Source organism: Astatotilapia calliptera, chromosome 6 (assembly GCF_964374335.1).
Source record: "Astatotilapia calliptera chromosome 6, fAstCal68.1, whole genome shotgun sequence".
Taxonomy (NCBI): Eukaryota; Metazoa; Chordata; class Actinopteri; order Cichliformes; family Cichlidae; genus Astatotilapia; species Astatotilapia calliptera.
The window spans coordinates 5,435,893-5,580,071 of NC_137427.1; the positions used below are offsets into that span (position 1 = coordinate 5,435,893).

At 40.1% G+C, this 144,179-nt stretch overlaps 3 protein-coding genes across 6 annotated transcripts; all 3 read right to left on the reverse strand.

The window, feature by feature from the left end:
- Positions 1-11,707: 11,707 nt before the first annotated feature.
- Positions 11,708-21,479, reverse strand: LOC113023644 (multidrug and toxin extrusion protein 1-like). 2 transcript variants are annotated; one of them, XM_026169858.2, is made up of 16 exons: positions 20,729-21,475; positions 18,740-18,841; positions 18,582-18,650; positions 18,211-18,359; positions 17,131-17,173; positions 16,194-16,238; positions 15,996-16,093; positions 15,627-15,724; positions 15,167-15,348; positions 14,984-15,092; positions 14,379-14,454; positions 13,920-13,989; positions 13,694-13,826; positions 13,118-13,212; positions 12,977-13,040; positions 11,708-12,904 (listed from the first exon to the last, which is right to left on the reverse strand). In XM_026169858.2, the coding sequence occupies exons 1-16, from the start codon at positions 20,900-20,902 to the stop codon at positions 12,660-12,662; spliced, it is 1,752 nt and encodes a 583-aa protein (XP_026025643.2). In that variant the 5' UTR covers positions 20,903-21,475; the 3' UTR covers positions 11,708-12,659. The 2 variants fall into 2 exon arrangements, with proteins under 2 accessions (XP_026025643.2, XP_026025642.2); XM_026169857.2 differs by having other exon boundaries at positions 11,708-13,040; positions 20,729-21,479.
- A 1,924-nt stretch (positions 21,480-23,403) lies between these two features.
- On the reverse strand, positions 23,404-33,403 carry LOC113023645 (multidrug and toxin extrusion protein 1-like). Of its 3 annotated transcripts, none has more exons than XM_026169859.2 (16): positions 32,511-33,400; positions 30,897-30,998; positions 30,713-30,781; positions 30,448-30,596; positions 30,068-30,110; positions 29,486-29,530; positions 29,299-29,396; positions 28,657-28,754; positions 28,372-28,553; positions 27,449-27,557; positions 27,192-27,267; positions 25,427-25,496; positions 25,221-25,353; positions 25,010-25,104; positions 24,858-24,921; positions 23,404-24,757 (listed from the first exon to the last, which is right to left on the reverse strand). In XM_026169859.2, the coding sequence occupies exons 1-16, from the start codon at positions 32,679-32,681 to the stop codon at positions 24,516-24,518; spliced, it is 1,746 nt and encodes a 581-aa protein (XP_026025644.1). In that variant the 5' UTR covers positions 32,682-33,400; the 3' UTR covers positions 23,404-24,515. The 3 variants fall into 3 exon arrangements, 2 of the variants coding, with proteins under 2 accessions (XP_026025644.1, XP_080158803.1); XR_003272599.2 differs by having other exon boundaries at positions 24,681-24,757; positions 25,225-25,353; positions 32,511-33,402; XM_080302677.1 differs by lacking the exons at positions 23,404-24,757; positions 24,858-24,921 and having other exon boundaries at positions 24,928-25,104; positions 25,225-25,353; positions 32,511-33,403.
- A 3,492-nt stretch (positions 33,404-36,895) lies between these two features.
- Positions 36,896-91,256, reverse strand: frmpd1a (FERM and PDZ domain containing 1a). The gene is made up of 16 exons (XM_026169863.2): positions 90,993-91,256; positions 78,813-78,926; positions 63,536-63,658; positions 63,068-63,231; positions 57,882-57,984; positions 57,697-57,742; positions 54,425-54,529; positions 49,775-49,870; positions 49,203-49,328; positions 48,996-49,115; positions 48,350-48,486; positions 45,882-46,101; positions 45,595-45,777; positions 44,686-44,830; positions 43,333-44,604; positions 36,896-42,108 (listed from the first exon to the last, which is right to left on the reverse strand). The coding sequence occupies exons 3-16, from the start codon at positions 63,652-63,654 to the stop codon at positions 38,699-38,701; spliced, it is 6,246 nt and encodes a 2,081-aa protein (XP_026025648.2). The 5' UTR covers positions 63,655-63,658; positions 78,813-78,926; positions 90,993-91,256; the 3' UTR covers positions 36,896-38,698.
- Positions 91,257-144,179: the final 52,923 nt, after the last annotated feature.

The following is a 144,179-nucleotide window of genomic DNA, read 5'->3' on the forward strand; positions in this document are numbered from 1 at the left end:
CAGAAGCGAGGCTGCCATATTGCGCCATCGGCCCTTCTGGCCAACACCAGTAGGCAGTAGGTGAAGCGTCTTGCCCAAGGACACAACGACCGAGACTGTCTGAGCCGGGGCTCGAACCGGCAACCTTCCGATTACAAGGCGAACTCCCAACTCTTGAGGCACGATTGTCCCCTAATCCAATTGAGGAAAGGCTCTAATCCTTCTGGAAAGTAGCACTTTCCAGAAGGATTAGAGCCTTTCCTCGATTGCACTGGGTCCTTCCACCTGCAAATAAAACAGGGTCCAATGAAACAGAGTGAGACTGGATGAGGTTGTAACTAAAGTAACTAAAGGTAGCAAAGGATGATTTATTTACAGAACATAATTAAGGTGAATGTGTATGTCAGCAAGTCAGTAGTGTAAAACGTGCATGAGCATGTGACAAGGTCAGTAAGAATCAAAAACACATGTTGTAGCTGAGCCAGTGTAGTCTAGGAAGCTGGTGTCCAAACCAAACAATAGCAGTGAGGAAAGGATAACCAGAGAGCAAGGGAAGGATCTGCTGCAGGAAAGAGGGAGCTTTTATAGTTAAACTCACTGGGCTTAGCTGTACCTCAAGCAGCAAGCTTCTTTAATCAGCTCCTGCAGAACGAAGCACAGCACAAAAAACAAAACAAAGACACCCATCACCTGGGGTCATCAAAATATGCAGCGCTCAGATACCAGAATACATCTTTATTAAGTTTCACTGTGAAAAAATGACTCAAAATTTCATAAAAAAAGTCTGTTCCACTTGACAGAGTATTGCAGATATTCAAATATGATGCAGTGAAATGAAAACAAAGCTGAAAAATGGCTCTTCTTTTAAATGTCATGTAAATAAAAGCGCTGGATACTGACAACAATATAAATCTCTAAACAATATTTCCCACAAATATTTGAAGACTTTTATGCAACAGACCTCAAATGGCTTGAAAATGCAAATGATTAGAGGTAATTTGTCTGGCCCTGAATACGTAACAGTCTGCTCGCTGCATCACAAAACAGTTACTTTTTAACAGAGAAAAGAAACACTGTCATCCCAGACTTGAACTGAAGATGAGAAATAAATGAACAGCTGAAAACGACTGAACCAAGATGGGGCTGAGTGGGACAGAAGTCATTACCACAGGTAGCTCAGTGATGAGCTCTGTGCTTGTCTCTGAGATGAGACTGATGACTTACAGTGAGCTCTGAGTGACTTCAAAGAGACGACTTTTTGACGTTTGCTTCAATAAGATTCTTATTTATGTATTTATTTTACAGTGGAGCTGTTTAATCATACATAAATACACACATTCACACTTAAAGCTGCCCAGTATGACCAGAAGACAGTGATTCATAAATTATCAAGTGACTGCTTCAATGCTTTGCAGACTCTTTATTGTTACATTATTATGAATCAGGACAATACTTTTACACAGCAACTTCCTCAGAGGGTTTCAGTTACCTGGACATTTAAATTCAGTAGAATCACCAGCATAAAAATATAAAACCAAAATTTTTACATTTGATTCTGGAGAAGTGGAGACGAACAGGTGAGCATCAGGGAGCAGGGTCAGGTCATTGATGGGAAACTGAGTCAGTCTGAGGGTAAGTGTTACCATGGTAACAACCCCTTGTTGTGAGAATGTCACACACTAGAGGAGCAGTTTATTAGGAACACCTGTACACCCGTTTGATTGTGATTGTACAAAGACATGCAGATATGGTCTTATTTACCATAAATGATTGTCAAACGTAATTAGACAGACAGGGCAAAATTTAATTAAATCCTTAATCTTCTTTGGTACTTCTGATTTAGCTTTTAGGCAGACAAATCAGTTTCTATGCTTAATGCTACAACAAAAATACCCCACAGTTCACAAAAAAATCCTACTAGAGACATGATTTTATCAATTTCAGAATCCTCCCATATGGAACAGATATATATAAAGCTTATAAAGTTTGTATCTGTCTTGTGTGAAACTTGTATGAAAAGCATATAAGAGTGAAAACAGATATAAGATCCCTTGAAAAATTATATAATGAAACTTGTATGTTTTGGATACTTCCTAAAACAATGTATGAAAGTAATGAGAAAGTGGCCACTTTCATGAGTAATCACATATAAGTTTCTTGTTCTTGAGTCACAGCATTCATGACATTTTCAGAAAATGTTACCTCTGACCTTGAGATCAAAGTCACTGAAATTCAAACTCATCCAAGAATTTTAGTAGCTGCACCGAAGCTATCAATTTGAAAAACTTTAAACCAACCTGAGCCGCTGAGTTGTGGCATCATGTGACATCACAGTCATATTTTTATTCTGAAAATACAGACTGTAAAGAATGTTACCTTTGCATCAACAAATCTGTAAAGTCTTCAGTAACCCAACCTGAGCTGCTGAAATATGGCATCTTAAATATCACATTCCTTCCACCAAAACAGACCAAGTGCCCAATCTGGAACCAGTTGCACCTTACAATAACCACCAATGAGTCACAAATGTAGCCTGGGATTCTGTCCTTGATTTCTTTGCATTTTACCATAATTTTTTTTACTGTTATAGTCTGTTCTCAAACTGAAATGTGACCTGGATCTCATCAGACACCATGGTCCTGCACCAACACTGGAAAAAGCTCAAGAGAAAAAAGTTTTATAATGTATAAAGATGCACAGCGCCTTCTTTTTGCTTCAAGAGCAGGTCTAGTCCCAGTGAACAGAGTGTGCCTGAAGACATCTGCTTTCTCATACTTCTGTTTTGTATCTCCTTGTTTTCACTGTCTTTATACAGGATTGTTGATAAAATGTACATTAAGTTCTATGAGTCACAAAGATCAACTGTCATCAAACTGATTATCATTATCAAACAGTGGCCTCATTTTACACACATTTTCATTAAAGGCCTTAATAAAGCTGTCCTTTGTTTACTACATATTCCGCCTTTTTCATCTTATTGAATTCATCTCTGTGGCCGGACACTGTAAGACGGGGCACAGACTGCACACAGCTGTTCCTCTGTTGAATCAACAGTGTAAGTAACCCTCCCACAAAAGAAGGTGCATTTTTATTACTTAGATAAACTTTGTGCTCCAACTCATGACTCTATTTAAGGGTGATTTTTGCTGTGAGGATTATTCATGTTAATTTAAAAAAAAAAATCATTATTACAAGTAGCTGATGAGCCACAGCTTCCTTGGGGATTTTACAAATCAATGGCCTGTAATTCTTTAACACAGTGAAATTTAGGGAGTTTTTTTTAACAGGCTGTATTTAATTGATCTGGTATGCAACCTGATGAAAGTCATTGATTGATAGCAGAAGTTAGGTGAAGATGGAAGACTCACAATGAGAAATTTGGGAGTAATACTGGCCTTAAGGCAGGAAGTAGTATAGGAGATATGTAATGGAAAACTCGATAAAGCTCAGATACCAGATTAGCTGAGAATCTTGGACCGGTTGTCAGGATCCAGGTTTGCTGTGTGACCTAATAAAAGTGATCTTAACAGCAAAAAACCCCAAATTATGTATATATATAATTTTTTTTCAATCAGCAGAAGACACAGTAAGAAACCCAGACTAGATTAAGGTTAATTAAGATTAAGGTTAATTATTGAAGGTGTTAACAGGAAGCTTGGACTGTGCATATTATTGATAATCGAGTCAGAGAAGATGAATGTTCTGAGTTGCTTGAATGTATTGCCGCTTCATGTGAACCTAGTTCAGCATTTTATCATTTTTATTCATAATTGTTGATTTAATTGGAGGGATTGAAACTGGAACAAATCTGGATTTTAAAGCTATGTTTTCTGAGAGCTAATATACTCAGCTCACAAGAAAAGTATTTATACTCTAAATTTACACATTTTTCTTTTAAAATCAGATTTGACTTTTGCACATGAAATTTTTTTTAGTTTTTGTTTTTTTGCCCAGTTGACCGTTAAAATGAAAGTTAAAAACTGATGCCTCAGTGCTAGAGTGGTTCATGTGCTTTTTTTTTTGGTTTTTTTTTAGTACACAGAGCTTAGATATTAAAATGTATCTGTATTAAGTTACATTGTGACAGCATGACTCCAAGCACCATATTGTCTACATGACAAAGTATTACAAATATATAGTGCATCCATCGATCCTTCCTCTTCTGTTTATCCTTATCAGGGTTCCTGCTGGGAGGGCTGGATCCTAGCTCAGCTACCATATGGCGAGAGGCAGGGTTCACCCTGGACAGGTTGCCAATCTGATGTAGGGCTAACACACCGACAGGAAACCATTCACTGCTTAATCATCAATTGACCTAACCCCACTAACAGCATGTCTTTAGACTGTGGGAGGAAACTGGGCAGAACCTGCACCAACATGGGGAGAACATGTGAACTCCACACAGAAAACCTGTGGCCAGAGGGTGGAGCCAAACTCAGGACCTTCTTGTGAGGCAACAGTGCTAACCACCATTCCACCATGTGGCCCAAAAGATGACAACAGAGAATAAAAACTATTTGTACTGAAAGTGCTGAATACTGACAAAAAAATGTGCAGGTTTAAACAATATTTCCAATAAACGTTATGTTATGTTATGTAACAGGTGTCAAATGACTCAAAAAAGGAAATCTGGCCCTGAACACAGTCTGCTGGCGGTATCACAAAGAAGTTACTTTTTAACTGTGATCATGCAGAGAAAAGAAACAATGTCATCCTGGACTTGAACTGACACTCATAAATCACTAAACAGCTGAAAACATCTGAACCACGAGAGGGCTGAGTGGGACATCAGTCATTTCTACAAAATTCTCCCTGTTTGCAGAGGAGCTGTTTCATTACATATAAATACACACAGTCACACTTAACAGCTGCTGAGAATAAGCAGAAGTTTGTGATTGTTGGATCATCAAGGGAAAGAGGACCCACTTTCCACTGGGGACAAAGAGGGAACCTCGGTCCACTCCTGACCATGATGGAGTATTCTTCATCTCTGTTACTTCACCACTAGTTTTCTTTTTTTTTTTTTTTTTTGCCTGTCCCATTTGGTTCTTTAGCCGTCAGAATTGTTGTCTGAAGACCAACAAGGATACCCAATGGATTTATTTTGCCAAATGGATCAACGTGGCATTGCCGTATTGGTCCATTTGATCGACCTTTGTTTTTATTATTTAAACTTTATTATTTAAGCGCGCTTGTATTCAAATGGTTTCCACATGTAATGGTCTGCAAGAGGATGTAGAGAGCCATAGCCCCGTCCCCCAGGGCATGAAGGAGGCATGGAGGAGATCCAGGCCCCAGACATCCAGAGGCCCCAGAGTGCGAGAGCCCAAGGAGGACCACCGGAGGGGCATCCGTGCCACCTTCATGGGAAGGGCTGAGGATCCCCAGACAAGGCGTCACCCAGTAGCCACCGAGCAGAAGCTAGAGGGGGCTGCACCGGCGTGCCCGCCGGCTCTGCCGGCAGCCAGCTGTGCCAGAGTGAACCAAGCCGCAGGCCCAGAGGCCAGAGGCCTGAGGGCCCCCCGCACCACTAGTTTTCTTGATCATGTCTATGGTCCAGCTTCATCAGATGCAGCGTGATACAGAGTATAAATCACACTATTCACGGATTTTGCTCCCAGTTCTTTCTCCTAGATTTCTCCCCTTTTGTGAATGAAAATAAAAAACACTTACAGTAAAAACTGCATTGTGCATTCAAACTCTGTCTCTTCTTCCGGACGGATGTGACCATGTTATCTTCTAATACAGTGGCTTGCAAAAGTATTCGCCCCCCTTGAACTTTCCCACATTTTGTCACATTACAGCCACAAACATGAATCAATTTTATTGGAATTCCACGTGAAAGACCAACACAAAGTGGTGTACACGTGAGAAGTGGAACGAAAATCATACATGATTCCAAACATTTTTTACAAATAAATAACTGAAAAGCGGGGTGTGCGTAATTATTTGCCCTAAAGGACTATTTAGCACCTCCTGGATGTCAGCTCACGAGGTTTGTGTGTTTTATTTTCTGTAATCAAGGATTTTTGATTGATTAACACTACTTACAAGAGCGCATTTTGATGTGTTTTGTTTTATTGTTTTGTCGGTGAGCAGTTCTCACGGGTTGCCAAGACCAGAATAAACCCTGTTCTATAACTACATCGTGCGTACGTCAATCCTTGAGGGTGCTACACTGTCCATAGGACAACTATTAGTCGTGCACTGCACAAAGTTGGCCTTTATGGAAGAGTGGCAAGAAGAAAGCCATTGGTAACAGAAAACCATAAGAAGTCCCGTTTGCAGTTTGCCACAAGCCAGGTGGGGGACACAGCAAACATGTGGAAGAAGGTGCTCTGGTCAGATGAGACCAAAATGGAACTTTTTGGCCAAAATGCAAAACGCCATGTGTGGCGGAAAACTAACACTGCACATCACTCTGAACACACCATCCCCACTGTCAAATATGGTGGTGGCAGCATCATGCTCTGGGGCTGCTTCTCTTCAGCAGGGACAGGAAGCTGGTCAGAGTTGATGGGAAGATGGATGGAGCCAAATACAGGGCAATCTTGGAAGAAAACCTCTTGGAGTCTGCAAAAGACTTGAGACTGGGGCGGGGTTCACCTTCCAGCAGGACAACGACCCTAAACATAAAGCCAGGGCAACAATGGAATGGTTTAAAACAAAACATATCCATGTGTTAGAATGGCCCAGTCAAAGTCCAGATCTAAATCCAATCCAGAATCTGTGGCAAGATCTGAAAACTGCTGTTCACAAACACTGCCCATCTAATCTGACTGAGCTGGAGCTGTTTTGCAAAGAAGAATGGGAAAAGATTTCAGTCTGTAGATGTGCAAAGCTGGTAGAGAGATACCCTAAAACAGCGGTCCCCAACCCCCGGGCCTCAGACCGGTACCGGTCCGTGAGTCGTTTGGTACCGGGCCGCGAGAGTTGAGGCTCAGGTGTGAAATGTATAGTTTTCAGGGTTTTTATCAGTTTTCAGCGTTATTTTGTTATCGTTTTTATCGTTTACTCGGTTTTCCTGGGTCTTTTCACGTGTGTTATGAATAAATTTTCTTTTTTTCGGTACCGGTACTAGTTTTATTTTGTTGTATTTGTTGTACACCTTAAAGGCCGGTCCATGAAAATATTGTCGGGCATAAACCGGTCCGTGACGCAAAAAAGGTTGGAGACCGCTGCCCTAAAAGACTGGCAGCTGTAATTGCAGCAAAAGGTGGTTCTACAAAGTATTGACTCAGGGGGCTGAATAATTACGCAACTTCACGGTTTGTTGAAGACTGGCCAGTCAGTTGGCTTATCTGAACAGTCACCAGGAGGAACAATGCCACCATTTCTGTGATCTAACATCAAAGAGACCTGCTTTGGTGATAATTTATTTGAATTTCAGGAGTGAAACCACACCTCGATACACACCCTTCCAGCTCTATATATTCTCCCCCACTTCATTCACATCTTATTAGCAAATGGAGATCTACCCTTTTGCCCTTTGATTCCTTCCTCAAACCGCAACCGGCATTTCACAAAATTCAAAGTGTTTTTCAAGTGATGTCAACTCATTATAATGTTTGACAAAAATGCATAATTTTTTTCTTAAGTCAGGAATGCAGTTCCTCTTGGTGCCACTTGAGGCTGGCTGTGTCAGTCCTCAGAGAGACCCATGAACAGCTTAAGGCACTAAAAAGCATTTTCACAGCTTCTGGCATCACTGGATAGTTTCCACTCTGATAACAACTGCATGAACTTTTGAAACCCCATTCTCAGGGATACTCAAGTTAGAGGTATGGCTGCTTTGATTTGTCTGGACGCAGGTAGTTTGATCCGATTGATAACTACAAGGCCTAAAGTCCACTATTTTGAGTCAGTCAGACTTCTATTGTTGTGTCACTAGAATTATGGCTTTGAGCATTTTTAATGGACAGTCTGTCTAGAATTGTCGCTCTAAATAGTCAATATCTGTACTCGTGTTTTGTACCCACACAGCTCACTAACAAACGTTAGCTGGTATTTCAGCACGCTATCCTTTCATGTAAATGTGTTCACCGCTGGCTAAAAACAACAAAAGGTCGACTAACATTACTATATCTGTGAGTCCCACTGTGGGGCGGCTCCAAGTGGGCCATAAAAGTACTGCAGTAATGAGAGAAATTCCTTTTTAAGTTACTCCCAAATATCTTAAGTTACATATTTATATACATTATGTCCAAATTTGTATACATTTTATTTATATAAAATGTATATAATTGAATTTAAACTGGTAACAGGAGGTGGTTAGTTAGTTACTATTACTCATTACTCTGACCTAAATTTACTGAAGCTTGAGCACAGTCAGGTCACTGATGGAATCGAAAGCTCCAGAGGGGAAATCACGCCAGTCTAAAGGTAGGTGTTACCATGGCAATAACGTCTTGTTGTGAAGATGAAAGAGTCATGCAGTAGAGGAGCGGTTTATTGGCAACACCTGTTAACTGTGATTGTATCCAGTGTGCTGCAGCCATGATACCAAACAGATATAGTTCTTCAGTTAAGCTTCACAATTCATTCCTCTTGGGGGAAAAAGGAAACATAATTAGACAGACACTGCAAAATTAAAACAATTCTTTAATTACGTGACTATAACAAGTAATTAAAGAATTACGTATCCACTTAACACACGCATCCACTTAACACACTGTTTACGGCAACAGCTACACCCTTTTTGCGCATGTTCTTCCTTTTTCAGCTATTTATTAATAAGTGACCTTTATGTATATATATGCCTGTATATATTGTGCTATTCTTAGTTAGCGTATTGTCTGTCTTTGTTAATGGTTGTTTATAATGGAGCACTGTAACGAAAAAGAATTTCCCCTAGGGATCACTAAAGTATTCTGATAAATCTTCTTTGGTATTTGTATCCTTTTACACAGAGAAATCAGTTATTCAATGTGTTTTGGGGACATGCTGGCAAAGGCATTGAAATGTATTTTGTGTGCATACAAAACACTACATATATACACAGTGTTTGGGAGTAACGGAATACATGTACCGCCGTTACGTATTTAAAATACAAAATATGAGTAACTGTATTCCGTTACAGTTACCGTTTAAAAAGGTGGTATTTAGAATACAGTTACTTTGTTGAAATAAATGGATTACACTGCGGTACTTTCCTGTTTCATTTTGTCGCGGGTCAGGACTGTTTGGGTTTTGTTTGACAGCTACGTTCTGTTGTTCCAGGCGGCAGCGTTACGGTTGCCATGGTTACAGGGCGACGCTCTCTCTCTCTGCGACTGTGTGTTTCCTGGGTGAGAGAGAGCGCCTTTTCGTTGTTGTTGTTGTTGTGCTAAGCTAACAAGCAGAATGCTACAAGCATAGCTCTAAAGAATGTAGCATCATGGGCATTGTAGTCCGTGCTGCAGGGAGAATGGACTGCCATACACGTTATGTGTCTGTGAGTGCGAGGAGGGAGAAAAAGGGGAGTGGAAAAGTACGAGGTGTCATCGAGCAATAACGGGAGCTGGAAGCAGAGGTGTGGACTCGAGTCACATGACTTGGACTCGAGTCAGACTCGAGTCATTAATTTTACGACTTTAGACTTGACTTGAAAAAATGTTCTAAGACTTGTGACTTGACTTGGACTTTTACACCAATGACTTGGGACTTGAATTGGACTTGAACCTGTTTACTTGAAAAGACTTGATATTTTACCCCAAATATAAAATTTAACATGCATATTATATAGAGATTGAAAATGTGACGTCATTCACGGGTAGAACTGCAAAGGATTCTGGGAACTCGTGGCAAGAGGTACTAGCGCACACAGACTTTCAATTGAAATCAGTTATACAGCGATAAAAAGAAACACAAAAATGTCAAGAAGCTGTTGTATTATTAACTGCAATAGCCGGTCGCATGACAGCCACGGGAAGCCGACGGGTAAAGAGATCGGTTGTTATCGGATTACGTCGTTGAAGAGAAATTGTTCGAGCCATGTTTCCGAAGTAACAAAGACGCGACGGATGGCCTGGATTGCAGCCATTCAAAGACCAAATATAACGTCCCAGAACACTCCAGCTCACAGGTTAGTCTGCTCCAAGCATTTACACGAAGGTCAGTGTTTTTTAGTAGTTAATACGTCATTTTCATAACATAATTGGTGATATAGGTTACAAGCAAGTCTGGCACTGAACAGAAATTGTCGCGCTATGCTCCTTTATTTATTGTGCATAAATAGTGAATTGTCCTGACACAATATTGCGTTTCGCTTCTGTTATTATGGTACATTGACAAAAACATACTTTTATTCACAGGATAAAACAGGTTTTTTGTATCACTAATTGCCCAGTATGATTACAGCATACAATATTATTGTCACTGCTACATTTCTGTGATGCTACCAGAAATTATTTCCACTACTAATTAATTATCGTTGAGCTCAAAGGTCCTATTAATAAACGGTTAAGGAATGTGTATTTATGACGACAGTTTGTGAGACTGGTAAACTTATGATACGTACGATGGTCTTTCGTTCTACACGGTGCGTTTCTTGGTCCTGCACCCATCCGTCGGTAAACTGTACCTGGGCTTGTTGCAGTGACCTGAAGTTACTAAACTTCATGAGTGTATGCACTCACTCCAAGAACCGTATGATTATAAATATGCATATAAATATGCTACGATGAGATAGCTGACTTCATCTAACTAGCAAATGTTGTCCAGGCTACGTTGGTGATGCAGTTTTTTTTAATATGTATGATATTTTTGTCATGCGATTTTAAAGCCGGTCCTACAACCGCATCCAAGAATAACATGCAGCTTATCTCAGAACTGTCCGTGAAAATTATTCTTGGAGCTAGGTTTAATTGAGCTGCATTTTAAAGAGGTGCAATTTCACAATTTGTGTATATTTTCTAAGTTCACTATTTTGTCATGTGTTGAGAAAAACACAGATTTAAAAATTACATGGTCTAATATTTACATTTAGCATATAACTGCAACATGCTTTTTTTCGTTTTTTTGAATGACTCGAAAGGACTTGAAATTCAAAGTTTCAGACTTGTGACTTGACTCGGACTTTTACACCAGTGACTTGAGACTCGACTCTGACTTGCCTGACATTACTTGAGACTTGACTTGAGACTTGAGGATAAAGACTTGAGACTTACTTGAGACTTGCAAAACAATGACTTGGTCCCACCTCTGGCTGGAAGCATGTAAATATAATAATAACGACTTCAGCCAAGAAGAGTGCCTGACGAGCCCAGTTGTAAGTAAGCTATTAAGACTCGACTGTACACTGTGTTCGTGTTTTCCTCCGAAAACAATAAGTTCCGTTGAAGCAGCCTTTCAACGCCTCTCTCTGTTTCTCGCAAGAAAAGTTGACCCACACAACAAAGTAAAGCTATTTTTCAGCTACGAGCCGACAGGGACCCCGCCGTAGTAGTCAGAGCTCCCTTTACTACAGTTCGGAGCCGTGGACCTTCAGTAATAGTAATAAATCACACAGCAATAGTACATTCATGTAGTTGTAAAAAGCATGATAATATATTAAGTAATCCAAAGTATTCAGAATACGTTACTGCCATTGAGTAACGTAACGGAATACGTTACAGAATACATTTTGGGGCATGCATTCTGTAATGGAATACATTTTAAAAGTAACCTTCCCAACACTGTATATACAACAATAACCCCAAGGTTCATGCACGAACCCTCAACTAAAAAACAAACAAAACTGTCACTGGAGTTCTGTTTTGGTCAAGTAACTTCGACCTTTTATTGACAAAACGAGTACAGTTAAACAATATTTCTATAAATCATTACTGGAAGACGTCCCACTTTTCATACCACAGTCATAGTTTTATTCTGAAAATACAGACTGTAAAGAATGTTACTTTAGTATTAAAACATCAGTATCTTCCTTCCACCAAAACAGACCAAGTGCCCAATCTGGAACCAGTTCCACCCTACAATAAAAGTTTTTTGTTCTGTTATATTCTGTTCTCAAACTGAAATGTGGCCTGGATCTCACTGTCCTGCACCAACACTGGACAAAGGTCAGCAGAAAAAAGTTATATAGTGTGTAAAGATGCACAGTGCTTTCTTTTTGCCTACAAGAGCAGGCCTAGTCCCAGTGAAGAGAGCGTGCTTTTGTGTTTCCTTGTCTTAACCCTGCCTAAGATGTACATGAAGGAAAGAGGTGGACTGCTCCAACAGTTGCAAGCAAGGATACACAGGTTTATCAGTGATGTTTAAAAGGAGTGTGACTAACTGTATGCAAACAATATCTTTAAAGTTGCTACATACTGCTACAGTGTGAATGGTATTACAGCAAAATATAAAATGAAATGAGAGGACTGGACGCTTCATAAAATGTGCATTAAATTATTTGCAGGTTCTGTATGTTACAAATTGACTGTAAAAATATCATCAAACTGATTATCATTATCAAACAGTGGCCTCATTTTACACACATTTTCATTAAAGGCCTTAATAAAGCTGTCCTTTGTTTACTACATATTCCGCCCTTTTCATCTTATTGAATTCATCTCTGTGGCCGGACACTGTAAGACGGGGCACAGACTGCACACAGCTGTTCCTCTGTTGAATCAACAGTGTAAGTAACCCTCCCACAAAAGAAGGTGCATTTGTATTACTTAGATAAACTTTGTGCTTTTTGTCCAACTGTCAACTTTGCATCATTTCAGCAGTGGAGTGAGGACGGTGTTGGTAATGACTCCAGCAGCGAGGATGAGGATCATGATGAGTATCGCCAGGCCGCGCCGTAACACCAGCTGTGACACTGACAGAACATCTCCCACTGTAGTGGTGTTGGTGGTTTGACTCTCTTCTGGTATTTGCATCTCCATCAATACGTGGTCCACCTCGGCGCTCTCACCACTGGATGCAATAGTACTGATTGGGGTCTGGATGAGATTAGAGTCTAGGGTTTGGAAAGAGAAGTATGAATAAGACACTGTAATAATGGGATGTTTCAGCCAGTTTGCCCACTCACCTCTATTTTCCATCTTGATCGTGTCTTTTTCTTCTTTGACGCGGACTCCCGCTCGCACTTCAGCCTGATCAGACACAACAGTCAATGACATGCTTTGATGAGTGAAAGTGTGATAAACTGTCAATAGATGCAGGTGTGCACCTCTTCAGCAGCCTTCTTCCAATTGAGTTTGCACAAAAATGTGATGAAAAAGATCGACTGCACGAACACGCAAACCGTAAGGCCTGCCCAAAATCCTACAGCAGAAAAAACAGAAGAAGAAGAGTTTTAATGGGTTGCCTGCTTGTCAGGCCGGAGGTACATTTAATTTCTGACTGCTGCACACATTTGTTCCCAATACAGCATAACCTGAAAGACTTAACATGCGGTGATTGTCGCTTTCGCATAGCGTCAGCAGTATATGCATCATTTTAATGAAAGACAATTTAAGGTAAGATTAGATAAAGAATACTGTCTAAAATGTTTCATTTAAAAGGTTAAAGATTAAATTTTTCCTATTAGTACTTTTTTTTCTTTACATCGAATGTATTTATTTTTCTATGTAATTGTAATTCTGAGCATTTTGTATTTCATGATTTTGTGTAAAACTGTAAATAATCACCGAAAGATGACAACAACAGCAAATAATATTTTCTCTTATCTTGAATATGTCACATTAATTTACTGTGAAGGAAAATAAAAGAACTTGGAATGACTTCACTGCTCTGCCACCCTCACCTACAACTCCCATTTCGGCTGCAAACATCAGGGACACGCCAGTGGGTAAGCCAATAAAGTAGTACCCGATCAGGTTACACAGAGCACCAACCGACTGCTTTCCTACACCTCTGACAACTCCTCCAGTCACGCCCTGTAAACACAAACACAGATTTCTCTGAATCACATTTTATATTTTTCAGTATTAGCCTAAAATGTTGATCACTGCTGTAAAATCATTTCTTACCGCAATTGCATCACCAAGATGCAAGAAACCAAACACCAACATGATGTCAGAAACCCTCTGCAAAATATCACTAAAAAAATATGTGCAGTTAAAATACAGTCAAACACCATGAAGCATACACAAACTTGAAAAACGACCTTCAATGCAATGAGCTCCATGTAACATGAAATTATTTGATTATTGTGTTCGTTTTTATCTAATCAACAATGTAAACCAGTCTTGTTTCAGTTAATGAAATGGACACTGGGACAAAGGGATGAATAACAAGCGTAACTGTTTTTTTTTAATTTGGCACCCGTATGTGTCTGTGAGTCAGCATGAAAGTTAAAGCCTTACTTAACATTCAACAGTTCAAGCAGCCACATAAAACAACCTGATGTGACCTATACAAGAATACCAAAATAAGTAACGGAGAAACTCGTTCTAGAGTAGAGGTTAAAGGTCAGAAATTATACTTACAGCTCTGAAGTAAAAATGTATCCAATTACATTTTTACAGGCACAGAAAATAGCGCTGACAAAGCACGCTATTATGACTGCAACGAGAAAAAGAAACCAGAATAAAATGCATTACACTCTTTTAAAATCATTCAATTTTAATATTGAAGGAAAAAGCGATGACAAGAACACAGAAAGCACTTTAAATACAGCAGCCAGGTTTATTAGATTACATTTTTATTGATTTACTCTGATGGGTCAAGAGGACACAGGCAGCCAGTGGATTTAAACCCATGACCGTTTTGCTGTGAAGTACCTTCCTGCATGGTTTATAGCTCGGTACAGCTTCCTTCCACAGTCCAAAGACATCCATGCTAGGTTAGCTAATGATGGGATAAGCTCCCATCAACAATATGGTATTGGATAAGCTGTTAAGGAGGTGGCAGGACGGATGGATTTATATTTTATTACATTTATGCTTCATATGCTTATTTAACAATATTTTATTCAAAATTTTCTATTCATGAGGCTCAATATGAAATGAAACTAGAGCTGCTACTGCTCAGTTATCAGTATTTTTAGTGCTTTCCATTTATGTAACACAGACAATAATACGTCGGTTCTTACATGCACAGATGATGGGGACTTTGCTTGACAGCTTGGCCTGCTCGATGTTTCCTGCACCAAGTGCATTCCCAACCCGTACGCTGGCAGCACTAGCAAACCCTAGTGGAATCTATGGAAAAAGTCCATGTGTAATTCCAAAATGTAACGCCAAGTCAACATGCAAGCAAAACTGAGTGGAGTTACCATGTATGCTAGAATGGACAGCTCGTAGGTTATTGACTGAGCTCCCAACTCGGCCTCACTGATCACACCGGCCAGGAATCCTCCCACTTCAAACATCCACCACTCCAGACAGAGCATGAGCATGCTGGGGACAGCCAGCTGGACAAAGGGTCCCCACTCCTGGAGACAGTCAAGGGACCAACCTGTGGGTCAGAGTGACTCTATATGTCATCTTTCAAACTATTGGTTTAAATTATAATTTTATGATAGGCCTAGGATCAACAATTACCAATGAAGGATTTACATATATTTGACCTTACCATGAAATGTTATTTAAATCCCACACGTTTTAACTATTACAGAGATGTCTTAAAGTTTATTGAAACCCTCCTGTTAAAGAATAGTAACTGTCACGAATGACACAGCAAAATAAAAACATTTCAGCAAGTTCAAGATTCCCTGTAGAAGTAAAATGACTGACCTGCCCATGTAGCCTTATGCAGACCTCTCAAGTACATGTAAATGAATAAGACTGCTGCCAGCAAATACTGGGAGATGGCATTGGCTGCTGCTGATCCACTTAAAGACAAAAACACCATAAAAAATAAACATTTAATGCCACATATTTAAAGTGACAATCAAATGAAACGCTATCAACAGAGCTACCCAAACTAAAATTAGAAGGTAATGTAAGTTTTATTTGACTTTTTAGTCATTTAATCTATCGTGCAATCTGTGTTAAATTCACTGAATCATTAAATAAAGAATTTAAAACACATTAGTTTTCTTTGACTGAATTTAGAGTTACATTCAACCAATGATGTCACAGGAATGATGGAGGAAAACTTACGCAACACCCAAATCCAGCTGATGGATGAGGACGTAGTTGAATATTGCGTTAAAGACATTTCCAATTGCTCCAGTTATAACTTGAGGACATATAATTCCCTGTACACCAAAGCACAAAATACACATAACATTCATGTTAATGTTTTAAATGCACAGCCAACTATTAAGGTAATGTTGGGCCATATGCACGTTCAAGCACCTGATTTTGAAGATACCTCCCCTGCAGCTGGTACATGAAAGCAGCCTGAAGAAAGCAAACATTAAATGATAAGAGACTCATTGACAGAAGTGAAGAACAAATTTGAGCACATGATCAGATCTTAGGTTAATCAGCACGCTAACACTTTTTACTGAAGATAATAAACAGCCAAAGCTGAGAAACATGTCAAATGACAATAAGTTACAGTTACTACAGATTCATTGCATTTATATGCCTCCACTGAATGTCATTAACCCTTGTCTACTCTGTCCCAGAGTTTGTGGGATTGCTTTCTGATTTTCTGCTATATAAGTGCCTTAATGTGACTGTTGTGAATTGGAGCTGCTAAAAAAATGAACTGAGCTAAGAATTTGGACAGTTAGCTAAGGTCCTTTGAATCTAGGCAAGGCTTGTATGTTGTCCCTGTGCCTGTGGGTCCTCTTTGGGAATTCCAGCTTCCTCCCACAGTCCAGAGACATGCATATTAGGTTAACTGGTGATTTTTAAATTGGCTGGAGATATAAATGTGTTCGTGAATGGTTCGTGTCTCTTCATTAGCCCTGCTATACACTGTGCAGGTTGTACCCTGCCTCTAGACCTGTGACAGCTGGGATAGGTTCCAGTGCCCCTGCAACCCTGATTTGAACAAGTGGAAGAAAATTTACGGATGGCTTGAACTGAATCCTCTGGGAATAATGAGTGTTTGATGTTAATACCTTGTAATAACAACCTAAAACGTTAAGCTGCTTCTGGAGAAAAAGTCGTCATCAACCAAGATCAGCAGGCGTCAAACATGAAAGACCGCACAAACCTAACCATGTGTAAATCTATTAAACTGTTAAGAACTTTGCATCTGGAACAGAGATCTAACAGATCTTTTAGCTGTGCTGAAATTGGTTATTTAACACCTTTCAAAACTCTGTCAAATCAAACTCACCGGCAGAGCAGGCATGAAGATCTTCACATAGAGCTGGGAAAGGCTTCATGTGGAAATGAAAAGACAAAGTAAGCCTGCAACACTGTTGATGGTGACTGCACATAAATTATGGGCACATTGTATTTTTCTTGTTCTTTTACTTCATTCTGCACATTACTGTTTCCTACTTTGGTAAACAACAGTGACTTCATTGTGTTATGCTGTAAAATAAACCCTGTGTGACCAATGATGATGCTTCATTTTTGAACTTATCAGATCCAACTAATCCCAAATAGTTTAGACAAACTGAAAATGCATCTCAGGTCTCGTGATGTCAATTACGTATTTTGCAACTTTACCCAAAAGTCGAGACATGTCACTGGCATGTTAACATAGCATGTAGTCTGAGACGCTGCTGGGCTGTAAACCAGTACACAAATCTAACCAGTTATTCCTCACAGGTTAGTAATGATGAACCCTAAACTCACTTGCATAGAAAGCTAAGTGACTTTAACAGCTGACATGCAAATTGCTGTTTTCCTGAGTTTAATTTTAAAGCCCTGCAAGTACAAAGTTAAATATTTCCATAATCTGTGTGAAGAGGTCATAATTTGTTCTCCTGAATGAAAAATTCATGCCTTTGCATTACTGAATTCACATATTTGTGTTATGTTTAGAAAAAAGTCAGTGAACAGTAAACAGTAAGAACCAGCACACTGACAGTTCAGATTAAAAACTGAACAACGGTGGTGAAGAAAGTGGAGGATTTAGCAGTTAAACAGACATTTCTAGTCTATGATACTTCAACAAATGAACAAAACTGGTTTAAAAATATTTTTACACAGCTGGTACCACAGTTCTTTTTCTTTTTGGCTTTAGCTAAAATCTTTGTTCAGGAAAACGTCTGAATTTTCCAGTGCTCAGTTAACTGTTCACTGCCACTGCAGGTATAATGTGCTTTTAGATTACTGCATTGTTTTGCACAAACTAACAGTGCTTGGCATTTTGCATAATTTGTGTTTCTTTAAGAGTGAGACAGACACATGCTCAGCAGTGTCACAACATCCACGCGTCTGTTATTGCTGGTTAATAACAGCTCACCTGGCGACCTCTGGACTCTGTTTGACAGCAAGTAGGAGAGGCTCAGTGTTGATGAGGATGGCCCAACAAGGGAAACAGGCCAGCAGCAGAATCAGAACTCCCCTCTGGAGAATCACACCCACACGCTTCAAGTTACCGCTCCCATACGTCTGCGTGAAACAGGTAGACAGACGCTCGGGTGAGAAAAGTTGGAAAACACAGAATCCCACCAAAGAACAAGGGTATGACTGATCATAGAAAAATAACTCCACACAAAAGCTCAGTGTTGAGATGTTTAAAAGGGCATTCCAGGAGAACCTGGGAACCCAGCTGTGCTGCTTGTGTTTGTCTTGGTTACACAAATAAAGTGAAAGCTCTGGTGAGGACCCTACCTGAGATATGAGGGTATCACAAGTTAATGACAAACCGGTGCCAATGGAAATACCAGTGACGTTAACTACCTGCAAACGAAACACAACATGCATAAAGTGGGGTAAAAAATGATGCATATTTACAGTTCAACAACAAAGGCACTGAAATGTCTGCTCACCGCAATTGATAATGCTACAGCTGCAAGTTCAGTTTTCCCCAGGTGACCACAGAACACCGTGCTGACAAAACCGATCATGAAAATCATGAACTGGGAAATGACCTGAAGTACAGAAGAGGAGATCCTGACTCTGTGTTGTATTTAGAAATACATTTAAAGGAAAAATAAATAAGTAATGAATATGGTTAAAACATTTAGTAACTTAAGGATGTTAAACATTTAAGAAATATTGAAGCAAATGTATGTTGTTGAGCTTTAAGCAAAATCTGGACTAATTTGACATATAATCCAAATAAGCCATAAAAACACAATTAATGCATCTAAAATTAAATAAACATGATGCCAAACTGATAGGTTTGTAGCTTGAACCTATTCGCTGGAACGTTGAAGACAATATAATTACACAGCAAAGCAAGACACAAGGCACCAAAGTTCTCTGGTTTACTCATGCATGAGGGAGACCTGCCTAGAGCCAAGTGTCGTCCCACCACTTGACCTCCATTAGACTCTCAGCCAGGCTCCCCATAGCACTCCTTTTATTGTGGTTACATGAATATGCATAGGGTCATTAACATATAGCATCTTACATAGGTATACATGTGAACAAAGAATACTGTGTGTGTGTGTGTGTGTGTGGTACTGCTGATCAAAGGGTCATATACATGAAAGCACAAAGGCAAACATCCTTGACACGGGAAGAGGGTAGCCCCCCCCCCCCCTCACCCTAGATGGTTCACCCTAGATAACACGGTGAGGAACTCCTGCAGCTCATCTAAACAAAAAGCACTTAGACTAGAACAGACGTAGCTACGTTAATCCTACCATAAAACAATAAGAGAAGGTACGACCTCTCTCGTGCTCCCAGGATGTGGGTGTGCATTCTAGTGTGGAATACACACCAAGCCTCTGCAGCCTGTTAAAGATCACACAACCTATCACTACACAATTAATTATACACCTCTAAGCATACATGGTTAAATATTTCTAAGCATAAATGCTCCCTGACCTGCACTCAATCTACAGCAGGCGGTGCTGGACCAAGGCCAGGAAGATCGTGAAGGACCTCAGCCATCCCAACAACAGACTGTTCTCTCTGTTGAGGTCAGGAAAGCGATTCCGCTCCCTGAAGACCAACACAGAGAGACTGAGGAGGAGCTTCTTCCCGCAGGCGATACGGTCTCTCAATCACACCACCACACAGTACTGACCCACACATACAGTTCTTACACACACACTGGACTTTGGTTTTGCACAACACTGGTCACTATATTCTTCATTTCCGGTTAATACTTGTACAGCTGCTGTTATTGTGTATATATTTATTTATATTTAGATTTCTTCATACATTCTTATATAGTTCTATATTGTGTATTGTGTATTTTGTTGTACAGTTATTTTATTTTCAACTTTAATTTATATATTTATCTTTATCTTATTCTTCCCAGTTAAATTTACCCTTCATTCTAATTTGTGTTGTACAGTTATTTCATTTTTAACCTTAATTTATATTCTATTCCTTCCTAGTTAAATTTACCCTTTTTAATTTTTCATATTTATTTCCTATCTTATTCATAGCCTTTTCCTTTTTTGTTTTCTTTAGGTCACGAGCAGTTGTCCAAGCATTTCACTACATATCGTACTGTGTATGACTGTGTACGTGACAAATAAAATTTGAATTTGAATTTGAATTTGAAATGACAACCAACAATACAAAACCTAACACAAACCTGTCTAAGCAACTAAACAGATATAAACAGCTCGGTCCTACAGTCCCGGGTTTGTTTAGTTTAAACAAACGGGACGAGATATAACACAGTCTTAATAACGAGTCCCAAGTTTACTGACACATGGCACAACGTCTGTAGTAAATCAGCTCTTCCTGTCAGTAACATCACACAGAGAGCGACAAACAGGGATGCCAAATAATGTCCGAATAAAAACACCACTACAGTTAAATATAGCTATTCAGTTGTGTCCACACAGTCTTACCACTGGTCCCGCTAGTTTGAAAAGTTGCACAAGCTCATTGCGGTAAACTGTCGGAATGAATCCAGGGACACATTTCTGGCAACAGCCGCGGGAGCTCTGTGCCACTTCACCTTCCTTTAAATCCCCCCTCGCTGCCTCTGTGCATTTTCCTGCTGTTTTTACCGAAGCGTCCATAATTGAACAGATCCAGGTGTTCTCTGCAAACAGCCGGACTGCTTTCTGTCACTGCTTCGCTCTCAGCAGCTACTGTATCTAGTAGAGGCTGATGTTTTGATAACGGGATCACGATGAGGAGGGGCCAGACACGCGCTGTAAGTTGAGGAGTGTCCTCGTGCATGTGTATACTGCTGCTGGGAAGTTTGGGAGTGTTTACACTTGTAAATAGCGCGTGCCACAGCACGGCGACAGACCCGCTAAGTGTGTGTTTAAAACACTCTGTCTAATCTATGGGGAAGGAAGAGAAACCAAACAAACAATTTTTATTTTAGTTCAGTAATTGGAAAAAAGATAAAAAATCTAGGTGGACAATAATTTCATAACAGTAGAAATATGGGTGCAAAAAAACAGAACAGTCTTCCTCACACTGACTTGCATAAAGTTCGGTCCTCAAACTAATATACATTAACATACTTTCATCAGAAAAAATGTTGAAAATTAATAGTTTTTGCAGGTCAGACTGTCTGCAGTCTGTTTGCGATGCTGGATTGTTTTGCATCTGGGCAACTTTGGTTCAGGTGGTTGAGCAGGTTGTCTTGCAGGATCCTTAGGTACTGACCCCCGAGTTTGTGTGTGTGTGTGTGTGTGTGTGTGTGTGTGTGAAATTGTAAGAAAGTCCTTAGGTATAGATAAAAGCAATATATGAACGTGTGTGTTTGGGTCAGCTGAGTAGGAAGGTGCTACACATAGCAGCATGGCTGCTTTGTTTGACAGGCGCACAGACACAGATAGCTGTAGGTGGCCTGGTTTCTCCCTCTGACCTATCCTCACTCCTGTGTTTGTGTTGGTGGTGCCTTTTAAACAATTTTATCAGAATGGCGTGATAAATAATAATAATACAGTGTGTTGTTCGCCTGCCCAAGAGGCTGTGCATTATTTGTATATTACTTAGCACTTAGGAGGTATCTGTGGCTATAAGATGGTAATATCACAACATTCCTCTTTTATATACAATCTATGTTTTTAACTCTTGAAAATGACTCTGAACAAGGTTATGCAAGTGGTGCAGGACTTCCATAAATATTAACATAGAGAGAAAAGACTGGAAATATTGATAAATGATAACTAAATAATGGGTAAATAAACAAAAAAACTAACAGTATACTATATGTAGATTAATTGTAAAATATTGGTCAAATTAAAGGTTTTTTTTTAAATTTATGTACAGATTTTTAATGTATTTATTTCGGCGTGAGTCATTTCGATCTTCTACGTCTCATGTTCACTACACCTGAATACGTCTTAGTCTAGGAATACAATTACAGGGTGTTTTATAATGTTGATAAAGATTATCTACCAGTAAGAGGTTTAGTTTAAGAAATTAATCTGGTTTAACTAGACTTATCATGGGAAAGTCACCTAAATTAGAGTGGCCCGCAGTAAGAGCTTTCCTTCATGATTAAAAAAGTACCTGCTGGACTGACACAGCATTTCCACAAGGATAGTCTTTACAGCTGGTGGTTAAAGTGAGCACCTTCAGTTAATGGAGCCGTTTCATCATGTAGCTGGTGCTACAGAAGTACAAAGTAAGCAAGGGGCAGCTAACTTCAAATGTAGTGTCTGAAACTGCTCAGCAAATTTCACCAAACACAAACTGTTACACATAAACCGCAGTTTGGCACACACTGTGTCTGCGAGCCACAGCTGTTCCAGCGGTCTACAGTCGCCGTAGTAAAGAACTGGCAATGAGTTATTCACGTCACTGTGGAGGAATTAAAATCAGCTTGCAAAAAAAAAAAAATGCAGTTAGTCACACTTAATTCATGATTTAGCAAAGGGGGAAAGTCGCTTTTTGACATAGGACCATGTATATTTGGAAAGTTGTTTTTCACCTTAATAAATAAGATCTTCTAAAAACTGTAGTTTGTACTTACTTGGATGAGCTTTGTCAATATTAAAATTTGTTTGATAATCCTAAACCTTTTACATATGCAAAAATTAAAAGAAAAAGATCTCAGGAAGGGGGAAATTTTTCACTGCATGGTATATGTTTAAATGACATTTCCAACAAATGGTCATAGTTATGAAACAGAGCTCAAAATGCAAATCATACATAATGTGTCTGGGCCTGACTACGTGACAGTCTGTGCAACAAGTTACTTTTTAACAGTGATTATGCAGAAAGGGAACATGGTCATTCATGACAGATGATCTGGAAACTGGCGAAAATGACTGAACCAAGAGGGGGGTTGAGTGGGACAGAAGTCATTTCCACGGGTGGCTGAGCTCATTGCTACTGATCAACAGGATCAGGTTTCTTTATTGTGAATTGATGAGACCTCTGTTTGTCCCAGAGATGAGACTGATGACCTACAGTCATTTCTAAATGGGTTTTATGGAGCTGCTGTTAATGTGGAATTTCCCTACATAAGCCAACTTTTTGAAGCTTGCTTCATGAAAAGCCTCTTTTTGTTCAGGAGTTATTTATTCATACACGCTCACACTTAAAAGCCACCCAGTATGGCTACAAGTTTGTGATTGTTTAATGCTTCACTATTAAACAGTAAACTCTTTATTTTCAGATTTCCAACAGAAGGAACTCAAAAACATCAAAACAACAGAGGAAATAGAAAAGAATGGCAGATGACTCAAAAATGTATTTGTTCAGCAAAGTCTCAACACTGACTAAACAGACCTTCATCTATTCGTTTAAAGCCTAAACCGATCATGAAAATAAAGATCTCTCTGATACATCTATTTAAAAAAAAAAAAAGTCCATAGTATGGTCTTTTGAAGCAAAAGGAAGATATAAGAAGACATTGTGCAGTGAAATGTTTGTTCTCGTGAAAAATGCTGGCATAAAATGTTACTGGTGGACGTTTAAGTTCCTTGTTTCCACCCAGAAAATACACATTTTCCATTTGCTTACAATTAATAGCTAGCTAGTGAGTGAGCTAGCTAGCTAGCTAGCTCACTCACTCACGAAGCAGATTTCCTCATAGACTGCATACTAAAATTGGATGCTGGATGCCCCTTGTTGGATAGTAAACAAGTTACTCAGAGCTTCACATTTTAGCCTTTGCAATCTTCGTGTTTTGAAAACTGACAGAAGGACTGAGTGGTGACTCACTAAGAAACCAAGTGAGACTGTATACTCATACAGTGAAGTGCATAACTGCCTTTTTCCTTTGCGATGCTAATGGGACCATAATTTCCTAAGTGAACATGATGTTGTATTTAATAAGATGTAACACCTGTGACAGAGCCACAGGTGAGAAAATGTTTACTGGGGCAAGCAGAACAAGCAGAAGAATTGCTTGCTGCTGTCTGTTATAGAGAATGCACATGTAAGACACTTTAGGTATCACACTTTAGGTATCACATTTCAGACCTGAAAGCATCATCCATCTTTTGTATACAGTCTTTGGGTTTTGATACCTGATACAAGAAATTCTAAATGTGAATTTGGCCTGACGTTAGCATCCGCTCTTTTGGTGTGCAGTAAAGAAAATATGAGAGGGCTGCAGACCAGGAAATCAAAGAGTTTCTGGAAGCTGCACAGAGCTGAAGACTGGAGTAGATTCTCAGTATGGTCAAGCTGATGAGCAGCCCTATGACACTCAAAAATCCATCATTTTAACAGCTTCATTAGAAAGTGACTGATGATTATTCCAGCAAGAAGGATGATGATCATGATTATTAATGCCAAACCACGCCATACAGCCAACTGTGGTACAGACAGAACATCTCCCACTGTGGTGGTGGTGAAGGCTCTACTGCCTGAACTGGCTACAGTTGGGTCTGTGTTTCCTCCCTCAGCACTCAAACACGCAGACTCAGCTCCACTGACCTGGGCCTGACTCTGATGTGAATCTAGAGGTTTGGGGCAGTTAGAGAGAGAGAGTATTTGAGATTAACCCAAAACGTTCATGCGAGCCTGAAAGCAAGACTGTTTCTTATTACTAGTTCTTACCTGAGTGTTCCAGCTCAGCTGTTGCATTTTCCTTTGTGATGTGAACCCCTGCTCTCACAAGAGCCTGATCACAGACATCAAAGACACTGATTGTACATTTTAGCTTCAAATAAGAAAGCTTTAAACTTAAAGCAACTGATGTAGCTACTCACATCTTCTGAAGCCTTTTTCCAATCAAGTTTGCACAAAAAAGTGACGTAAAATATCATCTGAAGTAAGAGGCAAATGACAAGTCCTGTCCAAAGTCCTGTCACCGATCAAAAAAAAAAAAAAAAAGTTCCTGAAAGCTGCTAAACAAATCCTCTGAGACAGAGTAACACACACACACACACACACACACACACACACACAGTTTGGTTTTACCTACAATCCCCATGTTTGCTGCGAACATCAGGGACACACCAATGGGGAAGCCAATGAAGTAGAATGCAACAAAATTACACAAAGCACCAATCAGCTGTTTCCCCACACCTCTAAGAACACCTGCAGCCACGCCCTGCAAGTATCAAACACTGGTCATGCGGATGTCTCACGTGCTTTGTGAATGGTTATTCTGCATGATTTCTCACCGCAATGGCATCACAGATGTGCATGAATCCAAATATAAGCATGACATCAGCAACCCTCTGAATGATGTCTCTATAAAGATATAGAAATAAGACCTTTAAAAGGGTTTTTAGAAACATACTTTAAATTGATATTCATGCTTTCAATGTAACATCTATCTCTAGTCAGCAAACCAATAAAAGGAACAAGTTCAACTGCAGCAGTCAAACTGCATTTGAACCTGACATTGTTATTCCTCACTGCGGAGTTTATTGAGCGTGCTTCAGCTGCTTGACTTAATTATTTAGTAAGACCATAACATTAAACATAATAAAAAAAGTGGCAATATAGTTTATTATTAAGTGTTAGTTTTCCTTCCTTGATTCCTTGAAATTGTCCAATCTTCGTCTAAGGTCCAGTTATTCATGGTTGAGCCCAGGTACTTAATGATAAAGGCAATTTGAAAAAACCAAAAATAGACAGTCTCGAGTGTTTATTGAATATACCGAGTAACCACTCACACTGCTCATAAAAGCAACTGATCTCTTTCATTTAGTAAATTGTTGAATCTCCCTTTGGAGCAAGAATCTCAAAACTAGTTACAGACATTTACTTGAACCACTTGTAGGATTTCCACAATTGCAAGGATGGCTACTGTGTCAAGTCTCCCAGTTTATAAATAATTGTTATAATTAAACAGTCATTTTCGGGGAATGCCACAGGATTGGCTTCAGTTGGGTTAAAATCAGCACTCTGACTTGGATTTTCAAAAACCCCTATATGCTTTCAGTCATCATCTTGCCATCATCTTTACAATATTCAGCTCATGCTTCACCCCTGTCACATTCTCCTATAAATCTGCTTTTAATTAAGTTGGAATTGTTTAAAAGGTCTCTGGCCCCCGAGAGAACAAGCCTCGAAGCATAATAGCACCTCCACCGTGCTTCACACATTAGGAAGATTTAGTGTTTTGTGCCACCACACTTTTTGCTGGGCTCTTGGGATAATTTTGGTTGGCCGGCCACTCCTGGAAAGGTTCACCAATGTGCCATGTTTTTGCCATTTATGTATAAGGGCTCTCACTGTGGTTCTCTGGAGTCCCACAGCTTCAGAAATGGCTTCATAGCCTATTTCAGACAGAGATCTCAGTTGCTTTGTTTCTCATTTGTTCCTGAATTTCCTTAGATCGCGGCATGATATCTGCCACTTTGTCAGGCAGGTCGTATTTAAGTGATCTCTTGATTGAGAGTAGGTGTGAGAGTAATCAGGCCTGGGTGTTGCTAGAGGAATTAAACCAAAGATGTGATACACCACAGTTAATTTATGCTATAACAGGAGAGGGCAATTAATTTTTCCACTTAGTACCATGTAGGTTTGGATTTTTCCCCCTTAATAAACACCATCATTTAGAAACTGCATTTTGTGTTTGTGTTATCTTTGTCTACCACTTAAATTTGTTTGATGAGCTGAGATATTTAAGTGTGACAAATATACAAAAAGAATAGGAAATGAGGAAGGAGGCAAAAACGTTTTCACATCACTGTATTTGAAGTCTGGGTCTGGGTGCCTCACAGGATGAACACTAACTATAAACTGAAGGATTTGTTAAAGGGACCTACCTGCTAAACATTAAACAGTCACAGATCACCGTTGTGCATCAACATGAAGACGATGACCACAGATAATGTATAATAGTCTGAATGGACTTGTGTAACATCACAGACTCAGCTAGACATCCACGTGTCTGCAACAAAGTAAAACTGAGTGTGTGTCTGTGAGTGCACTCACTGCTCGGAGGTGAAAATGTAGCCAATGACGTTCTTGGTAGAGATGATGAAAGCCCCAACCAAACAGGCAACTGCCACTGTGGTGCACAAACAAAGTAAAATGCACAGCGTGAGAGAACAGCTCACATGTAGAAATTTCAAAGAGAGAAGGTGAAGACACGACCTGTGTTTTCAGGGACTGTTTGCATACGTGTTGATAACACATGTAACCAGCCGTTTGCTTTCAATTATTTCTTTTTAAGATTACTCGTTTCTTACATGCACAGATGATAGAGACTTTGCACGATAGCACGGCCTGCTTTGGATTTCCTGCACCAAGAGCATTTCCAACTCTCACACTGGCAGCAACAGAGAATCCCAGTGGGCTCTGTGAAAAGATATGTATTTACACAGTGATAATGTGAAGTATTGAATTTCATGAAAATAAATGATCTCATTAAAGTTAGTTTAAAGGGACATGGCACCACTACCACATTGGTATGATAAGTTCAAAAGTAGAGCTAGAAGCTCGTTATCTTAGCACAAAGATTAGAAACAGACGAAAACAACAAGAGATGCTAGAGCCAGTCTGATTTGTTGTAGTGTAAACTTGCACAAGCTCAAATAAAACTGCCATTAGGATGAAGACAACACAAACACACACACACATGAAGAAACACACAAAGAAACCAAAGCAACTACTGCCAACTTCATTAGAAGAACAGAAGGAAACTGCCAATAAGGCTGGTAGTTTTCCTGGGCTGCAGCGCTGCATTGCATATAATCCAACAATGTTCCCTTGGAGTGGTGAGCATTGATGAGCATGTGCAGTGTGCTGCACAAACTGGAAGTAAACCATGCAGCAGGTGAACAGTCACTGATTTTACAATCCCACATTCATTGTCCTTTATTCATCAGGAATACAGAGTTGTATGGTGGTCATGCTTAAAGGGATCAAAGTCCTTCTTCTCAAGTATAGATTATACAAAGATTTTTTTGTTATAATCTTTTTATAAAATATGTTCTTATGAAGGATTATTAAGATATTTTAAAGCATTTTTATAGCTAAGATTAATTTAAAAGGTTATTAATGGGGTTATTAAGGTTATTAATTTCACTGTTTCATGAAAACAATAGAAAATAAATGGATGGATGAAATAGTCTCTCCAAAAACAGGAAAGGTAAAAATGAAAAAAAGTTACCATATACGCTACAATGCAGAGTTGGTATGCTATGGACTGAGCTCCCAGCTCAACCTCACTTATCACACCAGCCAGGAATCCTCCGATTTCAAATATCCACCAGGACAAGCAAATCATGAGCATACTGGGAATAGCCAGCTTGATGAAGAGACCCCACTCTTGCAGACAGTCAAGCGTCCAACCTGCAGCAGAAGTTTGAAGAAAAAAACAAAACAAACACCATTAAAAGACGGCCAGCTTTTTAAACATTCACTCGAAGATCACGCTGTGGTCAAGAAAACTGACCTCCCCATGTGGCTTTGTGTAGACCCTTCCAGCAGATGTAAGCACATAGGAACAAAGCCAGCAAATACTGTGACATGGCATTGGCTGCTGCAGATCCACTTCAGTAGTACCATGAGCAGAAGAAGTGACCAAAAATAGAAGTAGGCACTTATTAAGAAATATAACGACACAGTATGAATGGAAAATATCAAGATTAAAACATGTACAAAGCGTCCACAAAAGCAGTTAAATTAGACAGTCTTAAAATAACATTTCATAATTGCTTTGAGTTTTTTCTTCTCCTGCACATTTTTTTTTTTATGATTTTATGGTTTTGCCAGATTAGATCAACTGGAAGGATTCTATACTGTAAGTATACCTGAGTAAAAGTCAGGGATCTATCAGAATCAATAGGTTTACAGTTTTGAGCACAGTTATACTTCACTGTCTTTGCTAATCTAAGAAATGTCCAGATGTGCCACTGGAACTATGTGATGGACTCTCAGGTTCAAAATCTAAATCACTAAATAATTGTTTTTTTGTTTTTGTTTTAAAGTTTTAACACACCATTCCCGTGAAACACTTAAAGACACATATCTGCACCTTTCTAACCACTTATCATTCAAAAGTGATTAAAACAAAAAACAAACAAAAAAAACTCACGCAACACCCAGCTCCAGGGGATAGAGGAAGACGTAGTTGATGACAACATTGAAGACATTTCCAATTGCTCCAGTTATAACCTGAGGCCACATAATTCCCTGTAACGAAGAGCAAAACGTTTTCCATTTAAACTTAACTTTGTTACATGTCATGAATGTCATACATGTCTTATGTTAGGATACTGGACCTGATTTTGTAGATACTTCCCAAGCAGTTGGTACATAAAAGCAGCCTGGAGATAGAAAACAGACAAAAAGTTTGAACATTTTTTTGTCTTTGAACACATCTGTTGATTCTTGTATGATTGCCGATTGTAACTATTGTTTCTAAGAACTTTGTATATTGTTACTTTGTAATGTGTTTAAAAACTTTAATTGGATAGCTATTAAAATTTTAAAACTGATACATACAATCAAGGAGGTGATATAAGATCAGTAAACTGCAACTTATGTTCTGTTTGACTAATATTGTTGACATATTTTATTTTACGTTTGTTTCATGTATGTCATGGGTTCAACAGTAAGGCAAATCTTGTGTGGATCGTTGAGACAGCTCATTTAAAAAAAAAATAGAGTTCCATTTTTGTGGTTCACCTCCCTAAGGCCCGGTTCATTTTGGATGATTTCGCAAGTGTCCCTTACGAAACAGGAAGTGCTCAGAGTGGGTGTTCTCCCTTTTAGACATTCTCTGATTTTACTGATAGCTTCCACCATTAGCTTGTGCGTTCACACACAGGATCATGAGGGAAAACTGAATGCATCAAACTCACCGGGAGAGCAGGCATGAAGATTTTCACATACATCTGGGCGAGACTTCAGGCCAGAGAGACAAACACAATGTGTGAAAAAAACTACATATCTACAATGCAGGTGTGATTACAAGTGCTCTTTGCCTACAAAACTGATTTGATTCTTTATGGCCTAAATTCAAAAAGGTGCTTGAAACATTTCTCAGACATTTTGACATGCAAGACCTGCAGAGTTGCTGCAGATTTGTCAGCTGCACATTAATGTCGCAAATCTTTTGATCTACCACATCTGCTTTACTTCTACTGTAGTGCAGATTTTGACTTAAAGTATATATTGTGCATTTACAGATGATAATTATGAATTTGTCTAATTCTGCTCTAGCTGTTCCTGTTGAACTTACCTGGCGACCTCCGGACTCTGTTCCACTGCGAGTAAGAGGGGCTCAGTGTTGATGAGGACGGCCCAGCAGGGGAAACAGGCCAGCAGCAGAATCAGAACTCCCCTCTGGAGAATCACACCGACTCGCTTCAAGTTACCGCTCCCATACGTCTGCATGAAACATTCAGACAAAGACTTACTGATCACATGACAAAGTAACAGTTCAGGAAAACAAACTTGATACCACAATCTCCTTGTTAAGTTGTTTAAAAAACATAGGCCCCAACCTGAGATATCAGGGTATCACAAGTTGCTGATAAACCAGTGCCAACAGAAATACCACTGACGTTAACCACCTGCAAATAAATAGATACATTCATTTAAAAAAGCATGTGTTCAGAATCCAAATGAAGACTTACAGAAGGCAGCGACAGAAAAGAGCTGATGTACGCCTCACGTGCGTCTCCTTACCGCAGCTGCTAGTGACACTCCTGCAAGCTCAGTTCTCCCCATGTGACCACAGAACACCATACTGACTGTACTGATCATGTAGACCATCAGCTGAGAAATGAGCTGGGAAAACAAAATCAAACGCATCATTATTATCCAGCAGATCATAAATAAATAAATAAGGAAGAACTGTTTCATTAGAATTTTCATTAGTCAGAAATAGCTCATGATATACTCGCTTCTAAACTTCTTGCAGTCTTTTTTAACATCATATATTTTTAAACGCACAGATCAGGCTTCTAGGAAGGCACCAGAAGTCAAATTCATCATTTAATACCGACGTAAGGACAAACCAAGATTATTTGAGCCAAGAATTTAATTTAGAACTGTTAAAATGTTGTGACATGAAATTTTCTTTCTGTGCTTCAATAAAGTACGCAAGTATGACTGTACAAGTGTGTTTGTTTATGGTTAGTGTTTAAATGACCAAGTGTGTGTTTTAAAACAGTGTTATACATTTTTACATATGAAAAATAACATGCTGATGCTGCTGGCCTGAAACTTGAAAAACTATCAATTTTCAGACTGATGTTTAATTTTTTTTTTTTTTTTTTTAACTTTCCTAACTTGTTCACAACAGGTCACCAAAGAGGGCAGATTTGTGTCTCTTTAGCCTGTTAGGCTTTTAGCCTGTAATGTGTAAACCACTACAATAAATAAACTGCATAAAAAGCAAAGAAATGTGTTCAGTGGATCTTTTCTTTATTGTCGCAATGCTTCGCTATGACCGTTCTTATACCATTCCCCGTTATATTGGAGATGGTACTAGGGCTCACTCTAAATAATTCTGCAACCTGATTCTGCAGACCACCAGCTTGAATTTGCCCTTCAAGGCACAGGTCCTATCCAGATCAGTCAAACATGGCCGGCTTGGAGCAGACACCAACTGTCCCCTCACAGCTGCTGCCAATCAGGCTTCAATCAGGCTTCAATCAGGCACCCGATTGTCAGCATCTAGAGTACCAGAAACTCAAAACACGAGTCAATAGCAGAATAAGCTGTTAAGTTTTTGATGGGCACCACCCAGAAATGTGGCATCATTTAAGGGGAAATAAGCAGGCATGTGTATTTTTTTTTTTTATATACCTTTTTGAATTTTATAATTTTCATCACTTTGTCTCTTATTGAGATATTTAACTTAATTTAAATTATTTTGTTAAAGTTTCTATTTTTAGTGTTTTATCTTCTGTCGTGCAGGATCCTGCCACTTTCTGATAAACAGATTTAACACATTCAATTAGTAAAACGTGCAACAGTCTAGTTATAATGCTGATTTTTAATACAGCTATGTGGAATCAAAGCATTAAACAGTATGCAGCATGTTGTAACTCAGGCCTGAATGTCAGAAGGCTATAAAAGATTTAACATTCAGTAAGCAAAAAAAAATAAAAAATAAGACTTTATGTCCGAGTGTTGACTTTTCATTTCATAACCAGATTGGAAAGGTCTTATTTGCGAGACTGTTACAGGAGTTGCACTCAGGTCAGAACTAGCTTAAACTGAAGCAGGTTTTTAAAATTTCATCTTTACTGTTGGGAATAAATAATTTTTCAGTGCCTCAATAATGCGTCTTACCACCGGTCCTGCCAGTTTAACAAGCTGTAGCAGCTCATTCCAGTACACCGGCGGGATCAAACAACGGGTGCTCTTACGGCAAGGAGAGCATCCTTCACCGGAGCTCTGAAGTTCATTCAAGTGTCCGTTCACTTCCCTTAAATAATCGGTAACCGGTTCTAGACCTTCCATGACCAGGAAACGAAACGCTCTAAACCGACTTGGATCCCAGACACCATTTACGGCCTCGTCCCCTGCAGTCACGGACACATGTCAGGCACAGCAGATATCCCACAGCTTGATCCACGCGGAGAAATCCACTGAAATCCCCTCGTGCTTCCACTGAAACGTGACGCGATATGTGACGTAAATGTCTAGGAAACGCTGTTGACGATAAACATGAGTGTGTTTTATTACAAAAACAAACAAACAAAGCTAAAACAAAAACGTCTTCAAAACAACAGTGTGTGATTTATGTTTTGGAGTTTATTTTAAAAAAATACGGGCAGGCTTTTTGTGAGATTATTCCACATCGTCTTCCTCTGCTTTCATTGCAGCCACGTCACGCTCACGAGCAGAATCACGAGACCAATGCCGAATATGGTCCTGAAGAATGTAAAAAAAAAAAAAGGCTTGTCATACTGTAAAGACAGCTGTTCCATTTTCATGGAGATATCTGCAGACATGTATGGAGACAAAAAACAAACAAACAACAACAACAAACAAACTGGGAAACTGCTGATTGACGTATGAAGGATTTTAATCGGAATACTATGAAAACAATTGTATCAAAGCTGATGGAAAAAGTGTGTGAATGTCATTTTAACAGCCTGCTGACTAAAGATCTCAGCTCTCTCTCTCTCTCTCTCTCTCTCACACACACACACACACACACACACACACACACACACACACACACACACACACACACACACACACACACACACCCATCAATGTCCTCTTGGCTTCCTTTTGATGTAATGCAGAAAGAACCCTGTATGTGTGTTGCACCCTGCACGTTTACTTCTCTATGCTGTGCCACAGCAAAGATTCAAATGAGATAATTTTGTTTAAAATACTTAAAGAAATACATAATCACGTTTTCATTGTTGCTTATATAGCACAGAATTTTAAGTGTCAAACATATCACTATAAACATCAGCAGAGATCCAAACACTTCAATTGGGCTATTATTGGATTTCACATCAGAGGCTATGCATTAGCAGACAGTAATCGCTTTGGGGTCCTTAGATACTAAGTAAAGCGCTATACAAACACAGGCCATTTACCATTTAGCAAATGATTTCAAAAGACACTGCTCTTGCAGCTGGTACATAAAGGTAGTCTGCACAGAAGTAAGACAGATATAAGTTGAATGGTACAGGATGAGCTACATACATTATTTGTTCTTCATGGTAGGAGCAACCAAACATCATCCAAAACTCTGTTCGAAGTTAAGTTTCCTCTGTATTAAGGATCCAGACCAAAGCCCAGTTCCAAAGACGCTGGAACTCTGTGTAAAATATAAACAATATTTCACTTTATTCATATTTTATTTACAGAAAACTGTTTGAAAATTGTTTAAACTGAGATGTTTTACCATTTCATGATATATATTGGCTCATTTTGGAATTGACAACATGTTTGAGACAAGAATAAGTCCCCCCGAAAAGTTGGGATGGCACGCAAAACGCTGGAAAAGTAAGTGATACTAAACAAGTTAACTGGCAACATGACTGAGTGCACAAAAAGCAGCTTAGCTTGCCGAAAATCAAATCAATAAATTAAGTAGTGTTTGGTTATTTTTTTGTCATTGTGATAAATAGGGTTAAGACCAGGGGCGATTCTAGGATCAGAGACTTGGGGGTGCTGAGCACCCAGAGAGCTGCCCGTCCAGGCAAGGTAAACTTTACTCGTCACGATGAGACTTCTTCCCTGTCTCTGTCAGTCCCTGCATCCTTAAATGTCTCCAGTTGTCCCGAGTTCCCTCTGACTGTCTCCTTGGTGCATTTAAACCCCTGTTCCTCCCTGTCATCATCTGTTGTCTTCATCTCCATTATCAGTCATCATAATTTTACCCTCTCTGTGCAAGTCTGCGAATTTCTTTATTAAATCATAAGATTCTTAAATTCATCAAGTCTCTCTGTGCCTGGGTCCTCGTCACAAAACATGACATCACTGTTTTGTACACTTTAACACAATTTAATCCCCACATTTGTGAAAGAAAAGCAAAACACTTTTTTGAAAAGTCTGTAACAAAACCATCAAATCTGATAAAGGTTATTTAAATGCTGCTAAAGACTACTACAGCAAAAGAAAAATGTATTGGAATTTAAAAAAAAAAATACATATCCTAACGTTAATTACTGCGGGAGAATAATGAATGATGCTCATAGTGAGTAAAAAGTAAACTGAGTGCATTTTTTGGACAGAGATGCACTTTTAAAGTGTATGTATAACATAATACAGATACATAAAAATACACTCCAAAAATAGAAGAGTCCTTGAAATGTACAAAATATTATTAAAATATTAGAAAAATGGAGACACCGTGTCACCTTGAGGTTGGCAAATCTGTCTAACTGAAGGTTAAATGCAGTTAATATGTCCTGTTTTAAGCCAGGCACTTCCACCTCCGCTCAGCCACCATCGCTCTGGCAGCAAGGGCGCTGCTGAAGCACCCCCAAAAATAGGCTAAAATCGCCCCTGGTTAAGACAACATATGATTTGATGACTAAGGTGACTACAGCAGTAGATGTGGTCTTTTCAATCATGTCACATGATCTCTATCAGCAGGTTTGTAGAATTGTTAAACTTCTGTTTATTTGGGTTTAAAAAATCTCAGGGAAGTCTCAAGAAACGCAGCAGCTTGTTTAGTTTCTGCTCATGCCTTCGTGCCTGAGGCGCTGACACAGTATCAGGTGGCACTGCCGCCCTCTAGTGCTAAAACTATTTAATGCCACCAGCTGTGTCGCTGCTGACCGCAAAGCCTGAAAAATGTGATGTGACAGAGAAAACCGAAATGACAGAATTAAGCGTCTGCAGGGTGAAATCTCTCAGTACTTCCTTTTGGAAAACCTTTAGATTTTTAGTCACATGATTTTATTGTCTTTTGCCTTTCAAATATATTGTACACCTGTTTAAAAAAAGAGGTTAGGACAACATGTAATCATCACAGTATCCTATAACACAAAGTCAGTTAAACTTCAGTGATGTCAGTCAGACCACTGTGGATCCATTTTTACCTGCTGTGGTGAAAATTAAAGTCTTTTTTTCAGATTTGCTTTTTTTTAAAGTGTCTTTGTAGCTTGAGATGGTGTATTCAGCTAGCCCAGCACCCAGCACAGCGTCAGAGATAAGCCATCACATGTGTGTAGAGGGCATCAGTCCAGCAGCAGGCCCAGTATTTACTCCTCTGTTCAAGAAGGAAGAGGAAGATGATTACGAGGGTCCCACAGAATGACCTCCAGTGAGAACCCATGTGCATGTATTTGGTGGAAATGTTAGAAACAGAATCTGTGAGCATGGAATCAGAGCATGGGCGGGGAATTAATTTCCCCAAGAGGCTGTATGAGAAATCAGGACTCAACATGGGGCCCTCCACAACAATCCCAGTTTCTCATGTGGACTCTTGGGAAATATAATTGCCATCCCTGCTTCAGAGGGACGTGCTCACAGCCCAGCACGGTACAGATCAACTGACATTCGCCAGAGAACATCAGAACTGGCAGGACTGCCACTGGCGCCTTGTTGTCGTCACAGATGAGAGCAGGTTCACTCTGAGCACATGTGACAGATGCCACAGCATCTCCAGTCTCTTTCATATGTGCACACTGAACTATGACGATTGATTTTTCCCTAATTTTATTATTTTCCCAGTTTAGTTCAACTTTCTGTTTTTCCCTCTTCTTTATTATCTTTGTTTGTGTTGATTATGTTCAGCTGTTCCTCTTTCCTGATATAGAAACATGAATTAAGCAGCTGCATCTTAACAATATGGTCACACTATAATATACAAGATTCAACTTTGAAGTAATGCAGCCAAGAAAAAAAAATGCAGAATAGTTATAACCGTTTTAATCTGTTGAGTGGTGAATGTAAATACTGTCCCTTGTTCTAACGTCACCTTTTTGATTAAGGATATAGAGTGGACCAAACCACTGTGACCCACAGGAGGGGGGAGTCCACTTTTTTCATCTTCAAAAGTTGGTTTTCTTACCACAAGAGCTGCCAGTGCTTATTACTAATATTTAGTATCATAAATGTATCCTTCTAATATTGCATTGAGGAGGACGAGAGAGAAAGCTGATCTGGACACCCTCGCCTTCTCAGAGTTTGCACCCCTGTTGCATTGTCTGTCTGACTCAGCAAAGATGATATTGGATGAACAATAAAAGGAATCATGAAAAGATCATAACATAGTTTTTAATGGTGGGAATTGAGCATTACAAAGCAAGCACAGACTTCATCTATCCGTCATTCACAGATAAAATCCCTGAAGAGATAACAATGCATTTTATGGATTATAACAGCATGCTTCGTGAGCACAGAGGACTTAAAAAAAAAAAGGTTTTCCATCATTACTTTTAGGGAAACGTCCACACGGAGATAATGGTAAAACTAAACCCATTCTTCTCTGCAAACTGGAAAAAATAATACAGGAAAATATCTTATTGGAACCTAATGAAACAAAACAGTAATGTGAATAAAAGCGTTTTGGCTGCTATCATAAAAAGAAACACCGTTTGCAGTTTACTGTATCCCCTGAACTGAAGTGGTGAAACGAGTTTTGATGGTTATTTCTGCAGTGAACATGCAGGTCTTGTGTGTCGAGCCTTTTAACTGTTAAACATTCCCAGTGAAAATGCTGCCATACAGCAGCTTATCCACAAATCAGCGTTTTACATAATTTTCGTGTCAAATTTTAAAGAAAACTAAGAAGAGGCTGTGAACCAATCACTGGGTCTGACCGGCCTACATAATGTGTCAAAGGCTGAAAAAGCTAACAATACTGCATTCTGTGGCCAAGTTATGTCACTGGTCAAGTAGTACTTGTAGTCATACTGGGAAATTCATAATAATGCACTTAGTATAAGGGACAGTCGTTTTTCTTCATCCTCAGAACTCAAGCAGAGGTGTGATGGTTTTTATAATCTTGAAAGCAATCAGAAACTCAAGAACTGTCACACACCATAAATACCTATTGATAAGTATCTTCTGTAGCCTGCGGACTGTTGTGGAATATACAAAAATAAATTAATATATGGAAATAAATGCAAGGAGCTGTAATGGTAACGTCACCATGCACTGGAAGGTTTCAGTCAAAGAGAAAATAAATGAAAGAAAATGTTGAGAATCTTTGACGTTTCCACAGATCCTATCAAATGTTGGTGTAAAAGGACAAAAAACTCAATGTGCCGTTTCATAAAATCCTGCAACGCGCATACATGAGCATTCCACTACTAGGTTTATAAAACAGCAAATGGCTTCAGGCTTGAAATCATCAAATCATGTCCCACACTAGTTTTTGGTTTTGTAAACATTAACATTCAGAAAAAGTCTTCACTGACGTCCTATTAAGATACAGTATATAAGAATCCGTAAACTGCAGTCAGATGATCAGAAGAGTTAAAATGGTCAGTCTGTTGAATAAAAGGCCAGTGTATGAATGGATGAGTCAGAGTTACTCTGAATCGATTACATGTGTGCTTGTGCATGTGTGAAAAAGGCCCACTACTTTGACACACCACTGCTCCTCTGTCTATGACTGTAAACATTTCCATATTTATTCCTTGACATTCCTTTCTTCCAAACTGCAGTATCTCATTAAATAAACCAATCAATAAATAAACAAACAGATAATAACATAGAATACATTCAAGTACATCAGCTTTGATATTGGAATGCAAGCTTGCAGCACTCTACAGTCTGGCTCTTGGCTATCCATCTGGTTTGTTTGGTACAGTACGTGCACAGCTAGTCAGTCACCACATGCGCCTCGGCAATCTCTGCCTTGATAACCAGAAAAAAAACTGTTAACCGGCCCCAGTTTTTTGAGCTTCCTAGGAACAGCACCGCAAGCCAAGAGTCCCAGGTCACACTTATCCACACCTACAGCAGCTGTGAGCTCACTGGTGACCTCACGGATGTGGAGTTGAACGCCACAGGTCGCAAGGCTGAAGGTAATTTCTCGAAGGGCTGTGGTCGCCTCAGAGTGCAGTTAGGGTGCGGAACAGCTGAGTGAGGCAGAAGACTGAGGCGGTGAGTGCTGTGCACTGTTTGGCTAGCAGCTTGGTGCTCAGGTCCTGGCAGCTGCGTTTGCTGCTGGCACGCTCCGCTGCCAGGCAGAAGTCCCTGAATGAGCGGGCCACATCTGCCAGACCTGCGACGGCCTCTGCGTTCCTCCGGTCGCACCTGTCGCACCCAGAAAACCAGAGGCACACGCCTGCCAGCTCCACCAGGGTCCGGAAACTGTTGGCCAGAGAGTGAAGCATCTCCTCTGGGCTCTGTCCGATCCCCACCACCTTTTGGCAGCCTGACATCAGCCGCCGTGCTTCCATCTGGAGCACCCTTTTGTTCTCTGTAAAGTGAGCAGGGCACGTTTCTCTTGGGTGACGAGCTCTGTGTCCTCCTACAGATCGGTCAGCATTGCTACTTTCTAGAATGGAAAGAAGCTGGTCTACATCTAAGCGGAGTACTTGGAAACCCGTGGGAGGTTCTGGGTAGCGCTGCTGACCCAGCCGACTCATGGTGTCCTTGTGCGTTTGAGAAGTGAAAGGGTCAGAGGTGTCGGAGAGAGGCGAGAGGAGAGGGCTGAGCTCAGAGGTAGAAGAGGAGAAAAGAATGGAACGAGGAAAAGAGGGGGAATGGGAGGACGTAGGGGAAAGAAAGGAGGGAACAGGGGAAGAGCTCATTAGAGGAAGACCTGCCCCAGAAGTCTGCGTTACTCCGCTGCTCTGTGTGCGGCAGGAGAACTCGTAGACCGTCAGCTCATCATCGAAGCTGTCCTCGCTGCCGAAGCAGTTTGTGTAAACAGCTGGGCAACCACAAGCATCCAGTGGCACCTGCACCCCCTCTACGATCGACTCGCATCCAGAAGATAGCACAGAACCACATCCAAACTCTGACTTCAGAGGTGGAGCAGACACCACCTCGGCCTGGGCCTTTGTCTCTGTTGGATCCTCACAGATAGTGAATACTCTGCAGCCTGAAGGAGGTGTTTTTGGTGAGCCTGAAACTTTCTCTGAAGGTCTACAAAGATCCATTAAAGGCCTGTCGCTACTTGTCCTTCTTATTTTCTGTGGCTGAAAAGGAAGCCTGGGCCCATTTAGATTCTCTGTGGTCACCACGATTGCAGGAGGGATGGAAGGTGATCGATTGGTTATTTTATAACCTGGTACGTCTGCATCTGGACTTGTGACTTTGGAGTTTGGTTCTGGAGAGTCTTTTATGGGACCAGGAGTGTCCATCTTTAAACCTGCGGCATCTCTTTGGAGTTGGCTCACTATGGAGGCTGGGGGCTCTGTTATTGGTCCTGGTGTGTCCTTATCAGATCCAGAGTACAACAAATTTCGATGTTGGGGCTTAGGCTCAGTCTGAACAGGCAGGTCAGAGCTGACCTCCTCCTTCACCTCTGTCCCTGAATTAAAACTCTTTGCTGATGTTAGCTCTACAAAAAACTCCCCGTCCACCTCTGATCCTGTGACCGTTGTATCCGAATCATCTGACTCTACAGACTCCGCAGTGTTGCCATTTTGTTTGACATCATTAACGTCTGTTACTTTAATGGTGACCTCTGCTTCTTCCTTGGTGTTGTCCTCAGCAGGACTCTGGGCCACGTTCCCAATCCCGGGTTGACTGAGAGACTCTTGAGATCGTGATAAATAAAGAGGCAGCTGTTGAATCTTCCCCCTAAGCGTTGATGCAGATAATCGGCCCATGATGGCAGGGGAACAGGTTTGGAAGAGGAAATGAGTCGGAGAAGTAGGTTGTTTAGCGAGATCGGTGATTGTAGCCATGCTAGTTTTTTCTAACTTAGAACTAACTAAACTTTCTTTATCTTCAGCACTTTGGGTTTCACTTCTGGGTTTATCCACAGTTTGATTTAAAGCACTGAGAAATGTGATCTCGCTTTTCAATCCAACACCTGAATTAAAAGTAGGAGACGTGGCGCTTGTTGCAGCTCCGAGCTTTGCTGTAATTGAGTTTATAGCACGAGTATAATCAGAATGAATTCTTGTGCGAGACTTGATTTGTGACTCGCTTTGACCTGCTGATTTAGCTCTACACTTTGTAGCTTTAGTCCTGTCATCTCTCCTGTCACTCAGTGAATTACTCACTTCATCATCATCATCATCATCAAAAACATTGTCAGAAGTGGTGCTGTCTGTAACTTCATCGCTTATGGTCAGAGCCCCGATGGCATCATCGTCGTTAACGCTTGTGACTTTTACGTGTGCCTGTTCTTTGTCATTGCTTGTCTTGGGATTGTGTTCCATATAATCTGAAGCTGTAATTTTGTTTTGGATTTCCATGTACTCGCTGCCCTCTTCCTCCTTCACTAGACAGCCACTCTGGGATTTGTGAAGGACTGGTACTGAGGGTAGAGGGGATGAAGGTGGGGGTGGTGGTGGTGAATATGAGGGGCCTTTAAGCATGTATTCCTCTGCATCTCTCATCTCTGGTTCAATCAAACTGGACACCAAAAGGCCGTTACTGCCCTTTTTATTCCCGTCTGGTAAACATGTAGACAGTATGTGGATTTCTGGTGGCGCCTGCACACCCACAAGTGGTCTCTTTAAGCTAGACGAGTATGCTCCCACTCCCTCTTTCTTCTCTTCCTCCTCTTTAATCTTCTGTTTAGTGATTTCTTGCAAAAACATATGACTAGTGAACGGTCCATTCCCTGTCAAAGCTGCTGACTCCGGCTTCCCTTCCTCTTTCCCTTCCCTATCCTGCTCCTGTCCCTCCCCTTCCTCCTTTCCGTCACCCCTCCGATCGGCACTCTCCTTTCCGTCTGGATCCACACGGCAGCGGACAACAGTGATGGTTGGAGACACTGATTTCACCAGATCGGTGACCGATTTGGACTCCATTGCGTCAGGTTCCATCTCCATTTCCTGTTTCCTGGTTTTGGGAGCAGGCTTTGGGTCTCTAGGCTGATCAAGAGAACCAAAACCTGGTGCACGCGAGCAGAGTGTTAACAGAATGGGCTTTGACTCAAGCTGAGCAGGTTCCCCTTCAGAGTGAGTAAGTGAGGAGACAGTGGGGCTAGGATTCTTGGTTTGCTCTGAAGGTTCAGGATCTGAACTGAGGATCTGGGCATCGCTGACTTCTCCCAAATGTTTTTTATGACATCGCTTGGAAGCCAGGGCCTGCTTTGACTCTGGATCTGGCTCTGGATACGACACCCTGGACGTGTAATCGGTTTCCATGAAGGAACGCCGCTTCTTCGATCTTTTCCTGAGCTGGAACAAAGTTTCTCTGCCTCCTCCTTCTTCCTCTCTCCATTTTCTATCATCTTCTGCTTCTCTAACTTTGTCTGTGTCCGGCACAGAGACTCTGATATCACTGAGGCTCAGTGTGCTGAGGAAGTCCAGCTTCATCTCTGTGCAAATGTCTGCAAGATAGCACAAAAATTTCAGCTTTTGTGTTTAAAGCAGAACAAATATCACAACAAAATTTATATTCTTCTGTGTGCAGTGCACAGACACACAAAATAGGCCATAAATGTACATTCAATGAAAATTACAGGTTTTGCATCACTTTTTCCTTTAAGGTTAGTTTTTCGTTTTGCACAGCAGTTGCCATTAAACTATTTGTCTGCAATTTTTTGTATTAGTTTTGCTCCAATGTTTGCTGTTAGTAGCTAATGTGGTGGTAGATGGACACTCTACTTAAAGGGGATATATTCAGCTCATTTCCAGTGTCATATTTTTATTGTACTCTACTAGAGTAGAGGGGGCCTTGAGTAGCCCATCAGCTCATCCTCTCTGAAATAAGCTTGCTTTTTATATCAAATCAAATTAAAACAAAAAATCCCGTAAATTGGAGCAGTTTAAGCTTTTTCCTTCATGGGAGTAGAGGTAAAACATAACATTACATGTCAAATGTAGAACAAAAACATTAAACAATGTAAAGGAAAAGTACATAAGCATTATTCATGAATTATATTTAAAATAGTTCTTCCATTGACATGTTTATATAGGTCCAAATTATGTATTAGATTAATAGATGAGTCAATAGAGTGAAATCTAACTTTTATAGCTAGTCAAAGCTGGATCATCCACCAAAAGATTATAAGATAAATAAGATGGTGTCTTCCGAATATTAATGGGGTGTGGAGAAAACATGCAGTTATAGAAGATTATATTCACTTTGGTACTTTTTTTCCAATAATAATCCCCTGTAATTCTTTGCCTTTGGAAAGTAATCGGTAAGAACATAACCCCTTAAATGTAGTAGAATGACGGTATGAAGTACTGTAGTGGACTTTGGAAATATTTATTTGAGGCATATCATAAAAGCCCTCAGATGCAGTTAGACTATACTTCTATCCCACCTGGACTGATGCAGTAAAGGAAATGGCAGTTTTTTTCTTGCATAAGAGTGTCATCAGGATCAGTAGACCACATCTACCATTATTGTTAGGTGTGGCAATTATGTAACATGTTCTGGCAATTATGTAACATTTTCAGTAATCCAGTAAATATTCTAACTCTTTTAGGGAGTAACCACTTCAGCCACTAGATGGCAACAAAGCAGAATTTACAACCTTTATTGCTGATCAGTATACAAGACTTGAAAATTCTTGAGATCAGCCTCACAGTGAAAAGTAAATCACCTCTTGGCACAGCCCCTGATGTCGGGTCTTCAGGTGAGGTGAAACGATCCCTGGCGTCAAAGAACTCCTCATCAGAGCTGCTGTCTCCAAAGCCAGGGGGCGGGTGCAGGATGGGTATTGGCTCCAGGTCTTCATCTTGAGTCTCCTCTCCCTCCTCCCTCTCTTCTCTCTGTTTATGAGAAAGGCTGCGTGCACTGTCGGGGGTGATGTTGGAGCAGATGTTGTAGTAGCAGCGTGCGTCGCTCTGGTCAAAGTTAAACACAAAGTCTGTGTTTGAAGACGGGGAAGGCGATGACGAATATTCTTTAAAACCACCTTCCTTGCTTACACTTCCTCCCTCTCTTCCCCCATCTGTTTCTTTTAACGCATTCCTCCTCCTCCTCAACTCTTCTTCGTCGTCGTCTTCCTCGCTGGCCTCTGGAGGGCTCGGCAGGAAGTCCACGAGGCGGGAGAGCTCCGCGAAACACAGGGAGCTGTCATCAGTGCAGAGGTTACCTGAAGATCTTTGGGCATCAGCAAGGCTCTGAGAAGAAGTGGAGACGGGTGAGGTGAGCTGGGGATCGGCTCCATCGCCTGATCTCCTGCAGGCCCCTCCTCCTCCTCTGTCAGGAGTTGTGAGGTGAATCAGGGGATGGGAGTGCGCAGGTGGTGGGGCAAGCAGGTGAGGCTGTACATGCCCATGAGAATAAGGGTGAAGGTGAAACGAAGAGTGGACACTGGTGTGACTTTGTGAAGCAGCACTGGGGTGGATAGAGGAAGAGGAGCATGACATCAAGTCATCTTCCTCCAGGCCATCGAGAGTGTCACTGGAGGCGCTGGTGAGGACATGAGAGTCCGTATGACATGAATCTGATACAGACGGTTCCTCCTCTGCTGCTCGCACATCCTCGTCACATCCCATCTCCCCTTCCTGTCTAGCGTGTCTCCCCGAATCATTGTCCGTTACGTGGATCTCTATTTGTCCACAATCCTGCACTCTCTTCACCTCCTTCCTGTGCTCTGAGCTTTCATTCTCGTCATTCTTATCGAGCTGAAACTTTTCTCTTTTAGTGTCAGAACCCTTTTCATCTTTTAGCCTTTTATCCTCGCCAGGTTTCTCTCCCTTTTCACTCTCATCTTTGTTTCTCCGACTGTCTTTTCTGTTCCGTCCATCTGGATCTGATGAAGATCTGATTCGAAGGCGGGGCTTCTTGTCAGACACCAGGTTGACCAGCGGTTCCATGTCTAAGTCTGAGGATTCATCGGAGTCACTGCCACACCGTGAAACATAACCTGTGAACATGAATCCAAATTAAAACGAGATAACATTTATTGATTGTTACAGGTGTGATGAACGCATTGTTGTCTTTGTACCTTCCTCAGCAGAGATTCTGTGCTTCTTGGAGTCATCTATCCAGGGAAAGACGTTGAGGTCAGGGTCAACAAACACTCGGCAGTACCCTGCTATTAAGCAGGACATATCCTTAGCCGCAGCTGACTCCAGTAGTAAAGTAATGGGCTTTATGAAAGAGAATGGAAAAAGAGAGGTTGTGGAGAAAGACAATTCAGCAGTGTAAAGGCACTTAGCATAAAGTTCAACCACTGTTTCTGCTGAGGTTTGTATATTGTATGCAAGGGGGTGCAGAGAATAATATAAAGAGGTTATGAAAAACAGAAATTGTTCATCTTAATTCATTAAAACACTGCAGTAAAGGTGGGTCGTGTTAAGATGAATGCTAATTAATATTGTGCTTAAGCAGTTAAGGAGGTCTGGAAGTCAGCAGCTTATTAAGAGAGCTTTTAAAGCTGATTAACAATCATCCAAACAGAACAAAACTCTGTTTCCAAACTGCAAAACTGATAAGGATCTGCACAATTACTCGTGTTCACCTAATGAAAAGGGGAAACATGCAGATCAAAACAACATGTGCTAAATACAAAATGCACCAATAAAGAGATGAAAAATAATACTAATTAGTTTCCAGCTTAAGCAGAAACCTCCAGAGCTGACAAAAATGGATAGACTGTGGATAGACATTGATATAAAATATCTAGCTAATGTGAGAAAGACATTATTTAATGAAGGGCTATCCTAAACGTCAAGCTGGGTGAGTGACAAACTGTGGGAGGTGGCTTCCTCATCCGGTGACATTTTGACTAACATTGATCATAGCTCACAAAACTAACAGGAAATGTCATCAGGAAAGTGTTTACAGTGTTGCAGATGAGGTATTCTGTTCCTCTTGCATATTAGGTTTGGGTGTGTATCCTTTTAGGTCTCACCTTGATGTCCTGCAGGTATATTTTGACCAGGCTGACCTTTTCCGATTCAGGCAGCAGCTCGATGCGTGTTATGCTGGTGAATTCTGTGAGTGTGGACAGGATGCTCAGCTTGTGGTTGACGATCTGACTCACCCCGTGCCGTGCTCCCACTAATAGGGTCACCATCGACTCCCTGTCCTGGAGCTGAACAACACAGAGGAGGTGGAGAAAGTGCAGAGAAAGAAGATGATTCAAATTATAATATACAACCAAATCTCAAGAACAAAAGTATACAGATCAAATCCTACCATCATGGTGGCACCAAAAGATTTCCCTCCAAATGATTTGAGTTCACTCAGCTCCTCCAGATAGTTGATCCGTGTCTGATCGACTGACAGGCCCTTTTGCTTGGGATCGTACAGGGATTGGCTCTTCTTTATGTGGTAGCCGATGGCCTTTCTCAGATCCTTTTCTCGCATGTTCCTCAGCAAGGTGGATGACACAAAGTTCTCTATGCCCCAAGTCTTTCTGAGGGAAACACACAAATGCAGATTGAAAGGGTTTGTTTTTGTTTAAAAGGATATTAAAACTTTTTCACACACAAAGCAACTAGCCTGTTAAACCTGCATGTTAAACAGGGAAAGGCACTCATTTAAGCAAAAAGAGATTTGTGGTCGTCTTCATTTTTGGACCGCTCGCTTTATGAGTCGCCACAGCAGATGATCTGCCTCCATCTCGATTGCATCTTCTTCCCTCACACCAACCGTCTACATGTTCTCCTTCACTACATCTTCTTTCTCTTCAACATATACTGTATATCCCACTATCTCTCCTCTGCACATGTCCAAATCATCTCAGCCTTGCATCTATGTGTCTCCCGATCGCTCAACATGAGCTGTCCCTCTGATGTACTTATTTCTAATACTCTCCCTTATGAACAAACCCAATGAAACCCTTAACACCTTAAAATCATAAATCATGACAGGTGTCACTACCATCCTGTAAACTTCACCTTTCACTATTGCTGCTATCTGAGACACTCGTCTCCACCCACTCCAACCTGCCTGCACTTTCCTCTTCAACTCTCTTGTGCACTGTCTTCTGCTTTAAATGGTAGTGGCCAGCTGTTTAAACTAATCTCACCACAGATCACAATGTTGTCTGCAAACATCACAGTCCAAAGACACTCCTGCCTGTCAAACTATTCATCACCATTGCAAACAAAAAGAGGCTCAGAGGCTCCACAAGGTCCCAAACTAAGAGATGATTTTAGCTGCAGGCGATGCACTAATAGGGCTGGCTCAGGTTGTTAATTGTGATTTGTTTAGAAAAAAGAAGGTTTTTTAAGTCTTGTGTGTATCTGTGATCTACATCTCACGTACTGTCAACGTGCACGCAGCTGAATTTGTGTAGGCTTGAAATAAAAAACGTGTTAGAGCACAGCTCATGAGAAAGCTGTGTGCCCTGTCCATGGTCCTGAAATTAGAACAGTTAAATTTGAGCGCAATAAAACTTTATTAAGGAAAACGTATTTTAAAGCATATTAATGTAAATGTGCTGGTCAGAACAAACAAATTCCAAACATCAAATTGAAAAATGGGCTATTAAGACTTCCTGTGCCTGATGTCCATGCCATATTTTTTGCATTTGATATTAGTGGTGCAACGGATCAAAAATCTCACGGTTCGGATCGGATCAGGGTTTTAAGTCACGGATCGGATCAATTTTCGGATCAGCAAAAAAAGAAAAAAGACAAAAATTTAACATTTACTTATTGAAGTATTTTTTGCCTGTTAAAAACATTCAACTGAAGACTCATTCCACGCAATTATTAAAAAAATAATAATTATGGTACAATATAGGGCAGTATAGGTCTTTGTATCTACCACTCAATTCAATTCAATTTTATTTATAAAGCGCCAAATCACAAAAACAGTCGGCTCTTTATATTGTAAGGTAGACTCTACAATAATACATACCGCTCATTATATCGCAATCCGCTGTGATATAATGAGCTGTCACGGTCATGTAGCTTTGAAAGTAGCTTGTCCTGGAGGTCCCTATGGGCTCAAATTGCGGTCATAAATATTTTGTACTTGTAAATCAGTTTTGCACTTGTAAATCAGGAGTTGTATGTGTAAAAAGAATTTGTTTGTGCATAAAAAAGATTTGTGTGTGCCAAAAAATACGTGTGAAACTGCACTCAAGTTTCAAGTTACAAGTACAAATTTTGACCCTATTTTTCTTCCTTTCATCTGATTGGTCAATGTCATGTCAATCACAAATTTAACAATCCAATCAGAGAACAGATGGGTTTGGCTATTGAAAGGGTGCTTTTTTGAACTGCAGGTCCTTGAAGGGTAGTTACCAAGCTTTCTTCGTTATGAATTAGCGATTCATGTTTTTATTGAACATTTGAAGATAAAAAAACAAATTTTTTGTTAATAAAGTTTTATTACACTCAAACTAAACTTATAACTTATAACTTCAGCACCATAGACAGCACACAACATTTCTCATGAGCTGTAGTGTAACATGTAACTATTAGTGGTGGACCTTCACAAATTCAGCTTCATGCCCTCTGACAATACATTAGTATGTTACTACAGTCGCAGACACAGGCAGCTGAGGGTTTTAACACAGACAACTGCATGTCTTCTTGCGACTACTGTCGGCCATTGCTGACCAAACAAAGAAAGCAGGTTTACAGCACTTCCACATTAGCTACGCCATCTTTTCTGTACAGTCCACATATAAAGGTGTGTCTATATCTCACGTGATCATCTTCAGGTTGGTTTTGGGTGACTGTCCACAGCTCGCTAGCCTCTCCATAATGTGTAGTGCAGCAAGTCGCAAGGCGGTGTTACACCTCATCTCTACTGCAAAACGCTCCTGCAGTACATCGTTCACCCCCTAGCACAAACAGACAACATACATCAGAATTAATCATTGTGTAGCAACTGATTTGTCTTGTTTGCAGCAGTTTGTAGCTAATTGGAGAAAAACGTCCAAAATAGCAGGGTCAGCTTTGGTATTAAAACAAACACAAACTTCCTTCTTTTAAGAGAATCACGGTGCAGGTGGGATTTAATGAAAAACTGCACACTTACAAACAAGCTGACCTTTCAGTCTGATGATTTGCATCACGGTGAAATGAGCCAACTGCAGCAATAAGTGTACTTTTGGAAGTGTTACAACACTTTGCCTATTGATTTGATTCAGAGTTGAGAATCCTGTTTTTCTATTGATGCTTTAGGTCAGTTTGCAGTGACTCAATTAATCAGAATTGATATTAATAGCAGCCATTTCATATAAATAAAGTAACTATTAATATCCTTAAATAGAAAAACAATAATTATAACAGATAATAAAAGAGAGTAGTGATCTGACAAGCCCAGCAGTGTGCACATTCATCAGTCTACCTGCAGGTAGAGGTACTCAAAGGCAGCGGGATCCTGCTGCAGCAGCATCTGAAGGTTTTTGGGCATGAAACAAACACGAAATAAACACCTGTAGTCATGGGCCTCTTTCTTCTGGACCACCTGCAGAAACACGGATGCTTATATTATTTGGAATGCATTTTATACTTTTTTTTTGTTTAAATGTAATTTGTGTGTGTGTGTGCATACCTGCTGTATCCTCTCCTCATCATGTAGCAACAGCAATTTGCTGATGCTGTGCTGCTGCTCCAGCACTAGCGAGAAATGCTCAATGCGGCTCAGAGAAAGCTTTTCCTTCAGTGTCATCACAATGTCCTGATGTGCAAAGAAAATTACACCTTCAGAGATAATATTTTATAACATCAGGGAACACATTTGCTGAGGTGAGCTGAGTTAAGGTGTTAAGGTGTCAGAGTGGTAACAGAAAGTTTCAGAGTAGCTGTCAAATCCAGGAAACAAATGCATGCCTAATACTAATAACTGCTGAGGAAGTGAGTAAATCACTCAGCTGTATCTGGTAAATTCAATTCAACGTTATATGGTTACAGTTTAATGTGGAGCTTGCTGTCAGACTGATTGACATTCAGGAAGAAACGCACTCCTACAGGGTCTAGTTTAAAACTTTGATTTAGTTTTTGTCTCAGGAGGAAATCTGAGATTTTTTTCCTGCTTCACGAGCCTCAGCTTCAACTCTGAAACTCTGCTAGAGCTGCTAGGTGTGTGTCATTATAATGCCACACTCCAGTATCGCTACAGAGTACCTTGACTGTGGTACTGGGCTCAAATTTGAAGGCCTTGGTCTGCCCGTTCTCGAGGTACACCTTCAGTACATTGGGCAGGAAGAGCAGGGAGTTCCCCTGTGAAGAAAATAAAAACAGTCTGAATTTAGTTGGTTTCAGGAGTAAAAGTCTGACAGGGAGCAGGGTGGCTCTTTCTGTGTGCAATAATGTGGGAAATCTTAAAGGTGTGTTGCAGTTTCTGGGTCTATGAGTCTGTTAGGGTCCACTTGGGAGCGAATGTCCGTGTGCCTGTTAATTTTTTATGACGGTACAGGGTTGTCCGCAGAGAGACTGTACTACAATGTACCAACGAGGCATGCTTCCTGCAGGCAGACTTCAGAGTATAACAGGATTGACTGCTGATCTGTGGCGCCTACAGCTGTTCATGTCTGAATCTGTAATTCCTGTCTTGCCATCATTGAGCTGTAGTCTGGAAGTTTCTTCTCCATAAAAAAAAAAAAACCTTCTTACACTTATGTGTTTAATTTTATGTTGCATTACTTTTGACTTTAGCTGCTGATCTGTCTGATAATCATCTTTGGGTTTCAGTAGGTATATATTCATGGTGGGAAAGTTACATTAGTGGTACAGCACTATCACAGTCTATCACCAAAATAGTGTACCCTCAGAGACCCATCTTGAACCCCACCAAAAATGCACCACTCAATGCTGTTTCAATAGCATCTAACCCTAACCCTTTTCATCTAACATGCTTGTCTTTTAGGAAGAAACTCTTCAGAAAGTTTTAATTCCAGAACTTTCTTGCTGTGAGACGACTGCACTGTTCTCTGTACCGCCACATCGCTGGCATCCAAAACAGAATGAAACCTCCAACAATGTTTTATGAGTAAAATATATCAATTTTACAAAAATAAAAGCAAAAAACTCAAGGAACTGCCTTCCGCCAGCTTCACCCGGTCACCCTGGTTTCTTCACAGCCTTTGAATTAAGCTCGTCTTGTCTGTCATCCAGTGGGGAAAGTGGGAAAAACGGAGCCTTTTAAAATGTGGGACACATCAAGTGGGAGTCCTGGTCATGAGACAGATTTGCTGAATTTTCCTGACGTATGTTTGTCGCTTGAACACAACCACTGTTATTTTTAAATGCTGGCAATCCAGACTGAGAATACTGAATATGTTTAGCACATTATAACAGACCATAAAGTGAGAGAGCAGTGTTATTTCATCTTCAGCTCTTCTCACAGAGCATTTTTCTTCGCATCATATCCTCTGGCCTGTTTCTGTCTACCCGGCTCGTTCTCCGCGGTGACTCATCTTTCCCGCTACATCCCTCTTCTTTTATGATTTAAGAAAGTGTTTTTCTGTATTGACACTGTGATACAATGCAACATTGATGTCTACATGTTTTGAAGTTGAAACAGAGGGCGTTCAAATTTTAGACAACCCCTCCCTTGCTAGCTTCCTATCCCCCGTTACATATTTTGTCTTCCTTTTAACGATGATAAAAACATCCCGCCCCCTCCCCTCCACCTCTCTTGGTCTCTTTACCATCTCCTTCTACCCTTTTTTTTCTCCTTAATCTGATATTTATTGTCCTGTAATCACAGACATTAGGACCGGAGAATGGGGAGGATATTGATCTGTGTTTTCTCTGTGTTTAGTAATGGGCTCTCCGGCCTCAGTGGTTTTCCTCGTTCTGCTAATTTCACATCCGCTTGCAGGGTAGGAACCCTGAACAACCACAGGCAGATTTATAAAGGAACAAAGTGCATCGAGTTTGCAGTAAAGCTGAATCTAATGTTGGTTTTACTGACAAGCACTCATCGTCATAGTGCAAAGGAACATCTAGAAACCATAAATCACGTTTTAAAGCTTGTCTGCGGTTTCCACTATTTTCTTGTTCAGGACAATAAAATTCAAAATGAAAAATTTCTTTGGGTCTTCACAAATATGACACACCACTTCAAGTGGTGCTGTTAGCATTGTATGTTGTGTCGAAAATGTGTTCCTATAGCACAGAATACATGTTTATGATACTTAAGGCATTCTGTAAGTAAAAGAATCTGAGGAAAGATCCTGCTTACAGCCGATTTTAAAGAAAAAAATCTGAACTCTAACAGAGTTATGTGTTCATCATTAGTTACCATGGTGATCGAGCTAAATAAAAAAGAGAGAGCCACCTTTGGGTGACTGAAAACTCATCACAGAGGCCACTAACCATTAATATCCCTTTCTTCTATAGAACTCCGGTCTCTTTGCATAATTTTACTACCTGCCTTTATTAGTTCTTATCTGTGTTTGATTTGCTACAACTGTTCCCAATTAGCCAGTCAGACTTCCTTTTATACCCCTGGTTCAATACTTCCTGTTGCAAGCGTGCCATATTCACACCAGTCGAGCTTTTCCAACTACTGCCTACAGTTTCTTATTGTCCCTGTACTATTCTTTGTTTTCACAGTGAATGACACCTAGGACTGTTTCTGGATTTTGCCTGCCGCTCACTTTAATTGTCTGCTTCGCTGTCTGATCTACTGTTAATGACCCACAGCTGGCTGGATTAAAGCTTTTGATTTTGAACTGTGATACATGGCATCAACTAAACTTCGGTTCTGCAAACTAGTGCAAAAAATCTGAGAAAGTTTCAAAAAATCCTAAAAACCAACATTATGTCTTAAATGTAAGCAGTCAGAAATTTTCATGGTTCAAGCACTTAAAATCTCTTAAAGTACTTTTCTTCTAAATAAATGAGCTTTACATTCAGTCTTATTGAGAGAACGACACAGTGTGTATGACTGAGATCTAAGTACAGCTTTGAATGCCTTTTTTAAAAACACACATTATGATATATTTTTTTAAATGCAGCATTGATGAGAGCCATGTTTACTTGCTGTGTATTAAATCAACCTCCTACATGCCTGCATGTGCACACCACAGACTCTGAACCTGCTCACTAAATGGCATCTCTGTTGTACTACCCCACATCAAATCAGGAAACCTGTCAGAATAAATTATCCATGAAGTGTCTCAGAACTGAAAAAATAGACTTTGTCTCAAAAGCTTTGAAAAATATATCAGAATACTATGAGCTTTTAGTTCCATTAATCTGGTATTTTAATGTAAATTCTGGTCATGTGTATATCTCGTTATTGACAGTGGAAGGCTGAGTGAAGATTATAAAGATACAATTATTTTCTATTTTTGGACAATGAATTTGTTCAGAGATGCTTATGCAGCACTCTGGTACTGCCTTATATGGATTTATTTTGTGTTGTGCCCGTGGCCTAAGCCCACTTGTATATGCAGTATATTCCAAATGTACATCAGGTTACAGCGAAAATATAAGAAGCACTCTTGAGACTGCAAACCTCCGCCAAGGCCCCTCACTCTCTGGGCAGTATTTACTTTTTAGGGAATAGCATTGTATTTTGTATACAAACATTATTTTGGAGTAGATAATGGATAATAGGTATTCATTTGTAGATAGCTGGACATGAATAACTTGAGGTTATTATGTATTATTGTACTACAACACTCTGGGCAGCTCATTCTCTTTGTGATGACAATACTTTATTTCTACAAATTTTGAGGCCAACCTGAAAAAAGGGCAGATGTGAAATGTAAAAGTGATATCACAGATAAAAACTGTGGTGTGACATTCAGATGCAGATTATAATGTGATATTTAAAATCCCCATATGTGAGCATGAATACCTAAATGATGCCAATGCAAACAAGTGCAGTAGAATTTTAAGTTTTAAAGACAAAAGACATGAAAGTTTGACCTTATGTGACTTCGAAGGTGAGGCCAAAGGTCAAATGTTACAGTGTTTTTTTAAATGTTGACAATACACATCGCATTTGTAAGAAATCTAGTTTCTAAGTTATAAGGCTTTTTGTCAATATTCACCCAATAAATCATGATGCTGACCTTGAAGACCTTGGTAGATGTAGATCAAATTTTAATGAGTTGTTAACATGACCCCGCTCTACAGCCAAATGAAGTTTTATCAGAATTAACAGTCAACATTTTGACCTCTCTTGTTTACAGACAGATGCTATGAAAACCATAATCTCCTTGATGGAGATAATGAATTAAATACTGAAAGTGTCAACCTGGCCATAAGCAAGACAAACATGTAACGATATATCCTTTGGTTAAAACAGTCAGACCCTCATGTATATAGAGTCATGTTTAAATATTATCTGTGCAGTTTGACTCCATTCAGGAAAATAGGTGACTGAATACAATCAGTGAACTGAGTCGTGTAAAATGTGCTTCAGCAAGTCATAATCAAGACTGTAGTACACTGATGCTTCTCTATATTAAATCAGTCTATAATATTTGCATCCTGAACACAATGCAGAAAGAAATAACACGAAGAATTATTTATAACAGACGTAAATGCAAATAGCTGTCATCAGATTTGATCACCCAGACCGTGTAGAGCTGGTTTAGATGGGGTGTTAATGACTCCTGTGCACTGATGTAAATGTGGAGAGCTGAGCATGATCTATTACCATCACATGACATTTCTATAAAACTTCAAATGTGACATCATCTATCCACAATCACATAAGCTGTCTCAGAGACACAATGATACACTACAGAGGCAGCCAGAGGATTTAAAGTTGGCAGTGCTACGAATAGCTGCATAGTATATTTTCAAACTCACCTGTGTGTGTCCGTTAACTTCCACCTCCTCAGCAAAGTGGACTTTCACAGGGTTGGACCTGAGCTTGGCCCTCTTCTCCGGTGTGATAAATGATGACTTTGGGCCCTGTGAGAAATACGAGTCAATAAGCTGTGAAGCAGTTTCTCACAGGATACGTATGTTCTCTTTCTTTCTTACAATCTAATCAGGGCTGAATTTGGTGCAGTGCAGAGATGTATAAATACATGTAAGGACATTATAAGACACTCTCTGGCTTTTGTTTTTCCAAGCTGCAGTTTAAACAAGCACTTATAACATGGAGTTGAGTTTCATATATAAGACACACACACACACATTATATATATATATATATATATATATATATATATATATATATAATGGATACTGTATGAATCATGTGTTGTCTGAAACATCAGTTCTGCCTTCTGGGGTACCTCAAGGATCTGTTTTAGGTCCTATTCTCTTTTTGCTGTATATACTCCCTTAAAGCCAAATTATCAGACGTTACAATAATAATAATAATAATAATGGATACTTTATTGATCCCCATGGGGAAATTACTTGTTTTTCTCTGCATTTGACCCATTCACTCTGTGAAGCAGTGGGCAGCCCACTAAGCAGGCGCCCGGGGAGCAGTGTGTAGGGACGGTACCTTGCTCAGGGGTACCTCAGGGTAGCCGTTAAGTGGATTCGAACCGCCGACCTTCCGATCATGGGGCGACCACTTTACCTACTGAGCTATCCCTGCCCCTTATCTTATCATCTCTATGCTGATGACTTTCAGTTGTAGTGTTCTTTCAAAGCTTCTGAGTTTTATAAATTGTCTTGCTTAAATAATTGTCTGTCAGAAATCAAACAATGGTTAATGACAACTTCCTTCAGTTAAATGCAGATAAAACAGAAACTTTGATTATTGCACCTGATCACACGCTCTCAGAAATTAAGCAGAATATCAGTTCTTTAGACCCTTCATTTCAGTCGAGTCTCAGAAACTTGGGTGTTATATTTGACAGTTCAATGTCTCTTGAGAAACACTCTAAACAACTTGTCCTGAACTTTTTTATCATTTAAGAAACGTTTCTAAACTCAGACTACTGGTGTCAAAGGCAGAACTTGAGATGATTATTCATGCTTTTATCTCTTCTCGTTTGGATTATTGTAACGGTCTTTTTACTTGTCTCAACAAATCAGCTCTGGATCGCCTTCAGTCTGTACAGAATGCAGCGGCAAGACTTTTAACTGGTACAAACAAAAGGTCACACATTACTCCAGTTCTGGCTTCTCTTCATTGGTTGCCAGTAAATTTTAGGGATCATTTTAAAATTTTAGTTGTAACTTTTAGAGCTCTGCACGGTGAAGCTTCCCAGTATATCTCTGACCTGTTGAAACCTCATGCTTCATCCCGAGCACTTAGGTGTTCAGGTCAGAGGCTACTGGTGGTCCCACGTACTAGGTTTAAAACACGTGGGGATCTACTGACTCCTTTAAAAAGCAGCTGAAGACATTTTTATACAAACAGGCTTTTAATTAATTTTAACTTGTATGTCTGATCTTATTGTGAAGCACTTTGTAATTTTTATCTGTGAAATGTGCTATATAAATAAATTTTACTTACTTACTTACACATAAGTTATCATATGCCTCCTATAAAAACTGCATGGAAGATGTTTGCTAATTTAGCTTTCACCACAGTTTATAAACCAGTATGGCTCTGGTGTCTTTATTTACAGTGGTGCAGAATCAAACAAATATCTGCATATGAATAAGCAAACTTTGCATGTACAGGAAATTTAGTATCTTTTTAGTATCAGAAGCTGGTTTTCATTTGAAGTCTTGCATTCTAAGTTATCTTGACCAGTAATGTTTGAGGAAGCTTTATGCATGGATTTAAAAAGCTAATGTGCAGAGGGGAGAATAAATTTTCCAAAATTAACCATCAACTTACATCTGGCAAGGATTTCTTGTTTGTTTGTTTTTTTGTTGGACCTTTTTTTTAAAAAAGAAAAATGCATTCATAAACAGTGAACGATGCATGGGTCATGGCTCTTGAAACAGATAATCATATCGCAGCGATAATGAAAAATCTGTTTCAAATCAGCAAGCTAGTAAACAGATTCCCCACAATGAGTGATGTCTTCATCCTAAACTGCTACGACTTAACTACGAGTGATGGTCTTTAACTACAAATCTAAACAAACTAATGCATGACTCCAAAGAATGTGGACTCAAGTAAGAATATTGGTTTTGGCAATGACCTCCAAAATGCAGGGTTGTCCATTACAAATACATGGTGCTAATGCAATATATTATGGATTTGTGTTTAACATTTAAAAATGCTGCTTGTAAAAAATTCTCAAGCTCTTTGAGTGAATCTTGTGCTCATCGAATCATATACTGTATACAGTAGATGTTAAAACTGGAATATCCATACAAGTGGAAACCTTTATATACAATTATTTTATCATAAATTTATACTGCAATATGAATCATGCTGTGTGGTAACAAAGATAAACACATTGTTGCCTTCATTGCTGCACAACAAGTGACAGTTGGCAGATTAAAGCTCTTAAAGAAACTGCCAAGCAATTCTCTTATCTCACTGTCTAATTATAACAGAAAAGTCTCTTTTTATCGTGGTTCAAACTCTTGATTTGACAGAGACGAATATTTTCTAAGAAATGCTGCTAATTCCTTAGAGTTCAGTAATTATTTCTTGGGGGAGCTGTGAGCTATGAAACACACAGTAGAGGCGCTTCCATCACCAAAGTGCTGATGCAGCCATTTATTTACTGATCTATTTCACCTCAGTGCAAACACATACGTCAACTTCACCAATACAGGCTGAGGTCCACAACGTGTGCCCGCGCACACGCACAGTTTGACTGATGAAAGATGTGTGTGCAGAAGAAGAGCTGCCAGTTTGAATGTGTGTACTATGGTGTCACAGTTAATGGGGATATAGCGGTGAGACCCTGAGGACAGGACTGTTGTAAGCAAGGATGCCTGATCCCGAGGTATCTGAATAAGTTTGCTGACAGGCTTCCATACATAAAAACACTGTATATGGACAGTATGTATTCACGTGTGCACACAGTAGACACATTGTGCGAGTGCGCTTTTACTACCTAATGAAAACAGGAAACAAGAAATACATTAAGTTCATCTAAAGTGCTGCTGGAAGAGGACCAGCCATTATCCACTTAACTGTAAGTCTGTTTGTGCTGTGTATGTCTTTGAAGTGTGTTTCTCTTTGATAGATAGGGCAGACTCACCAGCATTGTTCTGAGTACCGTCATAGTCAACGTATCTGGGCACTCCCTGAAAAAAAAAAAGTACAGAAAGGGAGGGTGTTAAGATGACACATGGTATGCATTGCTTAATTTTAAATAACTGCAGAGTATGTACCAATCATCAGGCATATGCATGTGTGTTTGTGAATGCAGCTGTCTGTGCAGACCTGATTATCTCAGTAGCTTGCTCTGGGGTCAGGTCATCGACAGAGACGTTATTGATCTTCACAAGCTGGTCGCCAGGGACGAGCCGACCATCTGCAGGCCCACCTGCACACACAAAATGTCCTTGTGTTGTCGTGCCCGAGGGTGTTCAATCAGCCTGCGCTCATACTGCAACTGGCGCTGCTGACAGGCTGTAGCTTGTATTCTAGTGATTTCCTTTCATCTCACTCAGTGCATAATTTTTCATACAGCTCTCCAAATCTAACTGTGGGACGACCAATCATTGTGCTTCCAATTTTGGGCACATATAACAACTGTGCTATCTCCACCTCATTTACTGTACTTCTCAGTACCGACATAATATTTTATTTATCATCTCTATAATCCAAAAACGATTGGCTGCTGTCGGCGCTACTGACGACATCTGTTATCTTTGTCCTTTCGGTGAATGAACATGTAAATGTGTTTCAGTGGCGATCAAAAGCTATAATTAGAAGCACAGATTATATTCAACTACTACACATTATTGCTGCTGCTGTGCCTTTGAACTCTGCATGTTAAACTATGCTCTGGTTGAACTGGTACAAGATGTGAAAGAAACTGTATTTTTGTGTTGCATACAGTTAGCTGATAAATTACTACATTTTACAACATCACACTTTTCACCATAGACTGCATATAATAGCTACTTCAGTTAGAGCTGTGCTACTTTAAGCTCAGTGTTTTCCCCACGGCAGATTTGGTGTTTTAAAGTCAGGCGTGACAAGCAAAGGGTGGATGTGAATGAGAAACCAAAAGATGCTGCACTCTCATAGGGTAGTGACTTGTCAATCACATCCCACAGCATGTCTTGCTTTATCATCGCTTTTAACTCTAACGGGAACAGCACGCACATTACATCATATTCCATAAAACTAGACACTAGCAAACAAGATTAAAAAAATCATTTGAAATTTGTTTACTGTGTTTACAAATTATGGGAGTCAAGCCGTTTTCAGAAGCTCCGTCTGTGATTTCGGCTAAAAAATAAAACTGCAATCGATCTGACTTGCTAACAGGAAAGCAAAAGAACTGAGCCTCAGATCACAAATAGCATACGTGAATCTATTCTGAGGGACATCCATCATCTCTGTTACTTATTAATAAACCATATCATCCACCAACATGTGTTTATTCTGTACATCAGGTAACCATATAATTCAGAGAAAGCATTGAATACTAGTATGTTATCACAATTAAATAACTAAAATAAACATAGACAGATGTTGGGCGATATTGATGGGCCTGAAAAAGCCTATCGAATAATGGATTCATATTTCACAGTCAAGATGCTGCAACACGTGCTGCAGACAGACGGACAGGGAGAACGAATTGAGCCAAGACTCGGTGGGGCCACTGGAGACATGAGCAACAGCATCTTTATGCGTGTGTGTGTGTGTGTGTGTGTGTGTGTGTGTGTGTCTGACAGGCAGAAACAGATGGTGACCAAGAGGACAAGAGAAAGAAGGTAATCTGACCCTGGACCTCAGGGGGATTCAGACCCATGCGCTTTTCTAGGAGAAATAAATGTAGGATATAATACAGATATGCTTTTAATAGCAATAACTGTTGTTTAGTTACATTTCAGTGATTCTTTTCAGAGTCTGTATGTTACAGTATTTGATATCCCATCTTTGTACTTTAGGATGCATAAAGAAACCATATAGTTTTATTTCTTGAAATTTTGAAGTCATCAGGCTGCTGACCACATGATGATAACTTTTCTACCATTTCAGATCTGTGACAATGTTGGGTCACAGAATAACACTTCAGACACACAAGCCTGGAGAAACTACTAAAAACCTCTGTGTAATGGTTTTTGTTGCCATTCACAGAGCATCTGTGAATATTTCACCATTTCTTCTGTAGGTGCAGGATGGTGCCATTATCTGTCCAACGCTATCAAAAATGGTATATCCAGTATTTTCCTGGGTATCAGTATTGAGTATGAAACTCTATAGCTGTGTCCCAAAACATGGGCTGCATTCTTCGGAGGCCGCATTTGAAGGCCGATTACGTCACAGCCAGCCGACGAAGGCTGTCCCAATTCGTCGAGTCCTTCAAAAGCGGCCGACAAATGTGTCGTTCATTTCCCCGATTTTGAAGGATGGGTCGGGTGTATCCTTCGTGGCCCACCATATCCCAGAAACTTTTAACATATTTTCAGGCGAGAAAGTAGCTGTGTAAACTTCAAATATCTGCTTGGTTTATCAAGACATTGCATATATGCAAAAGTGTGTTTTTGGAGACGTCTGTTACCCACCCGCTCAACAGCTAGCCGGGGGGTTCAATGGTCACTTGAGCCGGTGAGAGCTGCGGACTCATTGTTTCATCCAGTTTCATTGTACTACTGTACTATGTATGACTGTGCAATGACAATAAAGCGTTATCTTATCTTATCTTATCTATCTATCTTATTGTTTTCGGACCCCCGCTGTCTTTCGCTACTGAGGTTAAACATGATACATAAGTCACTCGGATAACTTAAAAATGTAATTGTTTGGCTTTTTTCAGTGTTTTATTTGTTCCGGAGTCAATCGGTTTGGCTGAGAAAAAGTTATTAGATTATTAGATTAAATACAACTTTATTAATCCATCAGGTGGGTTCCTCTGGGATTTTCACACAGCTGAATACAAGTCAAACAGAAAACTGATTAAACAGAAGTGTGAGACGGTCGAGAATTTATGGCAGTGTCCTGTTATATTTTAGATAGCAAGGAGCAGATGGCCGAGTTTATTAAACTTCACTGACACAGTGGTGACGCAAATCTGAAGGCTAGACCGTCCCATTTCACAGCCTCGCACTTCTGGCCTTCTTGGTCTTCGAAGGACCCGGCCCACGTAGACCGTGAAGGCCGAGTCCTCCGAAGGATGCAGCCGACGTTTTGGGACACAGCTTATGTTATGACAACCCTGTTTGTTCTCTTCAAGAACATGGCAGCACAATTTGCAATGTTGCAGCTGAACAAACAACAGACTTATGTCTTGTTTGACAGAGTCCAAATACGCTTGGCTGTAATTCACAGTGACAAGTTTGCTAAAAAACAAACAGTTAATCAGCACAAACACTTTACACCAACAGCCAGCACGGTGGTGGAGGGGTGACGATTTGGGCTTGTTTTGCAGTCACAGGATCTGAGCATTTTGAGGTCACTAAGTTAATCATGAACTCCTTTGAATAACAAAGTATTCTAGAGTCAAATATGAGGCCATCCGTCCGACAGCTAAAGCTCAGACAAAAGTGGGTCATCCAACAGGCCAATGATCCAAAGCACAAAAGCAAGTCTACAAGAGAATGGCTGAAAAAGAAGAAAGGTGTTCCAATAGCCCATTGATTGAAAAAAATGCAATACAGTGAAAATAAAGTTACAACCTAATGGCGCAAATTGAGAAAAACAAAACATGGTTGAGCCACTCTGATGTGGTGGGATCTTAAGAGAGCTGCAAATCTCAATTAATTTAAGAAATATTTTAAAGAGTGGACTAACTCCTCCACAATGATCTGAGAGACTGATAAAGTCATACAGACAACAACTACTTAAAAAGATTCCTGCTAATAGTGGTTCTACATGCTACTGAATCATGGAGTGTACTCGGTACTTCACAAAATTGTATAGATTCCATGATAAATCTCTTTCACAAATACTTCTTTTTTTTTTAAATATGCAAAACAATTTTGAATGGTGTCATCAAACCGAAATAAAATCTGTTGTGCTGTTGAAATTAAAATTTTTTCATCCAGTTATATATTTATAATTTTCCTTTTTATTTTTTGTGATTAATAGTGTGGCGTAAAAAAATTCTGTATACATTTATTAAACGTCAGACTTCTAAAAAGGAACTGATTAAAGGAGAGATTTCACCTCTGCTTTAGAAGTGATTTATAGCAGGCTATTGCCAGAGGGAAAAAACGAGGTTCTGACTGAGGAAGCCTTTTGTGCAGCATGTGCTGGCAAATCCTTACATCTCTGTAAATTAATTTAGTTAAGAGGACTGATTTAAGGTTTCCAACCACACCCCCCAGCTGCATACACATTCCACCTCTTTGAAACCCGAACCATACTTCTAATCTTAGTCATATCCGTCTATTGCATATCAGGCATTTGCCTGGAAGTGATTCTTGGAGACAGTGCATCGTCCGAATGTATGTGCTCCCTGAGAGCCTCAATCGAGGGCTAAAAACGCCATCTTCCTTGAATCCTTCCAAATGTGTTTTGGAACACACACACACAAACACATAAGCACCACAGTTCATTTCCTCTGTTAATATAATTTTGTGTGCATGTATGCAGTATCTGCAGCCTTGGAGGCTTCACTTTTGTCAGTTTGTGTTGCACAGTACACTGGCCAGAGGCCTGCAGGGGTCTGGCACAGCTCCACGCCTTCATTTGCTGAGGAGATTTACTTTATGCAAAATAAGGGCATGGTTCTAGAGACAACAGGGAGAATGAGCCAAACAATATTCTGTTCCTGAGTGAACTGTATATACAGTATTTTACCTCCTAACAATCACAGCCTCGTTGTCAGTAAAGCTTTTAGCTGAGTAAACATATCAGTCCTAAACATATTAGTAATAGCAGCTTATACAAGCATAAAGTAGAATAAAACCAGAGGTGCATTAAATGATGATTCTGTAGGTTTACATACCAAAATCCTTTAATTTATGCTGTGGCTGTGGAATTACTTGTTCTTTGCTACTCTCCACTCATGAGGTGTACAGTGGCTAACGCTGTCGTAAGTTTTCACCTACAGAAAGAATAATAAAGGTGTGATTTTAGGTGGGAGACATTGACAAAGTACTAGAGCTCTGCAGACTGTGGCAATAGAAATTGACTCTTGGCAGGTAGGATGAAGTCTCTGTGGGAGAAGAAGCCTAAGCTGGTGAAGAGGTTCCTATAGCAGGGCTCAGGTGAACATGCAGTGTCAGCTTTAAAACAAAAGGCCCTGATTCAAACTAGTAATGCACTCCTTCTACTCCCAAGGTAGTGAAAAGTGCTGCAGTAGATTTAGGGACAAGAGGGCTACAGATCACCGCATAGAATAGCTATTTATAAACACAACAAGGTTTAGTATAGAGACCCATTTGATTTAAAGTTCAGAAATCTGTGTCACGGCTATTTCCTTAGAACGGTGCTGTTGCAAACGTTACCTGAGGTGACCTCCTCCACCAGAATCGGGTTCTGGGAGGAAAGCGTGAGGCCATGAGAGTTGAGGTTTGGGTCGCGCTGGATCTGAATATTGAAGCGGAAGGGATAATTCCTCTGGTCAGAGCTACTGGACTCTGCTGTCTTCCCTTCTGCTGCAGCCCGATCCCTGGAGGAGTAATTCAGGAGTGACATCTTACTGCAGTATCTGTATTTCTCACAGAGCAGTACTACTGTGAACAGCCTTATATTTGTGGGGATAACAAAAACAAGGAAATAATTGTGAAAAGCCACAAATTAAAGCATTAATTTATTTGTTACTGGATGAGAGAACCTGTTTTAGAAGGTTTTACAAATATGGGCTTCCTTTGATGATGACTGTAGACAGGTGCATCTCAAGGCAAAATATATCAAAGATAGTAAAAATGGTAAAATAATGGATTTATACAAAAAACAAAAAAAAGACATAATACCTGCTCAGAGAGTGAGATCTGCTGCCCAAGTCTCTGGACCGTCTCAGCCATCGTCCCACTACCTGCTCTACTCGGCTGGTCCTGCGAGACGGGGAGCGGCTCCTGTCCTGCACCTCCATTTACCTGGCAGGGGTTGTAGATCAAAGGAGCCATTTGTGTCGTAGATTTAGTTAAATGGCTCCACATTAAACAAATATGCAATGTACAATGTAAATGTTTCATAAAAGAATCTAAACAGGAGGCTGGAGAGCTTCCTGGTTGTTTTCCCTCTAGGTGAACGTGACAAACAAGCCTAAGACCACAAGCACCGTTCACAAAAGTGTGCAAACACAAGAGGCAATACCTGGCAAAGCTGCAGCACATGTTTGACTAGAATGAAATGTAAGAGTGTAAGCCCTTAATCACTCTCATGACAGGAGAGACAATCCCTCTTCAGCCAGAGCTCCAGGGAGCTGATCAGAGTTACAGTTTTCAGCTTTTGTTGCTTCGTGTTAAAGAAAGCCCAGCTGCAACACTAAGACTACACTCCAGATGCAAACAATCCTGCACATGGCATTTGTGTGCTTATGCGTAAATCTGTGCTGTGATATGATGATGTTAGGGGTACAAATCAGACTCTATTACATTAGTGTATGCAGAATACAAATTCAATGAAAACACCCTGCAAAAAAATAAAGGAAAAACAGTAAGTGGAGACACAGTACCCACACGCACACAAGCACACACACACACTGGGTATTAGATATTTAATATTTCAACTGAGGCCAGCAATGATGTTACTTGTTGCATCATGCTACTTAAAAGGCTCTTAGCCCAAATTATGAACCAATCACTTACTGCATGGTGCCTCAATAAACATCAATATTGGTAGTTTATCATTCCAATAACAATGGTGTTTCCCTTAAATGTGTCCCTGTTGTGTTGCTGTGAGACAGGTGGTACTTATAAATGATTGTTGGTTGGTGAGAGAGATGTAATGGACATGGGACACCTCTGGCGTCTGCGGGGCTCGGTCAGACTAATGCACGGGCCTATGATGCAATACTAAGTTAATGGGCCTCTGTGGAGCCATACAGTATTTGAGGTAATACAATATCAGCTTACATGCACGTGTGAGCTCATTAAGACCTACAGACTTGGGGAAATCTCCACAATTTTGGACATTCTAGCTTTTGTTTTGTGTGAAAACCCGTGCGAAAGTTGAGTCAGTTCTAAGAAGAATGTTAAGCAGGCTGAAAAAAAAAAAGAGTAAGAAAGGCATTTTTCTTCCTGACAATTCCCTCTGCAACATGTCAGCAAAGAAAAGCAGCATGACATCACTTTGCTGACACAGAATATCAAGTTCTGCTGCTGATGCCTCGTAACAGTTGAATGAAAGTTAAAATACACGTCTCCTCAAAACAGGGGTTCTGGATTGTCTCCCTAATGGCTGCACCTTACAAAAGTGGTCACAAAACATTTACTCATGCTGCAGCCAGTCAATTTTGGTGTTCGTAAAGCAGATCTCCACCATATGCATCTCTTACATGCCGCTATAAAATCCAGTGCAGGCAGATGATAGTAGCAAAAGGAAATGTTGCATTCAGTGAAGCAACGGGGTGAGAAAAACAAGATCAGTCATCAGTAACTGTAGTGTTGACAGCAATTAAGTCAGGCACATCATGAACAGGAGGAGCTGAGGTAAAGGTGGGTTACAAAGTGGTCTGAAGAGGAGGCGAGCTACACAACTTAAATAGCTCAAACTACATGAGATTTGTAGTGGATGTGTAGGAAATATCATCTGAAACATTACAGATTACAGATCTGCTTTTATCGTGTAAATGGATCATGTGCCTACATAAAATAACAGTTCCATAGGTTGGGCTCCACTGATACAATTAAATGTAACACATTTAATTAAATTAATTAAATGTAACACACTTAATTGTGTGATGAAAGGTGTATCCATTGTCTTTTAAGAAAAGTAACAGGTTTTCAAAAAGCCTAAATGTAGCACCTGAAGATGCTAGGCAGAGCTTTGCAGATGCACATCTACATGCTGTAGCTGTTAGCTGTCACCCAGTGGCAGTGTTGATACTGTGTGGAATGTGGACCAGTATATTTGTGCTACATGTGCTCATGTTTGTGCCATTGTTGGTCCTTTGTTAGCCCCTGCCACAGAAAAGACAACAGTCACCATATTTGAAGAACTTCTTGCTGATAGAGTGCCATTTCATGGCTCTTCTTCTGTGGTCCCCTTTTGTTTCAATTTTCAACCAATCAGGATTCTACCTATGCACAACGCTCTGTTGGCTTTTTGGAGGAGTGCACACAAGTGAGTCTCCACTACCTCTGCACTGGCCGAATTCCCACAATCCCTCTCTCTGCACAACCAAAGAGCTATGCAAATGGAAACCAACATGGGACCATAAATCTGGCTTCCCTAACCACACACACACACACACACACACACACACACACACACACACACACACACACACACACACACACACACACACACACACACACACACACACACACACACACACACACACACACACACACAACCTTCCTCCCAGATGACTGAAGCAGTCAGACAAAGACCTGGGCATTAGCTGATACCTTATACCCCCTTCACATCCTTACGGGCTGAACCTACTGACTATGACTGGGAAAGAGATTCTCTGACAGTAAGCATTCATGGAGAATCACCTTACTTACTATGAATGATACAGGGGTGAATGAAAAAGTGAACAAATGAATGAATGACTGATTTATTTTGGAAATGTATTAATGATAATGATTTCATATAGAATCAATGAGTAACTGGAGAGGTTGATGAATGGATAAGGAGATGCTCTGAATGGAACAATGACGTAAAGCACAGTTAGCCCTGTGACAAGGTGATGAGCAGAAGGATGGATGAATTAATGAATAAAGTTTGGACTCAGAGATGTAATCAATGAGTGAATAATCTCACAAGGCCTTCCCAGTGAGCAGCTGCAGGAAGGAATTTCCCCCAGATGGGCGTAATGATGGACATAGAGGAAACAAAAGATTAGAGAGGAGAGGAGACGGGAGGAAATGTGTGACAAGTACAGGAAACTAAATGAAAGGGCAGAAGACAGGCAAGTGTGATAGAAGGTGAGACAGGAGGCGGGCTTAGTGATGAAAGTGGTGAGTGACATAAGCAGACAGCAGTGGCTCCTGGGGGATCTTGACTCATAAGTACATTATCCATCCATCTGTCTGTGAATAACTCTCTCCTCCTCTTGTTCCCTCTGTTCTCATCCTATCGGCACCTCACTTCTCGCTATTCCATATCACACTCTACCGATTTGCTTCATCTGCAGTATCTCACTTCTCAGGTTGCACAGACCCAAAACAGAAGTGTACTCAGCTTTGCTAGGGACTGACTAACCCAAGAACCGCAGCAGCACGAAGATCACACAAGTTAAATGGTTACATAAGAAAAGGTACAGACCCCGAGACACTGAAGTAATGGATTTACAGAGCAGTGACTTACTTCTAAAAGTAGATTAATCAGGGATGGATCGTAGCCAAATGTCTGTGCATTTTAAAATACAAACACTGGGACAAAGCATTCATCTACATCCAATCCCCTCTAATCCCATAAACATGGTTTCCTTCCTAAGTAGCTTTGATTGAGTATACTGATGAAGTACAAGCCCAGGGAATTAAATTCATTACAGTAAAACATAGGAAAAAATCTATTTTCCAATGGACATATTCAAGGCAGAAATCAAGGCAGCAAAGGAAACTGAGACTGTACTTTCCTCTCTCATCAATGATACAACATGTCAAATATCTCTTTCATAAATATTCTAGCTCCATTGTTAGTGTTTCAAAGCTCTAACTCCTGGTTTATCGTAATGAAAAGTTAAGAAAATAGGAATTTTATCCATTTTCAGTCGTGTGATTTGTATAGGATGGACTGTTATTGGAATATTTCAGGCTGAATTGTGAAACTACACCTCTAGATTGTTGTTCTTTAGATCTAGTTTGTTTTGCTCTACTTTACTACACAATACAGTAAACTATGTGAATTTATCATGTGCTCATCTTGGGAAATCAAATGTGTATGGTAATGTGAAAGAATGCACGGGACACTGGCATCTTGATACATCACAATTGTGCAGCAAACAGGAACAGAGTCGGAGGCTCTTGGTGTCGTAGTGGTACAAGTCACATGTCTGTCAGCTCGGGTTGTATCCTGTTTGGGAACTCTGTGTTTTGCACTTTTTACTTCTGCTTTCACTTGGTGGCACATTAAATCTATGATAATCTTATTAACATTGAGCTAAAAGATCAGCCCTGCACTTCAAAAAATTAGGCTTACCCAGTATATTTAAACACAATGAGGAGTGATCTTTTACAAGTTTCCATATGTGATGAGTTTTAAGGAGACTTCACTATACGTCAGTGTGATATTTGCTGCAGGTTGCTTATTTATTTTTATGACATGGTCACAAAGAGTCAACAAAGAAATAGATTAGCATGAGGATTATTAATATGCAAGTGCATATTAATAATGAGAACATAACATAACATTTAAAAAAGGGACTTCATTTTAAGCGTGGATTTAAACAGAAAAATATAAAATACAGCAGTTTTTCTTGAACCGTACTTTGACATAAATGCTGCTCTCATCACTGAGTTAAGTCTAAGTATTGTGTGACTTTTCTTCTAGAAATGTTTTAAATAATATGCATGTCTCATATGTGTGGTGAGTTTCCTGTGAGCTTTATGAGCAATGTGACTACTTGCTGCATGTCATGTGGCAAGTGTTTAGAGGATACTTCAGTGTGGTTTAGTCATGCACCGCCTTACAACCCAGGAAAAATATTATACCACTTTTATGTGATTTTTATACCACATTATCAGTATAAAAAAGGAAAACACATATTCATGATTTTTGTAATATCGTGATATTTTGTTGACATCTTACTTGTTTGCGTACACTACCGGTCACAAGTTTTAGAACAGCCCAATTTTTCCAGTTATTTATTGCAGTTGAAGTTGTTCAAGTCCAATGAATAGCTAGAAATGGTACAAAGGTAAGTAGTGACCTGCCAGAGGTTAAAAAAAAAGGTAAGGTTACCTAAAACTCTAAAGTAATGTACATTTCAGAATTATACAAAAAGTCCTTTTTCAAGGTACACAAAATGGGTTAACAATTTAAAGCTGTTCTGCAGCAATGGAGGTTGATCAAGCCTTGAAAGCTGGTGCTACTGATTCCTACAGGTGTTCCAACCTTTCTGGATTACTTACAACCCTCTTGGTTAGAACACACTCTGGTACCATCATTTGAACAGTATTATACTGCAGAAAGTAGTGTGTTGTAACAGAAATGGCGAGAAAAAGGCAATTAACAATGGAAGACAGACAGACCATCACAACACTTAAAATGTAGGTCTTTCCTACAGAGGAATTGCAAAATCAAAAGTCAAGGTGTCAGTGAGTACAGTTTTCTTCACCATCAAAAGGCTCAGAAACAGAAGCCTCAACTGAATCAGAGGACAAGTTTCTGAGAGTTAACAGCTTGCGTGATAGGCGGCTCACAGGACAACAGCTTAATAGTGGTCGTAGTAAGTATAGTGGCTTGCAAAAGTATTCCCCTTGGACCTTTCCACATTTTGTCACATTACAGCCACAAATATGAATCAATTTTATTGGAATTCCACGTGAAACACCAACACAAAGTGGTGTACACGTGAGAAGTGGAACAAAAATCATACATGATTCCAAACATTTTTTACAAATAAATAACTGCAAAGTGGGGTGTGCGTAATTATTCAGCCCCCTGAGTCAATACTTTGTAGAACCAGCTTTTGCTGCAATTACAGCTGCCAGTCTTTTAGGGTCTGTCTCTACCAGCTTTGCACATCTACAGACTGAAATCTTTGCCCATTCTTCTTTGCAGAAAAGCTCCAGCTCAGTCAGATTAGATGGGCAGTGTTTGTGAACAGCAGTTTTCAGATCTTGCCACAGATTCTCGATTGGATTTAGATCTGGACTTTGACTGGGCCATTCTAACACATGGATATGTTTTGTTTTAAACCATTCCATTGTTGCCCTGGCTTTATGTTTAGGGTCGAGGTCCTGCTGGAAGGTGAACCTCCGCCCCAGTCTCAAGTCTTTTGCAGACTCCAAGAGGTTTTCTTCCAAGATTGCCCTGTATTTGGCTCCATCCATCTTCCCATCAACTCTGACCAGCTTCCTGTCCCTGCTGAAGAGAAGCCCCCCCAGAGCATGATGCTGCCACCACCATATTTGATAGTGGGGATGGTGTGTTCAGAGTGATGTGCAGCGTTTTGCATTTTGGCCAAAAAGTTCCATTTTAGTCTCATCTGACCAGAGCACCTTCTTCCACATGTTTGCTGTGTCCCCCACCTGGCTTGTGGCAAACTACAAACAGGACCTCTTATGGTTTTCTGTTACCAATGGCTTTCTTCTTGCCACTCTTCCATAAAGGCCAACTTTGTGCAGTGCACGACTAATAGTTGTCCTATGGACAGATTCCCCCACCTGAGCTATAGATCTCTGCAGCTCGTCCAGAGTCACCATGGGCCTCTTGGTTGCATTTCTGATCAGCGCTCTCCTTGTTCGGCCTGTGAGTTTAGGTGGATGGCGTTGTCTTGGTAGGTTTACAGTTGTACCAAACTCCTTCCATTTCTGAATGATCGCTTGAACAGTGCTCCGCGGGATGTTTAAGGCTTGGGAAATCTTTTTGTAGCCTAAGCCTGTTTTAAATTTCTCGATAACTTTATCCCTGACCTGTCTGGTGTGTTTTTTTTGGACTTCATGGTGTTGTCGCTCCCAGTATTCTCTTAGACAACCTCTGATGCCGTCACAGAGCAGCTGTATTTGTACTGACATTAGATTACACACAGGTGCACTCTATTTAGTCATTAACACTCATCAGGCAATGTCTATGGGCAACTGACTGCACTCAGACCAAAGGGGGCTGAATAATTACGCACACCCCACTTTTCAGTTATTTATTTGTAAAAAATGTTTGGAATCATGTATGATTTTCGTTCCACTTCTCACGTGTACACCACTTTGTGTTGGTCTTTCACGTGGAATTCCAATAAAATTGATTCATGTTTGTGGCTGTAATGTGACAAAATGTGGGAAAGTTCAAGGGGAATACTTTTGCAAGCTACTGTAAGTCTCAGTTTCAACTGTGAAGAGAAGACTTTATGCTGCAGGTTTGACAGGACAAGTTGCAGCAAGAAGGCCATTACTAAGACATCAGAATAAGACAAAGATGCTTGCCTGGGCCATGTAACACTGCCAATGGACTACTGAAGACTGGATGAAGGTATAATGGACTGATGAATCAAAATTTGAAATCCTCAGTTTATCACGCAGGATCTTTGTACGCCATCGAGTCGGAAAGGATGGTTCCACAGTGTGTGGCATCAACTGTCAAACTTGGAGATCAAGGGTGATGGTCTGGACTGTTTTTAATGGATCCAGGGTCGGTGACTTGTGCAGAGTAGGAGGCAGCCTGAATCAAAATGGCTACCACAGCTTTCTACAGCGCCATGAAATACCATCTGGTATGCACCTAGTTGGTCAGGGGTTCATCTTACAGCAAGGTAATGACACAAAACACAAGTTCAAGCTATTCCAAAACTACCCCAGGAAAGAAAAACAAGATGGTAAGCTTGAAAACATTTAATGGCCAGCACAGTCTCCAGACTTAAATCCAATCAAGCTGGTTTGGAATAAACTGGACAGAAGAATTAAATCAAAAGCAATCTACAAGTGCTGCACATTTATGGGGACTTCTGCAACAGATATGGGAAGAGCTTTCTAAAGAATATTTGATTTCTGTTGTAGAAAGAATGGCACGGGTGTTCAGCTGTTATATCTGCCAAAGGTGGCTACTTTGATGAGCCAACAGTTTAGAATACATTTTGGTCCATATATTCATTCTATGATTTCTTTTTCAACTCCAATTGCTTATTTGTACCATGCTTTCATTTCAGAGTGCAGTGAGAGATTAAACTGTATGATTTTCAATCAAATCTGGAAAAACTGGGGTGTTCTAAAACTTTTGACCAGTAGTGTAGTTGGAATCAGCCAGATACAATGAGCTCTACTTTACAGTAAAATATAAACAAATATGTTTATATCATATATTTGTGTCCATCTATCCCATTTTTATTCCTGTCTGTCCATCACATGTTGCATTGTGAGGTTACTTCATTACCAAAGCAATACTTTTAGATGATCCAGATAATGGAGAGTGTTGAGAAACCACAAAGACATTTTTGTCCATGATTTTAAGACTGGCCTTAGGATATTTACAGGTAACAGGTGCTTAAGATGCAAAAGCGACTCTCAGAACCTGCTTTAACATGTTGTTTCATTCCTGTTAGATTTGTATTGTTGATTGTCATTTATGCTTAGAAATATTTACTTATATATGCTTAGAGTTTTGTAATTAGTTGTAGATTGGTAGAGGTTTTGATCCTTGATAGTCTGCAAACTTTGTGTGTATTAGACAGCACTTTGGGAGCATGAGAGGTCATACCGTGTCTTATTATTTTATGGTAGGATTAACGTAGTTGCGTCTGTTCTAGTCTAAGTGCTCTTTGTTTAGATGAACTGCAGGACTTCCTCACCGTGTTATCTAGGATGAACCATCTAGGGTGAGGGGGAGGCTACCCTCTTCCTGACCAAGGATGTTTGACCCTTTGATCAGCAGTCCACACACACACACACACACACACACACACACACACACACACACACACACACACACACACACACACACACACACACACACACACACACAGGCAAGGTACTCTTTGTGTGTATGTAGACGTCATATGTTAATGAACTTATGCATATTCATGTAACCTCAATAAAAGAACAGTGGTACGGGAGAACGGACGAGAGCAACTGGGGTCAAGCGAAGGAACGGTGCCTGTCCGGTCTCTCCCGTGCACGAGAAACATGAAGAAGCTTGCCTACTTGTGTCTTGCTTTGCAGTGTAATTATATTGTCTTCAACGTTCCAGCGGATGGGTTCAAGCTACAAACCTATCAATTCCCATCATCTTTTATGAATGGAACTTGTGCACACAGTCAGGAACTGACCTTAGGACAATGAATAAAAAATGTTTTTACATTAATAAATAATGTATGTACAATGTAAATTTAAACAGAGTTTGGAATTTGAGCTGAAAAGACACTGTATAATTTTGTGGTTTGTCCACAACACAACAAATACTTCTACTGTACTGACAGCAACAGCATGCACTGCCAAGTATTAGCACTACCCAGTGACCTGCATGTCGTTTCTGGCAGAGTTCCAACGCAGGGCCAATCTGGCAACCCTGCTGCTGGGACAGGTGTTATGAGGTACTCGTCGTACAAAAAAATAACTTCAGGTCTACCGAATCACCTCTAAACTTGCCCACAATTAATTATATTATATTTATGACATCAATGTGAGTAAGCATGATAAACAAAATAACCAGGAACTAAGATGTGCTGTCCATGTAACTCTGTTCCTCCCTCCTTTTCACCCATGAATGTCTTGCAGCCATCCAACTACTGACCATGTCATCACTCAATCATGTGTCCCCTTCCATCTCGTTCTATTAGATTATTGCTCATGTGGGAGGAATCAGATTTCTCACATCTGTTTCTTGCTTTCTCTGTGTCTCAACGATACTGAAAAATGGAGCTGAAAGAAGAAACCAGAAAATTGTCTATTACACCTGATACAATTGCTTTGTTATGTTATTTTTGATAAGTACCATCCAGTTCAGTACAATTTTTAATTCATTTTGTGATACAATGATGCTCATCAGTGTGCTTACACACACACACACACACACACACACACACACACACACACACACACACACACACACACACACTAGCAACAGCTCAAAGTGGAGCTTATTTTCTAATCCAATGCTAAAATGTGTATGTATTTATAGAACATTATTTAGATTAACACTGCATGATGGTGTCATTTTCCTGTTGAATGACGTTTTTGCCTTTGTTATTTTGTCCGTTTCCACAGAGTTAGAAGAGCTCAAAAGCGATCCATAGGGTGTGGTCAAATTTGATGTCACATTAGAGTAAAATATGCATTTTTAATGCATTTTTTCAATGACATGGAGGCTTCATCTTGTGTAATATGTACTTTAGTTCTGATAAAAGATGCGATTCAGAAACATTTACCTTTTGCACACGATATCACTTTTGTCAAATGTTTGACTGTGCAGTAATCTGACTCTTGCTTCCACTGGAAATTGGTTAGTGGGCTTTCATCCAGACAAAAAAGGTTAAAAAAGGTTGGCTCTGTGCCGTTGTTATTGATCAGGATCATTAGTGGCATTTTTTTTTATATCTGTCTGAAGAAAACCTTTGCGGTTAAATTTAGTTGAAAAGTCAAGTCATTTTTTAATGCCGTATGACTCCCTGAATGCATTTATGCCACAAAATGTCTACAGTTTGGTGTAGTAAAATGTGAGTTAAACATGGCCCTACAACAGACTTACCACTTGTTGAGTCCTGCCTCCTGCCATAAGACCATGAGCTAGCCGGTCAATGCTTAATTAGAAACTAAAATATGATTCAGGCTGTAAATGAGTAAAATGCCACTGCCGGTGTGCTGAGCTTTTCCTCACACATCCTCTGAAAACTATGAATAAATGTGCTGTTTGCATTTCCTAGTTTTTTAAAAATCTATTACAAGGTTGTTTTTTCCCCCAACACTGTGATATGCAATACACACTATAATCATTACAATATTAACACAGTAATCAAATTACATATATATTAGCTCAGGTTGTTTTTTTTCAGATAGCTGTGTCTGCTATAAAATTAGAGAAGTAAACAAAAATCTCTGCCAGAATAGTTTTACCTAATGCTGAAGCTGGGCAGGGTAAGAAATGCTGCAGAGAACACACACACACACACACACACACACACACACACACACACACACACACACACACACACGCACACACACAAGCTGACTAAAGGGGCTACAGCAGCACTTCTCCTTCCCCACACTTGTGTTTTCTCATGTACATTTATTCATTCACTTTGCCATGATAGCTATCTTTTGGTTGTTTCTTATTTACTTTGATTTGAGTTGATCTTCTCATTTAATTTTCTGGATTTTGTTTCCTGTTTTTCTAACGTCCTTCACCTGTGTTAATTACCTGCAGCTTAGTCTTTGCAGAGTTTGTATCTATAGTGATCTTTCCTCTGTGAAGAAGATGTTCCACATGTTTGTCATAGCTAGCAATTTAAACCTACTCTGTTTAGTTCTATTTTCTCATGTGTAATTTCGTTTATATTCTTACAGTCTTTTTGTTTCCTGGTTTTGTTTTTTGGCCATTAAAAGCTTATTTTCATTAGATGCCTCGTTTAATTGTACACAATAGATGCTTATTAGAATTTCCCTCTATCATCTTCTTCTCCATGTGAACCATGTCAACCTCTCACACAAGTTAAACATTGAAGTCGTCTAAAGAATTTTTGACATCATAAAAACTAGCAGCTTAAAGCAGTGTGGTGTACAAATTTCAAGCCTCCACAAAAAAACAGTCAAATATGGTTAGGGTGAATGCTGGGAATCGTAGTATAGCCATGATGTGAAAGAGGGTTGTGACATTAATCTCTGGGGATGATGCTCAGTGGCAATTGCGCTTAAATCAATACTAGATGTAAGAATATCATGTATATCATGGTAAAAATGTATGTGTGTATATACTGTCCATGACAATAAAACTACATTCTTAGTTGTTATATAAAAATGTCCTATTAATCATCAATGGCATAGAAAAGCTCCGCATTTATGAGCAAAACAAAGAGATAAGCTAACACATGTCTGAGAGCAACATTTCCACAGCCTCCAATACGTCACAATACACCACAAAACTGGTTCTGGGAAAACTGGAAACAACAAAATTGTTTCACTGCTTGAGGTACAACCGTAAAGGTGGAGACACTGGTAGCCAGTGATGTGCAACAAAAAAGTAAATAAATGACACCACCAAGCATCATCATAGCTCTGGGGCTGTGTTGAGAGCCAAAGCAAACTGTGCATGGATGCGGTTACATACTGATCGGTCTAGGATAGGATTCCAAACCAAATGGTCGTAAAAGTCCTAAAAGCAGTTAGCAAAAAAGGTCAACCCCAGATACAACATCCCAGGTAGAAAACATTTTATTCTGGACATTACTGTGAAGCTCCTGTATTGTTATAAGGTTAAATAAGTTTAATTATTGTTAAACTAAAGTGTTAACCAGTTTAGCAACTTCACACTCTGACCTCAGGATTATCAGAAAACAACATCTCAATCATCCAGGTCATCGTAAAGGACCAAGGTCATTCCTTCAAGGACACCAATGTTCACATTTTGGACAGAGAAGACAGATGGTTTGAAAGAGGAGTGAAAGAAGCCATCTATGTCCACTGTGAATGATCCTCATAAAACAGAGGCGGTGGTTTATGACACCAACTGTCTCCCATCTATAATCCAGTTTTGAGATCCCTTTCCAGACGCCTTAACGCCCACTCACATCCTGGGCCTTCTGACCTTAGGAAATCACATGATAGGGTGGGGCTAGGTTTCACGATGGCTGTATCCCAATTCAGGGTCTGCAGCCTTAAAGTACGCGTTTCAAGGCCGATTACGTCACAGCGGCGCGCCGAAGGCTGTCCCAATTCAAAGGTTGCTCGAAATGCGGCCCTGAAATGCGTCCTTCATTTCCCTGAATTTTAAGGCTGTGGCAGTGTAGACTTCGTGGCCCAACGTATCCCAGAATGCATAGCGCGGCGGTGGGTGTGGATAATTTTGCCGAAAAAAAACGGCGAATGAGGGGCGCCCGAAGAGTAAACTTTAAGTAAGTACTGAATATTATGTCACTTATTTATGTGCAAATGTTTAATAACGAAGAACATTAAAACATTACTGTTGGCCACATGTCGGCAAAGTTATGTGACATTAGTGACGTTTGTACTAACTTGGTTTTAAAGCCTCTACTTTAAAATATACGCCGTTCAATAGCTGAGCTTAATCTTACAGAGAATGATCAAAGCTCATGTAGAAAGAAACAAACAAATGAACAAAAGATTTTCTCCTTCATTTCTGTCCAAACAAAGCTGTATGACACGTTTCCAGCTGTTAGTATCATGGTTGCTAGGCAACCTGGGCAGTGCAACGGAGGCTAGACCGTCCCATTTCACAAGCCTTGCACTTCCGGCCTTAGCGGTCTTTAAGTACGCGGCCCTTGAGGATCGTTGAGGCTGCGTACTTTAAGGCTGCAGACCTTGAATTGGGATACAGCCGATGAGTTCACCTGAAACCTTGGCTGATTGTGACCTTTTCACACCTTGGCTTGTGCGATTAGGTAGAGGATCGTTAGGGGGTCCATTGTGCTCCTGGGAGGACACTCCCATAGGGCTTAAATATGGGACTCTCCACCATTTGATGTTAGAACTGAAGAAGCTTCTCGGATGAGAGGTGAAACGTCTTCAAGCAACTTAAAGAAGTCCAGACACTTTTCTTTCTAAGCTCCTTAGACATCGGAAAACAACGCAAAAACTCATTGGAAAAGGATGGAAAATGTCTTTGATTATACTTGCACTATTAAATCCTGCTACCTTTAATCTGCACTCCCCAACTGTTGCGCAGTATTTTTTTTTTGTTATTTTGTTTGATTTTTTTTTATCACTGAAAATGTATTTATTGCAAATTTACTGAAGCATTGCAATATCATTTTGAAGCTATATTACCCACCCCTACACGACAGTCTCTTGTCTCTCAAAAGACTGTGGCTGCTGTTGACAGGAAAGGCTGTGAGCAGAGACTGAACTCTCAAAATACAGTGGAAAATACAAATAATCCAAAATAAGTCACAAAATATACACAGGCGTCTGATAATATACTTGGGTGGCCTCGCCAACTAAAGTGTGGGAAACACTGTAATAACCACTAAACATTTTGTAGCTTTGACACAGCAAACATGTTAGCATTGGGAATAGACCGAGCACCTTGAAGCAACTGTTGTGTTCTGAATTGGTGCTACATTAATATAACTGAACTGAGCTAAAAAAAATAATTTGTCTGTAAAGTCAGATGGCACTTGTAGTCTTAAAGAAATATAATGACATAAATAATATTATCCAAAAACACAATTCACTCAAAATGTCCAGAGCAGGGGTGTCAAACATAAGGCCCAGGGACCAGAACTGGTCCGGGAAAACTCTAGCCCCTAAATTGCTTTAGAAAATGTTAAGTAGGGCTTAAATATTTTGACTTTTAAACCTATTTTAATACATTTTATAGGTTTTCCTACTGACAAAGACCTTCCCCACAGCTTTTCACACTATACCAAAGTAACTAAATAACTGAAAGGCTCCTGTTATTTTACTTTGGGCTAAAGAAATTTCAAAAGGACATGTTCTGGGACTTTTAAAATTACAGGACACTGCCCAATGCGCTACTATTACTTTCTTCTTTAGTTTTACATATTTATTTATTACATTTTAAGCCCAAATAGTTGTGCTGACACATTTCTTTCCTTCACTTCTTTTTCCTTTAATAAAATATCTCAGGAATTAAATGTATAGTTAAACTTTACACTGACAGAAAGGGAAGTTTCGCCAGTCTGGCCCACCTATAATCAAAGTAACCTGTGTACAGGTTACTTTGATTATAGGTGGGCCTACAGGTTACTGTGTACATAAAATGAGTTTAACATCCCTGGTCTAGAGAAAAGCTGCAAACTCAAGTCTTGGCACTCCACAGAACAATCCATCCGCCCATGCACCCTCCCTGTGACTTCTCTGTATTTTTGGAACGTTAACTAAATTAGCTATGCATACACGATGAGTATAGTAAATTCTGAAACATGCATTACTTACAACTTTTGCCTAACACTCTTACTGCACGCACAGAGACACACAGGCGCGCAGAGTAGGCAAATGGGATTACAGAGTGTGTCTGCAGGCTGTGACAGGGAGTTTGTGCGTCACTCCTGCTGAGCCAGATTAGACTGAGCTTCACCTTAGCCTTACAGGTCTGTTTGGAGTAACACACTGGCTAAACTAGACAGACACCAGTTTACTGCTCACTTACCTCTCCACTGTGCGTCTGTCTCACTGTGTTTATCCCACAGTCTTTAAATCCTCTAATATTGCCATCTTTTGTTGTGTGCACACACAAATCACATACACAAACACAATCTGTTTCATTTCACTATTAGAGAGACAGACATTCACACACCTGCTCTCTGCCCTGGGTATCAGGGCTCCATGAAGGTGCCAGTTACAGTCCCGCTGCCCTCGCTGCTCGCCCATCACTCCACTGAAGAAGACCAGGGTGACGTGTCTTCATCTCCTGACGACAGGCATGAATCAGAATTAAGAGTTAGGGTTGTTGGAGCCTGAGTCTCTCAGCATTGTAATATTATTGACAATTTGAAACATGATTTTTATCTTCTCATCTGAAAAACTACAATTAGGGTGTGAATAATGGAGGAAAGCTTTCCTTTTAGATCGGTGAATCATGGGGAAAAACAAGCAAACTGGAGATGGAATGAGAGTGGGGGGCACTGAGGCGGAAGACAGAAAATGAGTCTAAGAAAAAGACAAAAACAGACAAGCAGAGAAAAAGAAGAAGAGTTTGACAGACAGTGCCACATGATGGCAGCGACAGGGGCTGGACAAAAGGGTTGAGGGCAGTAAACTGAATCAAGGGAGGAGGAGTACGGAGAGACAGATGAAGCAAAAAACCACACCGAGCTCCATCACAGCAGGATGGGGCTGCCTGCATCGGCTGCATGTGCTGTTTGTGGAGTCCCACTTACCCCTGCTCTGATCCAAACACCATCCATATTTAATGAGGCCCTCACAAAGCCCTGGGAAAAGAGATGCTGGGAACTCTTCTGTCCCCTCCCTCCCTTATTCCCATCTCCAACTCCCTGCTACTCAAATTCTAATCCTTCTGTCTCTTCTCTTTCATAACTCTCACTTTCTATTCATGTCTTAACCTATTAGCCCAGCATGTGACTGTGAATTAATTTTAGTCTGAGAATGTCACAATTTCCTCATTTTTTCTTAAAACAGGGAATCAGCTGTTTTAAAAAAACGACAACATGTGTGCGCTGTCACTCACTTTTTCATTCAAAAGTGAGGCTACGTGTGCTCTTTGTGACTGTATGTGTGTGTGATTGTATAACTGTATGTAAGTTTTTGTTATGTGAGCGGTAAGCTGGATTTTGTGTGTGTGCGTGTGTGTGTGTGTGTGTGTGTGTGTGTGGTTGTGCATGTGTGTGTTAAAGTGCTGCAAGCATCAATAATGTATGTAGATAATGCAGCCACTTCACTCTACCAACAACTAACAGGCATACCGACGCACACAAAGGAAGACAGAATGAGGAGAGAGAGAAAACGCATGAGGCTGCAAAGAACAGAAAGATGAGAAAGAGAAATGTGAGCAATAAAAGGGATCAAGAGGGTTAGGGTTTGACGGGCATGGAGAACATCCGGTTTGCCTACTCTGTGCTCCAGTGATTATGTAATTGATACCTCAGAAACACAAAACACTTCATTTTGAATATTTCATTATGTTTTTCATAATTTCTAAATCTGGTTTTAGGTTCGCTTGTCAGGCGATCTTGATTGAAGAGAAGTTGTTTTACACCATTATGAAAGTCACAATTCTCAGGAAACACAGGTAAGAGGAAAGATGTTTCTGGAGAGGAACAGGGTGAAACAGTGCAACGTTCTGCAAGAGGCAGAAAACCATATGTATGTTTCATCTCGGTCCTTCATAACCAAAGCTGACTTGCAGCAGGCTCATTTCTGTGATGAAGACTAAATTTCATATTGTTTTATTCATTGATGAATGCTGTGTACACTAATTGGTCCAGATGGATATGGCTGGGGAAGGCTGTTGAATGGGAGCCACATTTAAGCAAAACTGCAAACATCAGCAAGAATGTGGCAGAATGATGATCTAGCTTTTAATATGGGAAGTGAGATGGTTGGTCTTTGCAGAATTCCTGAGGGTGTCACTGTCACTTTGTTCTGATATGTGAAGCTCCATCCGAAAACCCTATTAAAATTATTTTTATATGGTGTAGGCAAGTACACCACCTCATGCTTCAGAAAACAATCCTGTCTTTAGTTGCAATGGGAATAATCACAAGGAGGGCTCTCTCTAACCCTACTGAGAAAATGTAGAGTGTTTTTAAAAAGAACCTTCATGTGGGTGGGCAACAGTGCAGCTTTAGATAATACTTTTAAATCCTTAAACAAAGGTGTGATATTTTTCTGACTGCTTGGGAAAAACAAACAAAAATGGCATCTTCATGATAATTATAACCATGATGTCACACATGGGCTCAAGCCCTCTGGGAAAGGGTGGGTGGGGTTTATGCAAGAAGCGTCCAAGTGTTCCTTTCCTTTGCCTGGCTGCTCAGGCATATAGACAGTTACAGTTTGACTTTTACTTTTTGTCTCACCACAGTAAAACCGTAGAATTGGCTCACAGAGGCTGCAAAAACAAACTCGCTCAAGTTTAGAGATCTCTAATTAATAGCATTTACATTTGACGGTCAGTGTACAACCTACGTTAAAACACAAAATATTTTCTTATAGACGGTAGGTGTACTGGCCTCTTTATGCTTTAATACTTTAGGGTGCTTTTTAGCCTTTACTGGGATAGGATGGTGGAGCAAATATGGAAAGCTGAGTAAAAAGAGCCTTGGCATGACACACAGAAAACGACCTTAGGGTGGACACAAACGTGGGCCTCTGCATTAGCTTTACAGCATATGGGAGGCCTGTTAGACCCAGGGAGCTGGTGCCCTGTTTATGTTTTCTCATTAATTTTGTTTCTTTCCTTTCTCCTCTTGACATTAATGAATTATGCTCACAGCTTGAAGGGTAGCAGTGGGGACCGAATGCAATTAGGAGTTCACACACTTACCAGGATTGTGTGGAACCCCACGATTGTTAAGTGACACTTTGGGTGACTGTGTAGCATTGTGCATTAGAGGTGGGAATCACCATTTTATTTTTTTATTTTTTTATTTAGGACAGTGCATGTTAATGAACATAAAAAAAAAAATTATATATATATATATATATATATATATATATATATATATGAATGTAAACATGCCAGATTATAGCCAAAGGCTAATTTCCATCTGTTGTCCTTAAACATAAAAAAGTAGACATAATAATTCATAAAAATTCATCATTCATTCATAATAAAAACTCCATCACCAAACTTACACATACACACCATTCTGTTCCCAAATAAAACATTAACCATACAACTCACGATACGATATTATCACAATACTTAACGCACGATACGATATTATTGCAATTTATTGCAAAAATATTTTGCGATATTCAAATTCTGTACATAAAGGTAAACTTTATCAATATTCATTTTATCTAATATCAAAGTCTCACACTCAGTCTTTCTCTCATTTCAGTCAGTTTTATTGCTGACAAACTGAACGGTTTGTATTACAGTCTAGTCCAACTTAACTGAATGCAACCATCTGGTACAATTATAGCTATTCTGAACTATGCAATTTATGAAAACTATGCAGCCCATTCAGCAACTGAAGAATTTGAAAGTAAATTAAAACAAAATATAATTTTACATTAATTAAAAAAGTTTTAAACTTAATTAAAATAAAACATGTCTTAAATTAAAATAAGTAAACTGTCATGTTTATTGCTGCCAAAAAAAAAGTTAAACACATTTGGACAGTGAAGGAATGTCAGGATTCTTGCTCAGAAAAGGGAGCTGATCAACATGCTCTGAAGTCAGAGCATTTTGAAGTCAAAATATCGATTTCTGCTGTCCCTGTATCGATACATTATTAGCAAACAATTGTGTGTCTGTATGTGGTGTGAAAATCTGGAACAGTCTGAGTTTACAATTGAAACAATGCAAAAATATTCATAGATTTAAATTCCTCTACAAACATTTGGTCTGGTCACAGTATACTCAATGATGGTTTTTAGTGTGCTCTGTAATGTCTGTCCTCTTACCATTGCTGGTATGGATTCCAAGAGAGAAAAATAAATAAATAAATAAATAAATAAATAAATAAATAAATAAATAAATAAAGAAGAGTGTGCATATGTATGTATATATACGTGCATGTGTGTGTAGATATATATGTATGTATGTATGTATATGTATGTGTGTTTGTTACTTGTAATTATTACTGCCTGTTACCTGTGGTAATGCAATTTATAATTTATATATTCTGTATTCAGTTATGAAGGCTCTAATTGTTGTTTGCGAGCTGCCGTTGAGATGCTTGTATGTGCCCGGGGCTGTTGATGGGTCTGTATGCAATGATGGGCGTAGCTGCGGGAAGTTTATTGTTTTTTTTGTTGATGAGTGAGTATAGGGGTGGGATTTAATAAGTTTTCTTCGTCCCACTCCTTTTTCAGGCAATTTTTGTTTTTTGTTTTGTGCATTTTATGTTCAATATAGGTATTTGTTGTGCCTGAAAATGAACAAATGAATGAATGAATGAATGAACAAAATATCACGATACTAGACAGTATCGATTTTTCCCCCCACCCCTATTGTGCATGCAGGTGTGGTTGTGTGTCTCATACGCTGCATGAGAAAACGTTCCAACCATCTGTCCTTGTTCTGCTTTTCATCCAGAGTAGATACAGCACTGTGGCGTGGGTGTGGTCCTTGGCCAGCTGCAGAGGAGGCGTGACGCAGTGAGCTCCCGGGGCGGCGCAGGGGCGGGGTGAACAGGTGTGCTGGGATCTGACAGTGATTGTGTCTCTTTATGTGTTGGCAGTGACAGACGGAGACGGAACGTGACAGCAGAGAAAGAGAGCGCGGAGTATATGTGTCCACTACAACCCGAGCTTAATAAAAAGTTCTGCACTGTCAAAAGTCGCTCCGGCTGGTATTTCTTGGGTCCACCGTTACAAGCACTAATCTAAGAAACATCGGTTCCCAGATCTCCCTGTCATACACCACCGCTTCTAACTCTTCCTGGAAAGATGAACTCCAGCTTATGGGTCTGCTTCGGGTCTCCTTCCAGCTGGGTATGCCTAGTGCATCCAAGTGAGATGTTCAAATCACATCAGCAGAGAGTCTACCCTGCACCCCTCTGAAATGGCAGATCTCCTCATATCTACCCAGAAACCTAACTCCTGATCAATTTTAATATTGCCACCAACTGCTAATGCCCAGGGTTAAAAGTAGGAACACAGATCGAAGACTAAAGCAACAGCTGCTCCTTTGGGCTCAGCTCTTCCTTCGCTACAGCTGCCTGCAGTAATGCGGATGCTTTGCTAATCTGTCTGTCAATTTCCAGTCTTCCTCCCTCAAAGGAAATTCTCCAAGGTACTTAAAACTCTGCCACTTGGGCAATCCTTCCTTTTCCAGCTGAGATACAAAGCCTTGTGCTTATAGGTGTTAATTCTTATTCCCAGTTGCTGTGCACTTTGTTGCAAACCACATTTTCCTCACAATAATAAACAAGACATGCAGTTTAAAATAAATGTCTGTTCTACATTCAGGTTGGTGCACATGCACACAACATGGTGACTAAGTAGTTAGCACAGTTTGCTCAAAGCAAGAAAGGCTGAACCTGAGTTCAAACCCAAGTGGGGCCATTGGATGTAGATGTAGATGTAGATTTTCTCAAGGAATGCTGGTTTATGCTATCTACATCTGGGCAGTCTGACAAAAGAGAATTTTAATCTTAAGACTTCCTTCTTCTGGTTAAATGAAGGTTTTTTTTTAAAAAAGTTACCATAGAAGGCTACCTAGGGTAATGCATCTTTACCATCACTGCAGGGTTTGAGCCATTCTTTTTTCCATACAAAAATACAACTGCTAAAATAACTAATGTGTCTTATTACCTACTGTTGTCATAAAATTAGGTCAAAAAATTTGAAATAATTAAGAACCAGGATAATGTTATACTATCAATGAACCTGTTCAGCTGATGTTGTTTCACTTATGTATCTGAATTAGGATTTCTAGTAAGTTAAATTCTCTCTTAAGGACATCGTCTCTTGCTGGTACAGAGTGTAAAGTGTTAAATAAGCTTCTTTGTCACCTATTGTGTGTGCAGAGATGTACCTGGGGCAACACAGCTCTGCTGTTCTGCCTCAGAGCTGGTGTACTAGCAGGTTGACAGCCTCGAAGCTGCCAGTGCTAACAAGCTATCTGATGGCTTATACACAAAGCCAGTATCTATGCTCCCCATCTATTTAATGCACTAGTATTATTTGCTGAGCTAGCCTTACATAAAAGTAAATAGAGCGAACGCCAGTGTGCGACAGCCAATATGTGCAGCAGAACATGTTGACCTTTGCTGTGATATTTAAATAAATGCATTGTTTCTGCTGCACTTCTTGAAAGATAACTGGCCAGATGACCAGCCGTTCTTTTAGAGGAATTTTAGAGATATTTCTGAGGAAGACAAACACACCAAACTGAGAGGAATTATCTGTGAGAAAGAGACAAATAGTGACATCACTTCCTGTTCCTGACATCACTTTATGTTGATTATCCACTTAAGCAGGCTGCATTGGGTAACTTAAGTCCTTTAATGAGGATGATGCTTTTTAAAATGGCTCACCTGATCTTGTCAGTATTTACTTTTGTTGGTTGGGTCCATCCATTTGAAACAAATATTTACTCTTTACAGTTGCTGTGCCGACCACTGTAGACAGCTCAGATGTATAAAAACACTCCACTTTGAATAATATTTTGTTTTTAATGAGTCTATTCCCATAATTATGTAATGTTGTGATTGTGTTGGACTGTGAAGCCTATCTCAAAAGAGCATTTGCTTATGCTCACCAGCCACAACACCACTACCACGAGGCAACAACAGACCTTGAAGGCGCCTACATGGTAGTCTAGCCAAGGAAGGGAGTAGGCGGTAATACACTTCTACAGCACACTATTAAGACTGAACTGCAGGAGAGACCCTCAAAGATCTGGTAGATGAATATTGTGCAACATCAGCTACCACTGATGAGCCACTGCTGATCAATCCATGTAAAAGTTCTCACTTTTCCTCCTTCAAGAAACGTCTTGATGATATAAGGCTCTTTTCCAGTCATCTTGGGGACAGTTGAAGCAAAAACTGAGCAAGTTTCAGTTTTTCGGAGGGGTGAAAGCACACAGCTGTACAGAAAATAGAGTCAAAACGATAAAAAAAAAACTCAAGTGTTGCACAATCATCTTTTTTTCTTTATTCCTTTATTGCTGGAAGCCAAATAACAGAAAACTGAATTAATTACCCAGGGCTAACTAACAACTAAGTTAATTTTAAAAGCACAGGATGTGCAAATCAGGCTTCAAGTTACCAGATTATTATTACGCTTTACTGGATAAGAGTGACATCACATCACACTTCTAGCTCATAGGTTCCAGATTTTATGTGAATAAAGAAAAGCCTGTGTTGTGCTGACAAGCTCAAAAGTGTCAAACTGCAGATCTTATTTTGCGTAGTCAACTTGCAAGAGAAGTAATGTTTAAGAAACTCATTTCTGGGGAGAATGTGACTTTAAGTCGGCAGCTGCAACCTTCAAGTCATTCATACATAGAATTGCATAGTACGCGTAGAGCTGGGCGATATGAGATTTTTTCATATCACGATATGTTTTTTTCATTTCAGGCGATAACGATATCTATCACGATATAAGCCAAATAACTATATTTGTAAGATTTAAATGTGCCGTTGCTCACAAGTAAAATGTGAAATAATCAGCAGCTTGTTTTTAAATATTTATTTCCCATAATAAGTTCAACAGGGTAGATGTACTTAAGGAACATGAGACTTTTTCAGATAAATAAAGGCAAATATTGCAAACTACACAAAAGGCAGCCGCTAAAGCGTTTAAGTTTCAAAATAGAACAAATGAAACAGACTAAATTGCCAATTCCACTTAGAAACAAAATATTAATTCTAAAAATAAATCTTAGTTTGTTTTACAGAAGAACAGACAAAACTGACTAACTTTTGTCAATATCAAATAAACTGAGAACTAAAAGGAAATTCTCAATCTCTCCTTGTTGTATAGCTTAGCTTTTCAAACAGTTTTAACAGTTACTTTAGTCTGACAAAAGCCGAATGACGAATTAGCGCTTCCAGTCAGAGACTGAGGCTACGTCCACACGTACACGGGTATTTTTGAAAACGGAGATTTTCCGTTTTCGTTTTAAAAAATAATCCCGTCCACACATAAAGGCAGAAATGAAGGAAAACGCTGCTATGAACATGCCAAAGCAGCAGGTGGCGCTAGATTCCTAACCGTGCAGAAATGTTGGCCAATCAGAAGTCTAGAAGCCTCGGTGGGAAAAAGTAAACAAAGCTGGGGCATAGAAGCAGAACCGAGTCGTATGTGTGGAGGGACAGTAACTGTGTGTATATGTAAGCATTTAAACACTGCAGAGAGTAGAATTAACAGTATTGTAGAAATTCATTTCACCGAAACAATAACGTGGCGCACAGTGTGACGCATGCACCAGTTTATTGTATTTCCAGACTTGCTTTCGGCACAATTTACAGTGCACGCTACTCTGTTTTTTGTCAGACTTGAAATAGCCGAAATACCTTCAAACTACGGAACTTCTATGGCTCTTCCGTTCGACAATCTCTCCGGCATTGGAACCATCATCTGTTTTCTCTTCGGTCACGCTCGGTTGATTTTTCTAGTCGGCACACTCATTTCCTCCATTACGCGCTGGCTCCATTACCCGCTGGCTGCTTCCCAAACAAACACACGTGCGGCTTGGCACTTGTGCTGTACGTAACAAGTCACGCGACGTGACGCTGCGGCTGTGATTGGTTCGGCTCTGCGCTACTGAATTTGGATCGGCTGACCTTTTTTTTTTTAAGAGAACAAGAGCGGCGAGGTCTATCGCGATAGCTTAATTTCTCTATCGAGTAAAAGTTATATCGCGATACATATCGTTATCGTTCTATCGCCCAGCTCTAAGTACGCGTAGTGTTTAAATGTAGTTTCATTACAAAAAAATACCCATGCCATATTATGTATTTTTTTATATATAATTAGTAATTAGAATTGCATGACTGAGGATTAGTTGATAACATTTTCTTTACATCTTTAAAATATGGTGTCCTGCGCCGCACATTTTTGCAGAAATGGAGGACTATTTAGGAGTAAGTACTGCTGTCACGGTTCCTCAGTTTTTTCTTGTGTTCTGACTTTCTGTGTTCTTTATCCAAGTCTGAGTTATTATTATGAGTGTATTCTAGTTTCTCATTGTTTCGTCATCTAGTTCAGTATTTCCAGTGTTTCCTAGTTTCGTTTTTCATGTTTCTAGTTACTCTCGTATCTTAGTTATCTCTTGTTCATCTGAGTCTTGTGTGTCCTTCCTGGCATCCCATGTATGTAGTAGCTCATGTCTCCATGTTTGCTTACATTTTGTGTATGTCAAGTTTGTGTGTCTAAGTCTGTATCTGTGTTTAAACTTTGTTTTATTTTGGTTAGCTTGTGTTCCTTGTGTGCTATTTTAAGTTTTGCTTCCATGACCTGCATACCCCACAGATCTTGATAGTTGTTGCTTATAACCAACAGGGTTTTTTTGTACTGCCACAAAGCAAGGAACTCGACAAAAAATGTCAGACATACTATTCATGAGTAAACAAAAGTACAACAATAATAAAAAAAATTATCTTCACTAAAAATGTTTTGAGAGGTTTAAACAAAACTATTATCTATAGAACGTCCCTCTTTTTCTGGTATGAGATATAGTAATTTAGTAATCCAAAGTATTCCAATTACTTTAAAAAAACAATCAATTGCATCACTAATGTCAAAAGTTAATTTGTCCTAATCGACTGGTTGCATTTCAAACTGCTCTGACCCAACTCTCATCCTATCTGTTAGATGTTTGGCAGCTTTTCAGTGCGTCACAGTATGCGTGTGAGACATGGTGAGTGTCAATATACTGGACAAAACTGTGACATTCAGCCAAAAGTTGAGTGACCTTATGTCTCTAAGCTCAAACATGCAAACATATGCATGTCTGTCAGCTTGCTCTGCCTGTGCTGTAAACTGTCACAAAGTGCTGAAATGTAAATTTTCTACAGCTGTATGACGGCTCCAGGCAACAAGACAATGGAGTGAGTCCTAAGAAAAAGCTTAAAATACTCTTTATGATTAATAATGTCATGTCATATTTAATTGTACTACTGCAGGAAAATACATTTTTCCATACATGGGTTCTAAAACATCATCAGATCTTCTTCTAAAAGAACTAAAAAAACAAATTAAACAAAGAAATCATAAATATTAGATTTGGTTATTTATTTATAGAAGAAAATCCAATATTAAATATCTGTCAGAGGCAAATGTATGCAAATCTCAAGGACTAATGACTAAAGGTGATAATGTTTTTTGTTCATACACCAGCTGGAGGTACATAAACACAGGTATAATAGACAATGAGACATATATTTTATGTTTATGTGCTTTAAAATGAATGGCATGTTACGCTCTGTATATCTTTTGTTTTGCAGCAGTAATAATATACTCAAGTGTAATCCCACAACTGAAACACCACATCCCATTATGCTAAACTGACCAGAATCCCACCAACACTCAAATGAAGATCAGATCTGAAGTAAGAAAAATTTCTACTAACTCAGCAGACAGACAGCTGTCAGCATGTGATCCTCCCTATCCAGTATGAAATGATGGAAAGCCTCTGATACAGTAAAAGCGCTTAGAGAACTACTTCTGCTGTTGCTGGAAAACTCTTTAATCAGGTGTTTCACACTGAAGCCAACGTGTCTAAAAGGGCCGTCTTTATGGCAGAGGAGATTAGGGTTGACCTAAAACCTTTTAGACCTCATTAGAGCAGCCATCCCGAGGTTGAGATTCACCTCTCTGCAGTAAGAAGCTGGGGAGTTTTTCGCTTTCTTTGCTTCTAATTTTCCAACGCCTTCATATTCTCAGATGTTTGGAGAAGCCTTTTGAAAGGATTTATCTCTTTCAACGTTTCAAGTAGCTTAACTACAGCACAATGTGAAGTCAGAAAGACAGCTGAGTTTTGGGAATGAGGGTTCAAAAAGTCCCATCTCGGGCTGAAAATCCATCTCATATTTTTTAGCTGGTTGTAAAGATTTAAGGCTCTGACTGTGAAGGAGGAGCTGAGGGAGATTACATTTGGAGCTAAAGTTGAAGAGTGTGCTTCTTCTCAGTATAGGTGAGAAATGTCATTTTAAGCACTTTTTAATGGTTTGAACAGTACTACACACCAAACCTCAATGACAGAACAAAAGTGCCGAAAGGCCTTTGAAGTATCCCCACACACCATTTTTGCCTGATCAAGTTTAGGCACGTGTGCACACAGAGAGGTTGACGGACACACCCGAGTTTTCACTCGCTATTAAACTTGACAAATAGGCAGCATCAAAAATGTAGTCAAGCCTAAAAATAACATCATAAATTAGTAAAGCCCGGGAGAGCCATCACAACGCAGTCGGCCCCACAGTCTTCTTCAGTTTCAATCCTGAGCATCAGGGCACGCTTTGTATTAGTGTGTCTGCACGAAACGAATCGATTTTGGGACTCACAGTCCAGCAGCAGCAGCAGACTGTGCCACCTATAAGCCAAACACAGTGGCATCAGCCCAGTCTCTGTGAAGGCTGAAGCATGATGCAGCAAAATATCTGGAGACACATCTTACTGTAAAATGCATGTAGCTGTGTGTGTGTGTGTTTCTGGTTGCAGTGATGCATTAGTAAAACACATTTTCATTTCACACAGACTATGCACTATTAGTTTATTCATCAATTCTTTAGCAGCAGTTGAACACAGAAACTGAGCGACTCCCAGTGCTTTAAAAGCAGCCTGGGAATGTCTCTTTAATGAATGGAGTGGAACTTGTGGAACATTAGGGACGCCTTCCAGCCCTTTCTACACAGTCTACGTCTCAGATTGTTGCTGAAGCTTTAAAAAAAATCCCTCATCCACCTGCCTCCGCCCCTCCATTAATCTGACTGAGATGGATTTAAACAGGTGAAGCTGTGAATGGGTGCCATCTTTCACCTGCACTCTTTAAGCTGCGTGTGTTTTAAGGGGAAAGATCGGAGGAAGTTAATGAGACTTCTAAATGTGGCAGATTAACTTTTTTAATTAAGAACATGAATTGAAAATTAAACCTTTACTTTTCTTTGCACTGTGAAACTAGCAGGCTAACAATAAGCAAGTTTTTTTTCTTATTTGATTTTTAAAACAAATGTCCAGCCAACTGAGCCAAAGCACCGTCTAATTTGCTTCGAGAGCTTGCGCTCATGCACGTAAGGGAAATAAAGGTAATATCGGTGCACAGAAAATGTTTCTAGCACCTCTATGTGTGCTCAGTGTTCATCCTGGTTGGTTGTAGGTGTAAAGACCTTACCGAGTAGCGGGTTTCCGCTCTCTAATCCCCTCCTGAGCGCAGGGCGGGCCGTCCCGACCGTCCTGTACGTGGAACAACTTCGAAAAGCGCCGCAAAAAACCCCGCCGCACCTCGAAGAAGTGCAGTTAATCCATATCACCTGGGTGTGGGCAACGAGAGGCTCGAAATCCCCCACAGAAAGCAAAAGTTGCGTTTGACGAAAGTCCCCGCGCAGGTAAGCGCGTGTGATGCGGATGGGGTGAGGCGCGCACAGCTTAGGCGACGGTAATCCTCTCTATCTGTCTCTCTCTCCCCCCACCTCACCCTCCCCAGTCTCTCTCTCTCTCTGAAACACTCACAGGAACTTTCAGCAGTGATGTCAGACTCCGACATTAACGAGAAAACAAACAGCAAAGAAACGTACGGCGCGAGCTCCCTCTTGTTTGCACACCTGCATCTCTTTGTATCTTTTGTCCGCTTGCGCGCATCCAGTGCTGCCATACAAATATGCCGAATACTGATATACAAACAGGGCGGGGGGACTGGGTTCAAACAAAAAACCTTCCTGTGCTTTATTTAAACTGGGAAGCCACACACGACACACGACCAGCTGGCTTAAAATAAGAAAGAAGTAGTGGAGATAACTAAATTGTCCCCTTTCGCCCTCTACTGGCGTTTGTGTTGCACGTTTGTGTTTCACCTCCTGAAATATCCAAGGCTAGGTTTGCATGTTGTACTTAATCTTTTCATTTCCACCTGTTTTGTTAAGTATCCCCAAACAGCAGTAGCTCTATTGCTATAAAACCACAAAAATAAACAGCCTCTGTGGGTCACGTGTCCAAATTACAGTATTACAAATTACAGTATTCGCAGCTGGACAACCTAGAGGGACTTTAAGTAAAAATATCAATATGTTATAAAAAATATTAATATGTTATGGTGCATTTTAATGTAGTAGGCAAGTCTGGTAACAGATACACTAGTAAGACGAATGTATAGCTGTGTATAGATTCTTGAAGACTCCATACCTCTACAGTGGGGATAATTGTGTGTTTTGATGGTTCCCATGGAGTGTACAGGTTAAAAAAAATCCATCTAAATTCTCCCGTTTGTTGAATCTGAAAGCCATAGAATTGTATTTATTTGTTTTCATCAAACCAGTCACTCGGCACATTATGGATAAAGGAATAGAAATATTTCATCACAGGATAATGGCAATGACTCAGAACCACTTTGTGCTAATTTAAATGCTATTTGATGGAAACTTGAGCGCATAAGGGTCCCAACAATTAGCAATGACTGTTGTCATCTGCAATTAAATGTGCATCAAGTATGCGTTCAGTTTTTGTTCTTCACTCATAATGAATCCAGCATTTTGAACTCAAACATACAAACACCTTTATGGAGTGAAAGATGATGCACATAGTGATGCTGAGCAGCATCGCTACAACAACAACAATCAACTTATGGTACTTTATTCTGTAAGGTAGAGACCCTACAATCAGACAATCCCCTATGAGCAAGTACATCGAAGTGATGAGAAAAGAGATTTTCCTTTAATAGTAAGTTAGGGGTAACCTCAGCATGGGGCTGAGGGATAAAAAAAGAAGCATAGTAAGATAATAAACAGGAGAAAAAACAGACTACAGACTACACAAGATTATGCAAAGATCCATGATGTGTAAGCATCATCAAGGAAAACAATTCAGGAACATGGAAGATCTCCCAGCAGCCCAAGCTTTTTGTACTTTTCTCACAGATTTCCTTTTTTCAAACTTTATTTTTTTCACATATGAAAATATGGGCTCATTAAAAAAAATTGTTATCCACTACATCCAGGTTCATGGATGTAGTGGACAAAGATATGCAGAGGACGTATATGACAGAGGATCTAAGGATCGGATGCAGTGGAGCAAGCTGTTCCACTGTGGCGACCCTTAAAGGGAGCAGCCTGAGGAAGAAGAAGATCCTGTAGTGGTGCAAATATGCAAACAGGGATTAACAATATCATCATCAGGAGTGGAGCAATGTTGAAACAGAGTGGAGAGGTGCTTCAAGACATTACAGAAAATTTAAAATTCAAATGCAGAACCAAGATTTGTGCCTCATTTAAAATGCAGGTTAGGCCAACTTGGGGTTAGAATCTTGCCTAAGAATATCTGGCATGCAGATTGGAGCAGATTGAACCACCAACCTTCTGATTAGTAGGTTACCCGCTCAATGTATGGGCTACGGCCATCCATACAATAACCGTCGTGTAGTTATATTTCTCAGGGGTGCACGTTCGGTTACGCGAAGGGTTAACATGTATGTCATGAGCATAGATTCCCCACAGGAGTCTAAATCACACATTAGTATGACAGTAAGCATAAATTATGTACAAAAGGTAATAATAGCTTCAATATTATCTAATGTTGTAAAGATAAAAACATTTCCAAATCAAGATGTTTCCGTGTTGAATTAAAATAGATGAATTGATTTCCTATCAGCTGGTACTAAACACAAGCAGAGAACCCGCTATTTTAAATTACAGTAAGAACAGAAAGAAAAAGCTCTTTTAGAAGTCCAGCGCACCAGCATGACTGAATCAAAGGCGCCATCGAGTGCAAGATCAGACAAAGTAAGAAGGAGAAAAGGGCAAGTAGATTTTGGATAGCATGTGGACAGTTAGTGGTGGGAATTGAACCATATGTAAACTTAATGGTTCAGCGTTTTTCCCCCTCCTCCACATGGTTCCTTGCATCTTCATCAGGAAGCTCCTGAAACTCTGCTGCTGATGGTGGATAAAGCCCAGCAGGCCTGATTTGGTTTGAACTCATCTTTTATTGATTCCATCTCTCCCAGCACCCACACCTCCACCATCTCTGGGCAGGTCTAAATCTCGCTCCCTAATCGGCTGCAGATGTGTGGCTTTGCCTTGCTATGCTGATCTTACACCCAGTGTTGCCAACTCCTCAGTAAGGAAAATCGCTATTGGTTGTCCTAAAAGTCGCTAGAAGTCGCTAAATGACGTCATCGCCTAATTTGCATAATTGGTCATGCTAATCTAATTGTAACCTCTGTTGTTGGAGAGAGAAATAACATCGTGGAAGAGACTTAAAGTGAGTAAAAACGTCCTAAATGCATTTAGAGTTTATTTAGAACTACAAATTAAATTTCTTTTAGCAATTATTGTTTTTTTTTTAATGTCACAATTCCAACCCTGCTCCTTTACCCGGGCTTGGACCGGCAAAAGTGACCCGAAATAGGCACTCTGGTGGAGTTACTTTGTGTGTGTGTGTTTATAAGTAGTTTTAAATCTTGTGATCCACAAAACAGCATAAGAGTAAAAGAGTAAAAGAAGAACTGACTGCGTTACAGCACCCGCTGCTTGTTGTCTTTTTTTCTGAAAACTCGCTAAATATAGCGACAAAGTCGCTAAGTTGGCAACACTGCTTACACCGACCCGTGGCACCACCTTGTGATTTAAAGTGGTATTACATGAGAGTGCAGCACAGCCCTATTTCAGAGTCAGTTGATATCTCTGCAGCACAACATACAAATGTCTTGAACATAAGATAACAGCAGTTATTTTTTTCACATTCTGTTTGTAGTTTTAATAATTTTTACAAGGTGTTTATAACTTTTTAAATAACCTTGCTTGATTTTTTTGCTATAAGTAAAATGTAGAAGTTGTCATTATAACATAATCTTTGTGAATTCTGTTAACTTTTAGGGGGTAATGTAGATAAAAAATGTAACAAATGTAATAACTATCACATGAAACAGTTATCTTACAATCAATTTACACATCTGGCCACAAGATGTCAGTGTTACACAACTGCACTGCTGCTTCCACACCGTCTATTTTTTTCCTCCCCTCTCTCCCTCTCACTTTGCCCCACTAACATACACATTCACAGGTCTCACATGCAGATTTAGCACTTGTACAGCCTCCATGCTGCTTTTATTAATAATATCATAACCACACAGTCCACTTCCAGTCACCGCTCAATCCCCTTCATCCTCTGCAGGAAGCCCACACTGCCACGCACGTCTACTCTAATTTAACAGAGATTAGGAGAGGAAGCTCTTTTGTTGCTCTTGCACCGACCCCCCCACTCCCTGCTTTGTGGTCTGTTTGATCTCTGTCCTTGGCCATCAGCTGGTGGACAGAACTATTTTGGGTGGGTGCAAGGGGATTTTTAGCCTGTTCATTGTCTGAGTCACAGAAAATTTCAACTAGAAAAGAAACATGGAGGATGCAGTAAGGGTTGAAGCATATTCTGCCATTAAATTTAGATAAATTATTGTATTTTATCTACATGGAGTAAGAGCAGTATGGTTTTCTTGCATATACAATACAATACATTTCTCCCCTTGACCAAATGCTCCATAGTTTCAAAGCAAAGTCCAACAAACTTTGACTACAGAACTAAGCGTATACATATTCTCATTGCTTCCTTTCCCCTTTTCTCTCCATAAGAAGATGAAAAGATCTTTCATGTTGTTTCCTCTTGTTGCATTATTTATTGCTGTGTGGTGCTTTATTAGCCGGTTTCATCTCAGATTTTGCAGGCTGTTTTTGGGGGAAGCCTTTGAAATGTGTTTCTGACTCCAAACAATCCTTTTCCCGTTTTCTCTCAATTGCTCCAGTCGCCTTCTCTCTCATGATAACAAAAAAAGAAAACCCTAGATTTTCAAAGCGAATTGAGCTACCCTCTGAAGCCAAAATCCATTCAATACTGTCCTAAGGAAGGGAGATGTTGTTCGTGGCTGACATGAAAGAAGAACAGAGGAGCCTCTTTGTCATTAGCCTTATTAGCATCATTAGTGGAGTATGGATGAACTTCAAATGATTGGCTCGGAGTTATTTGTGTTACCACAGAAGCAACATGAGTACTATTTTATGTACCATGCTGGAGACTGTATATGAAGTGGGTGCATGTTTGAGAAAGCTGATATGTTTCTGTTCCAGCCACTAGATGGTGGAGCTACTCCTGATACAAAAAAAAGAGACTAACTGGAAGAAAGAAAAGAAGTGAGTTACTGGAACACATTAGAGAACTGGGGATTTTTTTTTTAACCACATAATAACAAATTAAAACTGGCCAGTTTCATTCCGGTATTAACCAACACTACCAGGGTAAACACACCTCACAAAGTCTTTGTAGATTTACTCATCACATATTTAAAGTACCAGCCAGTAAAAGTTCAAGCATTCTTAAATCGAAAGACGGAAGGATAACGTAGCCAAAAGTACCCAATTCAACACTGGATAAAAATGTGTTTGTCTGGCCTGGCATTTAGTTATTAGCTTAGGTGGCCCATACAGAACATTTCATTGGTTTTTGGATGAAACCTGAGCTCTTTATTATAAAAAATAAGTTGTTTAAAAGTGTCTAAAGTTGCCTCTGTGCCCCCTCTCTATTTTAAACTTGCCATGTTGATAGTGCTAAACAATATCTATTAAAAATCCATTAAAGATGGCAATGATTTTATACAGCAAAACATTATTTATAAGCACGTTGTCATTATGAGTAAAGATAAAAAGATTTCCAAATGAAGATGTTTCTGTGCTGAATTAAAAATGGATGACATGGTTTCCTCTCAACAGGGAGTAAATACAGGCAGCAAAGTTCCTACTGTAAGTTACAGTAAGGACCAAAAAAAATCTCCCTTTAAAAGCTTAGCGCCAGCATGACTGAATCAAAGGGGCCATCGCATCGGGTGGGAGCTGAGATGAAGGGAAAAGAAGAAAAGGGCGAATAGATTTTGGATAGCATGTGGACAGTTGGTGGTGGGAGCCGAAACCTATGTAAACTTAATGGTTCAGCGTTTTTCCCCCTCCTCCACATGGTTCCTTGCATCTTTATCAGGAAGCTTCAACCACTCTGCTGCTGATGGTGGATAAAGCCCAGCAGGCCTGATTTGGTTTGAACTCGTCTTTTATTCATTCCATCTCTCCCAGTACCCACACCTCCACCATGGCCCGGTTTCTCCTGGCAGGCCTTAATCTCTCTCCCTAATCGGCTGCAGACGTGAGGCTTTGCCATTCCCCACAGGGCTCTGCATGGGATATGGCCAAGTTTTCAGAGTGAGTGCCGAGGTGCTCTGCGCAACAACGGCAGAGACATTTGTCACTTTCAGGTAGTGAGAACTCAGCATGCCCACTTGCAGTCTTAGTGGCAGAAAAGAAGAAGGAGAGCACGAGTGGTGCTGTACCGAGGCTGAGGTCATGCCACATCATGCCTAAATGCCATCTGAATTAATGAACTCACAGTAACAGCTGATGCTGGCATTTGAGACCAATTGTATCCTGCATCAAACGCTCACCCGTACTTTGATTCTCTGGGGGAGTCTTCCTCAAGGTTCCTATTGTGGACGCAAGTCATAATAAACACACATAAACAGCTCTGGCTTTCATGTCGGCTTTTTAAAAGAGGAATAAATAAGTACAATCCACTTCAGTGAGGCCTTTGTGGAGAGGAAGCAGCTGGAGATGGCACTGGGCCCTGGTATTGTTTGCCAGCAGCTCCCTGATCAGACCACGGTGCCTTGCAGGCGTCTCCTGGAGAAACAGGCAAGACACATCACCAACATGAGTGGGACAGTCGTGAGTCTGAAAGTGCAGCGATGCTCAGCATAGGTCACCTCAGAGCATGTCCGCAGTGGATGTTCCTCCTCGATACTTCTGGACCTTTTAGAAATTACTGTAGTGTCATCATGGAACCAAAAGTGATCCAGTTACCTTTGATAATTTCTTCAGAAAAACAGACATCAAAAACATTTTCATGTTAAGTGAGGATGGAAATTGTGCATGGCTCAAAGGTTTACTTTGGACTAACCCCTAATGAAAATTCATTTGTCGGTCTTCCATAACCTCCTGAATGGGACTTGCTTTAAAGGATTTCTGGGCCGAAATTGAACAATATTGCATTTTTCCTTCTTTCTTCTTTTCTTTGCCCCGAGTTGGTGTTTTCTTGCTAATTCTGCCTCTCTCTTAGATGTGGTTCGAGCTATTTACAAATCCAACTTTTGGAAAGAGTGTCCAACTCCCTTTCGTCTGGGATTAGATAGAAAGAGAGAGGGATGAGGGCTACGGAGGGAGGGAGTAAGAGACAGATCATTGCACATAGAGTGCTGCTGAGGACAAACTTGAAAGGATTAGCAGGAGAAATACGAAATATCTAGCAAGTAATAAAAGTGCATGTTATTTGTTGTCGGCTAAAAAGTGAGATCAGTGGAGCTTCAAAGGACATCTGATTAATGCTGTAAAGTCACCAAGAACTGACAAAAATGTGTGACCAAAGAGCTATATGGGATATTTAGTGATACACGGAGCATGGCTTGGATTTCTAGCCAGCTGGCAGCAGATACTGAGAAACAGACAGGGAAAGTGTAAAGGAGGCCAGCAACGATGATCCAGCTAAAAGAAAGGGAGAGGTGTGTTTTAAGTTAAAGCCTCGAAATGCTCAGAGGGAAATAAGGTGCTCATTAGTGTTGAGGAAACATTTGTAAAGTTCTTATTTGTCACCCGGCTGTTTGGTCAAAAGCTAAATCTATCACTTAATCATCGTCATAAATAATATGCAGTTTGTTTTGTTTCCTTGAGAACAGGGTCAATGAAGTTGCCACTACAGCTTGACTATGTTTAGTTTTTTGCTAAAGAAGAGAGCATGTTTGGAATGAATCAGTTTGTACAAACTATTATCCAACCACATCTGAGTCTGACAAGCCATTTGTTTGAAGTGCGTTGGCTCACTTTACTGTCGTTTCATACCAAGTGCACAAATGCAGTGTTGCCCAGAGTGAGCCCATTATTTTCAATGGAGAGTGGGTCTGCCAAGCTACAATTGAGCCGTAACAGTACGCACAACTTTGATTTTCCTTCCAGATTGTGTAGCAAAAGTCCAGCTAAATTGAACTCGCACCCCCAAATATTCAGACTCACACAAGCATGTCCGCTGGCACTCGAGCGCTGACAGGAGGCCAAAGGTGTGATGGTGCTAATTTTGCTGAAAGAGAAGAGAGTGAATAGAGAAGCTAATTTTGTTTGACAAACATTTATGCAGTTGTACGCCCACCCTATGAGACAAGAGTGGCGTAATATCATGATTCTGCACATTACAGTTGTAGCAGTCTTGCTGGATGGGTAATACACTGCAATGTGATATTACTGTATTGGAGTTGGTCCAGCAACTTCATTGCAGTTGACCAGTGATGTTGTTGTGATGTCATTGCTTGCAGCTCAAGGAAACAGAGCACACAGCACAGATTTGATTTCAGGATTTTCAGCCAAACCTCCACAATAAACAGATCAAGTATTATTGTTGCATAAACCTAACAAACTTGTAACTAGAAACCAAAAACAAGAGAATAAAAAGGCAGCGTAGTTTAATTAAGTCAAGATAACTTTTTTAATGACTATGACTGGGCACTGCAGGCATTCTGGTTACTGCTTGAAGTCCACGTTCTATTGATTAGACATGATTTGGGTCCATGTATCTAAATAATGAATTCAGAAAAATAAATCAGCCATATGTATCTTAAATGCATCTGCATTCATAAACGATTACCAGCCGACAAAAACAGAAGCCGCGAACTGGATGTGCTGGCTGCATATCTAACGATGGCAACAATGAATGGTTGAACTGTGGCAGTAGTGCTTAATGTACAGCCAAATCACTATTATAAATTAAGATGAAAAGACTTCCACATGAAGATGTTACAGTGCCAAAGTGTTTTCTCTCATCAGGGAATGAATATTTGAAAGAATATTCTGTGAGGATAGAACACCAGCACTTAAAGCGCCAGCATGACTGAATCAAAGGGTTGATGGTGGGAACTGAAGCCTATGTAAACTTAATGGTTAAGAGCATTTCCTCCACCCACCCCTGTCTTCTCCTCCTCAGCACAGTTCCTTGCATCTTTATGAGGAGGATATCTAGATATGTGCATACAGAATCTACAGAGACAAGATCTTTGGTAATGCATTTAATGTATTATGCTTCATACAATATACAGTAAGCTAGCTATGCACAGCGGCTGTGAAGATACTTGTACTTCCTCTCAGTACACCAGAAGTGAATTAGTATGTTACTGAAGTAGTGAGTGGCATTATCAGACTGATGATGTGGCTGTTGTGCACGCTTGCGAGGCTCGAGTTGGAAACAAAGCAGTCTGTAGATCAACAGCGCGCCAACACATGCTGGCCTTATGTTTCAGAGACTGTCTGTCTTCAGTGCACATTGTTAGACCTTTTCTCTCACACACGCAGGGAAAAAAAGAGAGGCAGACAAAGAGAGAAAAACCTCCATTCTCTCTTTCCATCTGGTCCAGATCTAGCTGGTATGCAGATGGTTATGGAAAACCAGAGACTTTGAAAAACAATGTTTCTTTACATTAAACAGCCTTTGGCGAAGGTAAAGAAAAAAAAGAGCATTCGTTTACCTGAGGTTTTTAAATCAGCGAATGATAAACATTTGCCATTTTGTGGATGATTTCACTCAAAGTACCTTGCAGGTTCACAAAGGCAGCATGGGTGGCCTCAGTAAGAAACGAACTCCTTTACTGTGGAAAACTTTGTCGGCTTTTATTAAAACTTCAAAATGTGGAGAAGAAGATCATGTTACAAAAGATCCTTTTCATCAAAGATGTGATTGTTGTTTGTTCCTATCTGATTTATTAAGCAGCTGAGCTGAATACCGCAAATGTGTTTAACTGCTGTTTGGTTGAAACAAGTGCCATGAGAATATATTAGTCATCAACAGGAAGCTGATACTAATAGCTCCCAAGTTGTGGTTTGGAAGGACACATGTCGTGACAATTAACCAGGGGCTGGAGGAAGTGGGTTACTGGCAACACAATGCCCCAGAGCGGGCTGATATATGCCTGTCTGATAAACACTTTGGTCAGAGGAAAAACCAAGTGTCAGCCGGATATGCTTTTGAAGTCTGCTTGTATTGTTTTTTTCAGATAAAAGAGACAGGTGCCTTTGTTGTTGCAGGGTTGAAGGAATGTGAGAAAAGAAGCTGCCATTTTGTGTCATTATATCCTCTTTCATATTGGTTCCCACTGAAAAAGGCACGGACAGTATTTACAGGAAAGGCAAAGCTCCATTACCTGTGAGTTTTATGTTACCTTGAGGTAGTGGAGGTTAAAAAGACTAATGGCCTTTGATGAAATGGAGCAACACTTAAGCCCAAGAAACCAAGGGTCTTTGATCACTTAACCTGATCTTCTTATATTTAACAGCAAGACCCAAGGAACAAGCATGGGAACGGGCTGTACCTCCTTTGATGGTCTGCAGGTTCACATGCACACCTCCTGCAGAGGAAACATAACAATGTACTAATGGTGTAAATCATACAGCTGACACAGGACTAAGGGGACACTCACACCGAAACACACACCTCAAATTTTAGAACCAGCCAACCTTCCATAATCATGCATGATTTAATTATTATGTTTTTCATTAAAGTGAATTCAAGAAGGTAGACCATTAAATGAAACCAATAAGATGGTAAAAATTACACCAACAAATTACTCCAAAGTTACAGTTGTGGTGTACTCGCCACTGAGAGCGACACATTGATCCCGTCATCCAACTCTAAAAACTAAAAGCAGCTCTAATTATTATTTAACTGGTAAAGTGGTTCAAATGTAATGTGAAAGATGGAGCTTGTACTGACAAATTCACTGAGAGTTATCACCAGAATCTACACAGCTTTTAAAGCTCCACCTTTTAATCCATACTATAGACAGATAGTTGGTTTATGGACTCGAGTTTTGAAGTCTTGACTTTGGCCATCTGGTAGTCACCATCTTTTTTTTTTTTTTAGAAAAACTAAACCTTACAAGTGTGGGTTGAGAATGCTGCACGTACATAACTTCTCAGTCTCAGGACAAAGCTACATCCTAAAGTATAGCCTGCTTTAATGTATATTAGACTGAAATTGGGACATAATTAACAAAATGAACACAGTTCTGTAGCGAAACAGACTTTAAACTAACTACTGGGACCACACATTTATCAGAAAATCTCAAAGACCTCTGTTATTTTGCAACCAGAGGATTTGCCTCCTGTTGGCCATTAGAAAGAACACACCTACACCTTAACTTAATTCTTACATTTTCTTTAAATGAATAGTTTATGTTCTCAGCTCATTTGCTTTGGTTATGTTCTGATTTCCTCTCAGTTGATGTACTAATCTAGTGCTAGTGTTCATCTGTGGGTATTTCATGTAAATAAACAATAACATTTGCTTCCCAAAGTAGGGAAATATGTTTCAAGTTGTCACAGAGTTACTGGATTTAGAGTTTAGAGTTTTCTCCTATAGTTTTAACAGTTTTTTTTAAGACACATATAACTCTGTCACCCTTCACTATCAGGTTCATTACATTAAGAGACAGCTGATTCCAAAACCAAGTTTATACATGAAGCTCAGCCTGCCAATAAACCCTCTAGATTGATTGATTCTTATCTTAGTTGTGAAGCAACCACGATTCAAAATCGATCAAAATTGGTTTTTTGTTCCACGATGGTGAGAACAGCAGAAAGACTGTCACAGAACAGAGCAAATATCAGTGTCAACGGATGTGACACTGATGAGCAGGTGGGTCTGCAAAGCGGCTTGCAGATGCAATAGCAACTGTAAACATGCTGAAGCAGCCTAATAGCACATACCATATTAGGTTTTCCAACAGTGGGCAGCTGAGCCTCAGCTAATGTGAGTGGACACTGAGACCAGCTGATCTGCTGTGATTGCTGGGTGAGTTTGCCATGCTCTATTGCTCTATTTGAAAAGTTCTGACTTTCTTACTTGACAGGCCTTATTGTGAGCAGTTTAGTGCAGGAAATGTTTTCTTTATTTTTCTTTATTGTCTACATTAACCAACTAAAAGAAGCATGTACCTGTAAGAGCATCCTGCCACAAGGATGAGCCTCGTGTGTAGATCGATGCTTTTTCTGTACAGCGATATGAGGTTTCCCTTAAATAAAAATAAAATTACTTTGTAATTTGTCTGATTTCACAGTCAAATGATATAAAGGTCCACTCTGAAATGCCCTGACATATTCACGCTGGTACAAATATCATCATTAAACCATATCTGTAAGTAATGGCTAAAAAGTGGACTCTCTCTTCAGACTTGTGCCAAATTTGCCAGATGGCCAGTCTGGGTCTGGCTTTTGCGCTGCCTTTTTTTTTCTTCCTCTCCCTAATGTATGCTACATCTGATTCACTGACACTGACCTACATGGCAGTGGGAGAAATGAAGGATAAATAAACCTTTTTGTCTCGATCCAAAGGAGAGAAAAACAATCCGTGGCCAAGTTTAACGATGATGATAGTTTGTCTTTTATTTGAGCAGAAAAAAAGGCCACTGTTTAAAGTGGGCTTTGATGTAAGCCAGCCTTTCTGACTTGTACCATTAAATTTAACACTGAGTTAAACTCTTTTTTTCTCTCTCTCTTTCCCTTTGGTGCTGTGCTGTGCTCAGTTTGATAAACTTCCATCAAAGTGCATATGCTGATCCATCAGACATCTTATATAACCTACGCTGTTCATCATTACTGTAATTTACTTCTACTGGAGAGATCAGCTTCTGCTCACGGTCATTATTATTCCATTGCAGTTAAATGGACTCCTAAGTGTCATGAGTTGCTGTTTGGGTAGGATGAAAAGGTTTGCCTTGAGCAACGAGAGGCAGACCGAGTCAGCGAGAGAGTGGCTGATCATTGTATGAAACAGGCTTCCTCCCTTCGTACAGTTTTTGTCTTTTCTTTCTTCTTTTAGCACAGAGCTGACTTCTAAAGAGTGCACTACTGAAATTTTAACCCACATTTTAGCCTCCATAAGCTAAAATAAATCTCATAACATATTAGCTTACTGTTAATGTTGTTAAAAGAGGTCAAACATACAAAAAAAAGGTGCATGTGCAATCATGGTGAATGATTTTATATTTGGAGCAGATCAAAAATATTATGCCAGAGGATTCTTGTCTGTTAAAGTTCATGCTACCTTTCACACAGACAAAGTTAGTGATTGGCAAGCGGACATAATGGAGCATTATGCGCTGTAAGAGACCAATCTTTCTCCCAGGAGCAGTGTTGGGAAGTAACTAGTTACAGTAATGTGTTCTTCTCTGTCTTTCTGCTGAACCCGTTGTGGGTAACCACAGCACCACAGCAGATCATCTGTTTCCATCTCTTCCGGCACTCTGCGTATTCCTCTGTCATGTTGGCCACCTGCATGTCCACCCTCACCATATCCACAGTCCTCTTTGGCCTTCCGCTTGCCTGGCAGCTTCATTTTCAACATCCTTCCAGTACACTCACTATTTCTGTCAGTGGTCAAGTAAGTGGGAAATGGACTGGTTCTTATATATCTTATCCATCCTAAGCACTCAAAGTGCTTTATAAGACATGCCTCATTCACTCATGTGAAGTGTTTTCAATCTAACATTCACACATCCATCGCAGAGCAACTTGGCATGTTGATTGCAGTAGCCAGGGATCAAACCATCAACCTTGTGATTAGTAGATGATTTGTGCTGCCTCCTAAGATAGAGGCGACAACCTGGAGAGGTCACCAGTCCATAACAGACCACATTTATTAACCATAATTATTTAAAATGAATATTCTTCTTTTTTTCTCCTTATTTTAGTGACGTATGTAAGGTAATGTAATTTAATTACTTTTATAAAATAATGCATGATGGAAGTATTTTAATTATCTCATTATATTTACCCAAAGCAACAGGTAATATTTGGCTTACATTTCCAACAGTGCTAAGGTGAGGTGAGAACCCTTTGGCTACGTCTCTGAAAACAGTACAGGAGGTCCGGTATAGTCAGAGGATATCAGTTCTGCACACGCTAATGAAACTCTAAATCTTCCTTAAACCATATTGAGCAGTTTCAGAAAAGTATTTTGGCAAATATATAGGATCTTCCCTCTGTAGCGGTCCCCAGGTACTGTTTACCTGCATGCTCAAATCTGGTCTGCTAGTACCAATCACAATACACAAAATTTTGTAAACAGAATTCTTGCTACATATTCCTTAAATTGATATGAAGATATCTGCCTAGAGAGATTGCTACTGACTAAAGTAGAGATTGGGTACTTTAGCTTATTTCCCACGCGGTTGCCACAGTGGATGGATCTGCATGTTTGATTTGGCACAGATTTTAAACCGGATGCCCTTCCCGATGCAACCCTCCCTTTTATCTGGGCTTGGGACTGGCACTAGTACAATAACTTATGACCTCTCGAGGCAGGGTGTGTGTCTCCTCCCAGTCTTCAACCCGTGTGCTGTGTAAGCTAAATGTATCCAATTTTTAGACCTTCATGAGTGCAAATCTGTTGTAGGTTTAAATATTTAAAATCTGTATTTAAACACAGCATGACTTAAGTTGAATATTTCTTACAACTTTGATATGCGATGTGAAAAACTACAAAATCCATGCTCATTTGTGCAACAGATAATTTTCTTGTCATTTGCAGGAACAGTTTCAACAAGGTATAATTTCCCACTGAGGTTAATTTCGAGAATAAAACACATAAGAAATTGGGAAATGCACTTTGAAGTTTAAGGCGAGTCACAGCACAGTGTGACGCGGTTTTGCAAGTTAAGCTGGGCACCCTTACAAAGTACCATTGAGGGATCTTTAAAGATTTGCCCACCATTAAAGGGGGCTAGTGGTAGCAGGTGGTGTGCTGGAGGAAGAGGATCTCCCTGTGGTCTCATTCAGGCCTGACAGAGAGGACTGAGACAGGTGGTCAAGCCCTTTAATGTTTGTAGGCTTTTAATCTGTGCATGTGGCTCTAAACCAGGGCACACTGTACACTGACCGAGAACTCTTTACTGGCAGTGCTACGATATAGTTTCTGCTTCTGCTGCTGGCTGTTTCATGTGGCTCGAAAGACTTTGTACATGGCAAGGCTACTTAATCCCCTAGTGACAAATGCATTGCTTTTGGTGTTCTTGACACGTAATGTTGTTCAAGCATTTAGAAACTTTGTCACCTGTCAATGACAACTGGCAGCTGACGTATAACAATTTAATTACTCTCGTTTGTTCTTGGGTTATTCTTGGATGTTGGAAAATGTTGTTGGTAAAGATGAGAAGCGCTGCTCATGTAATCCCGGGTATCAGAAGCCATTTCAACAAACATAAAAGTAGCAATCTGATAGTTAAGATGTTTCCAGAGTTTAAACGTGTTTGAGTTTCTGATTTATGCGAAACTTCCTGTCCACTTAAGTTTGGCTCCAGACGATTTGGAAACCAGTAAATGAGTGTTTAAAGGAAATGGCTCACAAATGGGAGTTTCGTCTGTGTTGTGGAAACAAGCAGGTGCTTTCTGAGGCCCTTAAAGCGCACTAGTATCACTTTGCATAGGGGCTGCCCCTTGTTGCCGTTTCTGCTTGATGGATTGCATCATTATCCTGACATTGTTTGTCTGTGTGTGCTAACAGGATGAACTGCCAATACGACCGTTTTGGGTTTCATGTTCCCAGGATCCCAAAGTGCCAAAAAAAAGAAAGAAAATTTTTTGTTTTGGTCGAAAGTTGTTGAGGCTCCTTTGTAGTTGGTCTGCTGGTTTCTTTGATCTTGGCAAGGTCTCTGTTAGTGATGACTTTGACAATGGTGGCAGGTTCCCAAAAGCAAATGAATCACTTCTGTTCAAATGCCTAAGAGTACCGAGCGGCAGCCTTCAGGGCTGAAAAAAAGATGAAGCCAAAAATTGCACTTCCTGTTGTGGCCACTTGAGGCAGGTTTTTAAAGTTAGTCAGTCCCCACAGACTCCCATGTCAAAATGTCCAGTATTAAAAAGCACGTTTACAGCCTGGCACAAAAATCATTTTGGCTTGTAAGGATGGTTTGCCTTTCATCTATAAGGGGAGAATCTTTTCTTATTCCTTCATGTGGACTCTGGCGTGAACGGTGTGGCTGCTTTGATTGGCACGTGTCCCGATGCAGGTAGCTGTGGTAAATATCTGTGTGACTGAGCTTGGCCAAGAAGGTTGGGTTTAAGCTCTGATGAGTGAAACTGTAATATTTCATTAGTCTGGTGCTTTTAGTAACGTGACGCTTAAATATCGTTTTCACACCTTGAAGATCAGTATACGTTCTTAAACATACAGACACATAAAAGGATATAATCAACCATACGGTCAGACATTCATTCCAAAATACACAAACACACACACGCAAATGGTTGAAAACTATACGACTGAGTTAAAGGGAATGCTAACCCATAAAAGTGAGTTTTTAGTATATGTTTAAAACAAATAATAGAGTCAGACGACCTGACTCACCTCAAAAGCACAATCACTTCTAGTTTTAAAATCAGATCGAGGGACAGATCGAGACCCTGGTTAGAGAAAGAGAGAGTCTGGCTGCTGTGATAAGGTCTCACAAATCTGCTTTATACACAGAAGCCTGTCCATGTAGATCTTTTTGTGTTCGTTACAGAATTTTAAAGGTAATTCAGAATTTCACTGGAAGCCAGTGAAGGAATACAAAAATAAGTGTGATATGTGACCAACCGTCAGTTCTTGTTAGCAGCCATTCTGCTGCCTTCTGCACGGAGGACTGAGTGATGCACGTGAAAAGTGAATTGCAATAATCAAGCCGGGTGAATATTAAGTTGTGAACTAGAAGCTCCAGATGATTGAATAATAGTAAATGTTTAATTTTTGCAACATTTTTACAACAGAGATGTCTTCCTTTTACTGAGTATGATGGAATTAGACAGCACTCACTTTCGCTCTAAAAGTAAGTGCCATCTAACACAGAAATCATTGCAGAATCACTCTAAGAAATCCAAAGACCCCACTATAAGCAGTTTCATGTAGGATATATTTTCTTTCTACCAAACTACATGGGCTAAACTGCATTTACCCTTGATGGCAAGGGTAAATGGCACAATGTAAATGGCACCTGCCGTCAGCTGAGCTCTCATGTTAACTACTTTACACTTCTTTCGGCTGGCAGATGTGGAGAGTAGAAAGAAAAAAACCTTCAGACAGAAGTTTCTGTAAGCAGTTGGGCTGTGATTGCTGCTGAGTTTTACAAATCTGTCTCTGGCACTTTGAGGACCACAAAGCGAGGGCCATTTAGTTCTATTATATTTGAGAAAAGGCAGCATTTCCACAACTTAAAACTCCAACACTGGGCAGCTCACACTATATAAATGTGTATGGAAGAAAAGAACTAAAGGTCACTGGAAAAGAAAAAGTGTCAGTTTCAAATTTAAGGTACTCATATAATAGGGGCAACCGTGGCTCAGGGGGTTGGGAAGCGTATCTGTAACCGGAAGGTCGCCGGTTCGATCCCCAGGCTCTCTGTCCTGGTCGTTGTGTCCTTGGGCAAGACACTTTACCCTACCGCCTACTGGTATTGGCCAGAGGGGCCGATGGCGTGATATGGCAGCCTCGCTTCTGTCAGTCTGCCCCAGGGCAGCTGTGGCTACAACCGTAGCTTGCCTCCACCAGTGTGTGAATGTGAGAGTGAATGAATAGTGGCATTGTAAAGTGCTTTGGGTGCCTTGAAAAGCGCTATATAAATCCAATTCATTAATATTCCATCAAAACTGTATTTTTTTCTCCACTACATTTATCTGACAGATTCAGTTTCAAGTTTCATAGATTTTTATTAACAAAATTAGAACATATATTTAAAAACAATAATACTCTGTCAACAGGGGAAGTCTTCCAAGATTTATAAGAACATTAACCCGATGAACACATCCATGCATCTATAATTAAATAGGTCTTACTGTATAACGAGTATCATTCATTTCAGTAATTTAACTTTTTTAAGGTAATATTTTTAGCAAAATGCGCTGTAAACTGTGATGCTTGCAACACACCTGAGTTTTATATGTAAGAAGTATTTCTGGAGTATTAATCTAGTATCACTAGATGTGATGTCAGATTTCATCTCTGTTGAACCAGATTTTAGGTGGGCACAGAGAACAAATTATTTTGTATAGTAAAGATATCTAGTGGAACTAAGACTCATTTCTAAGTCTTCTTCTCCTTCTTTCAGCAACTCCCTTTAAGGATATCTGCCTCTATTTCACCTTATCCCTAGCATCCTCTTCTGTCACACCAATCCTCTGAAGGTCCCAGCCATACATCCACGAATCCCCTCTGCGGCCTTCCTCTTTTTCTCCTTCTTGGCAGCTCCATCTTCAACATCCTTTATCTAGTATATGTGTTATTCCCCCTCTGTACATGTGAAAACCATTTCAACCTTATATGTACTTTCTAATCTAATCAAATCCCCCCTCCCCGAACAAAAACTGGAAGAGGCTTGAAAATTTTCTAGAAAAATAACATTAAGAAAACACCCACATGCACCACAGCTTCTAATTTTATCTTATCCTGTGAACAACAGGCTGAATTAAGGGGCACTCCACTGATTCATCACTGTAATTCTGGGGCTTTCCAAAAGATAACTTGGAAAAAGAATTAGACCAGATGCGGTCAAACTCTCCAGACGTCCTTTAATGAATTGTTAGTCTTCAAACTCACACTGTAACAACCCAGATGACATCATTATGAGATCATTAGGGTTATTTTCTTAGAAGCTCCTAAAAACCACAGGAGATGTGCAAATGTTTACACATCTCAAGCAAACTGTAAAACTAGTGACATACTCCTTAAAGTGGGGGAAAAAAGAACCAAAATCTAGCTCAAATATTTCCCAGGAGGACATTAGTTTCAAAAAACCAAACAAACGACTTTCTAACTTCTCAGGTCAGTAAAAGAAAAGCACACAAGTCAAACTGTAATCTGTGACTGTAGCTGGATTCCAACTTTCCCCTTGTTTTCGGTATCCTTCTCACAAGGAAAGTGCTCGGCCTCTTTTCATTAGTGCCTGTTTGTTCATCCTTGGTAATGATCTCATAAGGGGCTTTTTAGTAGAACACGGTGCTCTGTGATTGAATGGTTTTATGTGGAGTCAAAGCACTCAGGTTTGCACAGCGGGGTGCCACTTCAGATCACTCAACGAAAATCCCTGTGGAGCTCTGGGGGAAAAACCATCGATTGCTGCTCAGCCTCCCCAATTTTTTTCCCTCTTGCAAAATAATCCACTTTAACCGTCCCACTCCTCTCTCCCTTCCCCTGGAACTAGCGATTAAGCGCTTAACCAGTTTACATGAGAGAGAGAGACGTGTTTGAAATGCAAACAAACAAACACCTGGGATTCTCAAGGTCGAGTATATTGTTACGTGAGTCGCTGTGGCAGTGTTTAGTTCCAATTTACTTCATCAGTATGTAAATGTAGACGGTTGCAGGCAGCGATAAGCACTGTAGCAGTATTTTAGCTAACAATTTAATGATGTTCTATGTAACATCAATTAAGACTTTAAAAAATTAGAATGATTATTGTTGGTAATTTTTCAGGTAACATTTAAGTGTGACAGTGTTACCTGAAGGACAAATTAAGGTGTGGTACTGCTTTGTATTTCTACAACCAAAAATGTAATCATCTAAGAAAAACTGATTGTTGACAGTTGTCTATTACCAGACTGATATAGCTTTGTAAAATAAAATCCTCCAAATTAGGAATGATGTGGCCCAGATATAAACACGTTGTCTAGCAACCACCTACCAGCAAGCTAAAATGACCTATTTGTAAAGTTTATCCAGTTACTGCGAGCATGTACTGTTGAAGGTAATATGGCTTAAATGCTTGTCGGGCATGCAGCAATGTTCATATAGAGTTGTGCGTTTGGTCACCTGATGAAGGTGAATATGATATTTATTCTCTTTTTGGCTCTGTTTTTGGTCTCATGATAACCTTCAACCTATCTGGTTCCTTTTAATCTTTTCTAAAGATGACATCTGACTCTGTTTCATCCTATCACTAGCAGCCCTCTCCATGTCCTCCTTCACTACATCCAGGAATCTTCTTTGTGGTCTTCCTCTTTTCCTTCTGCCTGGCAGATCCATCTTCAGCATCCTTAGTCCAAAATATCCTTATCCCTCCTCCGAAAAGTCTCTGCCTTGCTTCCCTAACTTTGTCTCCACACCACTTGACCTGAGCTGTCCCTCTGGTGTACTAATATCTAATCTCGTCTCTGCTGGACACTCATCTTCAGCTCGGCCTCCTGTCTTATTAACAGTGCCAACATATCTTGTAAAACCATCTCTTTCACTGTCGCTGCTATCCATCTGTCACAAAGAAATCTTATTAACAATCTGCATGTTTGATTTTGGGAGAGATTTTATACCAGAGGCCGTTCTTGATGCAACCTTGGGACTGGTGCTGTACACCGTGGCTGGGTTAAGGTCATGTTTGGCTCCATAGCTGCTATATTGAACAGCCAGTCTGAAATTCATAGCTGACCAGAAATATGATTTGATGCATGGATGTTATTTCCACAGTCCATCACCATTTTTTCCCTTTATTTATTTGTGTTTTCTTTCTATAGTTTTGTTTTGTTTTAGAACTTGAGTATCCAGTGGTACCGGCCCCCACTGTAGTATGGTTGATAATAAGCACTGCATTTTTATAGCCTGACAAAAGTATCAGCTTAACCCTAGAACACTATCGCTATAAATAGTAACACGATCACTAATGCCGGGTGATTTATACCCGGTATAATATAACCAATGAAAAGTAATCAAATATATCAAAATATGACAACACATGACAAATTAGAGTGGTCTTCTTTTACTTTCAACTGTGCCATGTCTAACAAAATGAAAAATAAAACTCCTAAAACAAAATAATGACTCTGGAAAGCTGGTCTTTGGTCCACCCATTCCTGGGACATTTGAGACTTCCCTGGTGAAGGCACAGGCTCCTCGACACGCAAACAGCTTCAGGAGAGAGAAGTCATGTAAATGTATTTTCTCGGGTGTAAATCACCCAGCGATAGTGTTCTAGGGTTAAGAAAATATACCAGAGCCGTTACTGATTTTTCAGTGGCACCATAAGTTGTATGCAGCAAGTTATGTACAGCGATAATTTCAGAGCATATGTTACTGTAGCCAATATTCTTAATCTGATGATCTCATCAACCCCCATTGGTTTACATTTTTTCCCTGGAAAACCTGAACATACAGTCCCGATCAAACGTTTAAGAAAAAATGGCAAAAAAATCATATTTTGTATTGTTGGATCTTAACAAGATTACGGGTAGAGCTTAAACATGCAAAAAGAAGAAATGGGGGTAAGACAAAACATTTTTTGAGGATGCAATTTATTGAAAACAACACTTAATCTCAAACAGGCTGTTTTACAGCTGATCAAAAGTTTAGGACTACGCCTCAAAAAAACCTGTAAACTTCCCCAAAACAGAAATCAGAGTTCCAAACATGAACTCAGTAATGAGTAGCTCCACTGTTATTGTTGATCACTTCAAAAATTTGTTGGCATTCTTGATACAAGTGTTTCCATGAGGTGAGTGGGAATATTTCTCCAAGTGGTGAAGACGGCCGCACGAAGGGGCCAGACAAGTTGTTGTCTGGAACTGTTGTCCATTTTTGTAAACTTCCTTTGCCATCAATCCCCAAAGGTTTTCAACTGAATTTAGATCAGGGGAACATGCAGGAGGGTCCAAAAGAGTGATGTTATTCTCCTGGAAGAAGACCCTTGTCCTCTGGGCATTGTGTACTGTAGCATTTTCCTGTTGAAAAACCCAGTCGTAACCACACAAACGAGGGCCCTCAGTCATGAGAGACGCTCTCTGTAACATCTACACATAGCCAGCGGCCGTTTGACGCCCCTGCATCTCTTGAAGCTCCATTGTTCCACTGAAGGAAAAAGCACCCCAGACCATTATGGCGCCCCCTCCACTGTGGCGCGTAGAAAACATCTCAGGTGGGATCTGCTTGTCATGCTGGTAACACTGGAAACCATCAGGACCATCCAGGGTAAATTTTTTCTCATCAGAGAATAAAACCTTCTGCCACCTTTCAATGTCCCATGTTTGGTGCTCTCTTGCAAAGTCCAAACGGTCAGTTCTGTTAAAGGAGACGAGACCTTTGAAGACATTTTTTGTTTTTGAACGCCTTCAGTCTCAGATGCCGTCTGATGCAGTCGGCACCAATCACGGCCTTAATTTGGATTGAGGATCGTCCAGTGTCTTGACGGACGGCCAATTGGATCCTCTGGCTCAGTGCTGGTGAAATGTTTTTGGGTCTTCCACTTGACGTTTTTGTTGTAAGAAATTCCAAATCACTGTCTTACTGGGTCTCAGCAACGATGACGCGCTACAAGAGACCCTGCTTATGCAGTTCACCAACCCGACTACGTTCAAAAGGGGAAAGTTATTTTGACTTTTTTTATTTTGCCTTTTAAAAGCATGTGGTCCTAAACTTTTGATCCGCTGTAAAACAGCCTGTTTCACTTTAAGCATTGTTTTCAATAAATTGCATGCTCAAAAAAATGTTTTGTCTCACTCCAGTTTCTTCTTGTTGCATGTTGAAGCTCTACTAACATTGTTTTTTTTGGGGGTTTTTTTTGCCTGTCCCGTTTGGTTCTTTTGCCATCGGAATTATTGTCTAAAGGCGAGGAAAGATGCCCAACGGATTTACTTTACCAAATTGACCATCCCAGCCTTGCCATAATGGTCTATTTGATTCATCTTTTATTGTTTATTTTATTTATTTATTTATTTATTTTATTTTCACTTGCTGGATACGGGACAGACCTGAATGAGGAAAAGAAAAGGGAGAAAGGAAGAGGGGGGAAAAACAGTGGAGAAGAGGGACGGGGATAAAGGGCAAAAAACCCCCACTAACATTGTCTACTAACATTGTTAAGATCCAACAATGCAAAATATGATTTTCTGCCATTTTTCAACTGGTCTTAAACTATTGCTCAGGACTTAAAACTCACAGGAAATGTATTATGAAAACTTTACACTGAGAGCAGCTTCCCACTGCGTCTGAACGCAGAACTGATGAAACCAATATGAACAAAAACAGCAGATCTGTGGGTCAAAACATGAGCTGTAGATTCGCGAGATAAGCGACAGATTGCAAAGAGCCCTTGAGTCATAGTTAATATAGAAATAATAATGAGAGCAGCTTTTGAGGGCACAAATCCACTTCCAACATTGCTAACAACAGCTAATCGCTTATCTAAAAGTCAAAGAAGAAAGGATGGAAAAGTCTTCTTAGCAGCCTGGTGTTTTGGAAACAAACCAACTGATCTGTCCATCTGTTGACATGTCTCATTACCCCCAACTCCCACACACACATACACACACTCACAAGATTTAGATAGCATCTTCCTTAGTGTATCAGAGTGCCATCTGCAGGGCTCAGCCTGAGCCTGTGACATCAGTTCCTCTCACAGATGCAGGCACTGGTGGGAAATTGTACCAGCATGACATAATGTAATGGTTCCAACATGTGGTGAGACGAGTCGTATCCAACTGACAGTGGATATTTTCAAGTATGCTAAACTTTATAAGAAAGTCATCTCCTCTGTCCACTTTAACCGCTGTGGCCTCAGCCAGATTTAAATATCATGTTATGAGCAGATCAGGTCTTTTTTACCTTTTCCAGCCTGCTTAAGGGACCACTTGTTGCAAACAGCTTAGACTCAATTTCCACCTTAACTTTTAAGGTGTGACTGCACATTAATCTCCATTTTTAGTGATGTCACTGTGACCTCTCCTCTCACTTTGCTATTATTATCAAATTTCTCAAAGTGTTATTCCAATAACTCAATATGACTCCTCTAACTCTTTCATCCTGCCCAAGGATCTTCACACATCTTGTATCCATCATCTGTCCCTCCCACACATAATACACTCCTCCACTGTTCTCACGTTAATCTACCCGTTCCTCCCTCACTCATTTCCACTCTCCTCCAGCCGTTTGCTCATGTGAGAGCTCTCGCTCTACTTTCTCCGACATGGTACATCAGGAACCATTGAGAAGAGTCAGTTGTGTGCACTAGCTACGTTTGTTTTGGCACCGGCTCAGGGTTCTAATATTGCCACTTCAGATTAAGTGTACTAGATTACTTCTCGTGAGGCTGCAGTAAAAGATCAGAGGATGTGGGAGGAGATGCCCACTAATCCAACTACTTATGATTCTTGCACTTTGGTTCCACTAACTTAAACCAACAGTGATGGAAAAGAACTTGTGAAAGCATTTTACTGTAGCCTGCAGGACAATTGTTTTCCTTTTTTTTGTTGAATTTGTGGGTAAAATATTCTCATGCAGTCAACTCGCTCTATCAATCTGGAAATAAGACAAAAAATAATGATAACGCAGAAACTGTTCCAAAAGTTTATAGTTGAACTCTCCCCTCTTGTAGTTCAAACACACACACACACACACACACACACACACACACACACACACACACACACACACACACACATGCACTGTCAGCGAGGGTAATAGTTCTGCCACTCGTAATGAACTTCAGAGAAAGCAACCCCAAATATGTAAGCCGATGTTTGTGTATGTGTGGGTGTGTGTAAGCTGCTGTGCAAATGGGGTGGCCTTTGATGTAGCGCTGCTCGGATCCTCTAGTAGTTAGCCGTTCCCAGGCTGTCTGAGCCTGTCCTTTTCTCTTTCAAGGGCAGGACACAGAGAGATAGAAAACCTGCCTTTCGTTCTCATTCCCCTGCCTCTTGGTTTTTAACGTCTTTAGCTGATTCTGTGAAAACAAACTAAAAAGCCATTTTTCCCCTGAAATACTTTTATAATTGTTTTAATGTGTGAGCAAGCATGTTTGTGTTGTGAAAAAAATAAATGTGTGATAAAATGTGATGGTGCATTTTTAGGCACATGTGTAAATTATTTACATATAAAAAGATGGGCGTCACCCACTAATCTGAGAAGTCCGGTTTTTGAGCCTTGATTTTAAACATTTTGGCCGCGTTGTTCTAATGCAGCCACAAGTGGCCATATTTGGATGAAGGAGAGGAATGCTAAGTGATCCTGGAGTGATCAGCTAAAGCTAGCAAGCTTGTTCAGCAAGCATAGAGAATACAGGTACAGTGCACAAACACAGATACCAGCTATTTATTAGTACTATGTGTTTATTCATTTTCAATCACTAATAAGAAGAAAAAGCAGATTTTTGGGGCGGGTTGCACCTTACTGGATTAAAAAACACCAGTTCAGAAAATCTACTGAACTACCTGAAATGAAACTTAACATAGCGTTAACAATTACAGTTAACGCTAACATCGGATGAGTCATACTCCAACCTTAAATCATTTTGAATCCGAATGGTTGACCTTTTAAAGAGTTTCACCCCATGTACAGTTGAAGTGGAAAATCATAGAGGCTGTTATCATGTTTATTTCTGCTTTAAATTTTGGGATTGTAATAAGAGCATCTATGAAATTTGGAGCCAGAGGTCGCAGCTTGTTAAATCCCACTTAATGGGAATGCAAGCAGTCAAATATTTGTGAAAGCAGCATGCACTCGCAGTTAAGATTACAAGATGTTTCCAGTGTTCCAGCAGCATTTTCATTTAGTACCTTTCATTTTAAATGCTGTGGAAGTTTCAGAAACTATTATTCAATATAAAATCTAATATAGTTGTTGTCATGTTAATGTTTATAATATTGAATTGAGTGACAAAACAAAACAATGGCAGAAATAGTAAAATGAAGAAAGCTAGGCAGATCAGACCACTCCACCATCCTGACACCACATTCCTCACTGTAAACCTCTACAGTGAAATGAAGTGCCTTCTTGGAGGTAGCATCTAGTGATCAATAGAGGAACTGCAGCTTCAGAAATTTTCTTTAATCACAAAATAATGACTTTTGTTCCCTCTGAGGAAATGCTGATTCTTCTGATTCAAACATGTTTTATTCTGGTACATTGTTGATTTTAATAGGATGAAACTCAAGACCATCCTTTAGGTTTCTGTTAGAAATGTTTAAATATGGATTTAATCAGCTCTTTATCACCATTACCACAACATTTAATTTTTAAAAACAGTAATCATCTTTGACCACAGACTGCATGTGAAAATAGACATACCCATCATGACATCACTGTTTTGTAATGGGTACCGCACTTTACAAAATGACCATTACTTGAAACTAGTGACTGAGACTCGGTGTTAACAGAGTTATGGTCATTTCTCCTATATAACCAGAGGAACTAACTCCTATGTTTTTTGTGTGGTTTACATGTATAGTTGGGATATTTTCCAGAGTTTTCTTTTTTCACGTGTCGCCCACTTCAGGAAATAGTCCACTTCAGATGCGTTTGTACTTCTGGGAACACTCAGAAGTTTTGGCAAAGGTGCTGTCAGGGTAGAGTGCACAGGAAGCAGCACACATAACATCTAGTGGTAAATGAACCAGACTGTTAACTTTGCTAGTCACACATCTGTGTAATCTGACATCACCCCGTCTTTGTAGCTGGCAGGTTAAAGACGGGTTAACGTCTGACTGCATCAGACATTTTTGTTCTCACATGTCCCTGTGTGGCAGAAAGAAAAATGACAGGGTGCAGTGCATGCAAAGGCTTATGATTGATGAGCTGAGAGCAGTGGAATCACAGTGATCCCCATTCACTGCAATAAAATATGTTTGCTGGATGAATTCACTGAAGAATGTTTACTCTTCCAGGTTTTTACAATGTCAAAGATGTAAATAAAAATAATGAAATGGTAATTTTTTGAAAGCAAGTTTTTAATACCAACAGTCAGTAATTTACGCATGAAAAAATATTTTTGGGTCTGTGGAAGCCTCTGTCTGCTTTTTCTTTATTTTATTATTTTCTTTTTTTTTTAAACTGCGGCCACAACTCCAAAATCACAGCCTAGCACTGATCCTGGGGGCTTGCTTTATAGTCCTGTATAAATCACTTCCTTTGAGGTCAAAGGCCACATATTTTTTCCTCCTCACACCTTTCCTGTAGTCTCTCTAAAATAGTGCCTTTGGAAACATCCAAACTGCTCCTCCTGTGTCTGGGATGTGCTTTTAACACACCAGATAGAGTCTGTGAGTGTTTGTGTGTGTGTGTCTGTGTGTTTGTGGATGTGTGTGATTGAAGCAACCTGCAGGTGGAGGAACATCCAGTAACCTACAGTGTCTCCAGCCTTCAAAAAGCTCCTTTATGTTCAACCGCCAGATGTGGAGAGAAGCAGCAAGAAACTGTGGCACGGCGCCAGAAGGAATTGTGTCAGAAAGCTGTTTTAGCAGGTCACCGTTCTTTCTTTTTGTCTGTTTCACATTATTGTTTTAGTGTTGCTGAAATGTTCAGAATCATCAGTACACTCTTTTTTTTTATGCAAGGAGACTAACTGATCGCACAATAGCCACTTCAACCAAACCACTTAGTTGCCAAACATCTCTCCTCTTTGTTCAGGAGCAAATAAGCACATGTCAGCATTTGTTGCTTCCCCCCCCACAGTTAACACTTAACACAGCTCATTCCCAACCGGCAATCTCACATTCTGTGACCCAGTACACATCCTCAAACAGACAGGCTCTCTCACTGAATTCGCCCTCTAGGGGTGGAGAGGTGAAATGCAGCCACAGAATAAGAATGCAGGCATCTCCACAACATTGGAGATCACAGAGGTTTTCTTTTTTTTCATTTTTGGTTTGGGATTTGGTCAAAGTCATCTCAGATCTCATCTTATCTCCGAGGCAACACATATCTCAGATAAAAAGGAACATTTATACAGCGGATGGGCAGAGATGCGTGCTCACACTCCGGCATCTAGTCAACGACATGACAGATAAATGCAGACTTGCGAGGGCAGCACATTATGGCCAAACGAAAGTGTTAGTTCAGCGTGAAAGTTGCTATCTGTGAGTCGTTCACTTTTCAAAGATGTAAATTTAGATGTATATGAAAGGTTTTCTCTAAAGCTTTTCAGCCTGAAAGATGAAGCTATCAAGAAGAAGGTTCCCCTCAGGGAGACTCTGTATCTGTTATCTCACATATACCACAGAGCACATGGTCAAACATTACTTATGTTGATGCACACACCTACAGCTCACTTCTCACATCTTTGTATAGAACATCTGCTAAACCGCAATCTTTACCCCTCCACCTGAAAATGAGATATTTTCCGTCTATTGATTCCCTATTAGGGCTGCACAACTTTCCCCGGGAACAGATGTTAGGCAAGCATCAGAGAAATTGATGTTTTTAATAAAAATGCAATAATGAGAAAAAAAAGTGGAGGAGGAAGAGGTGGAAGAACACTCTTCTCATGGAGGAGAAACCTGGAGGTAGGTGTCTTAGTGCGTGTGTGTGTGTGTGTCTTACTTGGCAGCTCTTTGCACAAGTTTCGCCTCTACTGATGTGGTTGGCGAGAAACTTTTTTTAAAAGCGCATTTGAAGAATCTCAGATGTTACAAGACGAAACGCCCACATGTGTTTGTGTGTGCGTGCGTGCCAGTGAGCGAGCTCAGATTGACTTGACTCTTTCACTTCAATCGCATCTTTGTAGGTCTGCTTGTGGATCCTATAAGCAAAGCGCAGGGGGAGAGGTTGCATAGCACAGCTTCAATGGTTTCTTTGGCTGAGCCATAAGGGATCTATAGCACCAGCAACCTGACTGGCAGGCAGATGGGTGAGGATGAAATGAGAAAATATCAGATAAGAAGCTGTCAAAATTCAAAAATGCACCAGTCAATAATCAATGTTTTTACCCAAATACCTGAAGAAGAACCCCAATGTTTGAGAGAGAGAGACGCAACTCACGCAGACACAAAACAAAAAGAGACATCAGCAGAAAGTGAGGAGATGCACTGACTCAGTAGAACAGCAGACAGACATGTACTTAAAGGGACATAAAAATGGAAACTCTTCTCTTTCTAAAAGCTTATAAATCCAATATCGCGAGAGGGGCACACGATGGTGAAAACCCCAGTTCTACAAAATGATCACAAACATTGTCTTCACAAACCCAACTCTCATCTCCTCCTCCTTTGCCGATGTATTTACTCGGCTGACAAATACATGTGTCGGCCATCGATGAAGTGGGAAAGATGAGCACATGAATAATAAATCTATAGCAGCTGTACATTTTTAATTGATTCTTCCCAAGTACAAACAGCATGGAGATAGGGATGCTTCACACGCTCCCTCTGGGAACTGGTTTGATTGTCTTTCATCCACTAATGTATTTGTTACTATTGAAGACCGAATGAAACGGGAATAAAAAGGGATGTGATGAATATTTGACGAGAGTTTGTGACGTGACGTTTTTTCACTGAGGTTTTCTGACAGTCAGTTTTATCCTGCTGTTTCACTGATCCTTTGAGGAGTCTTTGTGTGACCTCTGCCTTGTTAAAAAATTGGATTTGCATTTATGTTTTATGATGGCTGGTCACTTGAGAGGGTCCATCAAGCAGACAGATAATCTTTGATAGCTACAGAATCACAATATCACAATCACCATCAGTCATTGTTCTTCTGTCTTTTAGATCAACCTAAAATCACTCACACAGCACTACCCTCTCATACAAAGCAACCCCACAGGTTGTATATAGCTGTAGCAAGAAGTCTGCAGCAAGCAACAGAAATCTTGACCCAGTTATTCAATGAAAAAAAAATCTCATCATTCTGGTTTCCAGATGCTAGAGCCACTTTTTTCCTTCCTTCAAGGAAGTCGGTGTACACTGTGAGGCCAGGATGAAGCAGAAGACAAAGTTAGCACCTAGCTGCTAATCACAGTAGAGCATGAGTTAGTCAGGACTGGAAATTAACTGAAAATTTGGACTTATTTAGATATAAAAATGGCCCCATCTGAAGGATAGTGGTGGAGTTGACGGGAAGAATGCCATAAACTTAAAAACATCACCCTGAGTTTGAGGAGCATCGCTGTAAATAACGCAATGAAGAGCAGTAAGGCTGCGATGTCCTGCTCTTTTTTCCCAAAATGAAATTCGAGTTGAGTGGATACAGTAGTGGAAATCCAGGGAGATCTCCAAAACTAATCAAAACGAGCTCTTCCCATTAATGAAGCAGGAGTGTTTGAAGCAGTGTAGCGCTGCACAAAGGCTGATTTCATTTTGAAGTCACATTCAAGTCACTTAAAGTTTTGATGGCTTAAGATTTGAGTAAAAGTAAAATAATCTCCCCATAACCAAAGTAAATAATCTGATAAAATACAAAGAAAGATAAACATGGTGCAATAAACATATTACGTTACAGCCTCAGTGCAAGTTTGCAGTAAGTTGGTTATGATTGTGAGCCCAAGCAGTTCAACCAGGACATTTGATAGATTGATATATTGTGTTTATACCTCTGTCACTGAGACTTGAGACATATGCATCAAAAGTTTTTGTTGGATGAGAGAAGTTCAAACAGGCTGTGGCATGCTGGTGCATTTCCTGAGGCAGTTTGCGCTGTAAATGACCTGCAGGCTGGTTGCTACACCCTGACAATCGTCTGCACTGAGTCAACTCGGTGTAGAACTCCAGAGATAATACAAACATTATCACGTGTCTCAGTGATATCCTTTTTTCAGCATTCTTAGGAAAAAACAACCACTGCTGTGGTGTTAACTGAAGGTTGGTACATGCTCCACCTGATTCCTGCTGATGAAGGCTGGAGTATAATCCTTGTTCAGTGTAGCTTCTGATGCCGATGATGAGTTTTACCCAGAATTGAGGGACAGGTTGTCCACTGAGCTCACAGGATTTTACACCTCCGCTCTGTAGGCAGATTAATCATTGCTGGAAATCAGCCCAATTACTGTTGTGTCATCTGCACATTATATAATGTTATTACACACAGTTGTGAGTAACAGTATCACAGTATCTCCTGTATTATCCCAGAAGGCCTATGGCATATATATGTGATGGGTTTCTGCAGCGATTCAAAGTCATTACGAGCAATGAAAGATTTCTCCAGTAGAAGTCGGAGTATTTAACACTTCTAAAAGCTCATGAATGATTGAAAACAACATAACTATTTCTTCAGGGGGAATGATTTTTCATTCAAAAGCAGTCTGCACAACACACAGAGGCCTGACCATGATGCAACAAAAACAGCAGGGAGAATTTTCATATTTGCATATTCATACAAATAAGAGGGGTCATGAGGTTAGATCATTTTCAAACATATATTAATGCGCTTCAGTTTTTCCAGTCAGACTAGTAATCACTCTATCTAATATTAATGCCTATAGATTTTCCCACTGTGTGTTTATCAGTTTCAATTATGTGCAGTTAATTATCTCCATATTGTGGAACAGATGGTGCCCTCACTTTAGTAATTTTCTTTTGGGAGTCCATGGTATTTTCAGCCATCTCGATCTGTTTGTCTTCACACGGTGACGCGTCGGACCGATAACACTGACGAGGTCAGACTTCACCTGCCTCCAGTGAGTTCAAGCGTCTCCCCCCTGACCTCAGCACTCTGCAGATGTGGCTGTTTGCTTTCTTCTACAGCAGGATGACAAAAGCTGTAACAGTTCTGTGCTTTTTAAAATCACTTTCATTTGTGGCACTAATGATGTGTTTTGTCGGCTGCTTGTGGCATTAAACAGATGTAGCTGCCGCAAAGCAGAAAAGTGGATTTTGTGCTCTCAGAGAAAGGTTACTCTCAATAAATAAATAAATAAATTAAAAACACCCGAACGGAGGAAAAGGGTGCCAAAAGGGGTATTTTTGAAGAAGAAAGTGTGTACATTATTGTACTTTTTTGAGCCCCGTGGGGAAATTGCTCTCTGCATTTAACCCATTCACTCAGTGAAGCAGTGGGCAGCCATTGGGCGCCCGGGGAGCAGTGTGTAGGGACGGTACCTTGCTCAGGGGTACCTCAGGGTAGCTGTTAAGGGGAATCGAACCCCCGACCTTCCGATCATGGGGCAACCACTCTACCTACTGAGCTATCCCTGCCCCATGAGATACTGCATCCTCATATCCTAAACGTGAACTCCATGAAAAATCTCCACACTTGAATAATTCAGTTTGCAAAAGGGAATATTTGATTAGGAGTTGAAAAATCTACTGTGAAAATTGTAACATATGTTTGCCGTTTGGCCATTTAATTAAATAACTGAAGTGGAAACAACGTATACAGTATCTTATTAGTTTACTGCATTAAAGAGTAAAATAAAACATAGAGGCAACATACTTCCTGTAATAATGCAAGCTACAATTTCTCCCATAAATGAAAAATTCATGCTAAATTATTCTCCGGTATAATGTATTAGGCAGTGGTCAGCTCACATTATTTAAGAGCTATAAGCATTTATAGAGTGCCTTTTTTCCCTTGCTGCTTAAAATATAAGAGTTATACATTTTAAGCAACTTATACAGTGCATCTGTTCTGTTTCTGTTCAGTCTTACAACTGAAATTTAGTTCTAGTTCTAGTTTAGTTCTCCAACTCTTCTCATGTAATTCTACACAAATTCCATGCGATATGTCAGTGCAGCTTTTGTCTTATCAATGTCTTCATAAGACAAAAGTCTGTAACTGGAACTAATCAAACCATCACACATGCCTCTCAGTAAATCAGGAGCCTTCAGTCCCGCATGGAGATCTAAGAACACGACGATAAGAGTTTGGACTAAGAATAGTGTTTCCTAGACAACATGTGTATTTGCTCCTTTATAGCAGGGGTGTCGGAACTCCAGGCCCAAAGGGCCGGTGTCCTGCAGGGTTTAGATGTGTCCTTGATCCATCACAGCTGATTCAAATTGCTAAATGACTTCCTCATGTCCGCTGATATCTAAAACCTGCAGGACACTGACATCCCTCCTTTATAGTATAGTGAGTTTGTGCACAAGTGTGTTCATACTTTGATGATAAAATTCAGACTTGGCTCTAACCCAGTAATCACCATCATATTTCTTCTTTATGTTTCTGGTATGTTTCCCCCTTCTTTGTTTTACTTAACAATTTTTGTTGTCATGTCTGATTTATTAGTGTGTTTTTGTGTGTGTTTTGCTAAATTTTACTTCCTCTCTTTGGCTTGTTCCTATCTCTGTGATTCCCTGATTGTTTCCACTTGTTCCTAATTACCTTGATGTATTAAGCATTGTGTTTTTGTTCTTTGTTAGTTAGCTAGCTTGTTCATTGGTGTGCTAATTCCACGTGTCTCCACATAGCAAGTCTTGGTTTTTCCTTCAGATTGATCTGGCTGTAGTTTCTTATGTTGTTTTATCTTTTGGTGGATTAAACTCGCTGTGCCTGTTGTTATTTATTCTCTCGTTACACTTCATAAATTGGTCCTCAATGCTCTTCCTTATTTTCTGTCATATGTACTATTAGACTGCAGCAGTGATGGATGCTCAAATTAAACATGCCCAAAGTTTCAAATAATAAGGTCACCATATGTGCAGTAAGTAAGCCAAAGCATCAGGATTCAGACTGCTCTAAATGCTTGTTTTGAATATGGCTTCTACTCCTGTGTCTAGTTAATGTTAATGAGAGGGGATTGGTCACGCAGAGAACTAAAATTGCTTGTTTCAGATGATGACTGAAGTGAAAGGCTGTAAGCTGCAGAGAATAGAAGAGAATTAAGGGTTATCTATAACTGCAACATGCAAACTCCTCTCATAGAGTTCAGGAATAAAAAATTTAAAGTCTAAAATAGCAATAATCTGTACCTTTTTTTTTTAATGGTTCGCTTAATCACCTGTCTTAGTGTTGATCTACACAGAAAGTTTGGGCAGAAATAGTTTATATTTTTGCAATTTTAACTTCCACAATGTCAACACTGAAGTATTTTCTTTAGAACAATAAAAAAGTAATGATTACTGCGAGCAGTGGGGACAATATCAGCAGGAAGGATGGGCCCTGGACTTCACTGATAAGAACAGGTGATCAATATTATAGAATTTAACAATCCTGTTTTACTTTGTCTGGTAATGTTATCGTCATTCACAGACTATACAGGAAAATGACATCAAAGAATGACATTTGGTTCTGGACACCTTTCCTCCCTCCGAGTTTAGATAGATAGACAAAGTCACTGTGAAAGACGTTTTTAACATTTCCACATCGATGATGAACCGACAGTCACGGCATTAATGGGTTTTCTGCCGCTGCTGGGTAAAAGCCTGAAGTGTGTAACTGCAATACAAACCGCTAAAAGCTAATTTTCTGGTGTTGGGACCATGTATATTGACCTTGCTCTAACAAAACTATACAATCTGTCTCGCCTCACCCATTTTTATACGGATAGCTTTCTCTAGTTTATTTCCAAGCAGAGAAATATAAAGCTTTCCTTCTGGTCAGCCTGTTTCTGGTAGTTTGTTTATGATATAGGCTTCTTATCATGATTTCATTTCTATAGTAAACATCCAAGACCTTGCTCTAAAGCCTCCTCTGCCCCTTGAGCTGATAGCAAATAAAATCCTGCACCCCGCCTCCATTTTTCCCTGGGATCCTAAACTCCAGACATGTACGTGTGCTCCAGCAGGAGCAGCAGTTCTTCAGGTCCTCAACAGTCTATGTATTGTCAGTAAGCCAGTTACGAAACACCTCGGTCTCACAGTCAGATTGTTCCACAGATGTGGAGCTGAGTGGCTTCCAGCTCCTTTGATGTGACGCTGGAGTTTCTAGATTCTACTTCTGTCTATCTTTGTTGCCTGACGACAGCGGCTGCTGAGGGTTAGATCTTATTTGTGGAGCTCAGCGTAAACAAGCCATCACGGCGAGCCAAGTCAACCTGACATCCAAATAACAGACGTGCAAGCAGCATTGGGAGATGGAGCCCAGGCTTTCTGTTAGTCATTTTAATCAGTGACACTCAGATGGAATCGATGCAGGTGTGAGATGGAGGTCTTACACCAAAGGTTAGGGGAAAGTCGTATCTAATCTCACCACTCTGTTCTTATTTGTAGCATTGGATAAACAGTGGATGTCTCGGGAGGTGGGGTCTTGCCTCAGTATCAGGCGGCACAAGTTCAAAGGCAACACAAGGGCCATGGGATGGAAAAGGCAGGAGGCAGGAGGGGATTTGGTTGGGACAGGGCTCCTGTTGTCCCCAGCTGTCCTGTCCATGTGCCCCCTGACCAAGGGGCAGCCCCAGGTCAGAAGGCCACCAAGAAGAAAGGAAAGAGGGGGTTCAAATGAAGGCTACCGACCCCAGCAGTCGGGAGGAGGAGTGAAATCTCTGTATGCGAGTGTGTATGGGCTTGTTTGGCGACAGCACACAATGTCATCCACTCCCATCCCCTGTTCTCACACACAGGGACAGCAGGACCAGACGTCCCTTTGGCCTCTGATATATTTATATGCTCGGAGCACTCTCTGCTCAGAGAGGGAGACTCGTGAGACGCACCTGAGCAAATATTAACATCCTCCATACGGAGCTTTTGATGTGCGGAGGCCAGATCCCGGGGTCGGCACAACTCAGCAGGCTCAGCTCAGAACGCAAGCGCCGCAGAGTCGGTAGAGGAGTGGGAAGCTATTGAAGAGCAGACAGGTCAGACTGACAGTCGGGCATGAAGCTTTGCGACACATTCTGGGGTCAGGAAATCTGCATTCACATTATGAGGATTATTTATTTAGAGGTCTGAACCAGAAAGAACAAACACATGCGGTGACCTATCAAATAAACCCAAAAGCCAAAGTAGTTTGCATGAAATGCAGTGTTTTTGATTCAGCTGCAGAACTTGTTCTGATGACAGTTGTACAGGAATGCTCAAGAAGTTTTTCTTTTTAATGTTAGGCCACAGTTAACACATCAAATTCTGTCATTCAGCCCTCCCCAAACTATTGTCGAAAGTTCATAAAACTCAACAGCGCACAAAAAAAATCCACAACTTACTTGAAAGAGGAAAAAAGATTAAATTCCACAGACTTAAGTGTCTTTGCTGCTAAATCCCTTTTCAAACGTTGGGAAGAGACTTGAGGGAAATAAATATATAAAGTCATCCAAGAACGAAGCTAAGTGGTTTATCTCCTTTCATCTTGCCACCGCTATATGAGGATTAATCCTGCCTTGTGTCTTCAGTGCGAATGTTGGGCCCTTCTGAACTACATTAAATAGAATAGATTAGCTCCTCCAAAAAGTCACAAGGTGGCATTTTCGAATCTGCCTTGTTTTTAGGTGCCGCAGACAGAGGACGGCACGAGTCGGTATCTGTGCTCGGCTTTGTCTTTGAGCGTGTAGCCGACATCTGAACTCTCACCAGAGTGAAGGGACTGCTGATGATAAGGCGACATTGATTGGCTTTTGGTAACCAGGTTTATCTGAAGTTTTAAAGCATCTGTGCATCGACCACTTTCTGTGTGCTTATTTTGACGGGTGAGAGAGTAAAGGAAAGAACCTGACACTTTGAGTGTGGGGATCCAGTGCCTCTGTTATGGTGTGAGGTGCATTTTACTGGCATGGTGCTCTTAAAGGGTAAGGCTCATTGATGTATACAAAAGTAGACCTAGATGAGTTTTTCCAGAGTGATACTGCCCGTAATCACAGGGCATGAGGGGTCACTGAATGATGAGTTTGACAATGCTGTAAATAAACAGTAAAGCTGGTCTTAGTTTAAATAGCATTAGCTAACTTTTGGCTAACGCTAACTGACTGTTCAGGCAATATTACTGATCAGCTGCAATGTTGATCCTGGACTAACATTATTGTCATGATGCTGTGACATCAGATTGTGCCTGGTAAAATGGTAACCACATGCACATTTCTGCTTTTATGCACAAATACAGTTTCAGCCATGAATCTATAGTTTAATGCATCTGGCTCCAGAATGGTGTTGGACAGCGCTCCACCACCACCACCATCATCAGCAGCATACCAAATGAAAGAACTGTATTTATCCATCCAGTCAAGTTCATCGGCTTGACATCGGAGAATCACTGCCAAGCTGATGAAAGACGCTTTTCTGCCAAGATGTTTTGGCTTGTTTCGCTTTTTCCTGGAATTTGTCATCAGTCTGTATGTATTCAGGTGGATGTTTGTGGCTGTGTGTGAACAGAGAGCTGAGAGCTAAGAGAAAGCCATATGAACTATTCAACAAACTGTCATCTGCAGGAGCATTGTTATGCAGCTATTCATCAAAATGTCCAATCCTACAGACAAACAGGACAGCTTACCAAAGGAAGTGCAGTGTGGGTGTGTAATGCAATTAAATGACTCCTTCGTCTTGTTTGATCTGCTTCATTTCATTTGGTCTTACTAATTTGGAAGAAAGATCAGATAAGGTGATGCCATCATGTGTTTTCACATCAAAAGTGATGGATGACAATGTTTCCACTATGTTTCCTCTTCATCTCCTCTCTCAGACTTCAGAGGGCAGTGGTGATTAGATCATCTCCAGCTCTCCACACAATGAGCTATTGTGGGGAAAAGCAGTCATAAATTGGACTTGTCAAGGCTATCTAGTTAAGGCTGGATCAAAGGCTTTAGTGAATACTACTACCTCTCATCCCAAGAAGACTTATTTATATTCACTAATTTCTATTTTTTTCTTAGTGGAGGAGTAGAAGTGCAAGTTTATAGACAGGAGATGTTCTAAAAAATCTGACAGTTTATCTAAGGACAAATGTGGAAATCAGTGAGCTTGTTCAAACTATGTTGTGTACCTGCTTCTTATTCTATATTTTATGTGCGCCATATTGAGGGGGCTGTCTGATGCAGCTAACTAGGTGTGTAGGACAATCTCCAGATACACTGAGTTAGGAGAAATATTAATAAATCTGCAGCTATGCCAGATATGCCCAAAACAATCAAAGCTAAAAAGATGCAGGCCTCACACTAGTAACCAAAGGGAGAAAGGAAAGGTGGAGGCAAGGTTTCCTGTGATCTGGCGTCAGACTGAGGCCATCAGCTCAGATTTTAGCATTTAAAGAATGCTTTGACCAGGTTTGCAAAATCTTGAGGTTTCAATTTGTCAAGTGATGGGCTGGGTTATTGTTTCCCATGTCTGGATTTGGAAGGAGCATACTACATATGTCATACTATAAACTGTAGGCAGTTTGACATAATTTATGCAACCTCATAAAGTGTGCTCTTGCTTCATCTCTGCATGCCTATGGCGCAGTGCAGCACAAGCTTCCAGTTAACAATATAAACCTTAGGATACAGTCCCACACACCAAAACAAATGAGGACACAATGCTTTTAGGGTGCATGTTTGACCACAAAACTGACAACACAAAGCGAAGTACTAATCGGCCTAAAGAGGCTTCAAAGTAAACACCATGCACAGTGAATCTACTTTAGAGAAATGTAATGTGATTACAGTAAAGTGTAACTTTGCAGCATGTTACATCCAACACACTGAGTACAAGCCTATTGTATCACACTTATGGTCATGGCACGACATTTAAATCACAAAAAGATTAAGTCAATAACCTCCTTTATTAATCATCTTTTAGAAAGTTATGTTCCTGCCCCAAAATGGTTGAGGTCTGACAGCCAAAAGATCCATGGGCTTACAAGGAGGATGGGCAGTTTCCACATCAAACAGAGGCTCAATCAGGGCTTGACTTACAAACCAGGAAACATGGAAAACAACATTTTTGTCATGAAAAAAAAGCAAATGCATGTGTTTTTTGTTTGATACTGAACAGACGGCCAGGTGTTGCAGACAGCAGCTCAACTTTTTTAGTTTTCAGCCATTTGAAAAGCTTCATTTGACAGCTTCGAAGTTCATTCAACAAAATATTTAAAAATGTTTGGTGGGCTCGCCATAAAGCAATCCTTTGATTACGCTTTGACACGACCAGTGTTGGTCAAGTTACCTGAAAAAAGTAATCAGTAACTAATTACTGATTACTTCACAAAAAAGTAATCCCCTTACTTTACTAATTACTTATTTTCAAAAGTAATTAGTTACTTAGTTACTTTTAAAACATGATTTATCCCCTAAATAGGTTATAAAGCAATAGATCTTTCAGCCCAATTCTACTTTTTCTGCATAATAGACCCTGTGCACGAGAAAATGCTAACTTCCTGGTTTGAGAGAAAATCTAATGATTAATTTTGACCTTTAAAGAGTTTAGATCGATCAGTTGTTTACATCACTCAACACAAGCAGAACTGCATTACAAAAATCAGAAGACACATCGTCCACATTCAGAAGCACATCTCTGTATAGTGACAGTTATTATGAATTAAACAGTCAAATGTTCAGCATTCAAACTACAGGTGAAGTCAAACCAGATGTTTCCCCTGTTATGTCGATATCAGCTAGTCAAGTACACACCTACACAGCATGTTAACAAACCGTGAAAAAAAGCCACACAAAAAATGAACGATTGCTGGTAACGGTTTCTATACATTAGTATTTACGAAGGGTATGTTGTGACTTACCTTCAAAATTACAGTGGTCCCTCGCTATAACGCGGTTCACCTTTCACCTGTTTCGCGGATTTTTTTAGTGCAAGTTTGCATGCTTTTTTTACATCACATTGTGTCCTGCGTCCTGATCGCTGCAGACGATCTCCTCCGTGACGTCTCTCCTGTACAGTACAGAATCGCTGCATCGATCGCTGGCAGTGTGACTCTGAAGTGCAGTACTGTATGTCCACGATGTCCACGAAATGTTTTGCACCGTCAAAAACTAAAATTGGCTACTTGATTTCACCTATTGCTGGTTATTTTTAGAACATAACGCCCGCGATAAACGAGGGACAGCTGAGAAATATAACATTTGAATCCCTTTCTCTTTTGCTCTTAGGGGCGGGGAAAAAATATCGACAAGTCGATGAACAAGACATCTATAGAAATGTAAATCGCCGCTTGATTCATTCATTTGCCTAACTTGTTTTGGACCAGAAAACAGGACACCGGAAACAAAGCTCCCCACAGGAGTTTCCGCACCGGAAGTAGCATATGCTAACGTGCACATAGTCTATCCATCATATAAAATGTAATCAAATGAAAAAGTCTCTTTTTAAAACTTGTTTTATTAGTTTTAATCTTTTAACTTTATGCATCAAGCAAACATTAAATTATATGCAACATTCTCTGACTGGAAGAAAAATGTTTAACATTTAAACCTATTTTCTGCACATTCCAGCACATAAAATAAAATATTTTTTGTGTTTACACTCACTCTTTCAAATAGATGCAAGAAAAACACAGCAGAAAATAAATAAAATCAAAGACTCAGCAGTCCTGTTGCTCTACTTTAACCTGTATAGCAGGAGTGGGGCAGGCGGAGGTTTGCCTGGTGCAGGTGTGCCGCAGCGGTCAGTGGAAGGATACAGCAGTTTCTCTGTGAATTTCACATTCCAGCGGCAGCGTACTCTGTGCTTGCTCGGACGTTTAGGGGTTTTTTCGCTGTAAAAAGAAGTTTTCTTCCTACGCAGAGAGCAGTGGACGCTAATGTTTTTGTCACTTTTTACAGAATCAAACTCAAAGTAAGGTCAGTACTTCCACGCTTTAAACGCTGCACGCTCATACTTTCTCCCGCACTCGATATATTATCCATTTTTGATCTGCACACAGCTGTTGCCACGAAGAAAAAAAAAATCGCAAAAAAAGCAACGCAGCATGCTTATGGGAAAGTAACAGTAATCTAATTACCTTTTTTGCAATAGTAATCCCTTCCTTTACTCATTACTCGAAAAAAGTAATCGGATTACAGTAACGCTACTGCCCATCTCTGGACACGACACAACCCATGTGCAAACTTGTAGTCTGAAAAAGAGTCAGTAAGCGTAAAAAGTACGATAGATCGCTGCAGAGTGGAGTCGACATATGAAATAACATTGATTAATATTCAATTAACTACACAAAAAGTGCTCAGTTACTTACCACCACAGAACATCAAGGATGCTAGAATAAAGAGCTATAACTGGCTACAGTAACCACTATGGAAAAGTATATGCTACATGTGGCAATACAGCAAAAGACCACACACTTCTTGTAGTCTTAAATAATCCTTTAATACCTCTCAGATTTCCCCATATGTGCAAAAGCAAACAAATAAATCCACATAGAGAACATATTGTTCCTTAAGTATATCTTTGCATAAGGTTGAAATCGGACTCTGAAAACTTCTCCCAAGCAGCTGTAATACCATCAAAGCTAACGTCATGCTTTATAGCACAGCAATGGGAGTTGCCTGCTGTTCTAGTATTTTAGTATGTGTAAACAGGGACCAGTAGTGGACCTCTATCTGTCAGCAGAAACACATTTGCAAGGACATCAAATGAGGGCCAGAGCTGAAGAGCAGGCCACCTTATTTAATAATTAATCAAGGTGCAGTTCAAGGCACACACTCTGATGAAAGCACCGTCTGTCAGGCAAAATTAAGCTCTTCTATCATTCCATTATTGTTGTTAGTTTAGGCTGATCTCTCTTTCATTCCTTTCTCTCATTCCCTCCCTTCCACCATCTTTCTGCTCCCCACTCCTTTCTTCTCATCATAGGTCTGAAGTTGTCAATGTGTCAATTCAAGCGAGCCGCAGCACGCTGTTTCATCGCATAGGACGTTTGATGTCTTGATAAAAAAAAGTGCTTTGAAATCTGTTTATTTTGCCTTTGCATTACTCTTTCTTTAGCACTCTTCCTCTCGCTGGCTGGTATGCTGTGGGTTCCTCTCATCTTTTGTGACTGTGAATTAAGGCCGGCAAAAAAAAAAAAAAAAGCAACAAAAGGTATGCAAGCGTGCTGACGACATCAAATGCAGATGATGATGATGATGCCTTGAGTAAGAAAGCTCCTCAAGGGCACGTAGACAAAGAGGCCAACGTATTCTTTGAGCACGCGGACCGCGTGGGTGGTCAGATATGACAGGAAAGAAAAACTGTCAGTGTTTGGTTTTATATCATTTTGAAAGGAAAATCTTGATAATCTGCTCTTGAAAAAACTTTATCCATTATTCAAAAAAGAATAACTAAGAGTTTGTTCAAGATGGCATCAGTTATTTAACTATTCAAAGGCCATTTTTAGTTACCTAAATAAATAACTTGCTGTTTGACAATTTATTTTCAGCAGTGTAACCCTTTGAATCATTTTTCCTTCCAATTAGCCTAATTGCTGAACTAGCACAAATGATAAACATGCAACTGGAAAATGACTAAAAAGGCTACATACTGTATTTATATGTCTAATTTCATTATTAAATGACAAAATCAATTTTCTGTCATCATGCAGTGAGGCATTACACTATATCAAGTCTTTTTGATCAATTTTGTTTCCTTATGGCCGCTGAGAATGACAGAGGTTTTTGTATTGTTGCTGTTATTGATCACAAGTCCAACTTTTAACCTGGTTTCAGGAAAATAGTTTTTTAAACTGCTTTGTCCTATCATGAGGTTTTCTCAGCTGCTACTGCCATGGCTGATGGTTGCACTGAATATACTAAATGAACATAAAATACGATTGATAAACTAATTATAGATATATCGATGGCAGGTTGGTGCAGTGTTTAGCACTGTTGCCTCATAGCAAGAAGGTCCTGATTTTTAATCCACCAAGTGGATGGGTCCTACCTGCGTGCTGTTTGCATGTGTGGATTCTCTCTGGGTACTCAGGTTTCCTCCCACAGTCCAAACACATGCAGTCAGTGGGGTTAGGCTAACTGGGGATTCTGAATGGTTCATAGGTGTGAATTGTTAGCTGGCTGTCTGTGTTAGCCCTGCGATAGACCGGCGACCTGTCCAGGGTGTACCCTGCCTCTCGCACTATGACAGCTGGAATAGGCGCCCACTCCTCTGCAACCCTGATAAGGATTAGTGGAAGAGGATGGATGGATGGAAAACCAGCTGGGGATGTTCTGTGTGGAGTTTGCCTGCATGAGTTCTCCAGCTTCCTCCCCTAGTCCAGTACATAGGTTAGGTTAATAATTCTATTCCATTCTTTTTGACTTTTTACACGAAACCAGGTTGCAGCTGCTGGACATGGTGAAGAATTTTGCATCCAAAGAGACAAACAGTTCTTTCAGGTTTTTGTGTAAACTTAAAGTGTACACAAGGTTAATACTAAAGCTCGTCCGTGTCTGCTAAATACACTCTTTGGACACAAGCTTTTTTTTGCTTGTTTTGCTGAACACATGAGCAATCTCCAGTTACTGCATTTATTTGCATATATGCGTCACTTAATGCCATTGTGTGATTTCGTGTTGTAAAGTGACACTCGGAAAAGGTTAAACTACGTGTATATGATGTGTGCCTGCAGGAATGTCCCATTTACACCCAACCCAAAATCAGTTGGCAGAAACAAGTATTTCTGCTGACAGGGACTTCCTTGTACATCAGACACTTACATCACCTTTCTGATTCTGTTTTCACTTTAAGGCCTCGTTCTTTCTTTCTTTACTTTGTCAAACAATTTCTATTAACTTTCAAATGTTTTCGTGTTTAAAGTATATGTGATTATGCCTTATGATGTCACAAACGAGAAGAATATGCTTAAAAAAGAAGAGTAATGTACCGTTAGGTTCATATATATTTGGACACTGACACAAGTTTTGTTTTTTACCTGTCTGCTAAAAAATGTTCCAATTATAAGTTTATAATGGACATGGGCATAAGGTGTAGATTCTCAGCTTTCATTTGAGGGTACCCATTAAATTGGATTTGGATTTCAAATTAAAGGGTTTGTGAGTTTCAGCTCCTTAGCATGTGCCACCATCTTTTTAAAGGGACCAAAAATAATTTAACAATTGACTCAAAGGCTATTTCATGGATAAAAGTGAGCAATTCCTTCATTATGCAATTGTCAATTAAGCAGATACAGGGCCTGGAATTGATTTGATTTGCATTTTGGAAGTTTTTGCTATGAACAGACAACATGCAGTCAAAGGCGTGCACCATGCAAGCGAAACAAGCCATCCTTAAGCTGCGGAAAAAGAAAAAAATCATCTGAGAAACTGATACAACATTAGGAGTGTCAAAATCTATAGTTTGGTACATCCTGAGAAAGAAAGAAAGATACAAAACACTGCTGAACTCAGCAATGCAAAAAAAACCTGGATGTCCACGGAAGACAACAGTGGAGGATGATCGCAGAATCATTTCCATGACGAACAGAAACCACTTCACAACAGCCAACCAAGTGAACAACGCTCTCTGTGAAGGTATGTCTGTGAAAGTTCTCAGTCATCCAGGTCATTGTAATCTAAGGAGCTTAGAAAGAAAAGCGACTGGACTTTCTTGAAAATGCCTCCAGAAGGCGAATCAATATCCAAGCCTACCATAAAGAGAAGACTGCATGAAAAGAAATACAGTGTTCATTGCAAATTGCAAGCCACTCATAAGCCTCAAGAACAGAAAAGCTAGATTTGATTTTGTTTGTTTGTTTATTAGCAAACAACCAAAAACATCTAAATAAGCCACGATGGTTCTGGAAAAAAACAAAACCCCATAAAGTATGTAGAAGGTGTGGAACAGCTCATGATCCAAAGCATACCACATCATCTGTAAAACATGGTAAAGGCAGAGTGATGGCTTGGACGTACATGGCTGCCAGTGGCACTGGGACACTGGTGTTTATTGATGATGTGACACAGGATAGAAGCTGAATGAATTCTGAGATGTTCAGAGAAATACTGTCTGCTCAAATCCAGCTAAATGCTGTCTAATTTATTGGGCGGCGTTTCATTATTCGGATGGACAATGACTCAAAACTTAAAGCCAAAGCACCCCAGGACTTTATTAAAGCAAAGAAGTGGAATATTCTTGATTGGCCAAGTCAGTCACCTGATCTTAACCCAACTGAGCATTTCACTTATTGAAGAATTAACTTCAGACAGAAAGGCCCACAAACAAACAGGAACTGAAGGCAGCTGCAGTAAAGGCCTGGCAGAGCATTAAAAAGCATCTGGTGATGTCCACGAGTTCAAGAATTCAGGCTGTCATTGCCAGCAAAGGGTTTTCAACCAAGTATTAGAAATGAACATTTTATTTTCCGTTATTTAATTAGTCTAATTACTTTTGAGCCCCTGAAATGAAGGGATTGTGTTTACAAATGCTTTAGTTTTCATTCAACCCACTGAATTAAAGATGAAAGTCTGCACTTCAACTGTATCTGAGTCGTTTCTGTCCAAATATTTATGGACTGAACTCTACGTATTCAAGTCTCGCCCCTCGTGACATTTTGTTAGCATGTAAAAAAGCCTGAAACACTAATTGTATAAATGTAGGCCAAATCCACTATTGAAAAAAGTTAAAAGTAACAATGAATTTTACTTTAAAGAGACGTGTTCAGCTTCCATCAACACCATCCATTAACATCAAGTCCTGGCTCTGAACCTTAAAGCCTTAATCAAATAAGTCTTTCATCATCAGGTGTATAAACCTGCGCGCTCTGCATTCCAAAATGCTTCTCTGATGTCTGCACTTGTGTGAGGCCAAGCGCGCGCTCATTGTTCACATTATGCGCAAATGGTATATCTACCATATCCATATGTGCATACAGTACATTCCTCAGCAGCCACACAAAGAGCTCTCAGACGCATTGGGCAACACAATAGACAAGCACGACTGACTGCACCGATACTTACAACAAGCTTCATCTGTGAAATACCACGGGTGGATAATTACCTGCTGAAAAACTAAAGAAATCTTATCTCTTCTTACAAAACATTTCCATTTTTAATACATGTTCTGAAATGAAATACAATCGTTAATCTAAATACACACTTCAGAACTCTAAATATGTTTTCAACACAATTAGATTGAACTTTGTTTGACCTCCAGATTGATCTGGACTGTAGAATATAAACAATGAGCTTTAGTTCTCTAAAATAACTAAAATATATTACCTTATTTGGACGATGGAAAATATTAACTAAAACTAGAACATTGGGTAAAAAGCGGACTGTATGCATCACATGGATACAAAAAAAACCCTTCTAATTACTGCCAAGTAACATACAACTATAAAAAAAATTACACTTATCCAAAGATTTGGGGTTTTATTGTTATTCTAGTATTTCAAATTTTCATAGTGTTTCCTTATGGGGGGTTGATTTGTTGTACATTGGTCATTTTTTCTCTTGTACCAGCATGACAAGATACTCAGCTCTGCACTCATTATTTTGTCTATTTTCTCCTGTTTGTTTCCTGGTCCTTTGGCTACGCCACTTTGTTGCCTACCTGTGTTTTTTGTTTGGTTCTTTTTTCTGTGGTAAAAGGGTTAATGAATTCAATAAAAACAAAATAAAATTACAGCAAAACCAAACAGTGAGTTGAAAAATGCTTAAAGTCTCCACGAGCTGAAGGAAACTGTGTAGGTCGCTGATTCTGATGTAAATGTGAAGAATCATTGGCTTCACTTTTAATGTGAAAAATGATGCTTAAAATATCACTTTCAGGCATAAAATGTTTTATGTAAGCAGTAGAACACAACAGTCTAGTATCAGCTTTTCTACTGAAGCCTTTTGCTATCTCAGTCAGCATGATTTTCTTTTTTTTTGACATATGTATTTTTTTAAACAATTAGGTGTTGACAATTAACATCAAGTTAAATGAAAACGACGTTACATTTTTTGCAGCTGTTTCCTGGAACGTTTTTTTGTCTTTCATGCCAGCTCAACCGTTTTTCCAAGCGCCTTCAGGTTATGAGAGGAACACGGAAACGTGGCAGATTTTTGTTAAACAGACAATGAGGGTTTGACAGCGTGATTGTGCCGCTTCGTTTTAACTGCCCTCATGTTCTGTGGGAATGTGCTGAAGCAGTTGCACTCAAAGGCCATGTTTAAAAAAGATAATCAGATAAGATGCAGATTTCGAAGCATGCCTGTGATCTGTCCCATGATTCACACATGTAGGTTTCAGCGAAGAGGTCGTGACTGCTTGCTTACCACAAAAACAGGAATCGGTTAGATAAGCAGATGAGTACGTTGTTGAAAAAACAAAGAGACATGTTTTACTAGGAATCTGTTTACTATAAGTAGGTACAAGATGTGTGGCAGTTAAGCTGAATAACACTATCTGTGTGTCTGTAACAGCTTATGGACAAATACAGATATATCGCTCTGGGGGAAATGCTTAGATGTCCAATAAAGAGATTCAACAATGGCTTCACTGTGGATAACCCAGAGGGGATTTCCATCTCAAAGGAGCAGTAGCATTATGGTGGTCCTGAATATTAAGTGGTTAAAAATTATAACTGCCACACATCTGAGCAATTTTTTCCCCCATAAGTGCTAAAATGTTAACTGTAACTAAAAGGCAAATAAAACTATAAAATGCAGACATAATTATAAAATCCAAGCAGGAAAAAAACCCCTTAAACTGTCATACCTCAAGGTTGAGACATACTATAGTGTCAAATGTGACGCTGCTGAATATGAACATGAGCCAAAACACACACAATCAACATCAGGGGTGTATTTTGCAGTTTTAAGCACCTCCGTCAGGTTATAAATGAGACGGGCTGGTTAGGCCTCAGGCCCTGGGCCTTTTGTTAAGTAGAGAGGACGGTAATTAGGACAGACTTCGTCTGGGGCTGATGGTCTAATTCAGTGGTGCTGTTAACAGCCTCACTAAAGATCAAATGCAGTGCAAACAGATCAAAGCAAACAGCGGACAGGTTTGAAAGGGGAAGCTCCAGCCTAAATTAATTAGGGCTTTTATTCACCACAGTCAGGTGGCTGAGAGGGGACAGGTATGTGAACAGCATGAAGGCAACACCTGGTCAATGTCCAGAGGTGCAGTGTCAATTAAGCTGTAACGGAGACGTGTGTATGTGTGTCTGTTCTTGCTTGCACACCTGCCTTTCTTCTTGTACGATGACACCTGCACTATAACCTTTCCCCTCCTCTACATCTCAGCGTGATTGATTTGAAGGACTCGTCTGGTTTATTAAAACTCGGGTCTAAAAGTAATTTTTGAGATCTGGGAAAATTCGGCAGAAGAAAAATGAGAAGTAGGGTTGTTAAAAAAAATTATCTGAAGACGTGTTTTAAGGAATTTATTTCTCAAACATACTTTTTCCTCCCCCAAAAAAACTAAAATTATACCTCAAAAGTCTAAAATTTTCATTATATTTTATGTTCCCACATCAGACTTGTATTAGTTGTGTAAGCAGCCATGATTAGTCTGGTGGTTTCTGTAGCTGACAACACCTTTGGGTGGGTGGGGATGGTGTAAAAACACCTCACCTCTTTAAATTGTATTAAGGCTTTAAGTTATGCAGGAGCCTGTTGGAGCCTGTTAAAAGCAATCTGACAAATAGTACGTCCTGCTGTGCGGTTAACTGTAGTAATAAACTATGCTCTATTTTTGATGAGTTTGATCCTAGTTTTTTTATTTACTTAGCACTGATACGCAGGTGTCTACCTATTCAGTGCAGCCTGAACCAAGCTTGCTAGTGTTAGCTGATAACTTTACACTCCATACAGATACAGCAGGTAAAGACCAAGTAACGGCATCCATCTTTCATTTACAGTTCTGTTACTCACCCTCCCTTATCTTTTCACTTGCCTTGAGTTATAGAGTTACATTCTTATTTTACCTTCTTTAAAATGAACTGAAATAAAAGCCCAAGATTAGGCACACCAAACAGACAGCTCCTGATGTGAAAAGTAAAAGCTATTGTAACACAGAAAATGCTATGTAGGTATTTTACACTGGCAAAAAGGGGCACTGTGTGATAAAAAAAAAAATGCATGCTTAGTTGTGAGAATGAGGCCAGTGTAACTTTTTGCATAAAGGAAATTATGAAGGGGAGAGTTAAAAGCTAATACTAAACACAGCCTCCGCCCGAAACTAGGCACTGCTCTTTAACGTTTCCTGCTGATGTCACTCTTGATCGGCTCCCACGTATGATGTCAGTGTTTACTCTGTGTTTATTCGGCTCCTGCCTGAGAGATATCACACTAGGATATCACGAGGACTCAAGCCTGATGAGAGGATTCAGTAGTCACAGAGCCAGAGCCTCATTTAAAGCTAATGTGTTTGGCCACAGAAAACAATGGCGACGTCATTGGTAATTTGCCCCCTTGTGCGAAGAATGGCAAACAGAGTTGGCTTTCATCTCTAAATTCCATTTGCAGACCCAGTTTAGAGTGACTTTCTGACTCCACTTCTGCAAATTCCCAGAGATTCCCCTTTGGGATTGCGAGTATTCCAGTTATGTGTCCCCTCTCCTTTTTCAAAATGATCTTTAGTTTTCTTGACTGCAACAAGATGACTAACAACCTATGTGGAATGACTAATGGTTGCAATGCATTATGGGCGCCTATAAAGACTAAGCCCAGTGCTAAGTGGGCTGCTGTTGGGAGGTAATTACATGCCAGCCTTACAAACACCACGTTTCCTTGGGATGCAGCCAAATCTGCTTTAGTTTTTCTCTTTAAATGGACTTAACCTCTGGCTGTAACCCGAGGGGGGGATATACAGTATGTGATCCGTGTTAATGTTAGGCCGCTGAACTCTTTCTTTTAAATATTTAAGATTATCCTGTGGATTTTGAATTTGAATGAGTTTTTTTTAAGTCTTTATTTTCATCACTTGCCAGCACCAACAAAAAGCAGGACTTCTTGACCAGACAGAGATAACAAGATTCATCTGAGTTCTTCTACAAATATCACCCAGAAACTCCTGATCTTATTTCCTCCTTTCATATGCATCACATCCCTCCCTTCTCTCTTCATGGGTGGGAGCTCCTCAAATGCTGATCTGACATCAGCCTCCTTCTGTCACTAACCTCAACTGCTGCACGATAAATTATAAAGCTGATGCAGGCGCAGTTGAACCGTTTTGTGTCGCTAACAACCCTTGGAGTCAGCTGGGCATAGTAATGGATGCATGGGAGGAGACTGCATACAGAATATGCATACATATTTGGTGCCACCTCCAATCTGTCTGAATGAATGGTAATTAGACAGAAGGATTTGGTGTTAATAGCAAGTGGAAGAGGATAGATCTGCGCTACCTGCACACATTTTGACTGCGCAATCATTTCAAGCATACCCACACGTGTATTCGTCATGCAGGGGTGCACTCTGAAGACAAACAGATTGGTCTGAATAAATACACCATTCATTAACAGCTGCCCAGTCTGGGAACCTAATAAATGCAGAGATAGCCTGAGTGGCATACGGAGGAGCCAAGCTTTAATTAACAACTAATTAGGCATTCATGAGCTGAATCAGAATGGGGCTCGGACTCGGTTGTAGTAAGGGCTGGGGCTGTTGCTTCGTAGCTCTTGCAGTCGGCAGTACATAGTTCAGAGCGGGAATGGAAGGTTTGTCAGGGATGGGATAATCATAGCCTCATAGCCCCGTGAACAACTTCAAAGTGGAGTGAGCAGCATGTGGGATGCATATCAAGTGAACTGTGCAGAATGGAAGCTATGCTCTCAGATAGCAGAAAGAGTTGGGGCGTTGCTGTGTTTTTGCACTTAAATAAGCAATTGTTGTTGAAGTAGTGTTTGCCATATATACATAAATAGTTACTCTTGTTAAACTAGCTTGTTCAGAAAGAAAGTTGATGCTCTGCAGTGTGGGATGTTTTCCCTCTTTTTTGCCTCTTTTCACTCTTCCCTCCCTTTCTTTTCCTTCTGTTTCTGTTTAAGGTTTCTATTTCTCCATGCAAATGAGAGAAGCCACATTGATTTGGCCTCCAGTTTCATGTTACTATGGCAACAACATAAAAACTACAAAGTGCTTAAAGCACAGCACTTTTATCCCTGTGTCCCTCTGATCATCACAGGAAATTAGCATACCAGGAAACAGGGGAGCTCACAGAGGAAAGCAATTGTGCATTTGGAAGGCCACACTGGCTGCCTGAACAAAAATGGGGATTTTTGAGGGGGCCTTGGCAAAAGAGTGGGTAAAACAACTCACTGAAAGTTAAAGAGAGGAAAAGGATTTATTTATTTAATCGTATTTGATATTCTCACTGTTTGCGTGAGTGCCATCCGATCTAATCCCAGGGCGTCAAATACTGCTCCTCTGTCAGCATTTGATGGCATCACAAAGAGACGTGACAAAATCTGCTTTTGGAGGTTGAAGGAGTAGTGATGTTCCAAGTCACAATTTTGTTATCCAGTCAAATGTAGATGTAAAGGGAATTCATGTCCTGTTGGGATATTATTTTTATTGTTTTCTCTTGCTTTTTCCATCTTGCTTGTTTGGCTAGGCTTAGGCTTGGTTTGGATTGTCACAGATTTCTATATTAACCTCCTAAGACCCAAACTGTTTCATGGCATGCATTTTTACTTTCTCTTTGCTATTTGGGCTGATTGGGAACTGATGAAGGAAAAACAAAGAATTACCTGATTTTTTGTTTGTTTGTTTGTTTTTTCTTTACCAGATTTTTGTTTCGGTGAAAAACGAGATCCACATATGAGGACATTTGTTTTAAATTTCGATGGAACAGTGGACATCAGGCTCTGGTAGAGCGAAATTTTGTATTTTGGTCTATTCAACCCAAAATGTGATGTCCACATATGTGGATGCCAGGTCCTAGGAGGTTGAACTAAATACTAGTCCTTATTTTCACATGCTGTCAAAGCTAATTGGGTCTCAAAATTACTGAGAAGTATCCTTTGGGGTCACAGTAAGACATGTCTCATACTTCTGACTTGTCAAACACAGACACTGGTAAAGAGCGCTTGGGGTCACATTATAAAGCCAGTGGGCCAGGCTCATTTTTCAACAAGCATGGTTATTTTTGTCAAGGGACATTTTTGAATCTTGTTAATCGTCTTACTGCTTAAATCTAGCCAAGTAGTTTTTAGTGCCTAAACCACGAAGCAAAGACAACATTATAAAGCATGTGAAAGCAAAGGACAAAGCACAGAGCTCCCAGACAGAACACAAACCGCAGTCATCTGGATGATTAACTTGTGACTTGCTCCACGTTCCAGCCTTCAAGTGTAGACTCTGTGTCAGGCATCAATACCGAGCGATACCTTGTGCATAACTCTTCCGCGCCAGTGACATCTGACAAAACAGAGATGCACATTCTTCCTCATTTCATCATCAGTAGCTCGCTGCAGGAGAGTGAGGCCGCGCGTCTCCTGCTGGCGATGTAAATGACTGAGCATCTGCCTGCGCCTGTGATGTTGACTGTGTCTGTAAAGAGTGGATTTGAGAGCAAGAAAGTCTGAGGATAGAGGGGTGGACACCAGGGCCAGAACACCAAAGGAGATTTGAAGGCCAACTTCAAACGCCGCATCAGCTCATTAATGCATGTAGGGGTGACCCGGACCCAGCATGGAACAACACAAACACATCAAAAACAACTTCCAAAGCCCCCATCTTGACCGTCATCACACTGAGCAATAGGAAGGCTGTGAAATCCGCCCACCAGCCCCAAAGATCTGAATTGTTGCCTTGCTAATCATGTCTCAGTGAGTCACGGAAACATACAAGGGCTACAGATTGAGTTTGGAAGGCATGGCACGGAGCTGACAAAATTAGATTCACGCTGACACCGGTGTTTGTAATGGGTGTACTTTTGCCATGCAGGAGAGAAAGCCAGACTACTTTTCTCAAAAGAAAGGAGACGGAAAAAAACAAGTGTTTCCTCACACTGGTATCTCAGCCATTACACTGGTCAGATATCAATATTGTTTTCCAATTTTGCCTGCTGCACGAGGTGGTTAGCCACAGATGAAAAACGTTCCGCTTCAAACTGTCTCACTCACTGAGTTGGTCTGCCTGAAGGCTACCCGGCATGCAATTCTGAAACAAAGAGGCCCCTTTTTGATTTCTACACAGCGTGACCTTTTTTGATTGGGTGAGATTGGTTGGCATGGAAATCAATACTGTGTTGTGCATTTGATGCAGCCTTATCTCTTCTCCACACTGTCTGCAGGTACAGGCAAGGGAGGTTTGCGCTTGTGTTGTTGTGAGTGTGTCTGCGGGTATATGTGAGCTTAACACTAACAGTATCTCCCAGCGTGTAGAACATAACAATAGTACCACTTGGCAAAGTAAATTACTTTTGTGTAGCAGACAAAAAGAACAAAAAAGAAAAAGAAAAAAAGCAGTTTGAAATGAGAGCGAGCAAACTGAAAGCGAGAGAAGTCCGTTCAGTTTTTCTCTGATTCTGGACACATGCTTACACATTTGGTTGAGTGGTTCCAGCCCTCCCATTCACAGCTGTTTCCACTGGCTGAAGTCGTGACTTTATGTCCAACTATGCATCTGCTCCTCTGGGTCCTGGAAATCAGTATAATCTTTCATTCAAAATCTCATTAATTTGTCTTTATGAAGAAAAACGAGACACATTCTGTGACTTTGGGGTTCAAATTCCAAGACAAACTACATTGACTAGATTCACTATTGATTAAAATAGTTCAAATCACAATTATTTGGATTAATTAGTGAATTTTGTTTTGTCAGCACATTAAAAAAGGATCATAAAAAGGACTTCAAGCGTTCTTCAAGTGTGCAAAAAAGAAAACCAAAAACATATATCAT

Coding starts and splice junctions, on each gene's coding strand:
- LOC113023645 (XM_026169859.2), bottom strand. CDS start 32,681: ATGGAAGGTCTAGAACCGGTTACCGATTATTTAAGGGAAGTGAACGGA. Junction 30,111..30,447: donor CAGAGTCCGGAGGTCGCCAG/GTAAGTTCAACA, acceptor TCTGGCCTGAAG/TCTCGCCCAGATGTATGTGA. Junction 25,354..25,426: donor ACATCTGTGATGCCATTGCG/GTGAGAAATCAT, acceptor TGATACTTGCAG/GGCGTGGCTGCAGGTGTTCT.
- frmpd1a (XM_026169863.2), bottom strand. CDS start 63,654: ATGGAGGTGCAGGACAGGAGCCGCTCCCCGTCTCGCAGGACCAGCCGA. Junction 57,743..57,881: donor CAAGCTACTGAGATAATCAG/GTCTGCACAGAC, acceptor TTTTTTTTTCAG/GGAGTGCCCAGATACGTTGA. Junction 45,778..45,881: donor CTTTTGGTGCCACCATGATG/GTAGGATTTGAT, acceptor TGTGTTGTTCAG/CTCCAGGACAGGGAGTCGAT.
- LOC113023644 (XM_026169857.2), bottom strand. CDS start 20,902: ATGGACGCTTCGGTAAAAACAGCAGGAAAATGCACAGAGGCAGCGAGG. Junction 15,725..15,995: donor CAGCTGGATTTGGGTGTTGC/GTAAGTTTTCCT, acceptor TTTGTCTTTAAG/TGGATCAGCAGCAGCCAATG. Junction 13,827..13,919: donor ATCTTGGTGATGCAATTGCG/GTAAGAAATGAT, acceptor TTGTGTTTACAG/GGCGTGACTGGAGGAGTTGT.